At 36.2% G+C, this 113,861-nt stretch overlaps 8 protein-coding genes and 2 non-coding genes across 14 annotated transcripts; 5 read left to right on the top strand and 5 right to left on the bottom strand.

Annotated features, from left to right (window-relative positions):
* Positions 1-30,339: 30,339 nt before the first annotated feature.
* On the top strand, positions 30,340-56,351 carry LOC124638485 (dynein intermediate chain 2, ciliary). Its single transcript, XM_047175457.1, has 19 exons — positions 30,340-30,354; positions 30,949-30,956; positions 34,994-35,102; positions 35,599-35,712; positions 35,991-36,195; positions 36,476-36,598; positions 40,159-40,278; positions 44,378-44,514; positions 46,795-46,929; positions 47,955-48,084; positions 48,414-48,581; positions 49,821-49,964; positions 51,038-51,147; positions 51,492-51,669; positions 53,161-53,389; positions 53,845-53,944; positions 55,163-55,296; positions 55,934-56,027; positions 56,179-56,351. The coding sequence occupies exons 1-19, from the start codon at positions 30,340-30,342 to the stop codon at positions 56,263-56,265; spliced, it is 2,340 nt and encodes a 779-aa protein (XP_047031413.1). The 3' UTR covers positions 56,266-56,351.
* On the top strand, positions 55,775-55,847 carry Trnat-ugu. Its single transcript has one exon. It is a non-coding gene; the product is annotated as a tRNA-Thr (tRNA).
* LOC124638176 (ribitol 5-phosphate transferase FKRP) lies at positions 56,341-61,098 on the bottom strand. Its single transcript, XM_047175068.1, has 5 exons — positions 60,249-61,098; positions 59,975-60,157; positions 59,482-59,654; positions 58,630-58,909; positions 56,341-58,313 (listed from the first exon to the last, which is right to left on the bottom strand). Exons 1-5 carry the CDS (start codon positions 60,987-60,989, stop codon positions 58,191-58,193), a joined length of 1,500 nt encoding a protein of 499 aa, XP_047031024.1. The 5' UTR covers positions 60,990-61,098; the 3' UTR covers positions 56,341-58,190.
* A 299-nt stretch (positions 61,099-61,397) lies between these two features.
* LOC124638089 (ATPase ASNA1 homolog) lies at positions 61,398-63,987 on the top strand. Its single transcript, XM_047174922.1, has 5 exons — positions 61,398-61,645; positions 61,722-61,827; positions 62,021-62,206; positions 62,927-63,064; positions 63,252-63,987. Exons 1-5 carry the CDS (start codon positions 61,527-61,529, stop codon positions 63,708-63,710), a joined length of 1,008 nt encoding a protein of 335 aa, XP_047030878.1. The 5' UTR covers positions 61,398-61,526; the 3' UTR covers positions 63,711-63,987.
* A 26-nt stretch (positions 63,988-64,013) lies between these two features.
* LOC124638086 (GPI ethanolamine phosphate transferase 3) lies at positions 64,014-70,940 on the bottom strand. Of its 2 annotated transcripts, XM_047174918.1 has the most exons (10): positions 70,280-70,940; positions 69,967-70,096; positions 69,355-69,576; positions 68,922-68,948; positions 68,088-68,338; positions 67,759-67,910; positions 66,654-67,678; positions 66,387-66,578; positions 66,036-66,175; positions 64,014-65,670 (listed from the first exon to the last, which is right to left on the bottom strand). In XM_047174918.1, exons 1-10 carry the CDS (start codon positions 70,814-70,816, stop codon positions 65,497-65,499), a joined length of 2,850 nt encoding a protein of 949 aa, XP_047030874.1. In that variant the 5' UTR covers positions 70,817-70,940; the 3' UTR covers positions 64,014-65,496. The 2 variants fall into 2 exon arrangements, with proteins under 2 accessions (XP_047030874.1, XP_047030875.1); XM_047174919.1 differs by lacking the exon at positions 68,922-68,948.
* A 265-nt stretch (positions 70,941-71,205) lies between these two features.
* LOC124638090 lies at positions 71,206-89,061 on the top strand. 4 transcript variants are annotated; one of them, XR_006985329.1, is made up of 7 exons: positions 71,206-71,639; positions 72,075-72,253; positions 83,466-83,725; positions 85,230-85,466; positions 88,086-88,191; positions 88,394-88,575; positions 88,607-89,061. XR_006985329.1 is itself a non-coding variant. In XM_047174925.1 (6 exons), exons 1-6 carry the CDS (start codon positions 71,521-71,523, stop codon positions 88,414-88,416), a joined length of 924 nt encoding a protein of 307 aa, XP_047030881.1. In that variant the 5' UTR covers positions 71,206-71,520; the 3' UTR covers positions 88,417-89,061. The 4 variants fall into 4 exon arrangements, 2 of the variants coding, with proteins under 2 accessions (XP_047030881.1, XP_047030880.1); XM_047174925.1 differs by having other exon boundaries at positions 88,394-89,061; XR_006985328.1 differs by lacking the exons at positions 71,206-71,639; positions 72,075-72,253 and adding an exon at positions 77,287-77,948.
* Positions 89,062-89,161: 100 nt separating this feature from the next.
* LOC124638088 (2-amino-3-ketobutyrate coenzyme A ligase, mitochondrial) lies at positions 89,162-96,675 on the bottom strand. Its single transcript, XM_047174921.1, has 9 exons — positions 96,530-96,675; positions 94,529-94,686; positions 93,300-93,365; positions 93,106-93,207; positions 92,578-92,785; positions 92,028-92,208; positions 90,728-90,920; positions 90,212-90,389; positions 89,162-89,730 (listed from the first exon to the last, which is right to left on the bottom strand). Exons 1-9 carry the CDS (start codon positions 96,558-96,560, stop codon positions 89,570-89,572), a joined length of 1,278 nt encoding a protein of 425 aa, XP_047030877.1. The 5' UTR covers positions 96,561-96,675; the 3' UTR covers positions 89,162-89,569.
* A 708-nt stretch (positions 96,676-97,383) lies between these two features.
* On the bottom strand, positions 97,384-104,555 carry LOC124638087 (alpha-amylase 2-like). The gene is made up of 10 exons (XM_047174920.1): positions 104,410-104,555; positions 102,561-102,734; positions 101,674-101,825; positions 101,065-101,245; positions 100,619-100,734; positions 100,104-100,340; positions 99,597-99,867; positions 99,053-99,253; positions 98,487-98,648; positions 97,384-97,510 (listed from the first exon to the last, which is right to left on the bottom strand). Exons 1-10 carry the CDS (start codon positions 104,410-104,412, stop codon positions 97,499-97,501), a joined length of 1,509 nt encoding a protein of 502 aa, XP_047030876.1. The 5' UTR covers positions 104,413-104,555; the 3' UTR covers positions 97,384-97,498.
* Positions 97,787-97,979, bottom strand: LOC124638598. The gene has a single exon (XR_006985382.1). It is a non-coding gene; the product is annotated as a U2 spliceosomal RNA (small nuclear RNA).
* Positions 104,556-105,219: 664 nt separating the features above from the next.
* On the top strand, positions 105,220-112,140 carry LOC124638091 (protein twisted gastrulation). Its single transcript, XM_047174926.1, has 5 exons — positions 105,220-105,673; positions 105,984-106,190; positions 108,582-108,717; positions 109,280-109,348; positions 110,724-112,140. Exons 1-5 carry the CDS (start codon positions 105,472-105,474, stop codon positions 110,830-110,832), a joined length of 723 nt encoding a protein of 240 aa, XP_047030882.1. The 5' UTR covers positions 105,220-105,471; the 3' UTR covers positions 110,833-112,140.
* Positions 112,141-113,861: the final 1,721 nt, after the last annotated feature.

The raw sequence follows: 113,861 nt of genomic DNA, 5'->3' as shown, positions 1-113,861 counted from the left end.
TTGTGCAATTTGTTTTATTAACTTTTAATATAAAAATACTAGTACTTTCCTTTGCTAGAAAAGTTCAGTATAAGTTCAAATAGGTTCAAACCCCTCTTTATGACTAAACGGTTAAAACGTTCGTTAAAATAAACCGGGAGAGCAGTACATAATTACGCAGGCTTTTAGCTTAGGGAATAAATATAACATGGGAGTTGGCACCAGTAGCCACATTTATCGTAATAACGTACTACCGTAATGCCGGGTAATGGCTGACTATTTATTTATTTAGCTGCGTTTTAATGCTATAGTTTCGGAATACAAGAAATACCTATATTAGCTCAAAATATTTTTTCCAACGTAATAAAGTGCATAAAATAATGTCTGTAAAACTGCTCACTAATATATTAATAAGCTTATAGATTTTTATATAATGAAAAGTCCGTAAAGAGTAAAGTCTAAATTCGAGGCGACGACGCCGTGCTGCAGCTGTGCTATTGCGGTGCCGGTATAATGTGCCATGACCTTAAAGATTCACAAAACAGCCTTTTTTCCTCACATAATGTTTTACATTGCTAGAATAGATTAAAGAAGTCGTCTATAGCAAATTTGCTTTCAGTCCTATAAACCCATGTTCATGTTCTCCGAACGGGATACAAAATCAAAATAGCAACGAATAAAAAAGAAACACACAAAAAAGTAACTGTGAATAAATTCAAAAAGCTTAAAACATAAAAAATAAACCAAAAACCCCTTACCCGAAACACGTAACTTTAACATTGTTAATTGAGAGATATTGAAAAATAACGGGAAAAACATTTTTACCCGGGTAACGGAATATGGTTTCGTTTATAAAGGAAATTGAAAAGCGGAAGCTGGCAACACCGCTAATATGCGTTAACGTGTAGTGAGCGAAGTGCCGTAAGTCCCGAAAGTGACTCGTTAGAGCATTTATTGTTTTAATTATTAAGACTGGAAATGAAATAAACAGATAAAACGGTAAAGGGAATTTTTAGGTTTCCATTTATAGTGCTAGCAATAGACCAGCGCCAGAGCTTTGAAAGTAATAAAAAGTGACAGAAGACACAATAATTATTTCTACGATCTCAAGTCTACTTATACTTTTCTTTTGTTTTAAAAAAGGACCTGATCTTCAAGTTGCCTTAAATTCAGGAATTTAAATAATCATATACTTATCTAAGATTGCGTGTCAATAAAATTGGCCGATGGTATGCATATACTTTTGATCATCATTTACGAATATTTTGATTTTGTTTGGACAATTCAAAATTACATACCGAGGTAAGGTACCGTATACCGCGGAAAGAAAATGTAATAATTTTAATAGACAAGACAACACACTAGTTCTTCTCATCAGACAACGATTCTATATATCTAACCCTAGTTTCCCACTAGGTATAATTAAGACCGCAGCCTCTCTACAAATTAAGTGATCGATTTTGACAAGGCCGGGAGGTTGCGTGCCTAATTTGAGATTGGATCTCAGCCCACACCTGTAGGCTGTATGTTAGACTTGATTTACTAAATTAAAGTTCTGGGAATCTTGGCTAATTTGAGGTTGAAGGTTTTTTTTGGTTTCTGGTAGATTAGCTGCAGGTAATCTTAAAGAATTAATGGATATAGGAAGATTTTTTTTAGTAAGAGAAAACATTTTAGATATGTTTTTCTGTTTACGCAATTAATATAAATAAAGTGGAACTGTTCCGAAAGCTGCAGCAATATACCTGAATGCATATAATATACTTAATCGATGTTCTATAATCGATTGTAATAATTGACAACAAATTCATCATTATTAATAAACTATTTTCTAGGTGTTGATTTATGAATTCATTGTATGTTAATTACATTAATTAATAGCAATAACAACAACTGAATAATATATAGTCCTCCTTATCGATTTCGACAACGGCGACCCATGGCAAATTCACCTCCTAGTGTGACCCCTGATGTGACTGGCGAAACCGAGCTTATTTTTATATCAATTAGGTATATATTACGAATAATAAAAATACTTTCGAGATAAAATGGCTAAAATAAACATACAATAAATTAATTTCTATGTGATAATTAGTCTTATTTCAGAATGCCTATGTATTAGAAAAGCACCAGTTTACCTACAAATAGGTAAATTATAAATAGTCGAATGTTCTAGATTTTTAACACCTACTATAAGCTTCTAGAACGTTCTAACGGCCATAAGAAACATATGCGGTGTAAGTTATGGTCGTTTCTTAGAGCGTAAAGATGAGTTATAAGTACAACTTGCGGGTGCTTTCATAAAATATAGGAACCTACTTTTATTTTTAATGATTTTCATCGCAGAGTAAGATTTCTTTAAACCTGCGTGAGTAACAACTAAAACTGAGGCAGGACAGTACGAGCCAATTCTGATTAAGTTAAGCTTACAATTTTAATTTCCGCAACGGATTTCCAAACTTCAATATAATATAATACCATGTACATACAGAGTTTTTTTAATGAATAACTAATTTAAAACTCTACAGTTTTTCTGTGGAAATAACAATGTTAAGTGCTAAGGTAACCTCTAAAATCGAATCGGAAATCGGATCATTATTTGACTATAAAACTTTTCAACACTTCAAAATGTATTACAGTTAAATCTGCATTGATTGAAGTAATATATTCACAAGTTTATGCAATGTTTACAGAGCGCCTGAAAAGACTCGCGCTCGTACGAAAATATTTCAAGCGGAAACAAAAACAATTTGTTCACTTTACTGGAACATGAGCGAAAACTAAAATGGTGAAGTAATCAGTATTTTGCAAAAGTGTCTGAATATTTGATTTTAGTATACAAGCTGTTGATTTGCATCCGTGCCATAGTCAAGGACGTAATTATACTAATGATTCTCAACCCAAATAAACAAAAAAATTGGTACGAAAATTTTTGATTTTAATTTTTTTTCGGAAATTCGTCAATGCCACCTACCCGTTTTCAAACTCTGAGCGTGTGTTACTGGCCTCAAAACTGTGCTGCGCCCTCACACAAACGCAAACACAAAGCATTCGCAACGATCACTCATGAATTTCATTCATAAAATTGGATTATTTCTGAAATACTATGACATTACAATGACATAAAAAGCAGCGCATATTAACTATTTCCCGTTAACTGTAATTCCAATCGATTATTTACGTATTTTATGTCCTCCTCCTGACGTATGGCACAAATGCAAATCAACAGCTTGTATAAATTCAAGCATACATTATTATATTCTTATACAGTTTGCTTAACACACAGTTGAATAAATTCGTGGTAATACACGATAACCAGTTTGGGTTTCGCCCTCGCCTATCAACTGAAAGTGCCATACTGTGTCTTAAGCAGACTGTCAAGTACTATACAAATCGTAAAACCCCAGTGTACGCGTGCTTCCTCGACCTGTCAAAGGCATTTGACCGTGTGGAGTATAGGTTGCTGTGGGATAAGCTGAAAAGCATAAATGTGCCACTAGAACTCGTCAGCGTGTTCCAATACTGGTATGCTCAGCAGACCAATAATGTCAGATGGGCGGGGGTAATGTCGGATTCGTACCAGCTTGAGTGTGGCGTCAGGCAAGGTGGCTTAACATCTCCGACCCTATTTAATGTGTACATTAACGGTCTGATTGTTGCACTCAGTAGTCAACATGTTGGTTGTCACATTGATGGTGTTTGTGTAAATAATCTCAGTTATGCGGACGACATGGTGCTGCTGAGTGCATCAATCTGTGGACTGAGAAAGTTAATACAGACTTGTGAAGAATATGCCTGTGGTCATGGTTTAATGTACAATGTTAAAAAAAGTCAGTATATGATCTTTGAGACAGCGAGTGCGAGATGCCCAGTAAACATACCTCCTGTGAAACTTAGCGGTGTTGCTCTGGAACGAGTTAAACAGTTTAAATACCTTGGGCATATCGTAACTGTTAGTCTTGGAGATCATGCTGACATGGAAAGGGAGCGGAGGGCATTGTCTGTTAAAGCGAATATGGTCGCTCGCAGATTTGCGAGGTGCTCACGCGAGGTCAAAGTGACACTCTTCAGAGCGTACTGTACTTCGCTGTACACGTGCAGTCTGTGGGCGCACTATACTAGCAGAGACTACAGTGCCATCCGCGTCCAATACAATAACGCATTCAGGGCAGTTGTGGGATTGCCCCGATACTGTAGCGCCTCGGGTATGTTCACAGAATCGCGCACCGATGGCTTTCAAGCTACTATGCGCAAACGCGCGGCATCCCTAGTGCGCAGAGTGCGGGCCAGTGCCAACACTATTTTGGCGATGATCGGGGATAGGCTAGACTGCCCTTTCATAAAACACTGTTCTGACAGGCATGTAACTGTGCGAATGCCAAACAGAAAATTTTAATTTTATTTCATTTTATTTTATTTTATTTCATTTTATTTTATTTTATTTCATTTTATTTTAATTTTGTAATTGTGATGTATAATTGATTTATTAATATTGTTTGATTGTATGTATAATTTAATTATGAATATTGTTTTCTTTTGATTTTTCTTAATGAATAATAGTAATTTGTTTGTGTGAATTTCTGATATGGGTGAATTTGCCTGAAATAAATGACATTTTATTTTTTATTTATTTTATTTTAATTTTATGGAAAAAACATACAAAACTTCGAGCAATATTTTTTTTTAGCTATTATAATAAGGGTGGATACCCTTCAAACATGCCAAGGAGACGAATGAGAGATTTAACAGACAAAAAAAAGGTTTTTAAAGAATGGATTGCAAAAGTTACTGCAATTCAAGCGCAATCCCTACGAACTTTATCAAAAACCTATAACTCACTCAAATTCATTGAAACTGGTGGTTTTCAAAGTTGGTCGAGTTAAACCACTAGTTCTTAGGAAAACTAACTAAAGACTAAAAAATAGAATTCTCACGAAAAATATTGTACAAAAAAAATATTATTTTTTCTCCTATACAATCCTATAAAAATGCAATGACAATATTTCAATGGAACCCAACAAAATTTTGACGCCATCGTTCTTAAGCTAAGGCGGTAGGTATACCTACTTGAAAAACCGTGACTACAAAAAACCATGGTTACAAAAAGCCGTGTACAGGAAAACGTTTAACCGTTTAACGTTTAAACGTTTAACCGTTGTAAGTTGCAACCCTTCCCAAACGAGTCAGTAAATAGTGTTACTGCACTACGCTTGCGCCGCGGAGATGCTCGCAAAACGAGTTTCCTTTGGGAAATGCTATTAGTTCTGTACTTTAGACGGATAAGGATTATTTTCTTAGAAAAGTTATGAGTTATTAATGTAATTATCCCAAGATAGTTTTAATGATTTCTTTAAATGTGTTCCTTGATATCTTATACTTAAAGTATTTTTATTAGACCTTATAACTTTACATTTTAAATCCTTGATATCTTTATAATACCGCACCCGCTCCGGCTTCTAAGGTATGAATTATCGGGCCTAAAACCTCCCTTATGAATTATTTTATCTATTATGGAAAAACGCATGAATATCGGATATCACTAACGGATAGGCAGACTTTAATTATAGAAAGAAAATATCAATTTTATCATGGCTGTTTATGGCTAAATCCTACAATAACACCATAAAATATACAACTTATCTAGCCTGTAATAATGTTTTATATCAGAACTAGATAGTAACTAATTACATAGACCACCTAACACAACCATAAACAATATTATCAACATAATTAACTTTTACCTATTTCATATAACCAGGAACTACTTCATATATCATAATCTAAATTACTGTATAAATACTTTTTGCATAACAAATAAATGAAGATGTCAACATATACAAATATTTTTATCACGTCAATTATAAGTATCAAGGCTTGCCTCTTTTTAATTAAATAACAAGAACAAAACTAGTATTAATAAAACAGGCACAAAAAGAACTCACTACGAAGTGTCAAAGAAAAAAGGAGTATGTATACCAAAAAAAAAGAAATCGCGCGTAAAAGCAGGCTGGTTCACCTACGCGACCTGCTTGGCTCCTAGGGAATGTGAGTTTTTTTTTTATATAATACGAGTATTACGAGTTCCTTTGCCTTCGCGTAGGTAGTGTAGCACTTTAGTACTTTACGCGTATGTGCGAATGTAAGTAATTCATGCTACATATACGGTATGCATAAGAGGATATTATAACAGCCACTCTTACCAAAAGGTTGCCAAGGTAACTGGGTCGAAGAGGTTAGATAGGCAGTGAATCCTATAAAACACTGATACTCAGCTTCGACCAGTAAGCCTAGAAGCTGAATCCAGGATTTTATAACATCCAGTCTTACCAACGGGTATGACATTGCCAAGGCAGCTGTGTAGAGGAGGTGCAATAGGCAGTCGCTCCACATAAAACACCGGTACCAGTCTCACATGGTGTAGCTCACTACACCAGGTGGAAGTTGAGATTGGAAGCCGACCCAATCATAGGAGGGAAATGGCTAGGCAAAAGATGATAAGAGGATCTTATTTAACCATGACAAGTTTCTCATAACCTTAACGGTACAATATGCTAGGAAATAGCACGGTTCACGTTATGGGTGGTCCATTGTTCAACTAATACGCCAAGGATTTGATTCCCGCACGAAGTAATGTTCACGACTAACATTGTTCTTTGTCTAGGTGTTTGTAAACATGAAATATATCCACCATACATTGAAAGCAAGCTGTATAAGGTTGCCAAGGTAACTGGGTAGAGGAAGTCACATAGGCAGTCACTCCATGAAACACTGGTACTCACGGTTCGACTGGAAGCTGATCATGACTGAAGCTGAGCTGTTGACTGGAACTATATAGTTGGGAAAAAGGCTAGGAAGATGATAAGTGAAAGCTATGCCATACAACGCTATACACATATTAAAATACACATGCAGTATGTGTCTTTAGAAAATATTTATAATGACATATTAATACCTGCTATACCTCCCTACTCTTATTACCCTCTTGAAGCATATTCGCATATATCTGTCTATACCTACTCACTGCAAGTCACGGCTTATTTTTAAAACAGTTGAATGACCGAGACGTTAAACAATCAATACTAAGTTGTTCGCGATGACATAAGAGTCCATAAAACAACACCTCGAAGTAGCGTTATTTTTGTAAAACCTGTTACTCCTACCTGCTTACTGTTCACTTTCACAATATTATGTGCATCTTAAGACCAAGAAATATACAAAAAAATATGTATATGGGTACCTAATTCATTCAATCCGTCACAATCACTTAAAGAACATATAAATTTGAAAAGTTCTGGAAAATTCTATGCCGGCGACAGTGTTTTTTTTTCAAAAACATGTGACTCTGACAGAAATACGAAAACAGAACAGTTGACAACCCTATCTGCTTCCTAAAAAAAATATACAGTCTCCTGTAACAAGAAGGAAGCTTTCATTAATCATAGTCTTCCCCAAAATAACTCCGAATAAAAATGACAACGCAATAACGAAATTATTAGTACTTACTTTTTTATACTGTTTATTTAGGTCCCCGTAGAAATTCAATAATAAAGGCACGTACCCAGTAACGTAAAGAAAATTATAATAAAACATGTTCCATTCCGAGATTCCGTCTCCATTACTCTTGAGAAGTTCCACATTCTTTTGAAATACGTGGAAAATGTTGCTCATTATCAACAGAGATTCCGACCACAATTACCTCGGTTATTATACTTTCTAAGAACAAATAGGTCTACCGTCTAAGCTATGTAACACATAGCTAACCTACTACAAGTAACGGCTTGGTTACCCACAGAAACATGTATGTGTACCCTGACAACAGGTAATTGTTAATTAAAAATAATGTAAGTATCTAGAGTACAATTTCTTTTGTCAAAAACTAAGGAAAGCTTCTTTGGGATACAAAGATACATACTGCTTGCGAAGGTGGAAGCGACGATTCTACTAACTAAACATATCCGTCACCATCTGCCTAGCCTATTCCCAATATATTTTTGATTATTTTATTTTATAGTCTTACCGGATGCAGATGCATACCAGTATTCTAAATAGAGTGATTGATCTTCTTGATCGAATTTTTGACCTTTTGGATCTCCACAACACAGTCATCGAGGTAAAACGATACCCCGTGGTAAGACTGGCAAGACTGGACCGAATTTCTAGCATGACACCCATCCACGAACAAATCGGGTCTAGCATAACCCTTTACCGGTCGACCCGTAGCTATTAACTACTGTAATATACCTACATTTATCCGACATAAACATTCAATATAATCGCACAATCGCACAGATCGAAGGGGTCTGCGATGACCTTTCGACGCCCTCCTATCCGGTCCTCGGCCACCGCAGCGCTTACGGTGCCATAAGGATAATTTATTCGCACATTGCGCGACGACGGACGGCCGGCTTCCGCAAACATTGTCCAGCGATCACGATTTACTCCGGTGTAACCAAAGCTTTGCCTATCAGTGTAACAATACCCTTTGTCCAACAGAAGGTCTATCGGTTTTTGATTTGTTGCGTTTGCCGTTTTATTTTTGGGTAGGCAGTTTTTGTTTTTTGAAAAAGTGTCTATTTAACGGTAATATTTAGGTTCATTTTGTGTGCCCCGTACGGAATTGTAAGTACCTATATTTTGACAATATGATACTTTGGGATATTTAATTCAAGATTTCTGATAGTTATTTAACAAAAAGCAATCGTAGAAACGCATTTACAAGCAATTTTCAACAACTACCTCAACTAAAAAAACGGTACTTTAAAGATATCTTCCCAAAACTAGGCCAGGTATAACCATAGGCAGTAAAAACGTTTCTTAAACAAGAGGAACATCGGTAGCTCCTGGTTGTAACGAGGGACCTCGCCAAATTGCCGGGGCAGGTACACAGGTACGATACATCTGGAAGCGCCCCGTCATCCACGGAAATTTGATGCGAAGCCCTATGGATGAAGGACAGGTTTAAAGTAACACTGTGTAATCGATTTCTTGTAGGAAAGTCAGTAGATAAAATTGGCAGGTCCTAATTAAGAATTGACTACTTTTTGGTTTCGGTTGATTAGTGTTAGACAGATTAGCGAATTATAACTAGAAAAATATAGATACGGGGCAGGTAGAACCGAGCTGTTAATGAAAGTCGTTAATAACTTTTATAATATTAGTTTGAATTTTTCATTTTTTTTACTTTTCAATTAGGTATTTACAATTAGGTTACTGTTCTGTCTGCGCCTTTTTTACAATCTAGAAATTAATGTTGCTACGTTATAAAGTAGGCAAAAACTTTCGAATATAAAAAGCTAAATTTAAGTTTCAAAGTTTTTGCCTCGTATATTCTTGGAAAAACAAGTAAACTAGTACAATTTTACAGATTTTCTTGTAAAAGAAACTACCTTAAGGCTTTTTACATCGTCGTCTGTCAGAGAAATGATTTTAATATGAGTTTCGAATACTAGCGGCTACTAGCGGTTTTACACCAGAATGCAGCTGCCGAATATTTGTGGGCACCGATTTAAATTTCGGTCCCAGCGTAATATTCTGCTCGTCAGCATAAAACCACTATTCCCGGGTTAATATCGGAACTCTGATTTTGGTCGCTGTCACATGTAACAAAAATGTGAGAGCTTTTGACATATAAACGTTCCATTTTTAAAGAGGGAATTGAGGCTTCTAGAAACATTGTTGAGCAAAAATGTGTAAAGCGAGTTAGGGACGTTTGGAGAAATACCTCGGCATTCTCGGGGGCATTTCCAGTGAGTTCGGAGTAATGCGTAGTGCACACAAACACGCCGAGTGGGCTAAATCAATCCACGTCGGCCCGAGGCGAGGCCACTAAGTGCCCCAATACCCGCTGCTCAACCTCACAACCTTCCAACAGAGAAACATGGAAATTGGACCACATTCTCAGAATGTTAACCTTAAAATTGACGTTCAGAGAGCTATACGGTGGCCATTTCGAAAAAACCAAAAAAACGATTGATTCCTTGAGGAAATCGGTGTCTTGTTGTCAACCGGAAGAATTACCAATATCCTCTTGTTGTTTCCATTTTTTTTTTAATTCAAACAAAAGTCAAAATCCGTGTCAAATATTCTGCCTATCCATGATTTTTTCCTCCCCAACTAAGATGCAGACTCCAACAGAAAGTGGAATAGACTCAACAATTAGCCTTACATTATTAATATTTTTTTACCTGTTTATTAATTAAATATCCAATCGTTAACTACCCGATAATACCTCAGAAATCGGGGTTACCAGCATCAGGTATACGTAGAATCAATATGTTTATGCTCATCTAGCGTAATGGAGCGCACAGAATTCCACACGGTATCAACACTAACCGAATTGGCAGAACTCCAAACCACGTGCGCCGGGTTCTGTATAAATAAATAACTGTATATACTACAACTGATATGATGCAAGTGCAATGTCGGTGGGAAATCGGCCTATTACACCCCTGACCAGATTCAAAAACGTAATCAAAATATGTATGTTTACACGACAACTGTGAACGGATGTTAAGTAAGTCCTTATTTCCCAAAGGCATTTTTACTTTTTATTTTAGTGAAAGTTCTGACTCTTACCGAATTCTATTTTTAAATAAAAATATTGTAGACTTTATAGACATTACGTATATGGACTGGACATAGCTTCGAACTTGAGGTAGCTTCGAACTAGAGGTTATCCAGCGTACATGAAGTCGATTCACCGTATAAAACCCCGAAATTCACCTTAGTACACGAAATATTTCCCACCAAAATAATATTACAAGCTAAACCCATAACACAGCAACATTTAATGATGAACCGCTTTCGATATAGAAACATGTGAATTGGGAATATTTGCCACGGCTGTCATCGGTGTGAATGGGAAGCGAGCAGGCTTTTGTCGACAATCCTTTGTGCCAAAACGCTCGTACACAAGACTCGACACCACGGACGTAAATGATTTATTACCCCGCAAAGATGTCACATGTCATACAAATGTTTGATACTGTAGTTAGCTGAAGTATTGCCATAAATCTTGCTTTGACCCAGTTAAGATTTTTATGAATAATGTTACGTTTTATTGGTTGTGGGAAAGCTGAAGTGATTTTGTTCAATTATTTTATTAGGCTGTCCAAGACAAATTGTGACCAGAGCATAACCAGAGAGAAATGGTTTCAAATTGGATTTATATTTCGAATATAGATGTTTGAAAATTACGTGCTACCTATTTTGAATTACGAATGCTTTCAACTTTTTTTGTAATCTTATTTTCTGTATAAAATAGTTTCCAAAAAAATGGAAGCAGGAAATTCCTCAACGAATACGAAAAAATCACTACACTACACCCATAAATCACTCAAAATTATTTCTTACATAATCGGTATCAAGATCAATTCGGCGATTATTCAATTAAAAAAATAACATACATAACCCAATGCCCACATTTTTTGTTTGATAAGTAGTTGGTATAAGTTATTTTAACGACCGCCATTTATTTATTATTTAATTAAAGAACCAGTAACCTTGAGATGTCAAAACAAAAGAAATATGGTTAATACCGATTAGTAGTTAAGTTAGTACCGATTATTATAGTACAGATTATAAGTGAAAAAACTACTGCTCTAAATAAAATAAAAGGATTAACTAATTTATCATACACTTCTTGTAAAAAACTATAGTGTAAACAACGATAACTGATAAATAAGCCGCAATTAATGGAAAAGTTAAAAATACTAGCACAAAAATTATCTACACAATTTTTTCCAGTAAATAAAAACAACAAGTTTACCTATATCGGTTTAGAAGTTTAAAAATAGAACGATTTAAAAAAGGAACACTAAACTACGTAGGTCGTAAAGCCTGAAGTTAAATAGGTTTTACTCACGTTTTACTCTTAATGGTTAATGTTTCGATGAAAGAGATGTGAATGTGAGTAGGTAATAGGTAAGTAGGTAGGTACCATGTTTCCGACCTTTGTGGTACCTAGTACCTATGTACCTAGTGAATGGGTTCACGGGAAAAGGTAATGAAAGCAAAACTTTTTACAACCAATAGTTAAAAGTGTTCTTCTATTCAGAATAGCACGTAGAGAAAATAATAGGTTCAGTTACGTGAAATTGATTTTCTCCAAAAGCGTCAATTATTATAGTTTTTGGTCTCAGTAGGAAGGGATTTTTTTTTTCTTTTAATTATTTATTTTAATAAGGTAAACTACTGTTAAACGTCTTGTTGAAGTATGTATGTAATATCAAACACACAACACAGATCAAAATTATATCATCATAGTCATCAGTCTATTTAATATTGGTCTAGGTAAGTTAATTACAATCAAGTTATACGTAACACGCCTGTTAATTAGAACACCTAATTATGTTCTAAGTCAAACATATCTAGGTATTATAACTATGTCTTAATAAAGTTACTTTACTTTACCTACCTAAAAAACATGATTCACCAAGTTATTCTTTATTCTAATTGGATTATCTAATGGAGCACCAAAAAAGCACAAAAAAGTCTCGTATAAGTATGAAAATGATATCATAAATGCCAATTATTCATTGTAAGAACGAAACTAACTTGTTTTTATGCAAGCGTGAATCACTGGACGGTAAAATCATCATCTGCCTAGCCTTTTCCCAACTATGTTGGAGTCGGCTTTCAGTCTAATCGGAGTACCAGTGTTTTACAAGGAGCGACTGCCCATCTGACCTCCTCGTTACCCGCGCATCCCCTTGCTAAGACTGGTTGTGAGACTTATTCTATGATATCATAACTCCTAAATATTCATTGTATGACGGAAACTGAATTGTTTTTATGCAGCATGAATCACTGGACAGTAAAATATTGCAATAAAAACTAACGGCAAAAAATCTATTCTGTAGGTAGTTTAGTTCGTCTCACAAAAAACTTCCACTATCTAAAATTAAACGATTTAAATGCTAACTGCTATGCGAAATTGTAATTTTGAACTAAACTGGGTGTTTTGTTTAGGTGAGACATGGCTCTAAAAGTACCCGTATACTGCAAACTTTAAGTCGGCCGATAGTTAGCTTGGGCTCATGGATCAGTGTGAAAATGAATGGCATTACGCACATAACAAAGATCAGGAAATTAACAAGCATCTGAACGAGTGAAAACTTTGATTGGAATCAACATTTTCTGTAAAAAAACCAACCATTGAGATATTACTAACCATTGGACATTGGGATAACAGTTGGGATAGCCGACTTTTTAGTCTGCAGTGTGCTTTAGAATACCCTCTAAAGCTCACCATCACTGCTGTAAATCATAGTTCTAAGTTTATTCCACAATATTGCTATTATTAATTGTTTCAGTGGGTTTGTATAGGACCTTTGTTTATCGAGCAAAGATGATATGCAATCTTATATAGATAACTTCTTTTAGGTAGGTAACTAAATAAATCCAGGTACTGTCAGATAGCAAATATTTAGTAATCAATATTAGATTGCTCCCGCGTCTTATTTATTTATTTACAAACAATTGTGGCAACGTTAAAATAAAGCCTATAATAACCTTTCTCAATAAATGAATAACACTGAAATATTTTTTCAAATCATGCTTGTGATTCCTAAGATTAGCACGATAAACTCTTCAGTGTCCTAATATGAAGTAGTAGAGATTTCTGAAAAACCACAATTCCTTAACGTATATAAATAAAAATATTTATTTCAATATTCAACAATAAAGTGAAACGATCCGTGTAACGACATTTACAATAAACGCTTTATAAATAAGTGCGACCACGTTTATACTTGAAGACATTGACGCCGCCATATTGATTCGAAATAATTTACCGGAAAATTTGCTTAATGGCCGGGAAGAAAATGTTGCTGTGCCTGTCTATGGTTCTATACTAATATTGTTAGGTGTAAGGAGGTAAACTTTGTGAGTTTATGTAGTTGTGTCTATGGATCTACTGCACCGATTTTGAAAATTCTTTTGCTAATAGGAAGCCACGTTGTTTGTGTGTCTTAGGCATCGTTCACACCAAACGTATTGTCCGCCGCTGACTGTGAGCGCGCGTTACGCAGTTTATTGCTTTTCCATATATATTGAAATTGTCGTTCACACCGAACCGACTATACGCTGTTACGTCGTCTGTTGTAGCTGACTCTCAGTAGCCGATTATTTTACTACGCGACTATGCACGGCGGACGCGGATTGGCTACGCGGACGCAGTTGCCGAATAGCGCCGCTCCGCCGCGTACGCACCGCCGCTCCGCCGCGTCCGCACCGCCGCGCAGTGATGCCAGATTGGGGGGATTCCCCCCAAATTTGGGGGTATTTTCTGCCCACGGGGGATTTTTTGGGGGGAACAATCCTTTGGGGGGATCAGCGGGAAACTACACAAGAAACTGTAAGAATTTTCACTGTACATTAAATATTTTTATTGAGCCTAAGTTACTATGGACGTCTGACATTGTTCTTTTCGCAATTGTTTAAACGTGATTGATTTGATTATAATAAATAAGTGTTGATTACAGTACAAGTTGTTTTCCTCTTACCTTAAAGTAATTGTCAATCTTTCTTCTGGCTGAATAGCACGTCGATAATTAGTGTCCCTTTTATATAAACTTATACGTATTAAAGATAGTAACTCATCGAATGTTTTTACTGTCATACGAAAATATTTCTTGAACTTATTTGGATAAAGTCTATATTCGAAATATAAAGTATGAAATTGACCAAGAAAACATCTCTTCAAATTTAAGGGATGTACCCACAATCTCTTCTTTTTATTATTTTCGTCTTCCTCTAGAGCTTCGCAAATGGCAACTATCTGAATGCGCATCATTTAATTGAAATATCAGTAAACGTCCGATTTTTTTTTAAAATACACTAGTTTTATCGTATGGGAACCACGAGTGATCTCAGAGATCGTTTATAAAATACTACGAGCAACTTCAAATACTGAGCTCTTTTATGTGTAGAATAGTCGGCCGCTCAGCGTACGCATCTAGTGTGAACCTACACGAGCGTATTCTTTTGTTCACACATGTAGCGCATCGTACGCTATAGCCTATTGTCGGCTTGGTGAGTACGCGTACTGCAGATTGAGTCGACGTTCACACTGAGGCCGACTGTGAGTATACTCACAGTCAGCGGCGGACAATACGTTTGGTGTGAACAATCCCTTAGGCTATAGCCCGGTAAAATAAGTAGTACCTTCGGGGTGAAACCGCGGGAAACAGCTAGTGTTTGTATAAATGTTTGAGAACTTTGAACATTGTCTGTTGTTATACTAGTGCAGTCATTGAAGCGAAAAATACGGTCTAACCTCCGAATTTTTTTACTGTGAACCGATTTGCATGAAATTTTGGAATTAGGTTCATCCTACCCTTAACTTCAAAAGTGAATATGATTTGAACTCCGCCACCCCCCCTGGGGGTGGTTGCCACCCCTTCTTTGGGGTGAATATTTTTTTTGCAAAATAACCTCGGATATCGATAGAAGACCTAATTTTAAGCATAAGTTGTCTTTAAAGTTTAAAAAAAAATCCAATACTTTTCAAGTTATTGGCAATTGAAAATTCGCAATTTTTTCACGTTTTTCATCGGTTTTTTGCAAATATCTCCAAAAATATACGTTTTATCGAAAATGTATAAAGAATAAAATTGTAGCAGGTAAAACAACGAACAATTTGTTTTTTTATAAACTGTTCTAAGTGCAATATTAAGCTAGATATTAAAGATCAAAGCCGTTTTTTATTTTGTCTGAAATTTAATCGACGTAGTTTATGCCATCTATTATTTTAGTAAGTTGATCAATTTACGAGTTTTATTATTTTCCGGTTACATATAAACACATTACAATAGTTGTGACTCTTTATTATACTGCCTACTTTCACATTGCTCGAAATATTGATACTCCGAAGTTTTCAGTTACTAAGTAGAAAAAAATATGACAAGTTTTTGGACCGTAACTCCTTCAATTTTCATGCTATCACAATTTATAAAAAACCACTGTAAAAGTAATTAAGAGAGCTACAACATCCATCATTGCAATATATAGTAAAGAACTTTTTTCTAAAACGGTGAAGGGTTAAAGGGCTTAAGAGAGGCTGTGATTGCGCTGCCACGCGCTCTTTAAACAATCATATCTCCGTCAATTTTTGTTCGACAGAAAAAACAAACAAACCTAATTGTTTGTCAGAAAAATACCTAATTTTTTTATCAGTACACTTTTATACGTATCTGTCGTAATTTTTGAGATATTATGAAAAACAAGTGGGTTTTTCTTTAATTTGAAATTTTGTTCTTTTCGTTAATCGCGACTTTTTTGAAAAATATCTATCCTAAAGCAGCCAAACTGATACTATCTATCAAACTCTTCATAATAAAGTTAATCCTAGGCGGAATACGATTAATTTTAATTTTGGTGGAAATGGCACTTATGAAACCCATTGATTTAAAAGAAAAAATATAAGATGCTCCCCTTATTTGCAATACAGCTCACTTATTTTACGTGCAAAAGACTTTTAATAGTGCTCATCTTAAAGCTTATTTCAAGCACTACAAAACCCATTTTTATTAGAATTTATAAAATGCATCTACTCGCCGCTACATGGCATTGACCACAACGATTAAATTTCAGACAAAATAAAAAACGGCTTTGATCTTTAATATCTAGCTTAATATTGCATTTAGGACATTTTATAAAAAAACTAATTGTTCGTTGTTTTACCTGCTACAATTTTGTTCTTTATACATTTTCGATAAAACGTATATTTTTGGAGATATTTGCAAAAAATCGATGAAAAACGTGAAAAAATTGCGAATTTTCAATTGCCAATAACTTGAAAAGTATTGGATTTTTTTTAAAACTTTAAAGACAACTTTTGCTTAAAATTAGGTCTTCTATCGATATCCGAGGTTATTTTGCAAAAAAAATATTCACCCCAAAGAAGGGGTGGCAACCACCCCCAGGGGGGGTGGCGGAGTTCAAATCATATTCACTTTTAAGGTTAAGGGTAAGATGAACCTAATTCCAAAATTTCATGCAAATCGGTTCACAGTAAAAAAAATCGTAGCAATAATGCTTCAATGACTGCACTATACGTAACACAATATCGATAGCTTTACTACCGATTATCAAATTAAATACAAACATTAACAATATGGACTGCTTACAGATTTGAAAAAACAGACCATTGTCATTGCTTCATTCAATTACCTATATAAGTACATGATACCAAACAACCTACGGCCAGATTACGTCATACTCCTAAACCGTTTATTGAAAAAATCTCGACCTTGATAGTCGCATAACAGAATAAACAATGCACCCATACATTATGCACCGTTCACACGATCCAGTCCAGTTTGAAAAAAGAAGTGTTTTGTATAAAGAACTTGATCTCTTGGCTGTCTTGGTGCCCCTTGCATTATTACCGCATTCTATTGCGATTTTAAATATAGAACAGTATTCTGGGTATGTTTTTGTCTTTTTGCGCGCTCACTTTGGAATTGGAATACTATTTTGAATTCAAAAATATATTTTAATGACAGTAATCTCTCTTGCCTGTCATCTCTTTATTTAACTTTCGAATTGCAAATTACCAAAAAGTTTATAAAAAACTATTTGGTCTAACAAGCTAAGCTACCGACAATATGAAGTAGTATGAGCCAGGAGTCGCGTAGGAGTATAGTGAATCATAGCATAAGCTGCTAAGTTTATCATACAGTATTATTACCTAATATTACTGTTATTTATAGGAATGTTGTGGGAGGAATATTGAACATTATACATAACAAAATCCTGGTAATTTTTAAGGTTTGGTAAGACAGATATAACAAAAAGAGAATATTAAAATTGCCAAAAATAACTTATAAACAATATTATTAAATTCTATTACCGTTTCCTATTTTCCACTTAACAAAATATCCATTGGACTAAAGTTTCGTCCTGAACTTTATCTAAGCATACTTACTGTGTGAACGGTTTGCGCCTAAACACACAAATGCTATCGATCTGACTAACACAGGTCCCTGATAATACCGTGTAGTCTTAGACGATATAACAAACCGGAATCGCCATCAGCACCAATCTCTGTGCAAAATCTGCCAATTTTCCCGTAGCAGGCAAAAAAATGGTGATAGCTGTCTCATTCATTTTCGTGATGATCACGTTCACGTCACTACAATATTGTCAAACTCAAACATAAACTTGACGCACACGTGTATTCCACAAGCTCAAATTCCAGCACATCAAACTAAAACAGTCTGTTTTTCTTAATTCAACCTTAGGCGTCACTACATATAGTATAAACAAATTCACTTTTTCTGTCCCTATGTCCTTTTGTATACGCTTAAATCTTCAAAACTATGCAACCGATTTTCATGCAGTTTTTTTAATACACAGTGTGATTGAAAAGGAAGGTTTATATGTTAACATTCATTAAATTGTGAGGAAATACTGTTATCCCGTGCGAAGCAGGGGCGGGTCGCTAGTAGGAAATAAAGTTGAAATCCATTAATTTGACACACTGTAGTAGCTTGGTGTGCTGGCGTCTGTGGATATAATGACTTTTACCTTTGGCATAGGTGAAAGCACGGCTATGGCGTCTCCGAATGGGTTAATGCTCTAAGCGTGTAGTATTTATTATGACGTAAACACATAACCATTCACTAGGGACATCGATTTTCCCTCGTGAAAAATTTCAGCCTTTTAAATGTGTGTTTTGTTCGTGAATAATAAAAAAAGTACTTCTGTTTGATTGATTTCTGATAATTTATTACATTGATTACAATAGCCTTTTTTGCTGTTTCCCTGGTGTATAATCAATGTTTGTTTTTTTACTATGTGTTAACTCAAAAACATGGCTTGAAAAAAAATGGGGCAAAGTTCACCATGTTATTTTTTTCTTTCTTTTTGATTCTTTGGGGTTTTTCTGGTTACTATGAACTACCTATTCTCTATTCATCAATGTCTTACTTTTAAACATCCTGGTTTGCTCCGATCTTCGAAATTAACGATATTTGAATATCAAATGCTATCAAATAATAATACGAGAACCATAGACTATAACACAACTACATATGTACTTCATAGAGTATTTAATGTCTCTTGACATTTAGCCGCTCGTTATATTACTGGCCAGTAACATCTAACTGGTTGTTTGGATACTATGAATGCAATTTACCACCGTTGATAATGATGTACTGCTAATGAAGCTGGCAAAAATTGGCTGTACTCAACACCTTCTACAGTTCTTCGCCAGCTACTTGGAGGACCGGCAGCGGTACGTTGACTACAACGGTTTCGAATCCCAGCCATACTACACCAGGTCAGGCGTAAGCCAGGGCAGCAATTTGGGTCCTCTGGAATTCATTTTAATGATAAATGACTTACCAGAGGTAGTCAAGAATAGTTTATGTTTATTGTTTGCAGATGACCTCAAATTGCTGCTCGAGGTCAGGAGTGAGTCGGACTGTGAGAAATTGCAGGAAGACATAGATAGAGTGGTTGAATGGAGCAATAAAAATAAGCTCTATTTCAATACAGCGAAATGCTCGGTGATGACGTTTACGCGCGCGAAGTCTACCTTAGCCTACAACTACAATGTAGATAAAGAGCCGATGCAGCGAGTTTCGCAGGTACGAGACCTAGGTGTACTACTTACCCCTGATCTAACCTTCCGGGAGCACATAGTTAGGATTTGCAAGCAGGCCTATAGAAACATGGGTTTCGTACTGAGACAGTCGCAGGGATTCACCAACATCACTGCCCTCAGGGTGCTGTATGACGCTTTGGTAAGGAGTCACCTGGAGTACAGTGCGGTGATTTGGGCGCCTCATGAAGCGAAATACAGTGTCATGCTTGAACGAGTAGAAAACAAGTTTACAAGACACTTGTATTTCAAACTTTATGGGGTTTACCCATTTTACCCGCTGATGTATCCTACACTTTTTGTACTGGGTATGGTAGGGTACAACCAACTAAGAGTGCGCAGAGAATTTACACTCGCGGTATATGCGGTGTCGCTCCTGCGAGGTTTGGCGCACAACCCGGGTGTGCTGCGTCACCTGCAGCTGTGCGTGCCGGACAGGTACGTGTGGAGACGGCGGCGGCCGCCACTGCTGGCGGTGCCGGCAGTCAGAACCAATCTGCTGGCGAAGGCACCCCTCACCCGCACAATACGGGTATTAAATTAAGTGCATGCGCGGATAGATTTGTTTTCGTGCAATCTGAGGGAATTTGCAATAGTATTGTTAAATATTATTAGTTATTAGGATGTTTTATTGTGTTATTTTGAGGTAAATTTAGTGTAATCTTTTTATGATTTTTGTATAGTTATCTGATTTCCAGTTTTGTTTTGTTTTGTTTTTGTATTAGATTTAAGTTAAATTTTATTATTTTTGTATGTGTAACTATTGTGGACACCACTATCGAATTGGTTTGTAAACTGTAATGATAGTGTGTATGTTTTTAAATAAATAAATAAATAAATTTCATCCGGAAACGCTTATGAAAGGGAGAAACTGAAGTGTGACGGATTAACTGAATAATCCTGCTTTGAAATATACAAATAAATGGCGTTTAATGTCTGTTTGTAACGTCTAAATAAAAGCTTTTACTGGTTAATTACAAGACATTTTTTATTGGTGCTAGATATCGTTTTAATGTTTTTTTGCTAAATGCCCATACTTATGTCTACACTGCCTTATGTTTCAAACGTCTGAGCTTAGTTATTTTTGCCGGATTAACATTGGCAAATCTTAATTGAAAATGGATTGTGTTGAATATTAGGAAAGTTAAGTGCCAATTCCGCAAGACAATAAAGCGAGGCATGGATGCAAGATGCAATATAAGATTAGTGGATTATGTAGCATATACAAGGTGTTGATTTGCATTTGTGCCATACTTCAGGAGGAGGTCATAAAATACGTAAATAATCGATTGGAATTACAGTGGACGGGAAATAGCTAATATGTACTGCTTTTTTTGTCATTGTAATGTCGTAGTATTTCAGAAGTAATCCAATTTTATGAATGAAAATTATGACTAATCGTTGCATATGCTTGGTGTTTGCGTTTGTGTGAGGGCGCAGCAGGGTTTAAAGGCCAGTAACACACGCCTCATGTTCAAATACGGCTAGGTGACATTGACGGAATTCCGAAAAAAAAAAAAAAAAAAAAAAATGACGTACCAATTTTTTTGTTGATTTGGGTCGAGAATCATTAGCATTATTACGTCCTTGACTATGGCACGGATGCAAATCAACAGCTTGTATAAGATGGCTGCAAAATAAATAGGTAGATACACCTACTGGATTTAAGTTTATACCAAAACAGAAGCGACAACTCGTTATGAAAACAATATGAAATGCACATATCTAATATAACCAGAAAACAGCAGATTTCTCAGTTCACTGACCTGGCTAACAATGTGGGCGATACTATATTTTTAACTTTACTGGTTTACCTAAAAATAAACATAAAAATGTTCTAGACATGGATGGACCTTAATTTATAAAATCTAGATTTGGTACTCGTCCCGAGGGAACAACGTCTCGCGCTGGATAAAAAGCCTATCTTCGCTTTTAGGGTTCTAAATATCTCCATGCCGAATTTTGTCTGAGTCGGTTTAGCGGTTTGGATAGGAACGCGCAACAAATGGACAAACGGGAAACATGTTGTTTATACCACGAAATAGTTATGTCTGTACACATTTAATCCTACTAATATTATAAACGCGAAAGTTTGTATGTATGGATGTATGGATGTTTGTTACTCTTTCACGCAAAAACTACTGAATGGATTTTAATGAAACTTTACAATAATATAGCTTATACATCAGAATAACACATAGGCTACAATTTGTAAACATATTGTTCGAAATACTAAACCTACGCAGACGAAGTCGCGGGCACCAGCTAGTATGTTATAATTAAATTAATTTAAAACTCAACGAGTTTCACTACAATCAATAATTATAAGTAATTTCGATAGGTTTTCCCAATTCACATTTCTTTTACTTTTACTTACACCCTTTATTCAGTTTTACATAGGAAGCTAATAGTGCTTTTAATTAAAACTAAGCTCAATTAAATTTCTCAGCAAGTAGAATGCTTTTTGTGCGCGCAAAGCAGCGTGAACCGAATTTCCTCAAGGTTTTTAAATGAGAACTTTGCACAGATTTTAAACCATTCTAAAGAGTTTTGGTATATGGAAATGGCTATCAATGTGAATACAAGTGCATGAGATGATGAGATAGAATATAAATTCTCAGAACAAAATCTGGAACAGATAAGAAAGTAGCACAAACCACACGTTTTGAGGAAACGTTCAGAAGTTCAATGGAAATTCGGTAATTTTGCAAGATCAACTTCAATTTTATGAAGAAACAACTTCGTAATTCGTAATCTTTCGATTCAATATAAATATTATGATTCGTTAGAAGGATTAAGACGTCGAAGCAGCCTTTGATAAGTCTCATAACTTAATCAATTCCGATCCATAGCAATAACACGAGGTATCCGATATAGACACTGTTCAAATAGCTTATACGCCAGGTATTGCCTTGACGACTTGATTGATTCGTTTTATGACGACAACAAATATACTCGATGCCGTAACGAACAAAGTAAACACAATGGAAGAAATATGTCAAAAAGAATATCCAGCCCTGTTTAATAAAAGGGTTTTTGGATCGTTCAATAAAATGGGGACAGATGTTGTCCGTCCCGAATTTCAGATACACTATTAGGTATAACATAAATTTTCCTCACTGAAAAACTTATCTATAATAATAATTCTTCAGATAAATCGCTTTTGCCTAAATGTCACCAGCAGTATCATGATAAATGGTCATCTACTTGACAGATTTTTTGTCTCAAACGCCGTTCTCTCAAGAAAAGATCAGTATCTTAGCCTTTTCAATTGTCCCCTCGAGGCTCAGTTTATACAATATTTATATCGCAGACTGTAATAAACGCTACACATTTCGCGCTAACGATATTACGATTGGTAACCATTCAGACATTTTCTTATAATATCAATTTGGAAAGGGTCAAATGTAATGTGTTGGCGCTTCAATATCGTTACCATTAACTAATATTGATTCCAAAGAATATATTCCATAAATCTTCAGCTATAGAACGGCTATCCCGGCAACAAATTTTCCACGATTGAATGGATTTTTTATGTGGCTCCGACCTTCCAATTAGGCAGCTTTCTATGGGAACCTCTTAACTCACGCTCTTATTATATTTCGTCTAAGGAAGTCAAGAACGTCCCTATACTTAATGCACATGTACGAGCGTAATTGGCTAACACATAACTTCCAGTAGTTTGATATAACCATTTTCCACGTGATTGTCGAAAGCGTTTGAGATGAGAAATCGTTCGTGATAACGAGTGTCATTAGGGAGGCATACGAGCGACGATCTTCCGAGAAGCGGTGCCTTAACAGCGGCACATCCTGCCGCGTAAACTGTTCCGAGCCGAGGCAGTCCGCGCGACACTCCCGTTACATAACGCACCTGCATTCCGCGAATACTTGCACTCACCGGACACCGGTACTTACTGCATCGATTATGTCACCTCTCAGCTGACGGTTGAGCACTACGTACGAGCGTGGCCGAGGGTTATCAGTCGCGCGGTGGCTCGCTCCGCGGAGGGCGGCCGTGTGACAGAGCGCGTGGGTTCGAGTCGCGGGGTCGATGTCGGGGAGGAAGGGGCACGGAGGCTGCGGACTCACCGTGCGGATGGTTACATAAGTCGGTTGGCGGGAGCGAGGACACGTGCAGCCCCTCCGGGGCTTGTGGCGCGACTGGCGGCGGGTCGGGCGCCGCCCCGCGCCACCGAGCCACGCGGGGCCGCCGCCGCGCCACCCAGACACGATTAAACAGCCTTCACGTGCGACTCACGCTTTAAAAGCGCGCCTAATAAACCTCACCTATACTCGGATTTAAAGATTATGACGACAGATTTCATTTCATTCATCCTGTATATACCGGCTTATTAACTCATTGGAATTCACATTAGACGTGCTTGAAGAAGTAGGTATTGTTAAGCAGTCTAGACCAGTCTTTATCGTCGCTGAATATGCAAACGTATCGCTTTATTCAAGCGCGGTAATCTACACTTTAAGTAGGGTATTATTACTCCGTCTACTCTACTATGCCGAGTGAGGGTATTAATAGACGATTGAGCCATTTATACTGGACACACTTGGACACAAACACATTGTGCATAATATTACACTTCTATGCAATTGAACTTGTTGGATGCTTACAATAGCATTACGTTGTACACATCTATTATGGCTGAAATAGTAATACAAACATAGGTAATTACTGCCTTCCAGTATGTTGAAAGGGAACGTTGACCATTGTACATGGCCATGGTAGGCACCCGTCAGAATGGGCGGTCGTTAGGGGATATTACCTAATTACTTCGCCTGGCAACGGATTGCTGGTCGCAGTACCCATGTTATAATGTAATTGAGTGGAAATAATGCGATTTGAATCCTTCAGCTTAACAACATTTACTACACTTATGTACATAAATAAAGCTACTATGTATGTATGTATGTAGTTCTTTTTGATAACTATACTGAATTAAATTCTAACGATCAAGTGAGCGCACATGTCGACCGGTCGCATTCTATGAAAAAGAATGGAAATTACCGGAACGGAAATTATCATGGAAATTACTCTGTTTGATAACTTCCATACGGAAAATGTTCCAGATGTCACTTTGAAAATAATTCGAATTTGGACAATGGAAAGCCTATGTAATCTAATGAATCAATTATTAAGTTACATGCCAAAAACTTGCTACTAACAAAAAAAAGACATTCGAATCTTTTCATCCGTTTAAGAGCTACGGCAGCACAGACAGACACACAGCCATTAAACTTTTATGGCCTTACTACAAAAACTTTAACCACTGTTTTACACTTGTCTAAAAAAAATGTGGCTCCAAAATTACCTTATGTCAACGTCATAATTTGACATTTTTTTAGACAAGTCTTAAACTGACGTTAAAAAGTTTTTGTGGTAAGACGGATAACATTTAACATCAGGGGTAAAAAACAAACATAGATTTTATTTTTAATTTGATACCTATAAATAAATGTCCAGTACATAGTATAAAAAAATTGTTTTCACTAGTCCCATTAGCTAAGTTTCCACGTAAATACATCGCCTGACTCGAGCGTCAAACCCACGCTTCTCAAACTCAGAACAGGCACAATTGCCCGCGATTTGCCTCTCCTTTGTTTTCGCTGCGACGGACTTAATCATAGAAACGTGGTTCAAGTGCTTTCTTTCACGATAATATAGTACAGCAGTATTTTTGTACTGAAGTATTAAAGTTGTGTTCAGCGCCATCTGTTATCGAGTAGCGGTAGTAATTTACACAGCGCCATCTGTTGTGAGTGACGGGTATTTGTAACACGACTGGTTTATAAAAACCGCGGCTGAAAAAAGTGTGTTTCAAATATCTGGGTTGAAGAGTGTCATGTTCACTATAAGACTATTTTTGACTTCCAATCCCCTAAGAGCTAACCATAACCATATGATTGGTAGACCTTCAAGTTTCTGACTATTCATAGCAGCCAAACATATGTGCTTGCACTGAAAAATCTCAGTACAACTAAGATAGTTACAAAAGGACTACAGCACTAAACCAAGCATAAAAGTGAACGATGAATGCCTGTTTGTAAACTCAAGCTCCTAATCTTCATCCTCTCATCTCAATCCTTCAAGTCTCAACAGTGGTTTCGGTTGTTACAATTGGCCGAAGAAGACTCTTAACAAATTCCTGTTTGTTACAGGAGTAGAGAGCACGTTTTAAAAAGCTTACATCGTCGTTTCAGCCGAGAGCCATCCGCTGCTGAACAAAGGCCTCCCCCAAGGTTCGTCACTTTGCTCGATCTTTAGCGACCCGCATCCACTGCTTCGTGTCGTCCGTCCATAGAATAACTAGCGGCAAGTATGCGGGTTTTGGCTTGGCTTGTAAATACATGGACAGAAAAACACTTTACTGCTCATAAACTTTATTGATGTTTATAATCATAAATTTTTCGTCGTGTTTAAACTTAAAAATAAAACATTTCAGTACCATTTTAAATGGGTTTTCAATTCGGCAAAATTAGGCTTATGTTAATCATAAATATTAACTAGTTAATAATAATATACTTAGTTTAGAAAAGGAACTAGAACTAATACAACATTGTGCATTTTTTTACATTTTTGTGATCAAAATATTTTTTTTACTACTTGAACATTTAATTGACCAAAATATTCTCACTCAATCAATCTTTTATTCAATAATAAAATTATAAAATTGACAAAGTTATTTATTTTTCACGTTGTTTCATGGCACTTTTTATTTTTATATATATTATTTCCAATGTTTCCATACATTTTTGGCAACTAGGTATTCATCTAGGTATATATCTTGTCAGTCCAAATATTACTTGAAAATATCGGAGTTTTTAATATTTTCACTTCACTTTACTTCACTTTTTTTTATTAACTTTGGATGTAGCTGGTTGACTACCTTTCATCCAATACTTTATACATAAAAAACTTGAGGCCATCTCATTATTTCGTCAAGCGATGGTAAAATACACACAAAATCCAGGCCTGACATCTTTTGACGATTTTGTGACCTACATAAGAGTAACACTTACTTAAAATAATTAGGCAATATTTGTGTAAAAAATAATTTAAATACAAAATACTATATTAATTGGTTATTATTACCTACTAATTAACCGATGAGGAGTATTATTTACATTTACATGTATTTTCATAAAGTAGGTAAAAGGATTCTGGTTTCTGAACAACCGTAATTGTAATATTTTTGATAACAAATAAACCATTATCATAAAATTCAGATTAACCATTGATCCTTCTGTAACCAGTGTGCAATAATTGGGCAAGTTTCCAGAATAGTTAATTTTTATTTTAGAAAGCACTTGCAAGTTCATATTTTGAATGTAGTTCTTAAAAAAAAACTCCTCACCAGCCACATACAATAACAACAAGATGAAAATCGAACTCTTAACCAAACTTCCATCTTACATCATAGACAAAAAAGTTTAACATCAAGATTAAAAGACTTACTTACGGCCGCAACAGATCATGCTGCAAAAATACCTTTTCACTACTTTTGGCTTAGATTTCTTTGGCGAAGAAGTCGGGACCCTCTGGTACCTTGAAGAGTGCATTGGTATGACAAGCTCTAAGACTGAAGCGTCATCATCTTCGTCAGAAGCTGTCAGTTCCACTTCGTAAAGAGGTGGGGAAGACCGGTCGGGGCTGGTCTCCCTGGTTACGCTCTGGTCTTTGGTGAACTGGTCTTGAGGCCACTGCATGATGACTAGGTCGTGGTCTTCTTCCGTTTTCTGTAAAGTGAGGTTTATTATTGTTATTTCAGTGTATTTTAGAGAAATTTTACTGTCCAGTGTTTTATTTTAATCTTAAACAGCTATCATTAGCGCAAGGTTTGCGGTTGGTCACATTCCGAGCTCGATTCAGATTACCTATTCTATATAAAATCTTGCTGAATAATAAAGGTAATAGATAGAATAGAAAAGAGAATAGAATAGAGGTATATTTAATAAAATACAATTTTCAAAAGATTGAGGCTGACACAATAGGTGGAGACGTTGTTTTTTTAAAATCAATAGAGAATCAGAAGCACAATAGGTGCTGCAGATTAAAATAATGAATATAGGTATAAAACTGACCAGACTAGCTCGTCGCTCGTTTCTGTGTCTGTTCGTGGTCGGTGAAGGGATCTGTAGCTCATCATCACTGCTGCTCTCGTCACTGAACTGAAAAAAGTATAAAATTGTTTTTGTTTTGAATCTGCCAAATAGATGGTGTAGCGATAAACTTAAATAAACGATTTATTTTTATAACTGAAATTTATCTATTTTGCGGTTATTAGTTACAAATGCTAAGATTTTTTGGGTTCAAAATAAAAGTGTCCACTTTGTGAAACCAGCATTTTTTTTTTTGCTACAACAACAGAACAATAGTTATGATCTTACATCGTTGTACCTGGGAGATTTAAGCCGTCATTTCTAGTTACTCTATAACAGCTGTTACAACTCATAAAGGGAGGTAATATAACTCACAAAGTTTTTAGATTAGAAGCAAAATAGGTATTTTGCTTCTTTTTCTTTTTTATTTTTTCTCTTTTTATGGGAAATCATCAAATGACTCCTCCCGCTGCGGGTTAGCAGCGGTGAGGGAGTGTCAGACTCTTACTTACTAAACCCATCGTGTTCCTTCGTAGGCCTTTTATGTACCAGGGCCGCGGTAACTCTTTCGAACAATCCCGTAGTGTATCAAAATACCTGTAGGACAAATGATAATAAAAGAAACTCACCGGTAGCCTCTGATGAGCAAGGATATGCCTCCTCACGGCGTCGTCACTGTCGATGCCGCTGTCATCAGGCTCTCTGGCAGGGATCAGCAACCCGCCGCCCCGGTCACCTTCAGCCGCCAGCTTGCAACGGTGCTCTGCCAACTAGGTTGAACACACCTGGAATTTATACAGATGCTGTATTAGTGAGGTAGGTATTTCTGTGTTTTGTGAATGGTCGGTATTGTTCTCTTCTTGATTATTTTAGGTGACTATGACATGGCAGTGTGTAGGTATTCGATATATATCTACGACAGTCGATGGCAGCTTGTTTTCTTTTGTTTATCGAAAACCAAAAATAAAAAAAGTCGCGCTATTATAGATTGAGGAAACAGATTTCTTTTCCCCCTTAATTAGCTGATACATTTACGTGATAGGGGTATCGCGCCCTAGTGAGTATTGGTATCGGGATTACGATAAATAGCCAATCTGTAGTATAAAAAGAAACATATGCATAAACTTTACTTCGTCAAACAGTGGTCTGCCTATGACGATTTGTAAGCATAAAGCTGTACACCAGGTTCAAATGCAGAAGAAAATTTTAGAAAATCGGGCTTCACCTGATTAATTTCTAGTAACACAATTATCCAAACCACATAGTACTATAGGTAATAAACTCCGCTCATTGAATTGCGTTTTATACGCATCAAAATTGGTGCAACAAACAAAGCTGCACTCCAAAAGAAAATGGACGAACTATCTCAATAACTCGGATATTTGCCAAAACACTGCCACAACACAATAACTGTTATAAACAACTCTATAACATAATACAATAACAATTCTGAGTAAACACAAATAGTACTCTAACCCATTTTATTATGAACGATGCATAATGCAAGAATCTAAAAATACGTAGGTAAATCAGATTTAGTGGGAGATGAAAACGGCTCAGGAGAAACGGAACGCGCTACATATAAACTCACTCCAAAGGTCGTACGATGGAAATAACATGAAAACACGGCAATTAGATTTTACACTTCTTCAAACAAATACAGAAGCGGTTTAATAAACCTTTATTCAAGATTAACGCAAAATTAATGAGTCACGCGGCTGTTTTTGTTAATTTTATGTTGAACATATTTATTGAATTAAAATAAACACACTTATACCATATGGTAAATACATAATTTGCTTTCTTCAAAATATATTTTTTAATTGTGAACACAATAGGCATCTTGCCGCTTTGTAATTACTCCTGCGGTAAGGAGTCCCAAGGACCACGAAACATACTTTATGTGGAGTCCCTATTATCTTCATTAAATAAGAAACGCGATCGTTTTTAACTACGACAATAATTATTATAACAAAAATGATTTTTCGAAAACAGATGAATGTGCAATATACTATTCATAACGTCACCCCGATTCATCCTTGTTCATTGTTTTGTACTACATCAATGGATGAATTGAATGAAATAATGAATGAATTCACCATACCGCCGTATTGAGCACTACGTAAGTAATATTATAGTTTCATGTTATGTTAATTTATTAGTGATTTGATCCCCGTGGACACACGATTTACCTAATTGGCCACCTACGCATGGATTGTAAAGGACATAACGATCAGCGATTACCACACTGTCAATCACTGTGTATTATAACCACCGGACTGAATGTAACAACTGCCGACAATAACAGCTACGTTAACACGGGAAATTCTAGTTGAAAATATGATGAAGGTTTTTGAGGTACCTTTTCAAGGATAGACCCTCCAGATGATGATTCCACTGAGATGCAAAACACGTCAAAACTACACGGTACTGCAGCCTGACTACGTCTGAGGGGCGCTCCGCCCCGTAACCATGGCAACAGATCCGTGCGCGCGCAACCACTTTTCCACCACCCCCTGTCAAATTTTATTTACGTATTTGTCAAACTTTTTCTCCAGCGTCCAGATTTTTGAAATAATAGTTATTGTTGTGTTTAATTTTAATTTGTTTAGTTTTATTTAATTCGAGCGCTCTATCATGGCGCCGAAAAAGGTAAGTGATATCTCCAAATGATTCTCAAATAAGTTTACCGAACAATCTACTCATGGAAACTTGATGTTCATAACAATGTGTTTCATTCAAATATTACGACTGTTACCACAAAATAAATTAGTGCCATGAATAAATTAGACTGTTACGAACTCATCACAACGATTCAATGATAGAATAGTGTATTCTACAAATAATGTATTGTATATTATGTAAGTAGCTTCAACATTGATCAAACACGAATCTTGCGACCTATCAACGGATATTTTCTTCAACGCAAACTGTTCCTACAGTTTACATTTACGAATAACATTAACATAACTCGAGTTCCAACTGATTTACATGTCAAATAAGTAGACGTTAATCTAAGCCCAGTGGAATCTTCAGCACTCATCTAAACGTTGGCAGTTCAATGCCGAAGGAATATTTGGAGTAGTTAAATAGTCGCTAAATACAAACTGCTCTAGATAGATGATATCACGGAGCTAAGCTCTTCAAGAACTCCTTGAGCATACGAATATTTACATTACCGACAAACACAGCTGCACTAAACTACGTTATTGTTGTAACTGAATATTATAAGAAATTGTTTTGCAGAGAACAACGTAAGTATCGAACCAAAAAACACGACTCCCAAATACCAACTTCACGAAATACAGGTACAGGCATGTAACGATACACACATATAACATTACATTCAAAATAAAATAAGCACGTATAATAATCGTCTGTTGCCTGATTTAGAACCCTAGCTCTCAAGGGGCGAAACTGAAAAAGAAATTGCCAGAACTCTGGCGAAGTAAGTCCAAGGAGAAATCCATAGGATTGCTACTAAAGCGGTTGAGAGTGAGTAACAGTCCCTAGGACTCAGCATGTGTGTGCGTCACTCCATTGTAAATACGACCTCGTACCTGTGTTTGTGTCTGTCTTGACAAATGTTGGCCGCCAATTGTGAACGTCTTCGTCCAACATCTGGCTTTTGGCGTAGGCACTGAAATGTTGGCCCCAATCATGTGATTGTTACCAATGTTGGATGGTATGCTGAAGCCAAAAGCTGTTCATATTGCGCATTACTGTGTGAAGCCACCAATCACTGCATTATCTTGGAATAGATAAGTTATTTGTGTTACAATATTCATAATGTGTCCGTCCATTGCACGCCTTGTTGTGACCCTGTCTACGTATATTCCCATGCTTCGCTATATTTCGTGAGGTATTATAGGAATTTCAATTTTGCTATTAACGCTAAAAGCAATGCTTCAACAACAGTAGTTTAGTTACACATTATGGAAGTGCGTTTTATCTGTCATGAATTGGCAAAGTTCTTGTGCGGTGATACATAGCGCAGACACGAATAAAGCTAAGATACATTGACAACTTTATAATAAAATCACTTGTTTTCCTCTGAACTAATTTAATCCGACCTACTTTAGGTTTTGTACATTCCAAAATAGGGAAAAAAGAGCTCCAAAGATTTTATCTAACTAGAAAAAACACACATTCAACTGAAAGTCTTACCAGCGATCATCCATCAAAACTGATTCGGAATTCAAACAGTAACTCGCCTCCGCGACAATTCGACCCCACAGCTAACCCATCACTGCGGCTTCCCTAATAAGAATTAACAAAGGCAATCAGTCTGAACTGTTGGTTATCACGATAACCGCTATCAGTAATACTCGCAATACTGGCCCATCGATCGAACATCATCTGGCACAAAGGCTAGAGGGCCATGCCATTAAAAATTATCGAACATCATCATTCGGTATCCATCACGCGATCCTGATGCACAACGGAAATGACGATCGTAAAATGTTTACGCTCATTACGGCTTATAATTTAGAATGGCCGAAATTGTTATTTTGAATTTGGAATTACGTGGGGTCGCGCAAATCGATAGGCAATTTTCTTTTTAAATAAATTATACAAAAGATGCCAGTATTATTTAAATAACTTAAGAAGGTTTTGTGTAGACATTGCATGACCAAAATATTCGTTATTCCATAGAAATACCAGAAATAAAAATAGTAAAATTCCAGTATGTATCATTCTTATGGTAATACCACCGGATTTCTTGTTTTTTTCTTTGTAAATGTATGTGCTGTCTGCAAAAACAAGTTGATTTCTATTTGGAAATTATTGTCTAGTATGTGAATGATTTTCGTGTCGTACGTAATATCCTGTTGCGTGCCACTTATGATGCGTGCCTGAAAGCCCTGCTTTTCGACATAAGATGTTGATTCTGAATAATAGAATAGGTCTTTTACAGGAATTTACCAACACTGTAAACGGACATAAAATATATCATGCCTAGGTTTAATTTTAAATATATAGGTACAAGAAACTTATTTTTGGTAAAAACATGATTAATGTTACAAAAAAAAGAAAATTAAAATAGGATTAATAAATTCAACCTATAGTTCGGCCATTCAGAGAATGCGTTCCTGACACGTCGCGATTGAACTGACGACGTAATAACATTCATTGATTATTGATATAATAATGTTGTTTTAATGCTCCTCAATTGTTAAAACGGTAAACAACCAGCAAAAATATTTTTATCGTAACTGCAACGCCATTGCAAAGTTACGTCGTCAGTTCAATCGCGACGTGTCAGGAACGCATTCTCTGAATGGCCGAACTATAGTCTCCTACTTTAATTTTAAGGAAGGAGCATAAGTGTTATTTACTTAGATTATTTCAAAAAAATCTAAATTTTCGGAAGTAAGAGCTTATTGAAGCGGATCTCACACTAAGAATTTTTTTTTTCATCAAAAATGCTGAATTTCATTTAGCAACAAAAACTACATTTATGGCATGTCAACTGAAGATGCCTAGCCTGATAAAGACACGTTTTTTTGCAAACTAACACATCGGAAGCACGCTCACTTGCCAAAGCGAGTACATATGACGTCACAAGTTTACGAACCCGCTATCTTAGTACTAAATCTTTGCACTACTCTGATATAGGGGAACCTATAAAACCTCGCGAATTACTCTTGTACACAAAACAATAAAAGTTCTGGTAAAAATATCTTTACAATTTACATGAATGTAAATCTATTTGTTGGTATTTTATAAATATAACTGTTGAAAACTATAAAAAATTAAAAAAGAAATCATAATAAAATCAAGCTGTAAGACACCAATTTTATTTCTCAAGTATCTTATTTACTATTTTTTTATTTTCATTCATTCGCAGAGCTACACGCTACCAAATTACATAAAAATAGTAAAAAAAAACAACCATAGAACAGAACATAATCAAATTGCAAACATAAAAAAATGTACTCACCAAAAAATTTGAAAATCGAACACTTTAATTCTAATAGCATTATGTTCTAAAATTTAAATCCCCGTCAAACCAAAGAAGCTAGTTCGTAATGTTCAGCTAGGGTTGTGCGAAGGACTGAATAGTAATGCGGGTCGCCATTGTCGCGGGTTCGTGATTCGCCTGCCAGTACTAGCTAATGCCAGACACGGAGACTAATTAGAATTTGGTGACACGCCCAGCTAAGGGAAGTAATTTGCTAACTTTGTACCGATGGCAGAGAAAAAAATTAAAGAATTAAAAGACCAAAGATTTTAAAATCGATGAAAAATTGCTTTTCCTTTAATACATACAATGTGATGAAGACAATATTGTTTACAGAATGAATAGATCTCTTTTTCGCATAGAAACGGAATTGCTCAAATAATTCTGCTACGATGGTATAAGAGTATATTTTCAGCATGAAATCTAGGAACTTCTTGAGACCTAAAGTATAACGAAAAAACTTCTTGGAAATTCGAATAATAAACCAATAATTTTGATAAACATAACATTACAATGTTTAGCAAATAGCCAGTAAAGTTTTTTAAACGAATACAAGGAACCACTGAAATTCATGAGAATTTTATAAAAAATGTTAGTAGGAACATTTATGTACGAAAAAGCAACTCGTAAATAATTCATATATTCAACAAATACCATTTCCCTGAAACATTGTATCCGTATTTAAATCTACAATAAGCTCCACCCTAAGCCAAACGATCGTAAGGTCATTTTATGGGCGATTAAAGCTATTGCCTTAATTTATTTCCCATTCGTAACTTGAGAATTAGCCACATAAAACGTTATGCTTAAGTAGGAAGCTTTACGGGTATTTTACAATCTAAAATATTATACTTAGAAAACTACCTAGCTTCCGTCAGCCGCGTCCTGCAGGAACTAAGTTCTACTACTTCACTCTGCAAAAAAGTAGCCATCCTCAATATACATATGTATGAGCCATCCCAATAGTTCCGCGTTTAAACAATCAAACAAAATTTTCATGTATTCGTATAAATGTTACAAGTAAATAATACTAACACTAAAACTCGATTTCTTAAAATTTCAACTTCGCTGAAGACGTTATTGAAAGCTGCAAACAAAATAATATCAATAACAATAACGAACACGTTATGCTTGCAGTTTTCAAGTTTCAAAGAAATGAAAATTATTTATTCTTTGCTCGACATTGCTAGTTAGACAGTACAAAGTACATTATAACTACAGTGAATACTAATGCACCTTCGTGCTTCGGTCAAAGTTCATTTTGTACCTGTGAGAAATACTAGCTTTGAGACACTGCAGTACTGATTAGCGCTTTCAGTCCTAAAGACGATGCATTTTTGCCGAATTTTGCGGATTAGTTTCCAAATATCATGTCAGACATATTGATATTATAATAGTAACCGAATCAGACTTGTCCTCCAATGATGATTCTAACGTAAGTACAATCAACGCTAAACTTCTGCCGACCATAAACAGTGGTTTAACACAAATTCTAATGAGCAGAGATACAATCCAGCATGCTTCTGGCACGCAACGGTTTAATCGTTTGTTTACGCTTGCTTCGCTTAACTAAAAGTGCCTCGAATTATTTATAGTCGAATTACATGATCGTCCCCAATAAAGACCTATCAAACAATATGCAAATGTCTCTAGAATATTTACTCGTAAATCCGCTCCGAGTTCTCAACGTTTAGAAAACTAAGCAGTGTTTCATTTGCTGTCAGACATCGCTTGCGTGCTTGCGTATTTCTTTATTTCTGAGCTAAAACAAAAGAATTAAGCGAAATGTTGAAGGCTATGATAAAACGCGCTCTTAACATCAGCGAGGAGAAAGTGCTTTTGAACAGAACGTTGCAGTGCTTGGATGTACGTAATGTACTAAAGACTTCAGTTTAATCTGTTTACATGTTAATGTTGGTGGTTTTATTTAGCAGAAGGACGCGAATGTAAAGTCTCGTGGGAATCTAGTGGAGGATGACAACTTGGACTGGTTGAAACCGCGCACTCTCATAAAACCGGACGACCAGGAGGAAGTTCCCGAGGCTGTAAGATACCATTAAATTCAAGTAGTGCTTAGATCTAGATAACAAACAAAAGGTTCCACAGTTGGTGCGCATGCGTGCAATGTATTAATAGGAATCGAATTACCTAAACAACATCTTCTGGACTATAAATTGTTATAGCCTGTGGCTTATAAACAGGTCTTTAAATATTATGATCATACCTACTATAAAACTAGAAGCAATAGCAGAATAAACCCCATTATTTTTGCAGAACCGTCTTTCAGATTCAACCTTCTTCAATTTTTTTTTTATTCTTGTAGGATCTAGAAGAAGAAGTGGGACGTATACTAACGACGATCAACCCTCAATGGGTGGCCGATGAAGTGGCGTACCACTATGGTAAAGGCCAGTTCATGGTGAAGCCTAAACCGACTTTCGGAAAGGCGTACCCGTTGTATGTTTATCAAGGCACGGCTATTAGGAAGGATTCTGATGAAGCTAAGGCGCAGATAGCTGCTGGATATGGTTAGTGGTCATAATGTTGTACCTCTACTGTATATGATAATTGGTTTGAATATATCGATTTGAGTACCTACATAATTTTGAAAATAAACCATTGATAGATATGAGGATTAAGGCGAAGAAAAGCGCTTGTGTATTTTGTCGATAGGTTTATATGAATATGTTCCAGCTTAGAGCCTTATTTCAGTACAAATGAAATCCTAATGACCTATAGGATTAACACATCTAAATCTACACCTACGTAGGGAGAATAGAATTAGCCTCAAAAATGTTCTTGTTCCAGGTATGGTTGGGTTCGATGACGCTGGACCGAAGCGAGCCAAGGTCAAGAAGACCAAAACCGAAGAAGAAGAGGAAGAGGAACCAGAACCTGAGCCAGGTCCCACTGAGGAGGCTAGAGGAGAAGGTAGTATCAGTACTAATGATATAAAGTGGAGAGTTTGTGTGTTCCAACGGGCGAATCTTGAGAACTACTTACTGGGCCTTTTTGCAAAAATATTTAGTTTTATTTTAACATCGCATTTAGCGAGGAAAGCCATAAGCTAACAGGTTGATTATAAAAATCCAGCTGTTTTTACACGCTTTTTATTAGCTTCACCTGTATGTTTGTATGTTTGTTTGTAACCGACTTCTTTGGGCGCGATTTTGACCCACTTTAAACGACCAGATTTCGTTCAAACTTTGTAGATTTATTGAGGACCGATGACAATACACTAATTTGATAAAATTATTGCATTTTTAACCGACTTCCCAAAAAGGAGGAGGTTCTCAATTCGGCCGGTATGTTTTTTTTTTTTTCTATGTATGTACATCGATTACTCCGAGGTTTATAGACCGATTTACGTAATTCTTTTTTTGTTTGACGCGGAATTACTGCCAGTTGGTCCCATAGTCATCAGGTCAGGATCTGATGATGGAAACCCTGAGAAATCGAGGGCAACCTTCAAAAGTTGTAGGCATACATAGGGTAAAAACTTGACACTCAGGTGTATGCCTAAAAACACTATTCAACAGCTGGAGACCAGAGAGGGTCGAGGGAACTCGACAACAGAATGTGTAACGTACCTGGTGTTTGGGCTCATATTATTTGTATTGACGAGACCTTTGCAACAGTGAAGGTTTGGATTTGACCTGATGATGGAGATCAGAGAAGGTCGAGGGAACTCGACAACTGAATATGTGAAATACCTCGTATTTGGGCTTATATTCTTTGTATTGATGAGAACTTTCCACTAATATGGATAGTGACAACTATTCGTATCACTAAAAAGCTGTAAATAAAAAACTTTTTTACAAAAAAATTAAACCGACTTCCAAAAACACTAAAAAGCAAAAAAAAACCTAATTTGAGGTGCATCGGCCTAGAAGTCGGTGGCAAAATTAACTTAGTAATATCCATTAGACACCGACTTCGAGGCCTATGTACTTCAAATTAGGTTTTTTTTTAGTGTTTTTGGAAGTCGGTTTAATTTTTTTGTAAAAAAGTTTTTCAATTTGCAAAATATGATTTTTGTTAATTTATATAATTTTCATCTATAGTCGATAAGGTAAGAAAGTTAATTAAAATTTTCTAGAATTTTTCTCTACAGTCGATAAGGCAGGACTCGATGTTAATTTTGTAGTTGTCGTTTTTTATTAATTATAATTATATACTAACAAGGCTATAATACTAAAAATAGTTGCCAAAATAAGGCGAAAAAAATTTTTCGATCGTAAAGCACTCTCTGATGCTTCGCATCATGAGTCGTGCAATAGTTTAAAATTAAAAAGCTATTATAAATCATCCAAACTAAAAAGTAGAAAATAAATAATAGTTTAAAAAAACTAAAAAACACGCTTTTTATAGAAAACCGAACTAAAAAATAAAAAATAAATTTTAATGAATTTAAATTAAGAAAATAGTGTTAAAAATTTCAATGAATATAAATTAATAATAGTGTGAATAAAAAAAATATTTTATTAAAAAAAAGCGTAGGGTGCTTTTTAAGATATTATCGAAATGAAAATCACTCTACTCATATCTGTCAATAAAATATTTATAACTATTGACACCATGCACCCCACGCTTTTTTTAAATAAAATATTTTTTTTTATTCACACTATTATTAATTTATATTCATTGAAATTTTTAACACTATTTTCTTAATTTAAATTCATTAAAATTTATTTTCTATTTTTTAGTTCGGTTTTCTATAAAAAGCGTGTTTTTTAGTTTTTTTTAACTATTATTTTTATGTGCTGGTGTGGTGTACATGAAACATGAAATACCTATGTAACTTAACTCTACATACAAGTTCAAACTCCTAATTCATATGTTTAATTTTATGCAGCTTAAGCTTACTATGTTATGAGTCGGATATTATCTTTAAATTTATATTACGTCGCAAAACGGTACGTATTCTGGAATACACGTGTGTGAATAATATTGTAAATATTTAAACTATCAAGATTCCTTTATTAAACAAACTGACCCAAATAAATAAATGGCGCAGTAAGCGCGTGGAAGTCTTCAAAACATAAGTATGTCTTACGTTTCACCCGTGTAAAAATCTTAAAAGCAATAATACTATGGCACTTTTTAATGGTAAAAATGGAACACAAAATAACAGACTTCCTTGGACATTCCAACCTTTTTTTGCAGTTACGTGGGCATTCGAACCTTCTTGCAATCACGAAATCCATAGAGCCATAAACATTCTAAAAAAGGCAGTTAAAATTTCATGTGCCAGTAACAACACCATAAATCACAGAAGTGTGTTTTGCAATAAAACCTATTTTCCCTAATGAACTTCTTCACAAATGCACACACGTCTACATTTCCTTCGTAAATCAATATTATCCTCAGTAATAACTATATCACACTACACGCTGTATGCACAAGCACTTGCATTATATTTACAAATGTAGCACGTGACTCACTCGTGTCAACTCCTGTGATAATTGCCATCGCAATTTCTATTTTTGTGTTTTGTCTTATTTGTGTATAAAAGCTGAGTTCCGTATTTAAATGTGACTTTATTTTAGTAGGTTAGATGATTATGTTCATGATAAAACGCAATTACCGAAGTTTGAATGAATAATTTGATAGTGGGCTTCAAAAACTCATGTTTTAACAACTTCCCAAATAAGGGGAAATTCTACTCTTAATTCATAGATAAAAAGATAAAAAGTCATTTATTCAAAGTAAGCTAAAAATCAACAAGGTCTTTTTGAAGGCCAAATCAACAAAAGACAGCCCAAAACACCCGCCCCTCACCACTTCCTATGTGTTTACACTTCCCACTTCCATATTTAAAAGCTCACACAAAAAGTTCCTCACATAAGAAGAATCTAAATACACACATTCCTCTATCTATTCGAAAAACATATAAGATTTATAACTAACTCCGTGTTTCTATTTACAACACTGATCTTATGATGTAAGATGTCCCACTGTAATGTCGTTAGGCATAACCCCGTAACCTCTTGTTGTCATTCGACACGATAATCCATTGAAATCGGTATATTTATAGCGATTCCCAAATCGATTGCAAACGATTTCAACTGTTGGGTGGTTATTCGCAATTACATGAGGTACGCTTTATTTTTGCACGTCGCGTATTGTTATCGTCATAGAAAATAGGCTGAGAAAATGATAAATACTTTTGGCTTTTCGTGTCACTTTCTTTCGACATCTATATCTATTTGGGTGACAAACTTCATCACTCCACTTTCCTCTGATGACTAAAAATTATTTTTAATCAGACGAAAACATTTCTACGGGACCGTGTACTCACTAATCTGGGCATAATCCTTGTGTATAGGAACTATGACGAAACTGGTATAAAGAAATACAGTAGCAATGATTTTATTTTAATTTAACGACACTTTTGCATAAACCGATCGCCCGAAAGTACGGAAACTTTCTGCGTTTTGCTCCAATAATGCTGAATATGTATTAACCTTGAGTCATTCTTCTTTTCCTAGAGGAGCAAGCTCTTGAAGAAGAGAAGCCGGTGGAACCTGAACAGGTTGAGGAGAAACCTGCAGAGCCCGCGGAAGAGAAACCCGAGGGCGAGGGAGACGAGGCAGCTGAAGGAGAAGAAAGTAAGAATATTCGTAGTATTTATAACCTGGTCCTATAAACAAAATCATCATCTGCCTACCCTTTTCCCAACTATGTTGTCAGTTTCCTATCCGGATGCAACTGACTACCAGGGTTTTATTAAGTAGCAATTACCACCTTTAATCAAAATCGTTACTTTTTAAAATGCTTTTTGTGTTATAAGAAACTTTCAAAGAGCATCCCGGAGTCTGTAAGTTGGCGGTTCATAAAGTCTTCGAATGCTTCGCAGTCGTTCTTACAATTACGTGTCTATGACAAGATTAGTTTTATATCTCGTCTTGTTATACGTATAGGTAAAAGGATACCGGAAAGATTTTGTGAAAATTAACATTTTAGAATCGTTTGTCTTTCTTTAAAGAAATCCATAACTGAATGACGGACTGTTACGTGACATATAACTGAAAAATTATACAGTGAGTTCGAACTACTTTTACACGCATTTCCCAACTACCTTTCCCAACAAATCTATTTTAGGCAGCCACAGCGAAAGTTTGTCGCTGTCCAATGTAATCGAAATATTATGTCAAAGCACAAAGATTCCTGAACTCAACACGAAATTAATTTCAAAAGTTTAGCGGATGTCAAAGACCTTGCGTGTTTGAATTCTATTTCTGATTATTTTACTAATTAGTTGTCAAGTCAATTCTCCTCTGTTAATGATACATCTGTAATTTCTGGATCTACTGAACCAATTTTGAAGATTCTTTTATAAATAGAAAACTACATTATCTGTGTATCGTAAGAGTCTATATTTTATTTGGGCACGGGTAAAAACGCGGAAATCAGCTAGTCCATTTCATAATGGCAAAAATGACTCTCGTTCGTCAACACAATTTCTTTTCTTCTACCAAGATCACGATTTTCATCACAAATAATCCGCTAAACCGATTAAACAAACGACTTTATCATGCCATTTAATTGGAACGGATATTTTTTTATTCAGGCTTGTGCATTTATTCCCTCAGGCCACAGATGAAGCCTCGTAGAAAAAAAAATGTTATATTCCAATATTCTTCGGTTATTTTCTGGGCTTCGATCCCAAAAGGTAGAACAGGCTCTAGTACCTACTAAGAGTTTAGTTTTCGGTTTGTCTGTCTATTACCTAGAGTTAGACAGTTGAACTTTTCACGCATGATTTATTTCTGTTTCCACTAACAAAAATTGCTGAAAACGAGAACAAAATAAATATTTTAGGAGGCTACCATACAAAGTGCTGCTGTGGCGGTTTCATAATATGATGCTACGTAACCTTTCGTTTATGCAAGTGTCCAACTCATACTTCGTTCTTTGTATAGATTATGTCAGATATGATTTCATTCATATATCGTTTACACAAGGTTTAGTCCCCAGGCCGGCGAACAAATTTTTTTTTGATACATATACATTTAAGACTTTGTGAGTGCCTTCCTTACGATGAGTCCGACAAACTTTTCGAATGCGCAAATTTTGGTGCCGCTGCGTTTTTTAATGTTTGACTCCTGAAATTGTCGATATGACGTCACTATGGCTCTTCGTACATACACATTTCATTTTTTGAGATTCGTTTAATAAAGTTAACTAGAGAATGGTAGTCAACTTGTCTGATAAAGATCGTGCTGCGTTTGGAGTGTCCACCATCCTGAAAATGTCGGTATGACGTCACTACGACTCTTCGTACATACACGTTTCATTTTTTGAGGTTTGTTTAATAAAGTTAACTAGAAAATTGTGGTCAACTTGTCCGATAAAGATCATGCTGCTTTTGGAGTGTCCACCATCCGAAACATGTCGATATGACGTCACTGTGTCTCCCTATACATACATGTCGGACAAATACAACAATGATAGATAATACTATTCTTATTGCAAATATCGACTTGTCCGACAAATGTAGTGAGTCAAATAGTCAGTTCGACAAGAAAATGAGAAAGAAATATTACAATTGGAAGAAGTTTATTCTTTTTGTCAATTTCTGACTTAAATATTCACGTGCATTATTTAAGTATATTAAATTGGCATACTACTTACCAATTTTAATTACTATTTTAGAAAAAGTAGCCTGAATAAGACGTATTGTTGATAGTTTATATTATGTTAAGGAATAATATCCCACATCTATTAATGGACTATATATCAATCAAAAGGTCTTTTTAAGTGCAATATTTTGTCTCAACATACCACTTATCAATTCTTAGTATTTTAGAAGATATAGCCCAAATAAGGCGTATTATCGATAGGTTTTACTATGTTAGGGAATAATGTCCCATCTCTAGGTATGAACCATATGTCAATCGAAAGATCTTTTTAAGCGCTATATTCCGTCTTGACATACCACTTACCGATTCTTAGTATTTTGGAAGACATAACTGACCTAAGGCATATTATTGATACTTTACATTGTGTTAAGGAATAACATCTCACTTGAAGTTATGAGCCATATTTCAATCAAAAGATCTTTTTAAGTGCAAGGTCGTATTAGCATAACTCCGACAAATTGTTAGTACTTTAAAAGCTAGAGCTTTTCTAAGATTATATTATCGGTAGGTTCTGTCAAGCTAATCCATTACTTCTTTAGTAACAAATTATATATTATTTGAAAAACCTTTCCAAATGAAACATTTCGTGTTAACATACTACCGACAAATTGTTAGTAGTTTAGAAGCTAGAGCTTATTTAAAATTATAATTATTGATAGATGTTTTCAATTAAATAAATCCCATCTCTAGTAATGAGTTATACATCATTCAAACGACGTTTTTAAATGCAACATTTCATATTAAAAAAACTTCGGCGAATTGTTAGTATTTCAAAAGCTAGAGCTTATATAAGATTATTTTATCGATGTGTGTTTTCAAGTTAATAAATCCCTCCTGTAGTAATGATACATATATCATTCGAAACGACTTTCTAAATGCAACATTTACTATTAACATACTTCACACCAATTGTCAGTACTTTATACCAAATCTTAAAATATATCTATATTTTCCGGACGGTGGACACTCCATATGCAGCATGATCTTTGTCGGACAAGCTTACCACAATTTTCTAGTTAACTTTATTAAACAAATCTCAAAAAATGAAACAGGTATGTACGAAGAGTCGTAGTGACGTCATACCGACATTTTCAGGATGGTGGACACTCCAAACGCAGCACGATCTTTATCGGACAAGTTGACCACCATTTTCTAGTTAACTTTATTAAATGAATCTCAAAAAATGAAACAGGTATGTACGAAGAGTCGTAGTGACGTCATATCGACATTTTCAGGATGGTGGACACTCCAAACGCAGCACGATTTTTATCGGACAAGTTGACCACCATTCTCTAGTTAACTTTATTAAACGAATCTCAAAAGATGAAACGTGTATGTACGAAGAGCCATAGTGACGTCATATCGACAATTTCAGGAGTCAAGCATTAAAAAACGCAGCGGCACCAAAATTTGCGCATTCGAAAAGTTTGTCGGACTCATCATAAGGAAGGCACTCACAAAGTCTTAAATGTATATGTATCAAAAAAAAATTTGTTCGCCGGCCTGGGGACTAGTTGCAACACAAATATAAAATATTAAATGGATGACAAGCGGCAATCTGTCCACTTCCAGTGGTAATCGGATCGTGTGATCCTGGATGATATGTATCCAGTTGTGAGATCTCAATGACACTTTTATCACCTATTATATTCTCATTCAACGTCTAACCACTTCATATAAAAATAATATCGAAGTACCAGATTTAGTGCCAGGTTTAAACATCATCTTGAAGAACCTAGCAGTGGTAACTGTATGCGTCCAGTTCATACTATCGTTCAACTTTGTAGCTGACTGTTTGTTTTGACAGTATTTAATTAAATTATAGATACCTATATAGATACCATGTACTACCTACTAGGGGTAGCTCAAACAGACTGAGAACTTTCACGGATTCCAAAGTTGTTTCAAAATTTTAAAATCAGTGTTTTATAGCTGTCAACTCAAAAACCAGACTATCTTGATTACAGTTGCACCAACGTTTTTTTTTCATAAAATATTGTTATCTTTATCAATGTTTCCGTTTTTATATGCTCTCATATTCTAACTCTTCTCCTTCACTACACAGAGGAAGAAGCAGCAGCTCCACCCGGCGAGGACCTGTTCAACGAGGAGGTGTTCGAGATCAAGCCTCGAGTCAAGAAGCTGGCCAACCAGTTCAACTTCTGCGAACGAGCTGCCCTCACCTACAACTATCCTAGACGAGTCAGTTTTATCCATTATACCTACCTCTTGATTAGATAATACTACCTACCTACTAATTCCCTTGTTATGAATTTTCATAAGGTTAGGTATATTTAAGATTTAACCTCCTGAAAGGAGAAGTAAGCAAGCTACCGATCTGGCATGCTTTTTGCATAGTGACCGCCTACAGCCTTTTTATCCCAGCGTAACTTCTCGAGCAAGAAGGTCCTATTAAAGTCAAAGTCAAAGTCAAAATCATTTATTAAAATAGGCTAATACGATTAGCACTTTTTAACGTCAAAATTTTACAAGAAAGACAGCACCCCCAAAACGCCCCCCTTTCACCACTTCCTAGTGTTATGGCTGGAAAGAAGAAGCGGTGAAGAACAAACTTCCCAGCAACACAGCTGTCTATTACAATTTAATTATTATTAATTTATTTTACAGTTATACAATTCAATTTTATTTATTATTAATTTAAAACACCGAATAATACAAAATAAAATAAAGCACTTTTGTTCCACTTCAGAGCTGCCATCTGCGTTTATCTGTGAAATAATCATTAACATTATAATATGCCTTTTTAACAAGAATTTCTTTAATTTTATTTTTAAAAGAACTGTCCGTTAATTCCAACAGATGAACCGGAATTCTGTTATAAATGCGTACACAAAGCCCCACAAATGAACCGTGTAACTTATGTAAACGATAATTAGGTGCGGTTAACTTGTGTTTATTTCTAGTATTAAAATGATGTACGTCGCTGTTTTTACTATATGAATCTAGGTTTTGCCTTACGTATATTATATTGGCATAAATGTATTGAGACGCCACAGTCAGAATACCAATAACCTTAAACCTTTCCCTAAGGGAGACTCTAGCACCAAGTTTGTATATAGCACGGACAGCGCGCTTCTGTAGTACGAAAACATTCTCGATATCGGCAGCATTGCCCCACATAAGAATTCCGTAGGACATGATGCAGTGAAAATAGCTAAAGTACACTAAACGCGCCGTGGCTACATCGGTGAGAGCTCTTACTTTCCTGACAGCGTACGCAGCAGAGCTTAATTTACCCGTGATGCCAGTTATATGCTCACCCCATTGAATTTTGGAGTCTACTGTTATCCCTAGAAAAGTCGTAGCATGTACCGTTTCAAGTTCCTCATTGTTCAAAATTACACCGGGACCGAGATTTTTTACATTGGGCAAAGCAAATTTAATACATTTTGTTTTCTTCGTATTCAAAACTAAATTATTGGCTGTAAACCATTGCGTTACTAGTGAAAGACAAGAATTCACGTCATCAAAATCTACTCTATTCCTATCAACTTTAAAAATTAGAGACGTGTCATCAGCAAACAATACTACATCACACAATGATTTTAAATAATATGGCAAGTCATTAATGTATACAAGAAACAAAAATGGACCTAAAATCGACCCTTGCGGTACGCCCAAACGAACGGGTAGGGGTATTAGGTTAATATTGTCTCTGTACCTAAGTATTGCCATCAAGGTGATCTTAGCTATTCAGTCTTATACCGGCGCTAGGTATACCCCGATGGCACTTCATTAAAAAAATACATTCTTTCATCTTCCCAAGAATTTTCAACAAAGGAAAAGAAGCGGGATTTCTTTAACGTTTCTATCCATAATTTTATTACTGTCACAGGGTCATTCACCGCCCACGTATTCTAAAACTTGAAATAAATATACTTTGAATAACTCACCACTTTCATGAAATAGTCACAATATTACTCTATTAATAACGAAGTTAATTTTAAGACTGAATAAATAAAAGGTTTAAAACTGAAACTGCTAACTATGTATAAACTAATTCACACTTTCTGTTTGACTTCCACGGCACACAGCGAAAAGTAATTATACCTATATAATATAACACTTATATTCCTACGCCTAATCAATCAATATAATTCACCAAACTTATCATCACATTCATTTTCATTAAATAAACACATAACAGATTACATTATCTTTAATCAAACATATCTATCGTCATTCATATTGCGTATTTATTTATAAAACATCGCTACGTAGATAGCACACAACACATAAAACCAAAATAAATCCAACATTAACGCTTTTAATACTCACGTTATTTTACAATCTTCATAACAGCTACTAACTAGAACAAAACACACACTAAACAGTCCTTTGGTTTTGTTAAACTGTCTTCCCGAATATACTTCAATGTCGGGGCTTTAGAGACGCGCGGTCGCCTTGCATGCTTGTCCACAAATACTTTGGAATAGCTAGTAATATGTGTGTTGTGTGTAGTCGGTCGACACCCAGACGATCCCGCCGCCGCGAGCCAACTTCGGGGCCACGGCGCTCCAGTGCATCATTTTCGATTTCTACCAGGAAGACTACGCTAGGAAGATGAAGGAGAAAGAGGATGAGAAGCCTAAAAGGGTAATACAGAAATGAGTTTATATACTACATGATTAAAATCTTCTGGATATTAGGAACGATTCAGACTGGTGTATGAGAGTAAGGTGGCTGATAGCCGACGTAATATTAATTAGATATCGACTCATATCTTGAATTTCTATTAAAATTAACAATCAAAGATGTTGTACTTCGATTATTCATATCTAAAATAGAATGTAAAGGGAAACATACATGTTAACTTCGAACTTGTAAATCATTACATACCAACGGATCTCTAATACTCTTCATCTTCTAAAACCACATGGGCTACCAAAATTAATAAATCACGACCTACACTGTAACGTATTGAATCAAAATATTAACACATTAGACCCGCAACGCGAATAATTGATATCCCTCAAATAGTTTGATTAGACCACAGACTCTAGAAAATATAGATCGTTTGGTTTCATTTAAATCAGACAATAGAAACGGGTAATTTTCCACGGCTACCTCTTCAGTCTACTTGTAACGTATTAGTATCAATAATACATTTAAATAAATATTAGTTGAACGTCTACTAGTTAATGTATTTGCTCTCTTCGTTTATCTAATGTCGGCTGCAGTACAACATGCAACGTAATAAGTATGCTGCAAAGAAAATAAACGCCCACAGTCTTAAAGAAACTTTCTGGTGCAGACCGCTTTGGTCATCTGTAGTACCTATTACAAATTAAAAGTTCTATAAGTATAAATACAATAGTTATGTATGAGAGAAATAATAAAATCAATTAAGTATGAGGAAGGAAATTAATAAAAGTACATCCCAAGAGGAAAACTAGAACTAACAAACTAAAAAGATACACAAATAGATCACGCGAGTCTATAAATAAAACATTCACCATATAAGTATTAATGTATGCTGATAAATAACTCTTAAACCCTAAACTGCTTATCAGAAATTTGAACCGAAATTCCGAAAACCGAGAACCGGCAAAACATTTCACTTACCTCTTGAAGCCTTCTTCTAAAAGCTAGTTTTAATAAGAATTTTAAAATCGTCACAGGTAAGGAAGAAAAAAGCAAAACACGCGAAGACGGAGCAGCAAATTCATGACGAGAAACTGGCGCAGAGGATCAGGGAGGCCTGGGCTATCCTCGAGAGACTCGTCAACCAGAACATTTATGATGACATTGGTATGACAACCTGGATTTTCTTTAAAGCATTGATAGCAAAAAAGCAAAAATAAAGTTGATAGTAATTAGGTAAGAATTTTTGACTTCTACAAAAAGGGCCATAATGGTATAATTTGAGGCTAATGTAGAGGCAATAGAAATCGGTATATTAAAATAATCTACCGCTACTTGTTGCATACCGCACATTGAAAAGATCTTTCAGATCTCTAGTTGTCTTGAGGTTCTTTTCGAAAATTAAGAAGATGCCTAACTAAAAAATAAGAAAGGACTTCGTCGTACATCGATGCTGAATCGTAATGTCTAATATTTTCAAATATCTTCGTAATTAGCTCAAGATTATCGCTACTGGGACGATCCTTCGGACGAGTTTCGCGAAGGTATGGGCTCTCTGCTGCCTCTGTGGAAGTTCCAGTTCGATCCTATGAGGAGCCATGCCGTCTGCGATGTTCAATGGAACCCACATTACCAGGATTTATTCGCCGTTGCATACGGATCCTGTAAGTTTCATCATTGCAAATAGTTGTTCAAGTAGGTGCAGATAGTGAAATTCAATCCTCCATAAAAGTGTATACATCTGTTTTGTTTTTATAGCATAATTGAAAACTTTCAATTCAAATGCAAACTCACGCCTTTTGCCATGAGTACTCTTCTATAGTCACGTGAATTCTACAAAATAAGTCTCGTTTCTTTGATTCCTTGCATATTTCTCCTATTTCGTCCACACTCAAACAGAATACCTGACCATGAACGCCGGTTTAGCAAACTACGCACTAGATTTTGGCAGATTTTATTAGCCGTACTTACGAGTAGACTGACCTTGAAAAATGGTATTTGAATACCATTTCAATCGTCATACCAACAAAGGCCAAAATCGTGATTAATTTCTTCCTCCATCTTGTCGGCATATTCATTTCTATACCCATATAAATCATGAGGAGCCCATTTGTCTCATTCAGTGTCCCAAAACAGTTCGCACTCTGAATAGGAAGCAATTGGATGACCACGGTTAGTCAATATAGGTGCTGAATAGCCACTCGACACTCGAGCCCATTGAGAGTGTCGTTATGTAGCAACAACGAACCCGAGGGCTTCCGAAGATAGCCGATCTTTCACGATTCCGGGTCTTATGTTTCACCACATTTTATTGTAAACAATTTGTTGTATTTTTAGAGTCTCGTTTGTTTGTAATTTGCTCTCCTTAATAAAGTGGGGAAAACTCTTTAAGCTCACTTATGAAAATTATAAACAGTAGGTACATATTGTATGCAGTCGACTATCAACGCGCTAAAATTAGGCGATGCATAATGTAAACATTAGAACTTTTTTAAGAAAATTATGGTCTATGTTAGAACGTTACTGGCTTTCTTGTCTCCAAGTTTTAGGAAATCGTCATTAGTCTAAACGAGCAAATATGGGTGCTTTTTCTTTGCAAATTAGTAGATAGCTTTTTTCCGTCGGAAAAATATTGACGGCGTTCTACGGGGCTATATCCGCGCCCTAAATTAGAACATAAGTAAATTCACGTGAGTAAATAACGCATTTAAACTTTTCGGTTTTCTATTGCAAGTTTCGTTTTAAAAACCTGTTTTATTTTTCTCACAAATATCACTTTTAAGAAGTGAGAGAGACACTGTGAGGAGTGGAAATCTTCTCGCAAAGATCGAATGTACATATTTCTACTTAAAACCCAGTTCACTAGTAATAGTTAGCACAAATGTCCTCTCGTCGTTCCCCAGTGGACTTCACATGCCAGCATAAGGTGGGCTGCCTCTGCCTGTACAGCATCAAGAACCCAGCGTACCCGGAGTACGCGGTGATCACCGAGTCGCCCGTCATATGTCTCGATGTCTACACGGAAATACCGTACCTTGTTTGTGTTGGTAAGTACTAATACTGGTACCTATTGCGGAAGTAACTTTGTCTATTGCTCTTTCATAAATGAAGGATGGAACCTGAGAAAGGACATAGACTTCTTATTGACCGGGTGCGACAAGTAATTGCGTTGAACGCAGGTAGAAACGCCGTACAAAGTCAAATATTTTAAATTCTGGCGCTAGCGAATATGATGAAGTTATCCCATTTAGCCGAAGCCGAAAATAGATCTCAGTGGCGTGCACTTGGAGAGGCCTATGTCCAGCAGTGGACTGCGATAGGCTGATGATGATGATGATGATGATCCCATTTAGCTAGTTTGCTAAAATAGCTCAAGCTACTTAAACATTTTAAATAGGTGCCGAGTTGAATGAAGTGGATTACCTAAAATATCTATCCATGTAAAATTAGAGTCAACCAGTAAAAACTGGAAACATTTGGGCATGACGATATCGTTACAAATAAGAAGTTATGTATAAGCTTCGATTCGTAATTTACGATAACTTTGTGATACTGTTTCTGCGAATTGAAGCCACAAATAAACCGTTATATATTACTTCAGTAATGTGTTAAAAAACTGTTGTCAGTTATAAGCTTTAAATACATTCTGAATCGTATGGATAAAATAAAACACATTGGATGAACAAACTGAAATTGTTTTATAAACGATACGATCGTCTGATGCTTCCAGTGACTCACCAATTTCTCTAGTGCTTGTATGTATTAGCTATTTTTAATTGCTTTCTGCTCATGAAACTTTATGGCTTGAGATCTTTAAATAGAGAGCATAGAAAGAAAGAAACTTTTTTACACGCCAGTAAAAATGAAATATAATATAATAAAAATGAATTTCAGATATTCAAGCGCATAAGAACTGTCTTATGCGCTTGAATATCTGAAATTCATTTAGCAACTACAAAAGGATGAGTTGCACCTTCTAACTGTAACGATATCCAAACTATAACTAGCCTGAAACCGCCCCCATTAGTCTATTCGGCGATTGGGCAACTGAAAATGGTTCGGTTATCGTTATAGGTAAATGCAACTAACCATAAAAGTATGTACCTACTATTTTTCTCAGGACTGTACGACGGGAACGTTTGTGTGTATAATGCACAATTATCATTGGAGTCTTCTTACCAGTACAAATCGAATTCAGTGAGGGATAAACACTGCAATATCGTATGGGAGGTAAGAGCTTTGTGTTCAATCATATTGAATAATTTGTTTGATATGAAGTGGCTGTTTGATGTTTTAATTGAAGAATTAAATAATATTGGTAAAATTAATGTATATAATTTCATCCTTGAGTGATATAAAATGCCAGCTTTAACTCTTGATTAAACTTTAATATGAAAGGAACGAGTCAAAATCAGCTTTCCGTTTTTCTGAAGCAGACATTTAATGCAAATCATACTTTTCCCAACATTCACAGTAAGTGGCATTTAGGGGACTGTTACAAACACTTCTTGCTTATCTAGATAGGAAGTCCCCCAACTAGATATTAACTCCTATTTGAATCTATCCTTCCAAAGATTCGTTGGGGCCCGCGCCTAATAGACGGGGAGCCTTCATTCTTCTCCATCTCGGGCGACGGGCGCGTGGTGCAGTGGGCTGTGATGCCAGGGGAACTGCAGGCCACTACTATCATTACCCTGACTTCCAATGTGCCGCCCATTCCGGGGCCTGATGGCACCATGCTCTCTGTTAATAGTAAGCTTACTTCTTTAAGCTATATGCGTGATCCGCCTAATTGTATATGAAATGATTAAACTTGCATATCAAGTATATTGATTTCTGACACTTACGCGAATATTAGACATTTAAATAAAACTACTTTTACGGATTTTATCGCGTTATATTAATATTATTTAATCCCGACGTTTCGGATCCATTACAGCATCCATGGTCACGGGCAGACTAAGGTGTTGGTTGTCTTGATATATTAGTTACAAACAGCTACCCTACATTTTGTTGATTATTATTGACAATCCGATTCACGCAAAACGAGCTCACTGTATCCATAGGTCGAGCAGTTGTAGGCTTGGATTTTGATTTAATAGTTTCTATGATGGGATTCCAAGCAGGTGGTATGCACCAGCCATCTTCTCTATTGAAATTTGGATGTTTTTTAATTTCAATAGCCTCGCGAATCATCCTAGGTAGGAATTGGTTTTCTCTTGCAAGGACTTGTGGTTTATCAAATCTGATGTAATGCTGGGCCTTGTCTAGTGTGTGTTCACAAACTGCTGACTGTCTGGAACGGCGGTGTTTGACATCGGCGATGTGTTCTTTTACGCGGGTCCCTATGCTTCTTTTAGTTTGGCCTATGTAAGAGAGACCACAATCACATTCAAGCTTGTATACACCCGCATCTTGTAGAGGTATGTGACACTTGACAGGTGGTAAGAATTGACTGATCTTCTTCAGCGGCTTGAAGTAGGTTTTGATTGAAGCTCGCTTCAAGATGTAGCCAATCTTGTCTGTGATTCCTCTTATGTATGGAAGAACAGCAGGTAGACGCTCAACTGTGGCTGGTTTCAAAAACATCCAAATTTCAATAGAGAAGATGGCTGGTGCATACCACCTGCTTGGAATCCCATCATAGAAACTATTAAATCAAAATCCAAGCCTACAACTGCTCGACCTATGGATACAGTGAGCTCGTTTTGCGTGAATCGGATTGTCAATAATAATCAACAAAATGTAGGGTAGCTGTTTGTAACTAATATATCAAGACAACCAACACCTTAGTCTGCCCGTGACCATGGATGCTGTAAAGGATCCGAAACGTCGGGATTAAATAATATTAATATAACGCGATAAAATCCGTAAAAGTAGTTTTATTTAAATGCATATCAAGTAGTTTTGTTATAGCTACAATACATACAGTAAATCTTATTGTCGACGCTCTGATTGTTTCAGTCAGTGTTAAGTCAAAAATATTTACTTCTGAAATTGAAAATTAATGGTGGGTTAACCAGCACCATTTGACCATAAAAATAATCGAACCATTTGAAGTTGTCAAATCACCGATTCGACCAGTGTGCTGCAATTTTACGGCTTTTACGGTTAATTTGTCGTTATATGTTGTTAAATAGTGCAACTAACTCTTACAGTTATGTACAGGTAGCACTGAAGTATCTAGTATTTAAATTGGTTATATAATCCTTGGTTATATCCTAACTCAGCCATTCCTCCCAGGTTGTGGCAGCTGCATCTGCTTCCACCCGGAGAAGCCGGAGATCTTCCTGGTGGGCACGGAAGACGGCATGATCCACACGTGCTCGCTGAAGTACAACCGCAACTACGTGCGCTCCATCCAGGGGCATCACATGCCTGTTTATAGGATCCATTATAATAACTACAATAATAGCATTTACGCGTCCTGTTCAGGAGACTGGAGGGTGAAGATCTGGGAGGATGGACGCGAGTAAGTAAAATCTTTGGTAGCTAATAGTGCTTAACTTAAGGGCGGGTCGGAATATTGAGTGAGTCGCTTAGCACGAACCATTAATGCCAAATAAAAAGTTGCGAGATACTAAATGTTCGGCTAACTATACTCAAAATTGATATACTTATGTAAAAAGGTTTGAGGTTTAAGGTTAAAGGTTGAATTTGAAAACGTCGAGATTTGGACGATAATACCACTGAACACTGAATAGAATATTAAATTGGTTGCTATCCTGTCAATAATTGTTTTGCCAAAATCACTAAGACCCAAGCACTCGACAATGTACAAATATGCTAGATGGTTTAATGTTCATGTTCAATTTTCAAAGTTAACAGTTGTTTTAAGAAAAACTGACGTTTAAGTTGTTAGTGAATAAGGGCCAAAATTGTAATGATGCTGGATAGTTTATTAAATATTTTTTGTCTGTTTGCAAGTGAGCCTCTATTCATGTTTGAGTTGGGATCGCCTGTGGGTGACGTGAAGTGGGCGCCTTACTCTAGCACCGTGTTCGCTGCTTGCACTGCTGATGGAAAGGTACCTTTAGATCTTTGCTGTTAATCAAACGATTGAGTTTTATTTGCCTGTTTAGTCAGGCCCAATGTCGAGTTGTCGATCGTACCTTTATCATTTTTGTGAACGGTAATTACCGCTGATGTGTTATGAAGGTAATATTAGCACCAAAACACCTGAATAAATAAATGCTTAATTTGTCTGCACTATTATGAAGGTCTCCATTAGGCAATAGGTAGGTATGTCCACCATTCTGATTCATACTATCTAGGTACAGTAATCATCACGTTAAAAGTATATCTAAGTAAGTATTACAGTATTTTGAGAAGTCCTCTCACAATCTAAAAATAAAATGTTTCCATACAAACGGCCGCCATTAAACTGAAGATCACATCCAATATCCGCCCGCACTGATCGATTTATATCCCGCAAGGAGGTTAATATGCTCTCCAGTGTAATAGACGGTAATTTCAATTTTAGAACACTCCACAGGAAGGATATCAAACTGTCACTCGTCACTGTGAAGGTTGTTAAATGTTTATGGTCACTTGCCATAAAATATGTGTGTCTGGAAAACCCACTTAACAAAATCTTGGTTGATTTGTACAGCAACATAGGTATTTACATGTCCCATTTTGAGCAAGTTTTACGCAGGCCTATCAGTTGCCAGCCAATACTCAATAGGTACTCAATTCTTTAGCCTGTGGATATTCCTCATATTTCATTATTATAATCGCATATTTTACAATTTTGTATTGATTTATTGGCGTTACAAATCCGAGTTAGGTGCATATTAAATCCATTACTGCATGCATGCATTTGACGACCTCGATGGCGCAATGGTCACCATGCCGGACTGCCGAACCTAAGGTCCTGGGTTCGATTCCCGGTTCGGTCGACATGTGTGTGATGAGCATGCTTGTTGGCCGTGGTCTGGGTGTTACAATATGTATTTATCAATATGTATATATGTAGCTATATGTAGTTTATCAGTTGTGTTAGCATCCATAACACAAGTTAATTAATAACTTACCATGGGGCTAACCGATCGTGTGTGAAAATGTGTCCAGACATTATTATTATTATTATCCATTTAAAGTATGACTCAGACTTAAAAAAAATAAGACACCTTCATTCATTTCTCCAATATTCTAAGCAAAACGGAGCTTTTCACCGACTTCTAGAAAAGGAGATTTCAGTTTATTTTCAAGAGTAGTTTTTCAGTTTAGTTTATTTTCGCAGGTTTACGTGTTCGACTTGAATGTTGATAAATACCGGCCAATATGCGTGCAAGCTGTGGTCTCCAAAAAGACGAAAAAGCTCTCCAGAATAGACTTCAATGTGAAACTACCGGTCATCGTTTGCGGGGATACCAAGTAATTATCCTTACTTATACCTAGACATTCTCATAGGACAAAAATAAATAAATACCCAAATAAAACAGGAATAAGTTGAGGAGACTTTTCCTCCCTAAATTGTCCACATACAATAGGATAGATGGCGCTTCTGTACCGTGATCGCGTGCTACACAAACACAACGTGATGATTCACATCTACTAATAAACAATAATAATGATTGTAACTAATGAATCATCATGAGCCTAAAAGCGTTAATAATATGGCCAATATAATAATGTAATTAAGTACCATAACCAAAGATAAAAAAAAGAATAACAGTGAGTTAATCACGATCTGAACCAGCTTTTTACATTAAAGGACTTGTACTTGAGAGATAATAGAGTACGATAAATAATCTTAAAAACAACAATAAATTTTATTCTAATCAAATAGTGCCGTCCCTCTCTAACATGGGAGCTACATCATTTGATCACTAATTTCAACACTCTTCGTATAGCCTCCATAGCTCAGGGGTTAGAGCACTGGTCTTGTAAACCAGGGGTCGAGAGTTCAAATCTCTCTGGGGGCATTGAGTACAAATTCTTTTGATATCCTTGTTTTTATGATTTTCTATGGTTTTTAGTGTTTGCAATAGTTTTGTTTGTAACTTTTTAGGGGAACATGTCACGTTCTGAAGTTATCACCAAATTTAAGGGTAATGTGTAAGCCGCCGAAAAAAGCTCAAGGAATCGATCAACGGACATTACAGGTACTACGTTTGATTTTCATTGTAATATTATGATTAAATCTGTTTTCTATATTATACTGTGTTCATCCTCATCAAATAATGAGGATGTAAGAGTTTGTGACAGACACGTATTGAAGGATAGTTTAACAGTGGTTTTTAAATCTTTTTTTAGATACTAAAACTGGACAAACTCCTCAGCTTGGTTCGTGACCCACCTTTCCAAATCGGTGTCGTGGACGAGAAGTTTGAAGACGACTGAATCATATTATGTTGAACTATACCAACCGCCATACAACGTATACCAATTAGTTATATCGTTATTAAATAAAACACATTTATTCATAATTGTATAATTATTCTAATAAAGCTTTGAAAATAATAAGTACTTAACTTATTTAAATACAGTGAAAGGTGCCTAGAAAGCTAAAGGCACGTAATCAAAATGCATTTTTGATAAACTCTTAAAACAAAACAACACCATTTTGAATGGCTGCTTCCATTATAATTTTATTATGGTTTGTACACAATAGCAACCAACATCATAATTAAACGAATTTCCTTCATGTTTACGCGATATCAAATTGCAACTTTTCGCGGAATTCTGATGTATCTTTTTTCGGCGATCATGAACTATTGTGTAGAAACCATTTGTGCTATCAGAAGTTAGACTATCATGAGACTAGAACATTATGAGATCTCGACACTGGTCACCAAATTCTCATTTCTTACATTATAACAAGCAAATCGGACTAGGCTACGGATCACGAGAATATTAAAAGTTAGTATTCGTTCACTCTTTTAACAATACATAATTGTCAGTTTTATATTTTGTCTTATCTATATTAATAAAATTCCAATTGTAATTTACACTTACATATTATAAAATATTGTGATGCTTATTCCTTTTAATTTTTAATATTTTGTATTACATTTACCATTATTATCTTTTATTTGTTACATTTCGATCTAGTTCATTGATATCTCAAAATATATCTAATGTTTTAGAAGAGATTATATCTAAAAATCTTTCAATTCGAATTTAATAGTTGGCAATCTGTATTTACATAAACAATAATCATTTTGAAAGTAACAAGCAAAAAGCGTAACTTAAACTATATTCTTTGACTTACTAAAACTATTACAATCTAGTTTTTTGTAATTATTATTTTAATTTCATAACATCTATTGACTAGTTCATTTATTATTGCACTTACACGGATAACTCACTCAAAGTAGAAAGCAACAAACATACAATACAACAACGTTATTGCGAAACTGGTAACTTATTCAAATTAAAAGCATGAGTTAACGTAATAGGAAACAAACTGCTTTCCTATAAGAAATACTAGAGAATCAAGATAAAGCTTTCCAAATTAGACTCATTTCTTGCCATCGGAGTCATAAGGTCAAATTTGATGCCGAAGTTTAATATTTTTTTAAAAGATCATGAAATGAGAAGAACTTATACAGGGTGGCCCATCCATAGGCGTCCAAAAGAAAAAAATAGAAGCTCTATGCTATGGGGTATCCGAATCACCCCCATGTATGTTCAGCGATTTTTTGTACTATTTTTAAACAGGAGAAAAACCACTATTAAGGTCTGATTTTTATGAATGGTATTTATTGTCACAGGTTCTTAGCAGTTTTTAAAAATGCTTAGAAACCTCTGGCACCCCTTATAATTTTTTTTTTAAGCCCTTAACATTTTTGGCTACTGAACTCCAACAGTAATTTTGAACTTCAGATAAAATTTTATGTAAGTTCTAGAATGTTTAGCCAAACTGCTTTTTTTCAGGTGTTAGCTACTATCATGATGTTTAATTACACAAAAAAAAATCTGTAAACGTTAGGAAAAAAAAAGATAAAAACAATGTTGAATTGAAAATTACGGAAAATATTAAAAATAATTCTAGCTCCTAAAGTACAAAAAATCGCTGAACATACATGGGGGTGATTCGGATACCCCATAGCATGGAGCTTCTAAATTTTTCTTTTTTACGCCTATGGATGGGCCACCCTGTATATAAGGTATTTACACCTGTCTACAGCTTTTACAGACGTATTAGGCTACGCGACATCAACAGATAGACTATAGACGCTCGCATTTGGGCATAAATTAATATGTGGTCTGTTATGTTAAACATAATAAAAAATGTGCGCTGAAAGTAAGGACTATACAAAAATTCAAGGGTATAATAGTTTGGGTCCAAGTTTGTCGCAGCGCTCCACTGCGTTGGCGCCCAGTTTCAGATCTAAGAACGCTCTAGCGTCGTTAGGGGCTGGCGCCTGCCGGCCTGCAAATGTGATCTGCAACACATACATTTATAAATTATATCTAAACTAATATTAGAAAAAAAATTGTGTTTATTTGTAACTTAAAGGCTCCGAAACTACTGAACTGATGTGAAAAATTCTATCACTGTTGGGAAGCACCACTATCCCTGGGTGAGATCTATATTTTATCTGGGTACTGAAAGAAGTCCTCCCTGGATGCGGGTAAAACTGCGGGGAACAGCTAGTTAGTACCATAGTCTTTACGAATTTTACACACTTTTTTTCAGATGAAAGATGCGTGGTGTTCTTTAATGTCATAATTTTTAACACAAAGGCAAAACAACATTACCTGAGCGAGAGGATGCAAATGTCTCTCGGGAAACTCCCTCTGATGTGCCAGCACCCAATCAGCAGGCCACATGGTGCCATTTCTCGCAGTGAATGGCAGTATCAGCACATACACTCTATTGGTCGCAGAGTACGCGACGCGGTAGTAATGGCCTTTAGTCGCGCGCTCCCATACGAAGCCGTCGGCGTCGGCGCCTCCTCGCTGTAGCCATGATACTCGGGACACGTCGGACGCGCGGATGCCGATTTCTACGTATTCCGCCCATGGTAGGATGTCGCCTCTGGAAGATTGTAAGAAGTTTCATTTTTAAAATAAGGGATTGATGTCAGTCTGGACTATAGCAACTACTTGAGTTTTCTTGAAACTACCATGTAGTATTGTGAGACTTGCGAGAGCCCTATTTAATGGGACGCTAGATACTACAGAATTACATTAACTAGTGTGAGCAGATGTAAGAGCAATTTAGCCACATATGTAACCATTAATATGAAACAAACTCCTCTGCCATGTTTGTTGCATGAATTTTCATGCGATTTTCACCGTTAGAGTTATTCATGAGCAAGTTTAAGTACATATAGGAGCAGCTAGGCCGCAGCATCTGGGCGTACCCAGGTCAGGCCCAAGTTTTATTCATAACTAGATTCTGCCAGCGGTTTCACCCGCATCCCGTGGGAACTACTTATCGTACCGGGATAAAAAGTAGCCTATAGCCTTCCTCGATAAATGGGCTATCTAACACTGAAAGAAATTTTCAAATCGGACCAGTAGTTCCTGAGATTAGCGCGTTCAAACAAACAAACAAACTCTTCAGCTTTATAATATTAGTATAGATACACTAGGTACATAGATTACCTAACGACAGCCCCCAATAACGACGTGGTCTCCAGCCAGCACCTAGCACCGGCTTGCAACAGCGCTCGCAACACGTGACCCGCGACACGACGCATGTTGCGCCGACAACATGGTGGCGTGTTGCGTCCAGAGAGCATGTATGATGGCGTGCCTTGTACTGATGGGAAACAGCGCTGGAAATGTGAGAATTAAGGGTTAATTTTGTTACTCTTTTTGATAAAGAAAGTACACATAAATCATATATTATTATGTATCTATACTAAAAAATGGATCTCAGATCAGATATTTAACCGTATGAACTCTAATTTCCATCATCATCATGGTATACGCTTTGTCTTAAAACTATTATTAGCACTAGCTCAATTTTTAAATTGATTTTTACTGAATCTCTTGTGCACTGACAAAGTAACTGGCTTCAGCTTTTATGCTATGTGTAAGATTATTACAGTACCTTTAAAGTATTACACATATTGCATTTATGTCTGGTATTTACCTGTGTCTCCCTCTTACAGCCAAACCACTGGACTCTCCCATCTTCTCTGATGACAGCCTTCACGCCCAGTTGTTTATACAGAGCCACTCGGTAGTCTCTCATGTGACGAGTGGCTCTTTGCTTTGCTCCTGGAGTCTTCAATACTCCTCGGCCTGCACTTAACTTGCCATCTGATATTTGAACCTGGAATTAAATATTTATATAATCTATTAGTATTTCACACATTTTATATCTAATAAATAATCAAGTGTTTTGAATATTTTAATAAACAAACCTTGAAATTTTTGACTGCAGTTTGAAGATACAGAGATTCAGGAAAAGGCAATGCAAATGGCTGTGGAACTTTCTGCAGGACAGAAGTTTTGATGAGCAGCGCATGTTGTCCATGTACCGCATCACAGACCTTGCCAGAGGCATCCTTACTGTAGTGCAGTGTCCAGTCCGCGTAGTTCCACTGCACATGCTGGCATATCAGATGAGCATTGCCTACTCCTACGGCTACACCCTGCAAGGGGTTAGCCGCCGCTGCAGCCATCGCCAGCTGCAGCACACGCCGCGACACTCGCGTAGAATCAGGCACGAACAACACATATTCAGTAAATATCTGTGTCAGTGGATTCAAATCCTGTGGCAAAGCATTCAACTTCAGCTCCAATGACAATACTTTAACATTCTTCAAAGTCTCGTTTGTTACAGAAAACGGGAACGGTGGATATGGAGTATTCTCACACACTACAACAACAGGCATATTAGGAAACGCTGACACAAAAGACTGCACGCTATCGGCGATGTCATTTTCAAAATCCTCAAACTGGCGGAACACTACCGTCATTAATTTAGACAAATGTCTTGAAGAACGAGGATGCAGAGGACTTGGGGGCACAGTCACAGGGGCTATGGGATAGATCGGCGGAAAAAAATAGCAACATATCGTCACAATGACCACTATTGTGAACACTATGTAAAACCTGAATGTGAAACGACCGCGGAAAAGACGATAGAGCATTATTTTCATTTATAAACTTGCACATTTCAGTCATTAGATTTCATGAAATATTTATTTTGATCGAAAATCGAATTCTTTATTTGCGATTTGACTTGACCGACATTTCAACACAGATTATATTATGATTATATTTCGTTCTTTGACATTGACGGTTAATAGTCAATGTTGCTAACTTTCTCACTTTCCATCTATTTCTATTATATAGCCGAGCAGCTACTGGCGAGCTACTGGAATACTACTAGAACTAAAATACGAGTTCAACTAATATAAATGGTTAGCGCGTAGATGGAAAATAGTTAGATATATAACTTCTTGGCCGGAGCCGGCCATTAACGTCCATTAGTAATAAACGACGATTGAAGGATTACTGGATTACTACCCTAGCCCGACTGAATAATCTGTGGCGTGAAGCAGCCGATCAGCCGATTTGATTGAAAATTTTGCTCATGTCACGTCACATTACGTCAAAAAAATTTACGTTTACGATTTTCGACTTGAGTTTTAGAGTAAATTTAATATATACGTTAAATTGATTACTCTGTAAAAATGGAAGAAAACAAAGATTTCGAGACCTTAGAACCTTCCTTGAAAAATGTGGTTGAACAGAAATCTCTTAGGTGGATTTTCGTGGGGGGGAAAGGTGGTGTTGGTAAAACTACATGCAGGTATTCTATTTACTATAAAAAAAATAAATGATATCGCCTTGGTCGTAGAAATTTAATAGAGTATATAATTTTCTAGCTGCAGCCTGGCGGTCCAGCTGGCCAAGGTCCGCGAATCAGTTCTCATTATCTCGACTGATCCAGCTCACAACATTTCTGACGCCTTCGATCAAAAGTTCTCGAAAGTAGGTTATGTTTTGTACATAATTATCATTATACTTAAAACAACAATGTAATGCTAAGCGCCAATCTTATGAAATCTACTAAAACTGATGTTATTTTGTACATGACTCTTTCGTGTTAGTATTGCAATTTCTAATATAAATAGAATCAACAATCAAAATGCACCCACTTCTCATTTTTAAATTAACTTTTTAGGTGCCAACCAAAGTAAAAGGCTTTAACAATTTATTTGCCATGGAGATTGACCCCAACGTGGGGCTCACAGAGTTACCGGAAGAATACTTTGAGGGTGAAACTGAAGCCATGAGGCTGGGCAAGGGTGTGATGCAGGAAATTGTTGGAGCCTTCCCTGGAATTGACGAGGCTATGAGTTACGCTGAGGTAACATTATTACCATAGAGTTAAGGTCCACTGAATTAGGTTAAATTTGTGCCTTCACACTTTTAATGAGGTTTAAATTATAATCATCTATTTGAAGTCGAACTTATTGCTCATTGGTATCTTGTATCAAATCATCTATATATATAAAAATGAAACCCGCTTTCCGTTGTCACAACATAACATGAAAACAGCTTGACAGATTTGGCTGAAAATTAGAGGGAAGGTAACTCAGACCCGGGAGAAGGTTTTAGGATGGTTTTTGTCACTGTCCGGCTACGGAATGCAGGTGAAACCGCGGGCGAAAGCTAGTACTTCATAAAAAATACAATCTTAGTTTTATTGTGAGTCATTCCTTTATTATTGTGCATTGTAATAGCTGATAGTTTTTGTCGTGACTCAATCCCCTTATTATGTGACATTATAATAAAATTATGCTGATGCAAGAAGGCAAAAAATCTGATCAGCTATCAAACAGATACTTACAAACTCGCAGAATATGTATATTACTCAGATGTAGAATACTTTTCATAACAGTTGGTGTTAAGATGTAATCCCATCAAACACAAAACACTATATGAAGTGTCAATTAATCACCCTACCCATACTTTTACTAGTGCACACATTACCGGACCACACATCCATATCATTTGGAATACTTTTATAATTTCTATAAGACAAAATGCTTAATAATTTCTATATGACAAAATGTTTTTATAACAGGTAATGAAACTTGTGAAGGGCATGAACTTCAGTGCAGTGGTGTTTGACACTGCACCCACAGGACATACCCTTCGTCTGCTCTCTTTCCCACAAGTTGTGGAGCGAGGACTTGGGAAACTCATGCGTCTCAAGTCGAAGGTAAGAAGCTAATAAAAGTTAGAAAAACATAGAAATCAATACAGTTAAGCAATTTAACCTTCCATTGTTTCAGCTTGTTATGATCAGTGGTTAGAATTTTAACTTCATACCAATTAACAATTTAAATAACTACACAATTAAAATCAATTATGTGAAGGTCACCATCTCATAAATTACTTTTTTTTAGGTTGCCCCATTCATCAACCAAGTAGCAACACTGTTTGGCCTGGCGGAGTTCAACTCAGACATGTTCAGCAACAAAATGGACGAAATGCTCTCAGTTATCAGACAAGTGAATGCCCAGTTCAAGGACCCTAACCAGACAACATTTGTGTGTGTTTGTATTGCCGAGTTTTTGTCCTTGTACGAGACCGAGCGTCTAGTTCAGGAGCTAACGCGATGTGGCATCGACACACACAACATTATCGTCAACCAGCTGTTACTGCGAACTTCGGCGCCTTGCGACCTGTGTGCAGCGAGGCACAAGGTTCAAGAAAAGTACTTGGAACAAATTGCAGATTTATACGAAGACTTCCATGTGACCAAATTGCCTCTTCTGGACAAAGAAGTCCGTGGTGCGGCCGCTGTGAACTCCTTCTCGGAATACCTGTTGAATCCATACCAGCCTCCCGCGCCCGCCACGTGATCTGCCCTCCTTCCTCTGTCCAAACTGTGTGCGTGTATATCAGTGTCAATGAATTTTATAACCAGTTTCATATTCATTTCTAAATTAAATTTTTTGGTGAGTGAAGGTGCTATATGTCACAAGCTTTGTTTTTAGAATATTGCTAGCTAGCTTTGTGACCACATTACACTTTTGGGGTTTGAAGATATAATATTTTATCTTTTTAAACTATATTCTCACATTGACAGTAAAAAGTCATAGTATTCTAGAAAATAAATGTTATAATATATGCGTTTAAGTTATGTTTTTATTTAAAACCCAATATTGTGCTAAAATTCTTTATTTATGAATATAAAAAAAAAAAACATATTGATTTAAACCAAAAACATAATGCCAATGGAATAAGTAGTAAATATCTATTCTATCCTTCATAATTATATGGCGATTCAAAATAAGAATACTATTGCTAAAACTATAAATTATTAAATCAATGTCAACTAGAGCAAATACTGATTTGTTTGAATTTACAATAAGTATAACTTCATTCCAATTAAGTAATAACAACGTCATTAAACATTATTCTGAATAACAATACTAACAGCCTATGGCAGTTTTTGTTCAAATACAATAAATTATATTTAAAATACATCTTTAATATCTATATTAAAATGCTTTGGGTAGACATCACGTCATCATTATATAAAACGATATTAAAATTAATACAACCATTAAGCACAAAATGAAACCCGTACTTCGTAAAAGAATTTCGCATCTCACGCAGTAAACATTCCAATAAAACGTAACATTACAAACGTCTTTCACATCCGCATGCATTATAATAATATCTCGATAATCTCGACCAAAACAATTCTTAGATTATTTTAGTGTACAACAGTCTGACCAAGCGTAATAACGTAAGGGCCTCGTAAACTATACCTAGTCAATTTTTCAGCACATACAATTTATTTTGGCCTTCAAACATTATACTGAAAATACTTCAATGAGTAAGGATCTACAATTCAGATGCGTTTTAGACTTATGTGTACCACAGTCGAAGTCTTTAAAAAGCAGGCAGAATTAAAACAATATTGGCCTTACTTACGTTTAAAAGTTTTTGTGGTAAGACGGTATAAATTTAAGAGCAAACCATAAAGAACAATGAACAATGTAATAAAATTAATTGAAATAGACTACACAGCACAATTTTATAACATGATCCAAAGTTATCTATTTAAAAACGGATGGCACAGGAATATTGCTTGCCTAGTGAAGATAAGATAAAGTTCAACTCTACAATAATTTTATGAAATTGGTACTACTAAAGGCAGACATATTGGAACGGCATGGCAGACAATATGCCACCTACACAGACCGCTTATACTCTGTATCATTTTGGACATATACTGGGATTCAATTCTGCTAATGTAATAATGTGAAAATTGGATAACAATGCAATCTTGAGTCGTGATTGGATTTCAGTTGGATATCAATCAAATGTCGCTTAAGTAGAATTAGCAGAATCGAGCCCCTTATAGATAGACGTTTACAAGAAATACCGTGACGTGCTAAGGGATCCATATAGTCCAAAACCAACCCAAGAAAGCATTTTCAAAGCCACAACGTCAATTTAAAACACTGGATTTTATGTCATATTCCTTCGTGATAAGTTTGAATATCCTTTGGCAAAAATTTCAACCCTCAACCATGCCGTCCCTACATGTAGACCCTCAATACGATCATCAAAATTTAACATTCACTCCGAGGCCCCTGATGCAGTCCATATAAAACTATCTCGCTATTGTTTGTGTCAACTGGAGCGGTGTTGCGTCGGCAAGTGCCAGGCCGCGAGAGTGGCGCCGAGGAGTGTGCCGAGTAACGCGGCCGCGCAGGCGCCGCTCTCGAACAAGAGTTTAGGAGTGAATACACCCCAAATCATTAGGTGACGGCAGTGGATTGTTGCTGAGATCGCGCATGCGAATACCTGCGGAATATTGAATAAGGTTTTAGGTGTTTTCCTTGCACAAAAGAATGTAGTTCTAGAATAAGATAGCTCTAGGATTTTTTAATACAGTACCTATGTTTGTGTACTGAACGATCAGTGATAGGTAAGCTAGCTTAGCTGTTAGCGCTTTGCAATTCAATGAAAAGTAGGACACGACATTTTTTATTTGTTCGACCTAAATAGATAACTGTAATTTCAGTTTCACTAATGTGCTTGCCGTTTCATGAGGCATTCCAAGGTATTTCTTTACACGTTTAACTTTAACTAATTCCAATTAAAATGTGTAGCTTCTTTAAAAATATTCAACGTTTTGGATAATTTTCAACAATGTTTTATCTACATACCCTGACTGCAAAGCAGAGCATAAACTTGAGGCACAATGAGAAGACAGCTGCTAGTTGTGTGCGGGGCCCCACTCGGGCCGCACCGTTCTGACCCCATAACGCTAACAAGGGTACCGCCGCACCAAACGCGAATAGGGTACCTGAAAAGTTAAATTACACAATTTAAAATTAGATTTTTGGATATTCTTCTAAGTTCAAAAATCATTTTCTAAGTTCAATCAATATGAAGTGGGTAACTATTAGTTACTTAAACTTTCGCAATATTCCTTACAATACAACAAAATACAATGCATTTAGTCCATAATTCATTTCAATATTTAGGTGTGTGTAGGAAATAAATAAACCTCTTACCAAATAATTCAAGTGAGACAAGAGAGGCAGTGATGGGAGGTCCAATGTCTAAATAGTTAGGATCCCCGGCGTGGAAGGCAGGCGCCCATCGGACATGGCCCAGAGTGGCGTGATGCCCTGTCGCGTAGAAAGCATAAGACGCCAATAACGCCCACATACACGCTACACTTGAGTTGCATCGGGTTGCCAGTGCTGAAAAATAAATAAAAATCAGAATTAATTGAGGCTAAAAGATTAAATACAAATCGAATGTAAAAAAATACTTACAAAACTTAATCGATCCTTCACTCTTCAGATTAGCGACTAAATTCAGCGCTAAACACGCGAGAATTAATGCTAATACAGCTGATGGAGCGTATGAAACGCCTAGCACTAATGTATTGGCGACGAACAACATCAGACCACAGGCCATTAGAGGCAGCGTGGCGCCGCGACCTTCGCGCTTCCATAGCAATGCCAACATGACTGCTAGAGAAAGCCAAGCGGCCCTGGCTAGCAGCTTCGCACGACTCGGAGATCCTAACGACCCGTAACCAGTCGCCCAATGAGAACAGGCCAGCAGACCAGCAGCCACAGTGCAATAACCTCGCCAACCAACATGGCGCCGGCATATAGCAACCACAGCTGCCACAGTTCCCATGCCAAGTACTAAAGCCGGCCTTGAAGACTGCCCTGTGGGGACACCAGCCCCGGCCGTCCAACAATCTCCTTGTTCCTCCCTACAGCCTCTATAAGACCTAGTTCCCGCCAATACAACACCACACCCGACCCAATATAACAAAGCAGTTGCATTTCCTACATTCCACGCCATTAAACCTAGCACAGTCATAGACAAGAACGCGAGGGTAGCGCCTTCTTCGATGATATAACTGTTTGATACTAAAACAGCCGCCGAAGCGACCAGAGCCGCGCGTGCGAAACGTTCATAGAACTGCGACCGTCCTTCATACCATCTCTGAGCGATCCCATCCCAATGCATAATGATCAATATGCAAGTCACGCACGCCGATACAAGACCAGTGCTCAAGATGATAGCATGTTCCAAATCTTCTAGAACTTTAAAGTAGAAAGCTGTATAGCAAACTCCTACACAAAGAGCCATCGAAATAAGTCCAGTGGGGACAAAAGTACTAGCAAAGACATTGGGAAGCCGTTCCATAGGAATGCCTTCTGTTATTAACCAATTGAAAAATATTGCCAATAGAAGAAGTAAGAGAGCTCTGAGCATAGACAGAGAGTCAAATTCAACCCAAACTTCACGGAAGACATTGCGTACGTTGTCAACTAGGGCCCTGGAACAAAAATGAGTCTTATTTACATTCCGTAAAGTTTGAGAATCGTTTGTTTATAGCTTGGTGTGTGTCCGCATTACCTGACATCCGCAACGTAATTATTTAGCTCGTCCTCAGTCTCGACGGTGGCGGCTTTGTGTAATTGTTCCCGCGTCGCATTGATAAGATGCGCGAGTCGGTCGAGCGACACTTGTTGTGATTCCTCTCCGTAGCGGATCATGTATTGTGTTATCTATTGACGATGGCATTATGTTATTTAAATATGCTGAATATTTTGTATGATAATGAGCATTAGTGCTACTGCAGTACATTAGTCATGCAAGATAAAATTCTAACATTGAAACTGTTTGTCAAAGTTACAATTTGGACAACTTTATAAAAGGAGATAAGACTTTTTATTTTAACTAACCTGTTTTAAATTATTGGTCATATGGAGCAGAGTGTGACTGATACTAGATTTAGGTAAGACTGGTAACAGCAGATGTCCTAGGGAAGGCGCCGGTGGTGGTCTTCCTAACGCCGCACTGAGGGTAGGCGCTAGATCAGTCTGTTGTACTTCAGTGCCGGTCAGTATGTCGGCCCCAGTCCCGGCCAGGCCTGCGCCTCGGTACGCGAAGAATGCTGCAGTGCGTTCGGCTTTGCTTTCTCCGCCGTGGTCACCTGATTAAGGGGAATACCTTTGTTGTTTGAATAAATAGAGACAGCATTCATAGCAAGACATGAGCTGTTTGTGTGAGGCATACTAAATGGTTGATGAGGTCCAAGAATTGGTACCACTGGGGTGTTTTATAAAATTCTCACTCACATTCATTCAAAAGGGAAACTTGTTATGATGCTGAATAATTACCTCACACAAACTAGATCATGGCTCACTGTGTAACGCATAACATTTGCATGCAGAACCTATGTAGCTTATAAAACATAAAAAATATATGCGTTCTAATATTCCTATCACCATAATTAGAATGATGTAATTAAAAATTTACATTATTTTCGTATGTTAGTTGTAGTTACAAAGTTGTTATTCATAAAAAAACTTAAGATTAGTACAAAAATATAAAAAAGTTACAAAATGCAAAACAATAATAATGGCAAACTACAGTCCCTATTGACGTAAATTCTAACAGAAATGCTTTAGAATCACACACGTAGCAGCAAATTATTTAGCCTAGACAAAACATTGTAATGAACACACAAAACTCATTATATAACTACATTGCAAGCAATACTAATTGATACCTACCCTCTGAGTCGGTCCATTCATGTGAGTCTAAAACAATGTGAAAAATTTGCACCTTTACTTAATCAGTACAAGTACAATACAGATTTGGGAAAATATCTATGGATTTTTGTCTCCTTCCTTAGACCCATATTTCCTATTTATGTAACTGTAATTTTTTTTTTAATTTATTTATTTAAATCAGGCATCTAATCAAAGGCCCATAGAAACTTAATGCATCTTTGGGATGAATGACTGATCCACAGATATTTACTAAGGTAATTGCAATACAATGTACGTTTACTCTTCAATAACTTATCAGAGTGAATTTAACATAATTATTATTTCTAAAATTAGATATTACATACTCTGAAAATACTTCATTAATATTAAATATTAGATACATTAAATGATTTTACAACACCTTAACTAGTAGTGTGTTCAGACTATTACATACCTGTTTCAGTCATTCCATGGTCTCCAACCACAAACAAGAGTACATCGGGTGGCAGCATAGACATTACTTTCTTCAGTCTTACATTAGTTTCATCTAGTTTCCTGGTCATCTCCGCATGGTTGGGCCCGTACCGATGTCCAGCGTGATCTACGCCCAAGTAATGTGCGACAAGCAAGTTCCAGTCATCTCTTCTAAGTTCATCATATATTTTTGAGTCAACCTCTGTAATAAGATGTGAAAATGGTTGATTGGTATTCTAAATTCAAATATAATGAGGGTAAGGTTTATTTAGGCTTATTAAGGCCTTGGTAGTTTTGATGCCAGCTGGATTTATTAAATCTAATTTAATTACTGTTCTGTTGTAGGCATACAAAAGATTACAAGATATAAGTTCAAGATAATGTTTTACAGATAAAATACCAAAATCTGTGCTATGATAAAGGGTTTGAATACATATAGGACAAATGTGTAATAGTCTTATATGTATTTAATTTTATTCAATTTTTGATGCTTTTTAGTTTCAAGTTTTTTACTGGTAGTTTTTAATTTAAATGTAAATATTATTTGTAAATATGTTAATAAACTTCTATTACTGTTTAATTAAGTAATTACCTGTGTCAACCGTGTCAAGGTCCCAAGTATGGAATGAATACATAGCATGAGATCTGAGCCACCGCTTTGGTAACAAGCGGGACCATGTGTCATCTCCCAGCAGTACTGCTCGCCCACCATTCTTGGCCACCTAAGTGATGTAACACTATTTAATAATGATTGAGATAAAAGTTAAACCATAACCCAGAATCATGAGTTTGTCTGACTATTTCCCACTCTGTTAAAAAGGCACGATTGTCTATTCATGTTCAAAAATGTTCAAATCTTAAATTAAGAACACAATTTAACAAAAGGCATTATAAAGATTAATTACCTGATCAATGATATTGTCCTCCTGTAACTCCATAGCTGCAAAGTTAGAGCTTGCATCAATGAAAGTGGGCAGCGAGCCTGTCGCCAGCGCCTTGACACGCTGGAGCGTGGTGGTCGGAGGATCAGCCATGAACCGGTAGAGGCGCGCGCGATCCGGCCACCGGTCCAACATCTCACGCATCACCGGCAACCGGTTTTGGTAAGGCAGCGGATTCGTTATACTCTCGTCGTACTCCGTGAAGTCATACCGCAGAGCATCCACTAACAAAAACACCACCCTGGACCGCTGCGGGACGCAAGCCAGTGGACCCCCAGGCACAGACAAAATTCGCCGAATCTTTTCATCCTCGTGACAATAATCCTTCACAGTAGAATTTTCATGGCCATCACATCCAAACTTATCGAGCGGCACACATTCAGTAACATCACTGAGAGTTTTACGGGATAACAGGAATCCATGCCCGAACATCAGCACCGCTGACAGAACCAAGTACGAAAACCAAACTAGATACAAAATAAAATTCCATTTTTCTTTCATGATTGTAACTATTGAAGTTGAATAATTGTTTTTATTTCTACACTAAATAATAAAATTTACTAAAATCGGTACACGATCCATTGCATTTACAAAATTTGCATTGATTGACAATTTGACAGTAAAATGAAGTGACAGACCTTTTTTGACAGTCAGTTTAAGGTTGCCAACAAAATAAAAAAGCACGTGCGATGACACAAATCTTCCTCCAATTTTTTATATTTGCAAAAATTTCATGATTATTTCTTTGATGTCTAGTGTTTTCATAATCCTTTTCTAAAACAATAAACATATAATTACTGAGATTAGTTAAATCATAGAAAAAAACAAATTCTTTGAATAAACAAGACTGTTATTGACAATGTAGAGTTGAGACTTGAGAAGAATTACTTTGACTTTGACATATCCAATTTATCATTTCGTATAATTTGCTCCAATTCTACGTAGTTTTAGCATGAATCTCTAAAGCAATAATACTACATATCCTATTATTAATTCTATTTGTGTATTATCCGTAATTAGATTTATTTCCCCGAAACATAACCTTTGTCGCGGTAAGCTTTTGTATCTTCAGTCTTCAGTACTTATATACAAACTTTTCTAACCTTGAAGTGAATTTATGATTGCAAGTAAATAAATAGTGTGTGGTTATCTATCTGATGCATATCGCACATTAATAGTATGTGTTATATGAGCCGGAATATAAAATGTCTGCACCATCTAAAGTCAACAAGGAAAACTTCCGTCTTCTGGATTTGTCCAGTGACGAAGAGTCTGAAGATTTGCAGCTAGAAATAATTCCTAGCAGGAAGAAGAAAATCACAAGGTTTGTAACATTTCAGTACTATAAGTAGTTTAGTTTTAAACAGTTTATACCAAAGCATATATTTTAGAGTTGGTATATTCAAAAGAAATAACAAGTATGGTATCCACAAGGAGTGGAATACAATTATATATTTATGAAACAAAAGAATATAAGGGTCTTTGATTAGATATGATTAATGGAACCAATTGTTTTGTAAAAAAAAGCATTTTCGTTACATATTACTTATATTCAAACTAAATCTTTACAAAGTAAGTTTAGAACTACACTAAAATGTATTTTTTCAGCCAATGGGTCTTTATAATGGGATAAAAATTTGAGTAACAATCCACATACAGATCTATATTCTAATAGCAACTTTTCGATACAATATGATACAGGCTGGTCACCTAAAACTACATAAAACCTTCATGTTAACAAATTGTCAATGGCTTACAGACGTGAGCGCAGCAGAAGCTCTGCCCCAGCGGCTCTAGAACACAACATTGGTACAGAAGTACGATGCGCACTCCGCTGGGCTGTGAGAGGCACTCTCTTGCTGTGGCTGCTCATGTTAACATGGATTTGTGCAGCTCTCTATGACCAAGTTACTACAATGAGAGTGGAAATTGGACATGGTGAGTTTTTCTTTAATTTTCTAGCAAATTGATATGCCATAATGATGACTGCAAATTTGTACATATATTATAATGAATTTAGTAAGATACCTTTTTCTTATTCAAATCATAGAATAATTTCAAATCTGGCTTAAGTCCGAGTCGGACTCGCACCATGTCCTGTTTTATCCTTTGGGAGCATTTTCATTTTGAATAACAGTTATTTATGTGGGGCTACATATTTTTTGGCAATAGGATATGACAAATTATGGACTTATCAGGATAATGCTGCATGTCCTTCCCAAATATCAAAAATGATATCCTGTTTAACAATAAACTGCATAGTGTGCTAAATACAGAGAAAAAAAAAAAAACAGTTTTGAATTTGGAACCAACAACAGTTGAGGAATATAATTACTGGTTAATGTTAGGGTCTTGATGCGCAAAAAATTGTTTACATCATTTTTTACTAACAACTCACAAAAAAGATATAGATGGAGCTGAAAAAAAAGTTTCTGACAAAAAATGACTTGAGTGGTTCTTATATTTTTATTTACAATGTTATTGTTATTCTACAACAATAAGTTGTAGCTCTTATCAAAAAGTATTTACTACTATGCATATTTAAATAATGACCATGTCAAATACCTATGTATAAAGTTATAACATGCAGTAATAACATATGATAGGAGACTCGTAAAGTAAGACTTAAAGCGATATATGTATCTTTTGTTTATATTCTTACTTCAAGGTATAAAAAAGTTATTTATACAACGTTATTTTTTGTTTGTGCGAAACCTGAATATAGTTTGTTCAGAATCAGTAACTGAATCGATTCCAATAGTTTTTACACCATGTTATATTTTTTCCCAAAATTATCTAAAAAACTTTGAATGTTGGACACCACAAATAGGTATTTATTCTCGCACAACAAAGGTCACGGCGAGTTCATAGCGGGCGCGAGCGCACAGTGCTATCGCGTTGCGCTGCATGTGTGCGTTTTGTGGTGATTATGTATTTTTACGGACACTCGGACAGTCCCGTAACTTAACAAGCTTATAACTTTGTGATTTTTCATGATACGGTTTTGAAGTTTCGTACATAGATTCTTTACATAAAAATACTAGATAGGTGTATCAGGTTTCGCATAAACAAAAAATAACGTTGTATAAATTGACACAAAAAAGGCTTTGTATTTTTTGTTGTTGTTTTAAACACGTATGTATATAGATATATTAGTTGTGCCTCTCTGAGGAATTCAAAGGTCTCAAGGCAGTATGTGGCGTGAGGAATAAACGGACACGTAGCAATTGATACACACTAGTATTTAAATTAAAGTATCGGCGTTCTAATTGAAGGGAATCGGAGTTCTGATTGGTCCCTGTGGGCAGTAAATAAAGAATAAGAAAAAAAAACAAATTGTCTCTAATTACTTTATTTTTTTAATAATGAAAATGTACAGTATCTAATACTGTAAAAATTTTTTTGTTATTACTCATCATAAAGAACCAGATTTCTTTACGAAAACTTAGCCATTAGTCTTGCATTTTCATTCGAAATCTTCTCTGCATTTATACGCCAAAAGCAGTAAGCATAGCAGTCACAAGATACACAAGCGTCTAGCATGTCTACGGGCGTCTAGTAGCGCTCTAATTAATTTAAATTGTCATGACGTTGTTGGCGTGTGTTTCGTTACTATTATTGTACTACACTACGAACATGCACTGTTTGTATTAAAACGTGTTTTACGCACGGAATCCTCTTCCATTCAGCCAAATGTGGCTTCTAAACCCTTTTCAGCCTTTGAGAACGTATGCTTTTGTTCCTTAAACGGTTATTGATTATATCGGCCTATGGAGCTTGTGTATTGAATCCATTAGGATACCAACTCCATACAGTGAATGGTGAAAGAAATATATAGGTAGATAATGAAGAGGCAAAGAACCAGTAAAGCTATTAAGATGCCTGTTACATTATTATCATTAAATTAATTATGATTGGTTATAAAATCAGGTGTGATGATAGTGGAATCATTCCCAACCATTCCCAACAATTTAATTTCACGAAGGTACAGTCTAACGAAAAAGAATCGACTGTACCATAGTTGAATACGTGCGCCTAAACTGACCGAACAAAAAATCTATGGAACGCCAACTCTGTCTGCACAGACGTAGGACTTTTATTAAAAAGCGTAGGACGGTCTCGCCCACGCACGGTTATTTTTATCTTTTATATAATGAAATGCCGGAATTCAGGGAGACTGACAAACTCAAATAAAAATTAACAACATGAAAAAATGTTTTAATGAACATGGAACACGGGTTCCGCAATTCCGGACCTGTTCGGCCAAGTAATTAAATATTGTTCAATTTACAGCTACTGCGCTCTTGAGTAATTAATGTAGAACAAATTAGGACGCCGGTTACGCTGCCGTAGTAAACACAGAAGTCTAGTTGTGACTGGATACGGTAGCGAGGTATTTATGTTTTAGTCTAGCACAGACCAGTGTGACCATTGTGTCAGGCAATTAATTCTTGTAAAATGTGGTAAAAAGCAAAGGTATTTTTCAATTTAACCTAAAATAAAAATATGAAAAATGTTAAAAGTAGGTAACAAAACCTACTTTTAACATTGTTCAAGATTGACTGGATAAGATCATAAATTGTTTTCTCTACATTATTGGGAAAAAGATATTTGTCTGACTGAATGAGGTCTCAATAAATCACCATTGCCATTATCGTGAAAAAACTAGACTGTCAGCCAAATGGAATAAAATAATAGTTCGGTTTAGATACTTTCGAATGTCTGTTTGTGAAACTCCCCTTAATCGGAACTGTCAAAAGTTTAATTTTGATCCCCTCAAAAACAAAATCAATTTTTGTCAATCTCAAAAGCTATCTCTTTCATGTGTGTTTATACATCACGTAGGTATTTCTCATCCAGTATCTGTATATCTGATGCGGTGTTTTCTGTACGCATGCGTCGCCGCGCCTGGGTGACGTCACGGACAGTTCTGGCCCTTACGTCGCCCTGGACCCTTGTTTCTTACACACGGTTCACAAATCACACATTTCGGAAATTTCCCGACCAGTTTTCGTGCTCCATTTAAAATTGTGTATTCCTTTCAAATTGTTTAGTGAAGTGTAAAATATTTACCAGTGTGCAGTGAGTAGGATACGCTCTACGCAGTCCTCCGTATGTTTGTTTGTCCGTGTGTTTACAGTTGTAATTTCGAGTAACAACAATTGTTAATTAGATCAGTATCTTCCTATGCTTGTGTGATGCATCCTGTTGGTTAAATAAATAAGGATTTTAGTATTGTTTCAAATACAATGGTGTCGCGAGTCGCGGGCCCTCTGCGCATGCTCGGTTTTCATTCACCGCGTCCGGTCTGCACGTAGGTCGATAATGCCACGGAGCCTCTCTAGTAAATAGTGTTATCACACCTCCTCTTCGTTGTTTTATCGTGGCTTATGACGTCACAAGTCAGTGCGCAAAATTAAGGTGTAATCATATTGTAGGCTTCCATTTTCTCCGTGGTTAGAGTTCAAACTTACTGCCTTGTCCAGTTTTTCCGGTTTTTAAATTATTAGGGCTGATTGGTAGATTTTCTTTAAAACCCTTTTTATACCCTTTATATCATATTATGAATTATTGTGGCAATCAACATTTCGACTGATAAATTATGATTATTATTCACCTAAACTTAAAAAATACCAGTTTTGAAGGCACCTTCACAGTATACATTACTTACTTGTTTAAAATGATGTTAGTTATGTAAATAATAGACATCGACCATTCTATGAGAAGGTACTAATTCAAAAAATAGTCAATGGTCTTCCTTAGCCCAACGGATATTATAATGAAACACATGATAAATAAGATAACACTTAAAAACTTGAAATTGAATTGTATTCCAGATACATTCATAAAATACACCACACATAGCCAAAAACTATCCTTACCTAATCAAAACTTTTTTAATAGCTCTGTCACAAAATTAACAATCGATTTTTTATGCAAATCGATTCTCGATACGCAAGATCAAGGCCGCCTTTGACAATCGAGATACGTCTTGATCCGAGTCCAATGTCATCGTGTAAACGACCTTATACGTGCTCGAGCGAGATATTACGCCGGCCGTATTTCACGCGTATCGCGTCCAAGTCTAGACTAAGGTTTCAGTCTGGATCAGTGTGTCTCAATCTTTGAGCCGCCAAATCTATGAAGAAAATTTTGAATTCGTGTTCTTAGCGGACAAGAAAGGGCAGAGGGCCAGATAGATAGATAAGACATGAAATATGATAAACCCAAAATTAGGAGTAGGTAATCAGGAATTAAATAAATGCGAAGCCGAAAATAGATCTCAGTGGCGTGCACTTGGAGAGGCCTATGTCCAGCAGTGGACTGCGATAGGCTGATGATGATGATGATGATGATGAAATCTAATTATGCCTGTTCAAAATACGGTTCAAAAACTAGCTACGTATTTCAGTAAGTGTTTTGAAAAAAAATAGGTCGACATAAAAATTGTGTAATGAGACTGCAGCTGATGCCAACATTATCAGCCTTATCGAAAACAAGTAGGTATGGATAAATTACAAGAGTAGACGATAAGAGCGAAAAGGTTGAGAACCAACGCTTCAGGTAACATAGACTCGTCTAGAAGGAAACGACCAAACCCGGCCTAGGCGTCTAGGTTCCATCGTGATACGCTTAGAATTGTAAGCACTAATTTACATAACTTGAATATGTGATCAAACACAATCAATGTGATCACGATCACGTTCCCTCAGCGTTCTAATATCATACAATGAAGCTGTTATTGTAGCCATTGCGTCATTTTGTTTACTATAAATCTGGACATATTTTTGTACGGCGTGACTATCAATTTTGCCGATTAATTCACTAAGAAATTGTACTAATTCTATGTCAAAAATTTTCATCGTTTCTATTGCAGACTCATTTCTGATATCTAAGGCATTCGTGTTTAACATAATTCCATATGTTTACATTTTAATTTTATCGGTCGTCATGAATGAATCGTCACTGTGAAGCGATAAAGTTAATCCTAGGATTCGTTTCACAAGCATAAGCGCGACTTCAGTATTGGAAAGTGTACAAACCGACTGTAAGCGCCTTGTAAACACACAGACAAACAGCAGTTGCAATTTACACAACATTGCACATGATTATACCTTGGACTTACTCTTAGCAGCCTGAGAAATAAGTAGACTACAAGCAAATCGTAATTTCATATTCATATGCTGAGTATCATTTACGGTCATTCGGCAAGTAGCCGCGGTGCGGATCACACGCGTCAGACCTTCCAAAGTTTTCGATCGTCTCAGGCGTGAAAGTGAGTGCGTGGTGCGGGTGTGTGCGGATGCGTTTGCGGTAGCGTTGTGGTGCATTATGGAGAGTGCGGTGCACGCGACTGTGCCGCTGCGGGTCGGCAAGAAGATGAGGAAGAGGCGGGAGCTGGATGCTCTGGTCGGGGGCGGCGGTTCCCGAGGAGGCCGGCTCCTGTCTGCGTCCAGCGATGAAGGGGAGCCCTGGGGCCGCCGCACGTCCCGCCGCCGTCGCTCCAGACCCTTCGTCCGCCTTGCCGCAGCCCTAGCTTTCTGCGTGTGTGTAGTGTCAGCAGCCACCGTCCTCTGGCTCTTCGTCGATGTGAGGAGACAGATTGCTTCGCTTCGCATTGAAATGGATAGAGGTTTGATCATAATAAAATTCATAAAGTTATTGTGATTAGTAGATAAAGATTATTTACCAATTACTTCACAATTGAAAAAGCTGCAGCAATTATGTCAATAGATGAAATACACACTTAACATAAACCACTAGAAGCCAAATCTATCAATCAAGCATTATTGGACTTTATACAGTAACATTCTTAGCCTTGAAAATACAGACAATTAACATAATTAAGTTTGAAGGACATTGCTTTCTTAGGAAGCGCCTTCGAACTGCGTCAATACTTTTAATGATCATCTGTTTTAATGTACTTAGGAAAGTAGCACCAGTATAGTAAGTACTTAAGTAGGTACTTATTACTTTTGTGAAAGGTCCCTTTTAATATTAGACTCCTGAGCTGGGTGTCAAACAAATCGATCTCAATATAGCAACCACTGATATTGAAACTGGTATGAATAAAAGGAAGGATTTAGTCAAAAGCAAACCAGCCTCCAACAATTTTTACCATTTGATATTTAATGAAAACAGATAAAGTCATTCGTGTTAATAACACCGGAGAACGTCAAAGCGTGGGTGGAAACTCATCTCGTTATGTAAAGCCATTCGCGCGCTATTACTTGGATTCTCATACAATGCTAATATTCAACAATGGAATCACACCTACGCTGTACGTCTATTTTGCATTCACAATTATCTTCCTTTCATAGTGCAGAGATGGTATTTACTTTGATTATGTCTGTGTTGTGTTGATCTTTTTTTATTTAAGTTGATTGATGTCTTTAAAATAATAACTCGTAATACCTAATTTGATAAAGCAATCATTGTTGTGTGTTTGTTCTAACACGTTAGCCTGGATGTCAAAATGGAATAGTTATCGCGCTGTTGCAATTCATGAAGCAATCAATTACGCCAATGTGCCATTACTATTACTTAATTGATTGAAGTCTAATTGACTATCCTCGAACTGTATTTTTCTGTCTTATTCTATTTCTAAAGTTATGGTGGCACAACGATTTTTTTCTAGTCTCCTCTAATAGGAGCTTGTATCTGTATGTCAAAACTTCACAAAGTGACCACTAGTATTCTTATTAAAATACTTTGTTGCTCTATATGCGAGTAAACAATACAATGGAATCCCACAAAGGACCAAGTATACGGTGCAGCATTTTATGCTTAGCTACTGACCGTATGAGTAAAGAGAACTATACAGTTTATTTTTGAGACTGCAGCAAACCATACCGTTCATGTGTAGGTATTTCTATTAATGCGTAAGAAGAACTTTGCGGAAATCCATAATCACCATGTGGTAGGTACCTACAGTGGTATACATAGCGTGTGCTGTATCTAGTGTCTACTTCAAAATGTACACTTCACAAGAAATTATAGCAATCTATGTGCCAGCCACACTAATCAACTTGCCTTGACATTGAATTGAGTTAAGTGGTCAAACAAATAAGGAACTCACAGTACCTTTATGTCCATTTAATAAGTAATCGTTTAGCTGTGACTTCCTGGTCAAAGGGTACAGGTTGCTTGGTAAATATACCAGTTATTATGTTTACTACTCACGAGGCGTAAAAAGCATGTACTTAAAACGAGACGATCAATAAATGTAAGGTCATATCGGTACCTAATATAGTACCTTGCGGTAAGCCTCTTATAATCTTGTGCGGAAACACTGAGGAAAACATTATACTACATAATAATGAAGTTGTTTCAAATACATGAGAAAGCTTTGCCTATAAATTATACCGAGAAGGTTCTTTGTTGCAATTAACCTTCCTATTCTCGGTGCATACTTGTATCGAACGAGATTGAAAAGTCTTCATAAGCTTATCCTATTCGACTAAACTACGGGATCTGTCATCCACAACGTAATATTTCCATCATTTGCTTCTCTTGCTAAAAGAGCAAACAAGATTGTTTATTCAGATAATTAATGATTTAAAGTTAAACAATAACACACACTACCAATAATGACATCACCATCATGCTTCCTTTAAAACAAGAGTATTTTCATGTCCTAAATTAATTATAAGCAAACAAATCTTTAGCATTATCAACAGTCTTCATATTGTTTACAAACTATGCTATTTCCATCAACTATTTCAATGAACTGAATTGTATTTAAATTATAGCTTGTAGGTTCATTTATTCTTATTATTATTCGTTACAATTACTGTAATAACAAAGCCACATGGCCATTGGAAAGTATTTACCCTCGGGCCGCCTTAGTTCCATTACTTTTGTTATGCGTGACGGCGTCAAAGTCAACAGGTATACAAATTATGGATTACTATGTATGTATAGTCATGTTACACTACATGGAATTAGTTATGGGAACAAATATAATGACCACCATAAAATGCTTTGATATATTGATTTCGGCTTATGTTTAACTGATCACCAGATATAGTAACAAACAGCAGACAAAAATAGTAAATGATCACCAAAATGAAACTCGCATTTTAATGTAAAACTATCACCAAAGTTTTAACACTTTGCTATCCTATTTAAGTGAAATTACTCCAAAATAAATCATGTGTAAGCCAAAAATAGTAAATGATCACCAAAATTAAACCACCATTTTAAAGTAAGATTATAACCAAAGTTTTTAAATTCTGCTATCCTATTTAAGCAAAATGAGTCCAAAAAAATCATTGTTATCCCAAAAGTAGTAAATGATCACCAAAAGTAGTAAATGATCATCAAAAAAGTTTTTACATCTTGCTATCCTGTTTAAGTAAACTGACTCAAAAAAAATAAGTTCGGCCTGATAAAATAAATGTAATAACATTATGGGGACCCTTTTCCTGCACTCGCGTGGAAAATTGTCTATTGCATGCCTCTAAACAGTGCGATAAGAGTGTATTGAGAAACACATTCTTCTTCTTCTTTCTCCTGCCCTGTTCCCAATTTTACTTGGCGTCGGCGCAATATGTCATTTTCTTCCATTTTCCCCTGTCACTCGTCATACTGACACTCACGCATGCATTGCAAGCCGGACACATAACTTAATATGGCATCATAATACTTTATTTGGTTATAAGCCTACATTTTATGGCAATCACAGTGACTTATTTAGGCAAAAAATAATACATTAATTTGGTCGTCAAGAGTTGGTGATCATTTACTAAATTTGGTGGTCGAATACAATTTAAAGTGAAGTCGTGACTAAAATAGCTGGTACTATTACATTTTTAGACTTTATTTTTCTGGTGTTCAGTAGATATTTCTGGTTGCAAAACTTAGGGTATCAAAGCATTTTATGGTGGTCATTATATTTGTTCCCATTGATTTCTGACACTTACGCGACCCGTCAGTCTGCCCGTGACCATGGATGCTGTAAAGGATCCGAAACGTCGGGATTAAATAATATTAATATAACGCGATAAAATCCGTAAAAGTAGTTTTATTTAAATGGTTTGATACCCTTAGTTTTGTAACCAGAAAAATCTACTGAACACCAGAAAAATAAAGTCTGAAAATGTAATAGTACCAGCTATTTTAGTCACGACTTCACTTTAAATTGTATTCGACCACCAAATTTAGTAAATGATCACCAACTCTTGACGACCAAATTAATGTATTATTTTTGCCTAAATAAGTCACTGTGATTGCCATAAAATGTAGGCTTATTACCAAATAAAGTATTATGATGCCATATTAAGTTATGTGTACGGCTTGCAATGCATGCGTGAGTGTCAGTATGACGAGTGACAGGGGAAAATGGAAGAAAATGACATATTGCGCCGACCCCAAGTAAAAATAATATTAAAATTGGGAACAGGGCAAGAGAAAGAAGAAGAAGAATGTATTTCTCAATACACTCCCTCGAAAACACACTCTTATCGCACTGTTTAGAGGCATGCAATAGACAATTTTCCACCCTAGTGCAGGAAAAGGGTCCCCATAATGTTATTACATTTATTGTATCAGGCCGAACTTATTTTTTTGGAGTCGGTTTACTTACGGCCAGTTTCTTCATTAAAAGTTAAAGTTATGGCTAAAGTAATGTCTAAAGTAAAAGTAACGGTCAAATTCAATTTTTCTATTAGTTTTGCTGTCACTTTAGCCTTGAAAAAACGAATTTGACCGTTACCTTTACTTTAGACATTACTTTAACTTTAACTTTTGATGAAGAAACTGGCCGTTAAACAGGATAGCCAGATGTAAAAACTTTGATTATCATTTTATATTAAAACGCTGGTATAATTTTGATGATCATTTACTACTTTTGGGATAACAATGATCTATTTGGACTCATTTTGCTTAAATAGGATAGCAGAATTTAAAAACTTTGGTTATAATCTTACTTTAAAATGGTGGTTTAATTTTGGTGATCATTTACTATTTTTGGCTTACGCATGATTTATTTTGGAGTAATTTCACTTAAATAGGATAGCAAAGTGTTAAAACTTTGGTTATAGTTTTACATTAAAATGCGAGTTTCATTTTGGTGATCATTTACTATTTTTGTCTGCTATTTGTTACTATATCTGGTGATCAGTTAAACATAAGCCATTAGTTATTTGTTGTCTGCCCCATACTGGGAAAGACGAAGAATTTTCGCGTGAATTTCATATTACACTGCTTTAAAAGGGATTCATAAAGTGCCTTGCTTTTAGTAGCGGATTTGCGGAATTTACGCCTGAGTTTTACGTTGAAATTACAAGCAGAATTTTTGGGTCCAAAAGTTAATCGACTATAAATAAACACTCAGGTATAAAGTTATTTTTATCTGAGAAGTAGGTTATCTGAGTTGGTCAAGGTTCTCAATAAAACTGTCAGATTTATTATCTCTAAATACCAAATACGAAAACTATTGGATCATTGATTTCGGAGCTCTGATTCGGATATTTGATTTGTTGTCTTGATAACAGGAATAATGTTAAAGGATTTTTTCACTGCTTATTGGGCTGACTACTTGAACTATAGAACTGTATATTACTCTATTTCTCATAGTAATCATCAGCACCACATTGCTTGAACATCCAAGATTTAAGCCTAAACCCTATTCCACATTTCTCAGAAACGCATTACCCCTTTGAAACGCAAGTCGTTGCCAATCTCACACATGCGAGGAACATTAAGACTAAAGACGATCGCATCCTACTGACGCACGTTTCCGTCAACCCGGTATGCTGTTTAACGATGTACAGCTGAACCATATTGTTTTTATTAATCTTTAGTTACTACTGCGATAAAAATAACTTGTGTTGGTTACGTTGAAAGATAATTGTTGACTACCTACGTCGATAATGGAAATGTTCTGTGTGTACGATCGCGTTATTTTTTATAAGTAAATGTTGTATTGTCTATCAATATTTACGTCTATTTTACTTTCCCTCACTAATACAAACCTATGATCATGCCTTCTCTAGTAGAGAGAAGGCCTTCGTCCAGATATGGAACATAAAATAAACCATCAAAGATTATGATGAAGATAACTTATTTCTAACTAAACCAGTCACTAAAACACTTCATATTCCACAACCCCAAGCTATAAATAACGTCATGCAACCTTCTTCCACAGTATCAAGAAGCAGCAACAGTGTAGACGACGCGTTACAAGTATGCCACACAACCGCCAAGGAGTTGCGCGCGAACGCCAGCGCTTTGAGCGAGAAGTTCGCACAGTTAGACTTGGAGCACAAAGAACTGAGCCAGCGGGTTGCTCAGGCGGCCCAGGACTTGGCTGTGGTGTCCAACCAGCTGTCCGCAGCTCCCAAGCTAGCTGACACGCCGCGAAGACTTGCGGAACTGCAGAGGACAGTCGCAACTTTTGGTTCACAGGTACAGTATCTATATAACATTCTGCGGCTGTTTCCAATATTCCATCTATCTGTTGTTGGCTTACTAGAGAAATTTTGATTTTAGCTCCATACGAAATTCCTTAAAGAACATATAGATAAAATTTGGGGTTCGGTGTTTACAATACCTTGTAAAGATTTCAGTATTATGTTTGCTCAATAGGCCACTAAATCCTTTTTTCAAATTAATCAGAATTAGGCAAAGGTTTTAAGAAGAGTGTTCCAATATATTAGGTCAAAATAATTTATTGTTATGTGCCATCCATTGTTAAGAAAGTATATTTCGCAACATAAAAAATATAGTTATTGTAAGGTCAGATAAACTGTCGTATAAGCACTATTAAGATAAAGTGTCTGATCATGTGCTTTTGTTATTTAGGTCATACATTTATCTCTTCTATATCTCGTTGTAACGATGACATTACTTACATTTGTTTGAAAAAATATGTGATAGACATAATTATAACACTAGAAATAAAAATAAGATAGCTATCCCGCAGTTTAGATTATCTAAAGTACATACATCTTTCATGGGATATTGTGTCAAATGTTATAATAAAATACCAGACAACATTCTGGAACTAAATGACATGCGGTTTAAAACTCATATAAAAGCCACACTTTGTAAGCAAGCATATTATAAATTAGAAGATTACATTCAAGATAAAAATGCTTGGAAACATGCTGGTCCTGCTCCATAGGACATACTTACAATATCTAATTAATTAACAAATTAAAATTACACCAGCAAATAAAATTGTATTCATCTTTTGATTATTTGTTTGTAACTTTGTACCAAAATATAAACCAATTTGTAAATGTGAACACCATGTAGCATTTTAATTGTCACTTTATCCTCATTTGTCTTTGCGATTCTACATGATCTTCGCATGCTTTTACTGTATGTATCAATACATACAAATTGTAATACTATATTATTTTTAAAAAGAGTAACCATGGAGTTTCTTGCCCGTTCTTCTCCATAGGAAGCTACTTTTGGAATGGGCAACTAGAATCAAACTTAGTTATAATTTTGACGTTCATAAGTGCTTGTAAAGGCCTAAATGAAATAAATGATTTGACTTTGACTTTGACAGTCTATTGAGTGTTAAACTGTATAATCTTCAGTTATCATTGTCAACATTAGTAATGGCTGTAATCTATTTTCTTTGTCCTTAGTATGAGTGGGATTTGTTCCTTTGTTGTCTGTGAAAGTAAAGCAGCTATAAGCCGTAAAACGCTGTTGAACTTAAGTACTGATATATTGAGGTATCAACTTAGTGCATTAAACATAATATACCAGTTGTAAGCCCTCCATTTTTGTTTTGTATATAGCATATCAATCAATTATCAAAAGTTAATTTAGAAAAATCTGACCACTAAAATTTGCTCTTTGTATAAAGTATGCAAAGTACAGCAAAAAATACTAACATCCAAATTGAGCATCTCCGTCTGCAATCAGGTAAAAATGGTCCCTCTATTTCCAGATCAACGGTTTCGACAGTTCAATAAGTTCGACCCACAAGCAGGCCTTAGCCGCGGTAGCAGGGGTCGAGGAAATACGAACACTTCTGCATCAGCTCGATGCGAAGGCCAACGAAACAATAGCCAACGTCACCGCCAACACGAAGAGAGACGAGGATCTCCGAAGTGACGTCGGCTCGCTTAATACCACGCTCACGAGTAAAATTGAGGCCTTGCAGATCAGGATACAGGAAATATCCGTAAGTTTTAAACTCTTCATACATAATCATACCCAGGTTTCCGTAAAAGGAAAATTGAGTACCTACTGAAGTTATTAATGCAGATGTTTCCGGAACATTTTGGCGACTTAAAGGTACGTTTTGAATTCTTGCTGGCGGCTGCGACTGCTTAAAATCGGCCGCAGCTGCACTTGTGCTTTGTATGTATTTACATGAAACCGTTTTTTATCGAAGCAGCAGCAGCACGTGCCGTCGCTGTCAGATATGCGGCAGTCGCAGCGGCCAACAAGAATTCAAAACGTACCTTTATTCTTTGTACATATAGCTAGGGTTCTTTAAAGGAAAATTAAGTACTGAAGTTATCAATGCAGATGTTTCCGGAACATTTTGGCGCCTTGACTTCAATGCGACTAATTTACATTGAATAAAGGTGAATAGTTTAGTGGAGTGGCCGAAAATGATGTACGTGACGTTTTTGATTTGTGTGGAATTTAACGTACTTACATGACAATATTTTATATAGAGTTGTGTTTTATCACTTAGTAAGTGGTTTCAGTTTTCATGTTGAATGAAGTGTCGATTGCAACAAAACATGTCGGTATGATTTGGATACACTTTGCATACATACGAATAAATAAAAGTAATGGGTTGAATGTCGTTGATTATATTACATGGTTGATGAAAATTCAATGGAACAATTTATTGAAAGCAATCAATATTTTTTTTATGGTTCACAAATAAATTGCCATTTCACATACTTCAGACCTCATACCCCACATAGGTGCCTAATTACATTCAATATTAACTAATGACAAAAGTAATTAAGTGTGACGTGGTTGATTAAAATCAGCACGATTTGATGATAAAAACAATAGCATTTTGTTTTTATCAGACCAATTAGTAAATTATTAATCACATATATATAAGCAGTTAAATGAATGAAGACCGCAAGTCTAATGAAAATGCCATAAAATATGTACCTAGGCACGGTGAGTTGCACCTTTTAACTATGACGATAACCGGACCTTATTCAGTTGTCAAATCGCTGATTTGACCTACAGGCGGCAGTTTCACAGCTGGCTATATTTCGGCTTAGGTATAGTTAAATGGTGGAACTCACCTGTACACTCCCAATAATGTTCCTGCGCAAAAAAGGGTAATGTGTTTACCAGCGTATGTGCGTACATATGTGTATGTAGATTTGTACCTTTTTTGCAATACTGGCAATATCAAGATTAGACCAAACTCCATAGAAAAAATACGTAAAAGTGTTTTTCGCACAATACCATATATCACCGATTATGCCGTCAAGAAACATATAATTTCTGACTTTGTAATTAAGTGATTCTACAGACACAGGAGACATAGTTTTCTTTGATTAACAATCGCATTGACAGCCATTAATTAAATACTATCCGATGAGCTGTAATTTTATTTTGCAATTTTATAGATGTGCTGTGCACTTGTTTCTTGCAATGTCATTAGATCCAATCATCAAATTGATAAATTAACAATCACAAAATTCTATTAAAAAGAAGAATCATTTTGCCATCTGAATCTTAAATCTGTACCTACACAAAAAAATACATACCCAATTAGGTTTAACTTATTTTATATCGGGTGTGTCGTTCATAATCACATTAAATTCTATCACATGTACTTCATGATATTCTATAGCGAATTGTAAAAAAAAATAACATAATCCATTCAGTGGTTTAGCCACAGGACTCATTTTTCGTTTTCATAATTTACAACATCATGTGTAAAGCAGAGATAAAGTTAGGAGTATCGAATGTTTTGATCAGTTGACAGCTGTCAGTTTTCAAGGGAGAATTTCAGCTGTTTGTAATGACTGACTTCTATATGGTGTTCTAATTTTCGCACATTTTTATTCTATTTACTTTGTTTGAAAAATGCATTTTTTTTATTTTTACGTATTTTTCTTCTTTCTTTGTGTTAATCGACATATATTAACCAATATATTAACACATTTCATTTAATGTGATTATGAACGAGACACCCGATATAAGTATGTTTTGTATATAATATGTATAAGTATGCCTTTATTTAAAATTGCTCATAGTCTTTTTAAGGTTTTTCTTATTATGTAAGTAACTTTTACCTAGCATAAAATGTAAAGCTAGACTGTTTCTTATATCATATTTTTTACCCAGACTATTCTCGATGCTCTTATCGGAACTCGTACAATAGTACGTTCACAGTAAAATTCCCTATCTTTGATCTACGTCGATTATTGAGATTATAAGATTCTAGAACGATTGTACGATTATGAAGTACTGTTTACCATTATTATTTGTTATAGATTTTACTATATTATAAAAAATATTATTTTATACATAATAAGGCAGGTGCCTCTCAGACTTTTCTTACATATTATTCCATATTGTTGAGATATTATGTAATAGGAAAATTGTTAGACCTAACGCGAAATAAATGGGAATTCTTTTTGGAAATCAATGGTTGGTTAATGAAACAGTTTATCAAACCACAGATGCCTTTGATATACTTTATTTTCTCAATAGATAGCGACTAATTTGAGATGAAAAAAAAATAGTAGAAATAATGATATAGAATAATTTATCGATACAGCTAACAATATACATTCTGTTTAATTTCTAGAAGCCAGTGAGCACAGTGCCGCCGACAGTGCCGACCGCAGCAACGGCAGGCAGCACGGCAGCCGTCGTCAATGCTACCTCCACCACCACGACCTCGGTACCGCCAGGTAAACTATCATAACTATACATTTTTACTACTGTCTCGGCTAAGATTCTATATTAAGCTGTAATTTCTAAGTTCATTATAATATATAACCCACAGTATATATATTTTTTTATAAGTCGATTTCAACCAGACAGTTTTTTAATTATTCCTGTACGTGTGTATGTGTACATTGTTTGTAACATATATGTTTCTTTTTGTTACAGGGAAGCCTGCTGTGCTGCAATGAGGCATACTCAAAGCCGTCATTCCTCCAAACTCGTGAACCGAAGTCGGATGACGAGAGAAACGCTCAGTCTTGATCTCAATACGTCCACACGACAAATATACACACGTAGACGTAACCGAGAGACGGAACGAATACCCTCCAAGTATAATAAGCATAGCCCTGTCGCCGTCGACGACCAAACCTTCGACAGGACGCGAAATGACTCGGCCATACACTACAGTCAATATTTTTACAACAATTTTATTTAAGTCATCCTGTATATAGTACCCTTTTCTTGACATTCTAATTTTGATTTTATAATAAAGTTCCCTGTTTAGTGTTCGTACTTATAAATACGCGTTTTAATTGACTTGGTATAGACTACTATTTGACGGATGTATTAATTTTATTTATATTGACAGTAATTTTAGTTTGTAATTATTTGTGAACGTCTTTTATGAGATGTGTCAACGAAATAGTGATGTGAGATACACTAATGCAATATCGGCGAGTGAGAATTTCAGATACATTGTAAATATTTAATTGTAATTTAGTTTAATGAGCGTAGTTATACACACGCGAACGCACTGTGTGTCATGTTGTCGGTACGAGTGTGAGTTTTATTACTTGTAATAAATTATTGTTAATAGATCAGTTATTATTACACAGTTTTGTTTTATTTGTCTCTCAAACCTGGCCTTCTATAATAATTTCCACTAAGAGCAATAGTTTCCGACTGAGACTGGGTAAAAAATAACAATCGAAATGCGATAACAGTAAAAACATTTATTGATTCAGTCCTCTAGTTTCATACATACACAAACATTAAGCAATCGATTTGATATATTTACAAATATTACATTAGCAGAAGTTCATGTTAGCTATGTAGACAATATGTAGAGTTCGGATCTCAAGACGTCTCTGGCGCTGTTTATGGGGAGTTTGACAAATGATAGATATTCATTACACCAACAACATCACATACGATATCCACAAATAAGTACGCCTACAACAAGATCTTTCTACCGTACCGTAGGTCGGCATGCAATTTATTTTTAAATCAACATCCATGACTGATTTAGTTATCTGTGTTAGACAGACACCGAAAATGGAGGTTTCTCTCCCTTCTAATTTCAACACCTCAGAAAGTCTCAAGACCCATCTCCACACACATCTACGCCTTAACAATGCCGATTTCCCTAGCGGCTTCGGCGAAGGCCTGCACAGCGCGCTGCACGTCATCGGGCGAGTGAGCCGCGCTGAGCTGCACGCGGACACGGGCGCCGCCCTTCGGCACTACTGGGTAACTGAATGCTACCACGTAGACACCACGCTCTGAAATAACAAATACATCAAAATTACCAAAATTTGCAACCTTCATTGAACAAGCGTTGTGATTAATGCTCAATCCTTCTTTATGTGAGATGAGGCCTGTCCCCAACAGTTGGACGATAAAAAGGCAGTAACAGTACCAAAATTACCCGAGGCGAGTAGGTCGTTGTGAAACGTCCACTGCTGGATAAAGATCTCCCCTAATCTGAGGAGATTTGTTCATATTCAACACACTGGGCATGCGGGTTGGTGAGTGAGTAGAGTAGGTAATGTTCCAGTAGTAGAGGCGTAAAATAATATTTGACGAGAAAATCACTAAAGTGCAGATCAAACTAGCGTTAATGCGAATCAACGGGAAACTTGAACTAAAAATTGTGGTCTCTTTTGAAGACCAAGGCATATACAGGAACCAGCACGGTCCATAATAGATCTTAGCCCTATCAAAGGTAGATGAGATTTTTCTTTATTTAAGTATTTCACTTACTGAGCATGTTAGTAGCCAGTTCCACAGCTAGCGGGGCTTCTCCAACCATAACAGGGCAGATAGGATGGTCGTCTCCCGCGACCGTCAGGCCCGCTGCCTTCAATCCTTCGCGGAAGTTCCGCGTGTTCTCGCGGAGACGCTGCCGAAGCTCCCCACTTTGTTCTACTATATCTAGAGACTGAAAGGGAGAATGGTTAGATGGTTTAATTGAAGTGAAGTTTCTTCATTCGTGGCAGAATTTAAGGAGCAAAGAACGTGTTTTGTGGCTGTTTGTTCTAGCTAATTTCTAAAATGGCTGGACCATCTTTAACGAGAGTTTCACTGCGAGATAAGTATACCTACTTACTAGCTGTTCACCACTTTTTGATACAACTTATTTGTTTTGTCATTTTACAGCCTGAAGAGAAATCTACAAAATCAACATTTCTAAATACGTAAGAATATATCTTGAATACGATATCCAAGACATGCTGGCTGTCACTACAAAACACATGAAAAATATCACATCTTATTTACCTTAATAGAAGCAGCAACCACCGGCGGCGGCGGTGCATTCGAAAACAGGTAAGGTCTGGACACGTTTCTAAGCAGAGTGATGAGCTCCTTGGGCCCCGTGGTATATCCACCAGCGGCTCCGCTCACTGCCTTGCCGAGGGTCGAGCAGATAATGTCTGCTGCTCCCAGGACACCGCAGTATTCTTCTGTGCCTCTGAAATAGTAATATGAATACTTAGATGCGAATGTTTTTGGAATGCCTTGTGGGAAGATTTATATAATCAAAGTATGTATGATTTTTATCGTACTTTATAAGCCCTATGACTATGAGAAGTATTGTTGTCTTTACTGTATAGATAGACCATATCTCATTACGGAGAAAGGTTGTAGATACCGACCTCCTTGCCACATTTCATGATCAGAGGGTAAAATCAAAAATCAGGGGAAGCCGATCCCAACATAGTTGGGAAAAGGCTCGAAGGATGATGGGGTAATCAAAAATAGCCAACGAATTGAGCTCAATCAAAGATGACTTCATTAGGATTTTCCAATGAAAATAAATAAATAAACAAAGCAAAATTTCAAGCCAGAAAAAAATACGAGTTTATTCATCTTTAAGATACTAACAAAATCCTTATTAAGAAAATGCCACGGTCTTACCGACCTTGAATATGTAAAGACCGTGCAATTTTGTATAAACGATCACAATGTATGCTGGTGACGACAGCGTCTCAAGTAATTTATGGTAAGTAAGATAATGCGAGTATGAAATGTATAATATTAATCCAAGTATGAAAAACAGTACTAAATTGCACTATACCGGTTTCGCCGTGCAAGTGAGTAAGCGCCGCCGCGCCGTGCAAATAATCTGTAGTGCAAGTCTATAAGGAAAATCGTGGACTGCCCCAATTGCATACAAACTGCGACATAACGCACATTGAACTCGAACTTAGGATAAGGGCAACCTTGCAACTGCAGTGTGCTATATAAGTTGTATTGTAGCTCAATTTGTGTGATAAAGTCGTTCTCATCAATATTGATTAATACATCCAGAGCAGTGGCGTGACTTAGATCATTACGATCGTGGAAAAATGCATTCCTCTATGTATGTATACTCCGATGACCACTTTATGATCTAGACGTCTAAATGTATAGAAGTCTAGGTTAATGTTTTTCCAACTACCTATACATAAGTATATTTTTTTGGTGACTAGTAGTAAACTGGAATAAACTCATAATGCTTAGCGCAGGATATCCGGTATCACAATTTTTGAAGGTTGACCTTTGTGGATAATTAACAAGCAAAGCAGAGCCAACTTACCTTCCCGTTTCCCCAAAGAAACCGGTTGCATGGCTGTCATCCACAGCCAGCAATGTGCGGTATTTATCAGCTAAATCCCGCAGCCCTTGTATGGGGGCCACGGTACCATCCATGGAGAACACGCCATCCGTCACGATCAGCTTGATCCGAGCCTCGCTGTGAGCTAGCAGGTGCTCTAATTCTGTAGGACGGAGATAAAGACGGTATTTATTGAAGGTAGTTAAAGATATGCTACTGAAAATTGTGGCAAATGTGTCATCCATATAGTGTCTAGTGATATTGATCAACAAAAGGGTCTAGTGATAGGATAACATGAGTTAGTTAATCCTAAAATGTGCTTAAAGGCTTTAAGAACAATACAGTTTTAAGTAGATCATACTTATATGTATACGCTTATCTTGCAAGAAGTGCCACATATAAAGACCTGTTGTTTCGAATCTGTTATCTCATATTATGACAGAGAAATTCCTTATTTACCTAATGATGAAAGGATGATACAAGTACTTACAATTATCACTACAAAAGTACCAAACAATAGGAAATATTTTACCTTTAAGATCTCTATGAGGATATCGGAACTTCTGAGCCTTGCAGAGTCTGATGCCGTCGATGATGGAGGCATGGTTGAGGGCGTCAGAGAACACTGCGTCTTCAGGAGTCAGCATCGACTCGAAGAGACCGGCGTTTGCGTCGAAACAGGACCCGTATAGGATCGCATCTTCACGATCATGGAACTTTGCTAGACGTTCTTCTAGCTCCTACCAAAATTAAACAAAACTTGAATATGAACAAAAAAAGGCAATTTAGCTACCTAGTTTTTTTTCTAAGTGAGTAAGAATGAGTTTCGAAAAGTAGTAAATTAGGTTCCAATTATATCTGAACATGACATCAGGACGATTATTTTGATTGCTAATTGAGGCCTAAGAGCAGATTGAAAAAAAATCTGCTCGTGACTTCGCAGAGCCAAATGATGCGACAATTTAATGCATTTTAAGTGGATGTAAGAAGACTTATTACGAAATTCTAAATTATAAACATGCAACAGCAGCAAGAGTAAACTGTTGAGGATATTTCTTACCTTATGTATAATTTGGGTGCCACAAATGAACCGGACTGAACTGAGTCCGGCACCATATTTCTTCAAGCCTTCCCGAGCAGCTTCCACAACCTCTGGGTGGTTCTAAAGCAAATTCAATCCATTATATAGTATATGTATCTGCATTATCAAAATCATTAAAAAATAAATTTTGAGAAATAGAAAGGTCTACTTACTGAAAGACCTAAGTAGTTGTTAGCGCAGAAATTCAGGAACTCTCCCTCAACGCCTTTGACTTTCACCTGAAATCATTATTTTGATTAGATCGAGTATTGAAACATCTCATCGGGGGATTCGGGAAGACCTAATGACTAAAATTATTTCAGTTACAAGTAGGTACATAGGTAGAGGCATAAGTTCATATCTTTGGTAGGAGAATTAATAAGGTAGCCCCAAAAATGCCTCTAATCCAGTTTGCTAAATCGGTTAGATTAGTAAATGAATTACTCGTGCTGGAAAACTCCAATTCACAAATGAAGTAGTCAGCTATTCACGCAAAAAAAAGTCGTAAACATCACAGCTTCTTGTTACTCATTCACGTCCAGAGCATGGGAATAAAGAACCGCCTGTTTACAAGTCTGGCCTCTCTTGGCTCGCCAAAACACAAGCATAATATTTTCAGTACGACGAGTGGTAGTATGTTTACATCTGTTGTATCCGACAGAGGACGTGATAAGTCGAGCGGTGCATGTGGGCAAAATAATCGTATGTTTTTCCTTGAACTCCATTTAAGTTCATGTAAGTGAATATTGCAGCTTTTTTGTTCAGAGCTTTGGTGTCTTTTCAGAAAAAATATTAAGGGTTTCAAGGGGCTTGTAGTAAAGCAAATTTTAGAAGAAACTTAAACAGAAAGAAGAAGAGGTTCTCCAGCTTGGCGAACCCCTCTATAAGTTTTTTAAGTGTATTCAATAAAATGTTGTCGATTTAGCAGGTACGAAAAAGTCAAGGTTATATTTGTCAATACTCCTATAGAGTGGAGTTCAGAATGGCGAAGAAGTGACATCTAATTAAATTAGCATATTGTGTGCTGGCTAAATGTATTCAAACAATCGTGTATGGAATTTTTATTCAAATTGTTTATCACAAATTACAACAGAGATATTCTAACACCAAATTGTCATGGTCGGGTAAAATAAGAGTTTGGATCACATCACTAACTTCTAACTGGTTCTATAGGTAGGTAGTTTCAGCTTTTCAAACAATAATCCGATGATTGAATTGGGTAAAATACTGAATTTGTGGTTATTTCACATGAAAGTAGTAGTACCAGCTCGCCGAGAGAAGAAAATCACACAAGTACCTAAACGCAAGACCTTCATAGAACAATAGTTAGGGAGGCTGTACACGATTCTTCAGAACGCAGCTTCTATAAGCTAATAGCGTAGCGTAAGCGTGTTAAGCTTACCTTAGTATCCTGAGGAGAAGTGAGGACCCTCTCATGTTTCCATGTCTTGGCGCGCTTGATGTCCCGCAGCCGGTCCTCCAGCACATCTCGTAGTGCTGCTACTCCAGCCCGCTCCTTGTGCAGCTCGTGGAGCTGACGGGTTTGGCTGCCATTGAAACCTGGATAAAGAAATCTTATAAGTTTCCTCTGGCTGAAGAACTGTTCTTATTGAAGGTCGTGTTTGGAAATAAAAGAAATGTGTGCTTCGGGTATAAGAGAATAGGATGCTTCTAGTTTGGATCGTATTCTGGCTTCTAAAATCAAATCATGGATGGAAAGTTTACTTAGTAAAAAAATCTAAATGAAGTGGTCCTTTGGTATCTTAAATTCCTAAAAAGCGGAAAAACGAACCTTTTGACATGGAAAGATCACGCTAAAGGAGGAAGCAGTTTTGCTAAAATGCAAGCTACAATGATGTACCCAGAGCTGTTAAATTGTTACTGTGGACTGTAATTTTGTCATTTAACGGCACGTTATTGTAATCACTGTGATCACAAAGTAATCATTGAATGGTGAATGCATAAGAATAGTTGTCCATAACTCATAACATAGGACTCTTAACATTGAAACATCATTTATCTCTAATCATATCGCGCTCATCACACAAAACTATCTTAATACGCGTATCCAACAATATATTGTCATAACACATACGTATGAGCAAACAAGTAAATAGCCGTTATCTATTCATGTAGCTCAGCTAATTATAATGCAATTTCTTTGTACAAGGTCTGCTTAGATAAACACCCTATTATGGCAACGGGCATAAAAGGGCTGAACGTATGAAAATTGCAGAAAAAGTTATTGGCCCTGCAATGTGAGAAGCACAGCATTGTCGAATCTACAATATTGCCAGTTATTTTCTTTATTTAAAATCAGTAAGAACTAACTAATTGAATGAACTTCTTGTCACATTTTTAGGGTTCCGTAGCCAAAATGGCAAAAACGGAACCCTTATAGTTTCGTCATGTCCGTCTGTCCGTCTGTCCGTCTGTCCGTCTGTCACAGCCGATTTACTCGGAAACTATAAGTACTACAGTGATGAAATTTGATGGGAATATGTGTTGTATGAACCGCTACAAAAATATGACACTAAATAGTAAAAAAAAGAATTGGGGGTGGGGCCCCCCATACATGTAACTGAGGGATGACATTTTTTTTTTCGATGTACATACCCGTGTGGGGTATCAATGGAAAGGTCTTTTAAAATGATATAAAGTTTTCTAAAAAACATTTTTCTTAAAGTGAACGGTTTTTGAGATATCAGCTCTCAAAGTCGTAAAAAGTATGTCCCCCCCCCTCTATTTTTATAACTACGGGGTATAAAATTCTAAAAAAAATAGAGGTGATGCATGCTAATTAACTCTTTCAACGATTTTTGGTTTGATCAAAGTATCTCTTATAGTTTTTGAGATAGGTTGATTTAACTGTAATTTACGGAACCCTTCGTGCACGAGTCCGACTCGCACTTGGCCGGTTTTTTTTTATATTTAAGTCTCAATATGGTCCTCATACCGAACGAAGACGACAAGACTCGATCTTGGTATCTGATGAGCAAACAATATAGAGCAAACAGTCTGTTTCAGTAATATGTTTTTTGTTACAAATATTTTATCAACTCCACTAATGGAAACGTTAATTAGTTTCACACGCGAACACATTATTACAAACCTAATCATTGGCATCTAATAAGGTCAAAATAAGAACATTTTAGGGGGCAAACAACAGGCTTATAAAACCTCGAAGTACAAGTTATTTGTCTATCAAAAACCTGTAATCCTTCGCGTATAAAAAAGACGCTACAAGGTTGTTTGAGAGTGACAAAAACAACAAAAAAAACTTATTAACACTTGTCTCGGTAGATTTTTATGGAACAGTCTCTAGCTTAAATAATTAAGATTCTCACTAATTTTGAAAGTAAAAGGATAATTGTTATAAAGTATTTTAGCAAGTAATACTCACAGTTGCGCAGGAGTTGCGAGCGTAGCGCCATCGCGTCGAATGGGGGCGCGGCCGCCGGCCGGCGCGGCGCGAGCGTCGACCAACTCTTTAGCAGACCAGTCACGCAGGTTGTTCTGTTTCGTGTGTTTCGTTCGTAATTTTGTTTTCATTGCACTCGGATTATACTTGACTGTTTTGAAGATGGATTTGTTTTTGTAGCGATGTTTTGCTCTTGCGCAAATCTGATGATAACTATGCATTGCGTTCATGTTAGGGAGTTCTAATTGAAACAATCAATTACCTATCCTACCAAGATATTAATTTCCTAATTCGCAGGTTCCATTAAAAAAACCCATAGGATTTGGAGAATCAGGTAACCCCTCAGCCCATAGTCGCAGATTTCAGAAATATTGATGATTACTATTTGAAACCAATGACTTCTCATTCGCCATAATTTTTGTCAGTGTTATTTTCCTTCAATTAAGCAGGTAATCAACCTCATCACTACGATTTAGAAACATAGGAGTTCAGATTCTTTCTACATCTAAACTCGTCAGTCGAGTATACCAGTCAAAGAGGACGTTTTATCACTATACATAGGCACACAATGTAAATTAGTATCCACATATAGCCAGCGACAACATTACGTCACTGAACTAAGCTAATATCGCTAACATACATAGGTAGCGTATCGAAATACATCGTTATACATACCGAAGTATATAGTCAGTTCCTTCACATCGATAGATGTAAACATGTTATGAAATGTGAATATACGCAGGTGGCTTTTTATGATCTTCTTGCCGAGGAAAAGTACTTAAGTGTAAGAGTCAGCCTAATTTAAAATGGAGAGCTATAAAAATAAAATGATCATGTAGGTTTGTAACGTTTTTTATTCCAATTGTACAAAAGTGTATCGTTGACAATTAGAGCTGCTATGAAGATGACGCCACGCAGAACATTCTTTCTTGTCTTGTTCTTGAATCCGGTTTACAGACGACTCTGGAACAAGAATTATCATAGTATGTATTTATAAGAAATAAAGTTCCATACAGTAGAAAAATACAGAGTTGCAGTCGTGTAGGTGTGGTGTATAATGTATTGAAAGTCTGAACAATATTATGGAACATCAACAACACGCAGAGTGAAAGTGCAGTCTCGAGCATTATTTTGTTTTCGACAGTATGCCGCCATGTCTTGAAGACGTCATGAAACAAATACAGTTTCTCCACATGTATTCAAACAATGTTATGCGTAAGAGCTCATGATTTTCAGGTACATGTGTGGGCCGATCCCGGCGGCACTGCAATGCCGGGCCGACCCGTGACGGGAGTGGAGCGAGCCCCGAACATCCCGTCAGTTTACAAAAATCAGTTTAATATACTGGTCCCTCAGTGAGGGAACTTTCAGATATTAAGCTGAAAAGAACAGATACTACACTTTGATCTTAGCCAAAAGGCCGAGAAGCGATACCAGTCCGTAGTGTATGGGGGAAGGTCGTTCAAACGCGGAGAATCTTAACACCGCGATGTAGAAAACGAGGCGAATTGTACAGCGCCATCTATCGAGCGCGGGTGAAAACTTGATCTCTCTCATATCTATGGTGTTTATCTGCCATGGGAGTCCATGGACCATGGTCGATGGATAGTATATCAAAGGGGCACTAATTATGTTAAAAACGTCGAGAACGGACATAATGTAGATAGAACTATCTAAGTGGTAAATAATTATGTATGTATAACAAATGTAGTTCTTTATTTACATACAAACACTACTATAAAAGATAAGATGTAAGGAAAAAAGCAAACGAAATAGTAATTGAAGATTAGAAACTTTCTAAAGATGATATGGATAAAACATACAAAATTAAAACCTTTAGCTGGAAGAAAGAAGAGACAGAAAAGAAGATATGTAACATAACATACAGAGTAACAGGACCCAAAAAAATCCAGAACTAGAAGTAAAATCATCCACATACCTCAGGGCCAACATGTATGGCCAGCATCATATCATAGTCGTTGGCTCCAACAGTGATGTGTGCCCGTCCGTCGTTGCCCACGGTGACCGTCTTGCCCTGGCACGAGTTGCCCACCTTGTTGCCTGATATCACGTCACAGTACCTGCCTGCGGGCAAGCAAGTCTGCAAAAACGATGTGACGAAAATAAGTGGTTAGATAATTCTTAGAACAATGTAAAAAATAATAGAATGACCGATTCTAAGATGTCTAAGAAATTGTAGCAGGCATTTTATCGTTGCAAATATTCAAGTGGTTCATCCAGCTGCTCCATCAGACTTAAAATGTCATATGCAGTCGCTTAAATCTCACCATTTCAAACGTTTTTTCTATACTATTAAAAAATTATCAGGTTTGTAAATATGTACATTAAAACTTCTAATCACCGCCGTCTTGGCAAATTTACATTATATCGTATTTTGAGTTTTACCGTCTAAGCAGCATTTAATTGCCAAAAGCGCGGTTACACAAAGTTTAATTACGCGCTTACAAATCAATCATCAGGTAATCTGCTATTATAAATAATTACCTGAAGAGTCTGATTAAGATCCCAGTAATCGTTATTGAAAGCGATGAAAGCGTTGCCTCCCCTGCAGAAGGCGATCTGGTTGCTGCCATTATCCCACCAGTCGTTAAGGCCAGTGCTACCAGCCGCGTTCCTGAAGCCGACCATCGCGTAGATCTGACGCCAGCGGTGTTGGCAGACCCAGCCGTTACCACAGGAGTCATCCTGGTGGAAGGAAATAGGATATTTATGATAATTCTCGATAATATTTTTAAAGTTAAAAGTAAAGAGAGTGATATTTTAGTAGACGTAGGGTAAACAGCAAAAGATGATTTAAAATTATCTGACAATAATGAAGTTTCTCAGCTAGTCATGTATTGTCATCAGAACTCAGAGCGTGTGCTTTCATCCTAAAGTGTGTCAAATCAAGATTCCAAGATTTTCTTACATACATAGTTACAAGTGAAGCTTAATGCAAGCGTGTTAAAAAAAGATGAGGTGTAATAAATTACAAAGGTTTCGACCTGATAATGATAAATTTAACATTAGGTAACAAAATGTAACTTACAGAATTGATAGAAGGCGAAATAATATTTCCATTGTTATCCATAGGTGGTCCAACTTCAGTGTCCCAGAAATCGAAACTGCTCATAACTTGAGGTTCTCCATACGGATGAGCAAGCAAGAACGCGATAGCTCCCTTATAAGGGCGAGGGTTCTTGTAAGTGAGTACATTACCGCCACCGCCGTGATCTCTTTCGTTATCGTGATTGTCTATGAAGGTTAATGAGTCTTCGTGGGCTAGAAGACCCCATTGAGGACCCCAGCTAGACAACCACCTGGAAAAAAAGAAATTAATTTACTTGCGAAAGGAAAAGATAAACAAGTATATACCTAATTAAACAAACATACACAAGAAGAAGTAAATGAAGAGCTGAAATTGCTGTCACAATCACATAATATAAACAGTGGTGGAGTGATAGGTGATACAAAATACTTTTGGAATAAGGAAAGAAGATAAAAAAAATAAATAAAAAAAAACAAAAATGCAAGTTGACGCAAGTCTCTTATTTACCTCAATTGGTTGTTGCCTCTAAAAGCATTACTAAGTTCCATTCCAACTTTGAACTCCGTAACGGCTCCGATGGGGGTATACTCATCCCGACTAATAGCTTCACCTCCGTAGTCGATAACTTCTTGGTAGATATAAGGACGGGCGTTAGCGGGGAACCCGTGGGCTGTGTTCAGGTTGTGGAGACGGTCGTAGATGATGCGAAGGTCGGAGGGCCACATGTGTTTGGCGGCGTCGATTCTGTGGACGAGCGGACACAATTTTTTTTTTAAGATATGGAGAACTTCAAAAGTATTATTAAACCTTAAGTTAGGAGGTAAAATAAGGCACTAATTTAGAAATCAATTCTGTGCACGTGCAGGGTCGAGCTACCTCTGTGTGCGATGTGTGAGATGCCACAAGTGCCAAGGAAATAGGGGTGTAGCACGGGTACAATTTCAAATATTTTTGACGCTGTTGGGATTTTTTTTAAAACATATATAATCGAATTTTCACGTTATGCCTTTATACATACGTACCTGAAACCAGCAACGCCCAAATCGATGAGATGGTTCATGAAGTTGACAATCATGTTCCTGACGTGTTCGTCAGCCTGGTTCAAGTCTTTGAGTCCGACGAGCTCACAGTTACGCACCTGAAACATTTTCATACATTCGATACCCCCTTTAAGTTAACCGAAATTATTAGCTGCTAATCTGGATTTCTTTTTTTTTACCACCTCTCGCTGAGGATGCAGCTTGAAAGAGTCTTTCTTTAGTCATTTATGTACGAGAGCTGCGGTAACTTTCGAACAATCCCGCAGCTCCGGAAGATTGGGACCCACTAGGGGACACTGGATATTAAGTGTCAAAAACTTGAGAGTAAAAAAACTTCACAACCAACAACGGTTAGGTAACGTACGGTTAGTTAACGATCGATTATTTTAAAACCTCACTGAGTTCATAGATTACTAGTTGGAACTCACCCTCCAAGCATTATTAACGTAATCCATGCCATCAATGACGCAATGCGGCCAGTTGAAGTGCTGTCTATAGAAGGGAACAGCAGGGTAGTTCCAGTCTGAGAACACGGCGGTACTGCCCGCGGTGCCCACGTTCTCTGGAGGCTCGCCCGTCATGTGGTTGATTACTGCGTCCACGTAGATCCTGGAGGTATTGAGTGAGGATTAATGAGGAACTTAGAGAAGTCTATAGTAAGTAATGGTGGAGTAGGGATGGTTTGCCTTGCCCTCTTTTTAAAGTAGGTATGTTGTGTTGGGTTTGGCTTCTACTCTAACTGGATGCTACTGGGGAACGGGTAAAGGGTTGGCGCTTTGGTGGAGCTGATTTTCAGCCTAGTTTGATTAAATGGTTTATGAGTACGTTTACAAGTGCGGATGAGGTTAATGTGAGGCTGATGATGCGAACGAAAATGTTTTGAAGTAAGTTATTAATATTTCGCTGTTTGGGGTTGAAACGCATGTGGTATTTTCCTGTCAGGCTAAAGGCTAGCCTACTTTCAATATTTTATAGAAGACTTCAAAATAATTTGGAGGAAGAAGAAGACGCTAAGCAACGTCATTCGATAAAATTACCTGACGCCTACAGCATTACATCTGCGCAACATGTCAGCGAACTGCCGCTCGTCACCGGAGCGTGTCACGAGTTTGTACGACATGGGCTGGTAGCGCTCCCACCAGGGACGGTTGTAGGACCACAGTACCACGTTCTCGTTGGGCGGGGAAATCTATAGTAGATAATGAATAAGATTATGTAAAACAACTTAAAAAAACCTCTTAAAAAGAAATGATGAGAATCATTTCGCTTGGCATAAAACTCGTCTTCTAAAATGATAAAAATATTTTCATCAATGAAGTTATTACTTTTAAGTTAGAAACTTTTACTTGAAATATACACTCTTTCAATTAAAATATAACCGCAGTGTCAAATCGGTTTGACCATGGTCCTTATTTACTTTATGGACCACTAGCTTCTGCCAGCGGTTTCACCCGCATCCCGTGGGAACTATTTTCCGTACCGGGATAAAAAGTAGCCTATAGCCTTCCTTGATAAATGGGCTATCTAACACTGAAAGAAATCGGTCCAGTAGTTCCTGAGATTAGCGCGTTCAAAAAAACAAACAAACTCTGCATCTATTTGTTGGTATATTTGAAATATCCCTTCCTTCTCTTTTCTGCTAGGGCTTAAAAAATCTTAAAATCTGTGACAAGCGATAATTGCGTTTTAATCGTTGTTATCCATAATAGGTACTACGACTCAATTAAAGATTACCTATAAGCTAAAAATACCTATACCTACATCCTTATAACTCGTTGTTATTTCCTGTTTTTTTCTTTAATTTTGTGTAAGTACCTATACTTAATTATCAGTTCAAAGTACAATTAGTTTGGGCAGTTTTAAAATTAGCATAAGTTTTAACATCTAGGGTTCTCACGGTTCAAACTCAACATATGGATCTTACCTGAATGCCACCATATCCCTTAGGACCAAGGAATCTCTCGCACTCATCAGCGATGTCATCCCACTTCCACTCAAAGAGGTGGACGTTCACCGACCTCCCGGGTGCATAGTACGGGTTCTTGTAGGCGTTCGCGGCCGTGGCCACAACCAGCAGGCTGCAGAGGACCAACCACCCCTAGAAATGGAACTCGTTAAGGGTCAATTCCCACTGAAAGAGCAGCGGCCGGCAGCGACCGTAAGAGCACGGAAAATGTAAGAGCGCGGCGCGGTGCGGCGCCGCGCGGCGCCGCGCGGCCCGCCGCGCTCGCGCTCAATCCCTTGCAATTACGGCCGCTGCCGGCCGCTGCTCTTTCAGTGGGAATTGACCCTAAATGTCTGTGACACCTACCTACCTAGTCTCCGGCTGAACCGAAACGGTTTCAGCAACAGCCCACTCTAATTTGTGATGAATTTTAGTTAGCGTTTGCCTGTTAGTATGTATTTTTTTTTATCTTAAATGATTTGAAAGCTTGAAGAAATCATTTAGATCGAAAAGCAGGAAGACCCATAGATATAATATTACTAAACAAGATTGCGCACGCTCAAAATATATATTTACGAAAATGAACTCTATTCTAACGCAATAAGGTACTAAATTGGTTGCATAATACACAGAGGCAAATCCGAGCCGAGAGGGATAGTTCGAACGGAGGCTGTTTGTCTCTTTCTAACACCTTGCCAGCATAAAAAAATGTTGTGATCAAAAGTTTTGTCTTCCCAAAAACAATTGGATCACTTATATTTTTATCTTATTTTAACAATTGTAAGTCAACAAATTAATAACAATCGCATTAATTTATTCGTATTTATTATTAAAACATAAACAACATAAATTTTTATTTTGCTTTTTTTTATTTTCTAGCGGTAACCCTGAACATTCTTGGCGCGTAATCAGCATTTAAAATTTTGTTTATATTTTTTTTGTATTAAATCAATTTAAACTATTAAAATGGTGAAAAAGTGTTGCGTTTCTACTTGCAAAAGTAAATCCTATGGTGGTTGCAATATATCGTTCCACAGGTTAGCTAATAATAACATTTTCGTAAACCAAACAACTAGGGTGCCCATGAATTCTTGTAACGAGTCAAAATATGGGTGATAGATTTTAAAACTGTTGTACTATTGTTATAGCTTCCCAAAAAATGAAGAAAGGCGACATAAATGGCTCAGCAGTCTATATATGAAGTAGAAATACAAAAAAAACAGTCTTCACTTCGAATCTTCCTGCTTTTATACTGCTAATTTCCGCTAATTATTAAAAGCCTTTATTAGTATCTTAAGGTCACAAACTGCGTAAGTTAAAACTTCAATACTAATCTGTGTTTAATAATCTTAGCAAATTCGGATTTGTCTCACATAGCTTAATCTCATAGTCACCCTATTAGAAAGGGACAGACAGCCTCCATACTAACTATTTCACTCGGCTCGTTTTTTGGGTTAATATGCGCAGTCCTGTTTACTAATATTATGTCTATGGGAAGACCAACCTTCGACAACAATTCGAGCACTAACTAACGAGATAAGTAACTGCAAAAGTATGGAAGGAGAAAACATGCTGCACCGACCCCAAATAAAATTGGGATAAAGGCAGGAGGATGATAAACAATTAACTGCAACTATATCAAAAAATGTTTTGGGACAGTTCTAAAAAGTTCCGAGCTCCTCGTATACTTTAATATCACCTATACTATAGGTTCAAACTAAATTAGTATTCCTGTAATTTGTTTTATTTTTCAGTTCGCCATTTATTCAAGATTTTTCTCTTCATTAAAAAGCAAATGTAAGTAATTTACGATTAGAAGTGCACTTACCATCTTACTGCGAGCTTATCAAATTATATACAACTTTGCAGCAATAAGACTCGCGTCAATATAAACATAATACGATTTGTACAAATTAATTATTAACCGATAACAAGGCAAAAGTAATTATCTGACCATATCGTAATTCCTTCCACCACATTCTAATCTTGATAAGCTAAAATCCATACCTAAAAAGTAAGTAATTTGTCAGCTCATCAATCTTTTAATACGATAGATTACACAGATTATTCGATACCCTGCTAGACCAACAGGATAATCAGCTTAAAAAATGTCACCAGCAGCTCATAAACAGTTTATTAATATGTTGTAGGTAGGTCAAATTGAAATAATCGTGGTAGGTATCTACTTAGTGCAATAAATTGATATTATGTAAGTGATAAACATACTGAGGTTGTCGGATTAAAAGTTTAGGCACCTATAGGAGGAAAAAGTTAAAATAACTGAATTTAATTTACTTTTCATTTTAATTTAACTTTTGAAAACGCATAATGAAAACAACAAAATTATTTAAATTCTCCCGCGTTTTGGATATTGCCAACACAATAAATTGGGGAGTGGAAAGTTATCAATATTATTGAATTGGTATTAATCTTTTGGAGATAATTGTACTTATTTCTAATCAATAGTATTCAATCATTTCTTATTTATAATCCATTAAAAGGCGAGGGACAATAATAAAAAACAGGTTCTGACAATAACTGTTTTATGCTGACAACATTGACGACAACATTTATTCGTTGTCTATGGTGCTCATTCGTTCATTCAAAACTTTCAATATTTTACTTCATTCAATCATTCAATAAAGTAAACTTTCTGTGGATGGCTGACGCTGAAGTTTTAAAATTTTAATTTACTCTTTCTCATTTTATATCAAACTTATTATTAGTTAAAAGTTAACTTATTATTTATTTAGTGTTCAGTATTAATAATAAATTAAAACACAGTGGCTTTTCTCCACATTAAATCCATAAGTGAGAGTGTTGTTTATTTTTACAACTTTTACAAAATTCTTTAAGTGTCTTGTTTACAATTTTGTGGGAAATTGTAGCAATGGCTGGTAAAATTTACTTCGCATTAGCACTGGTGTGCATAATACCTATCGTGTACGCTTGTAACGAAGCTATTTGTGCGAGTGTGGTATCAAAATGTATGTTAACTCAATCTTGTAAGTGTGACTTGAAGGATTGTTCTTGCTGCAAGGACTGTTTCAACTGCCTCAGCTACTTGTACAGCGAATGCTGCAGCTGTGTTGGTAAGTATTTCCATTTATTAAACTTTTATTTGGTGAAAATAGAAGTGGATGTTCAGTGCCACAATATTAGAAAAATAACATGTTATGCTCTTCCACTTCATTAAAGTTTACCTGATTATTGAACTTGAATTGAGTTTCAACAACTTAGGTACATTTGAAAGCCCATTTAATTTCCCCTCACTGACAAAATCTATGCTTATTCATACTTCTCAGAACTTAATAATGGAATGGAGTAAACAATCAACTCATTTTATAATACATTGTAGATCTCTGACCCTGATAATTTAAAATCAACAACTTTGTCCAACAGACATGTGTCCGAAACCAAATGACACACAAACTGAGTTATCTAAAACATCCTACGTGGAGGAGTTAGCAGATGGAGTGCCCGGGCTGTTTGCTGCTCTCACCAGTGACCCTGATCCTCAGCAGAGGTGGCTTTCCATCACCTACCCCGTAGACATTGATCTGTCAGCCTACAGAGCAGTTCCTGATAAGACTGTGGTCTTCCATTTACGTGAGTAAAACAAATCTGTTTAAAATAATATATGGCAACATGACTTTTCTTGATCAAACATTGAATATAATTCTTGACTGCCAATAAATATGCGTAATATATCACCTTGTACTTTTAATGGTTGATTTTGTAGCTAAGAACAGTTTGAGATTCAATAATATTGAATAAGACACCTGCACTGAGAGTTTTTTAAAATATGATTTAAGTGATAATCTGCACCTGGGCAATCAAAGTTGTATGCATGTATTCTGAGTTAATATTGACTGAGTGTCCGCCACTCAAATCTGTGTAAATGCTCGAACTATAACTTAAGCATCTATACTAATATAATGAAAAAGATTTTTTTGTTTGTTTGTTTGATAATTTTGTGCTCTGAAACTACCGATCCAATTTGAGAAATTCTTTCACTTTTGGGAATCAAGACTATCCCTGAGTAACATGAGATCCACAAGATAGGCTATATTTGGTTCAGGTACAGGTAGAAGTTCTACAGGGGAAACCGAAGGGAACAGCTAGTAATCAATAATATAAAATCATTTATGATCAAGTAAACAACTCTAGTGACTCATAGAGCAAGATTTTAATTGACCACTCCTCACTTATTTGCATTGGATGTTAAATTATGCTCATATCAGATTACTTCTCTGTTTACCATGAATTATATTTCCTTTAAATCCATATATAATTAGTTGAGCATAGTAGGGGGTCCCCAGGTGGCCAAATGATCAAACAAAATGTAGAATAATACAGCAAATATTAATTTCTGACTATATTATTAACTATTATTGAATTTCTTTATACTAAGCTTCTCAGAAAGGATATAGGTATTGTTTCCAATAAGCTTACAATAACAAGTCTTTTGTTTTAACTTAGTACAGAATTCAATACATAAAATCAACAACATCTCCATTGATTTCTTTACCCTTGAACGAAAGAAGGCACGTATTATAATACCTAGACCTCTAGAAATGATCCTATGACGTGACTACCCAGCTGCACTGCATCTTTCTACGATGTACATGTGTATTGATAAAATAATGATAACATATAAACACAATTATAACACATGTTAAAGAAACTCTCCCTTTTCAATGTTTATTGATTCAATACAGTCCAATTGAGTCACCCAAAAAACGCTATTCACATTGAAGATGCCCTAAAATTGCCAGACGAAAAAAATACAGTTGACCGTTAAGTAACCAACGAAGTCAATTACTTAATCCTTACCGGCAATGTCTCATCTCATTCAATCCTCGGCTCTTAAGTAAAAAAAAAACAAAAGCTGCGCCGGCGCAGGCGTCCCACGGAGAGATGCGCGTGATTCATTAAAACGGAATGTAAACATCTACCTGCACCTGAGATGACTATTAACGATACAACACAGGGTGGGCTGCCAATCGTCCTTTATTTTTAGAAGTAAACATTTGTAAAGCAAATAGAATTAATTCCAGGAAGGCGGTATTTTTAGAATACGCTTAAGCTCTGCGTATTACCAGTAGTGAGCGCGCAAACATGCAAGTACGTAAAAGTAAAGTTTATTACGTCTATTGTTTGTAGCTTCTATGGATGAAATACGAACAATGTATGGACTTTTCATTAAAACAAATGACTGTTCACCATTATAATCGATTTTCCTTGAAACTCTGGGAATATCGAATAATATCGATATAGAACACTACCGTTATTACTAACTAAACTAAGTACATAACGGCTTATGCTCAATGCATATTCAATTAACTAAAATCAATAAATTCTTACTATTGAAAGGCCCACTTGAGCGACGATTTAAAATACATATATATCATCAGTAGGAAAATACATAGTGTATACTTTAATCAGAGTAAATATATTATTTGAGATAATTAATGGACATTTAAGATTAAGGAAAACAACACACTTTAATTGAATTCTCTTATACACCTTTTATCTATCTCAAGAAGTGTTAGCAGACCCGCCGGGGCTGCGGGATTGTTCGAAAGAGTTACCGCGGCCCTGGTACATAAAGGGCTTAGGAAGGAACATGATGGGTTTTAGTCAGTCAGAGTCTGACACTTCATCACGCTGCACCCACAGCGGGATTTGATGAATATCCATAAAACGAAAAAAAAAAAACCTTTTATCTATTTACTAGCGACACGCCCCGGCTTCTCACGGGATAACAGTATTTCCCCACTATTTAATAGATGTTATTATACATATATAAACCTTCCCCTTCAATCACCCACAAAAACTACGAAACAGATTTTGGTGCCGTTTTTTTAAATATCAAAATCCGTTTCGTAGTTTTGAAGATTTATTTGACAAAAGAACATAGGGATATAGGGACAAAACACGACTTTCTTATATTACGTAGTGTTTGTTATTTATTAAAAACTTCTTTGCTTTCCACAGAGAGCGTGGAACAGGAATCGGAGCCAGTGAGCCGCGACGTGGTAACGCTCAACTGCACGGTCGCGTACATGTCGCAGTGCATGTCCAGCGACAAGTGCCGCGCGTCCTGCAGGTCTATGGGCGCTAATGGCTTACGGTAAGTGCTATAAAATATAATTATAAAAATATATATAAATTAATTTAGATTATTAATTAGATTTTAATAAAAAATACATATAAAATATCTTTTTTACTGTTATTCGAAAAGTCGTGGTGGCCTACTGGGTTGGATTCCAGGTCATTCAAGTACCCAACTAACTTTTCTAAGTTTGTATGTAACTATGTACTTTCAAAGTATATCTTGGACACCAATGGCTGATAAAAAAGGTGAAGGAAACATCTTGAGGAAACCTGGACTATTAAGTTTAGAATCACCAACCCACATTGAGCAAATGTGGTGATTAACGCTCAATCCTTCTCCGTGTGAGAAGAGGCCTGTGCCCAGCAGTGGGACGAGATAAAAATGCTGTAACGTATCGTAACTGTTAATCGCGTTTCGCGTATTCCCGAGGGAACCACTTCCTGCAACTATAAAAATAGCCTATGTGTTATTTCGATGATTGCTAGTAGACTTTCACGAAACACGTTAAGTCTTTTTTGCGTCAAAGGGTATTAATTCTGTTGGGCTTCACCTAATCCCATTCTACGAAATGTTTCAGGTGGTTCCACGACGGCTGCTGTGAATGTGTAGGCGATAAATGTTTCTCATACGGAATCAACGAGAGCAGGTACTAGAACCAAACGAACTTTTATTTTCTTATAGAAGTACACTAAATTCAAGTAGAAGGCACAGATAATGCACTTCTTCGATCACCTATAACATTAGAATTACTATTTAATCACTCTAATACTGTTAAATTAAATAACTTTTTGTCAGAAATCGGTCTTTTTTTTCAGTTAACAGTTCTCTTCGCGAAGCAATGACATTATTTCAGACACTGTTCTATTCTAGCGATAGTTTATTTATCCCGTTGTATTTGGTACGACGTTTCCAATTCCAATTGAAAATACCAAATATTAGATGGTGCCTACATAGACTGTTTATGGGTACCTTCAAAAACATAATCGGTACGAGCCCGAAAGTTGATTATCTATTGTCTTTTAATTACTTTAAATACAGTCTAACGACTTTCACATGTAACATATGTAAACAACGCCTTCAGCAATATTCAAGTCTTTTTTTTTTTTCATTTCAAATAGGCCTATAAAAGCTCTTTCTAAACGTCAAACTAGTTGCACGGTTCCAAAGAGTTGGTCTCATGCAAGAAACTCCATGGGCACTCCTTTTAAAGAAGAAGTTTTCTATTTATTCCTGAGAACGTTTTTTTTGCGTTTTACGTTGCTGGGGGTTTGTTGCGCCACTTCATCTAGCAAAAACACACAGGAAGTGGTGAAGGGTGGGCGTTTTGGGGGCTGTCTTTTGTAAATTTCTGACGTTCGAAAAGTGCTGTTTTGCAGCCAAGTTTGAATAAACCAATTTTGATTTTGATTTCATTATACAATGCAAAAATAGAGATAATAAATTATACAAAATATTCTCTGAAGTAAAAGGTTTGCCAAATGGTTAAATATGTTAAATTAGATATTTTCGTAAATGATCAAGTGTACGAGAGGTGGACAACTAGACGAGATTGCGTGGCCACCTGCGTAACGAGGTCGTCTAGCTTTGTGCCTATTAGCATTTATAATATTGAGTGATCTGCGCATTCGCTGCCCAGACGTATCGAGTTACCGACAGGTGTTGCCAATCAATTAATTATTTATTAATCGAAATTCTGAATGACATTGTGAATGATATAAAAGTTGTGAATTAATTTTTTTTCTTGGTGAGGACGCGTTTGTTGGATTAATGTGCTTTAGTTCAATAATTTAAAATACTTGATGTTATTTTCTAGTTTATGCATAGGACCTTTATTTTTGCATACATTTCATGTTCATATAATAGAAATATCAATTAAACTAAAAGTTGTCAAACACCCTGCGTATCAACTAGATAAAATGACACTTAATTTAGTACATAATTACTTTACAGCCTATATAAACACAAACAAATCTTTAAAAAACTTAGAATATATACTCAATGTACGTTCTTGTACTTTTCAGATGTTTGGCGTGTCCGGGAGGCAAGGAGACAGCAGTGAACTCTTTGGACGAAGATCTGACTTACGACGATCTGGATTACGGAGAAGAAGTAGACGCACAAGCGGTGTAATGTAAAATTATATTTTGTATTTATTTAGTGTATTTATAGGCAGTAAAGGTAAAGTCAGCATTGATCCGCTTATGAATACCTGGCGTATAGTCTCAGCTTTGCACCGGTGTGAATAAAACACATTCATAAAAAAATCTGTTTATTAGTTTTTGGTATAGTTTCAGTAGTTCGAATAAAACAAATAAGAAGATCAAAATATATTTAGTATGTAGTGCAAGTATGATGATGATTATCTTTTCCATCTTTTCTGAAATACAAAGTAAATAAATGACAGATTCCGATACTCTGATACATGCCTAATTAAGCAAATTGATGTTGAAAAGCCTTTTCAGCCTTGAACAACTTGATCCTTTCAGACTGTTGAATATAACTATACATAATTTGGACATTTCTAAAAGGACGTTACTGTCCCCATCGTTATTAGATATAACTTGCTTGCGTACCGTAATGTATTTAAAATTAATCAAGTCAACTTGACCGAAGACTATTATATTACAAGCCTTCGTCTACTAAATTCTGCCTTAAGATTAGTGTATCTACTTGAAATCAGAAATCCTTGTATGTACGTAGTCTTTCCAAAAAAAGATTCCGTCAGAATTTCAGTACACGTCTATAGTTACTATTGTTTTTGTACCTTTTACACTTATTTCCAGTGATAGTGTATTTATGACCTATTCTTATAAGAATAACGAAAGTTTTTTAAACAATTTATTTAAGAGATTTCTGTGTCCAGTCTCAATCTTATTTCTAAGAATTATTATTATTCTTCCGTCCCTAACATTTTAAGTAGTGAATTAGTTATTATTGACATTAACAACGCCTTTTATTTACGTAGAATTTAGGTTTTAAGCTATTTTGTATTTTAAACTGTTGAGAGAACGAATCTCAAAGTGCCAAATGTATTTGCTTGTACAAAAAATGCCATTACTTTTTAATATTTACGTAATTTGGAGTAGGATAGTAAGGTGACATCTTATTTATTGTGGGTTAGTGTTTCCAAGGTATAACCTAAGTTTGGTTTACTTTTGACAAGATTTTAATTATCTTTTGTCAAAAGTTGTTATTCCAAGCCGTTTATAAAAGTGACTATGAAAAATATACACACAGATAAATCTTTATTTCAGAATGAATAGATGGAAACCCTCTTTTTAATATTCGGTAAAGGATTTTTATCAGAATCTTAGATTGACCGCCATAATTAGTAATTCTAATAATTGTAAGTGCCTTTTTGATGTATTTTTATATACAATTTATATTCGATGTCGATATTGTGAATCATAATAAACAATATTTTTATATGGAACAAAACAATTTTAATTTTAACACCTTCAGAAAACATTGATTTTACGTATAAGAAGCTAGAAAACTTGACGCAAAAAGGTAAAACGAGTTGGGGCGAATACTGGTGGAAGAATATTTTATCATGGTCGATTTTCTTGTTTTTTTTTTTCTTTTTAATTACAGCTTCTTGAAAATCGCCTAAGAAAATCGATCATTAAAAATATCCCTTTGTGAGTAGTGTTCTTGGACCTCTTTATTGTCATACGAGTATGGGCTCGAATGGAAGCTGGCAGGCCTGGCGTGTTGCGGGTCACACCGACAGCAGATATTTTTCGATACAATAGGTTGCCGGCAGCACGTATGCCTGGCCTGTGTGCAGGCTCAAACTTGCATGACAATAAAAAGGTCTGTGTTTAAATAACTTGTCCATTGCACAGGTCACACTATTTATCTTTTACTTCTAGGAATCGATTCAAATCTGTAGGTAAAAGATACTACATTTCTATTACAATTTATTCAAAGTTTACACATACAATTGTCAGCGATTAGCATTTAAAAAAATCGCCTTATGCACTTTCATAAATAATTGAAACTTGGCTTTCAATTTATTTTAATTAAATACTACAATGGTGAAGCAAGGCGGATATGGTAATATTCATGTAAACAGCTACTTTATAATGTTAATTTCCCATTGAAATCGATTGATTTAGCAAACGTGACTTTTCATTTTTAGCTGTTTGTGGCAATTGTGACACTATTGGATAGTAATATGACCTGATATTAATCAAGTTCTCAATTAGGTTGGTAATTCTTTGTAGTTTGGGATAGGTGTGAACTCAATACGAATCTGTCTATTCTCTTTTCTTCATATTTTTTCTAAATCAATAAATTATGACGATAAAAAAAACATCCGATGTTAGGATTGTCAAACGACTTCTCAGTAGCGTTCGCAAAAAAAAATTGATAGATTTTTTTAATATTATGTAATTAATTATTTTTTTATCTGTACTCAGTACTGACAGTACAATCATAATACATTAAATACACTATTCATACTATCCTCTTATTATCCTAGAAAACAAAAAGACTGCACTAAAGTTACTCACGTTGCGGCGCTTACCGATAACTTTTTAATCTTATACCACCTAAATTACCTCACTTGCCTGATAAAATCATAAAAAAAGGTAGATTAGGCAATCGATAAGTAGGTGCTAAAAGTACATATTAGGTATTTACTTACAAAAACGTGAATGTACGCATTTACTTCTATCAGATCGATAAACAGCATTTTTTTACAAATCCATAGATAAATAGAGAAAAGTTTTTATCATAATAAAATTGATATGGATGATATTTAATGTACGTAAATAAGATCTAAGTATTTATTACATAGTCATGTCGAGTCGCAACTTTATGCAGTGAATTTGTAAAATTGTATTTTTTATCCATTTTTAATAATGGTCCTTATAGACAGCAATAATGCTTATGTTGAGGCCTTTATTATCAAGATTAAATATAAAATCAATTAACTAATGTTAAGGTAAATAAAACCAGTCGAATTTATAGGTACTAAATAGTCAACTAAGACACTGAAGTGGAAATATACCTACCAGTAGAAACTTTTTCTTAAACAACATTTACATAGATTAATGAATTTCCACCTAATGAGGACGTAGATAAAAACAAGCATATTCAATGCACCTAATTTCGATACAATATTATGTACAGTACTTATTAAAGAGATTAAT

The sequence above is a fragment of the Helicoverpa zea genome, chromosome 17 (genome assembly GCF_022581195.2).
Source record: "Helicoverpa zea isolate HzStark_Cry1AcR chromosome 17, ilHelZeax1.1, whole genome shotgun sequence".
Classification (NCBI taxonomy): domain Eukaryota; kingdom Metazoa; phylum Arthropoda; class Insecta; order Lepidoptera; family Noctuidae; genus Helicoverpa; species Helicoverpa zea.
The sequence above is the reverse complement of the archived record's forward strand: the minus strand, read 5'-3'. Positions and strand labels throughout refer to the sequence as shown.

Excerpts from the sequence above, each read along its gene's own strand:
- LOC124638485 (XM_047175457.1), top strand. Across the intron at positions 48,582-49,820 it reads CGCCGTTGCATACGGATCCT|TGGACTTCACATGCCAGCAT; the intron begins GTAAGTTTCATC and ends GTCGTTCCCCAG. Across the intron at positions 55,297-55,933 it reads ATCGTTTGCGGGGATACCAA|GGGAACATGTCACGTTCTGA; the intron begins GTAATTATCCTT and ends GTAACTTTTTAG.
- LOC124638176 (XM_047175068.1), bottom strand. The coding sequence starts at position 60,989 with ATGAAAATAATGCTCTATCGTCTTTTCCGCGGTCGTTTCACATTCAGG. Across the intron at positions 60,158-60,248 it reads CTGCAGTCAAAAATTTCAAG|GTTCAAATATCAGATGGCAA; the intron begins GTTTGTTTATTA and ends ATTTAATTCCAG. Across the intron at positions 58,314-58,629 it reads ATTTGCATCCTCTCGCTCAG|ATCACATTTGCAGGCCGGCA; the intron begins GTAATGTTGTTT and ends TATGTGTTGCAG.
- LOC124638089 (XM_047174922.1), top strand. The coding sequence starts at position 61,527 with ATGGAAGAAAACAAAGATTTCGAGACCTTAGAACCTTCCTTGAAAAAT. Across the intron at positions 61,828-62,020 it reads TCGATCAAAAGTTCTCGAAA|GTGCCAACCAAAGTAAAAGG; the intron begins GTAGGTTATGTT and ends TTAACTTTTTAG. Across the intron at positions 63,065-63,251 it reads TCATGCGTCTCAAGTCGAAG|GTTGCCCCATTCATCAACCA; the intron begins GTAAGAAGCTAA and ends ACTTTTTTTTAG.
- LOC124638086 (XM_047174918.1), bottom strand. The coding sequence starts at position 70,816 with ATGAAAGAAAAATGGAATTTTATTTTGTATCTAGTTTGGTTTTCGTAC. Across the intron at positions 69,577-69,966 it reads CCTTGACACGGTTGACACAG|AGGTTGACTCAAAAATATAT; the intron begins GTAATTACTTAA and ends ATCTTATTACAG. Across the intron at positions 67,911-68,087 it reads TGACCAATAATTTAAAACAG|ATAACACAATACATGATCCG; the intron begins GTTAGTTAAAAT and ends CATCGTCAATAG.
- LOC124638090 (XM_047174924.1), top strand. The coding sequence starts at position 77,648 with ATGGAGAGTGCGGTGCACGCGACTGTGCCGCTGCGGGTCGGCAAGAAG. Across the intron at positions 77,949-83,465 it reads TCGCATTGAAATGGATAGAG|TATCAAGAAGCAGCAACAGT; the intron begins GTTTGATCATAA and ends CTTCTTCCACAG. Across the intron at positions 83,726-85,229 it reads TCGCAACTTTTGGTTCACAG|ATCAACGGTTTCGACAGTTC; the intron begins GTACAGTATCTA and ends CTCTATTTCCAG.
- LOC124638088 (XM_047174921.1), bottom strand. The coding sequence starts at position 96,560 with ATGGCGCTACGCTCGCAACTCCTGCGCAACT. Across the intron at positions 92,209-92,577 it reads TCCTCATAGAGATCTTAAAG|AATTAGAGCACCTGCTAGCT; the intron begins GTAAAATATTTC and ends TCCGTCCTACAG. Across the intron at positions 90,390-90,727 it reads TGGTTGCTGCTTCTATTAAG|TCTCTAGATATAGTAGAACA; the intron begins GTAAATAAGATG and ends TCTCCCTTTCAG.
- LOC124638087 (XM_047174920.1), bottom strand. Across the intron at positions 101,826-102,560 it reads AGGGATATGGTGGCATTCAG|ATTTCCCCGCCCAACGAGAA; the intron begins GTAAGATCCATA and ends TATCTACTATAG. Across the intron at positions 98,649-99,052 it reads ATCTTAATCAGACTCTTCAG|ACTTGCTTGCCCGCAGGCAG; the intron begins GTAATTATTTAT and ends TCGTTTTTGCAG.
- LOC124638091 (XM_047174926.1), top strand. The coding sequence starts at position 105,472 with ATGGCTGGTAAAATTTACTTCGCATTAGCACTGGTGTGCATAATACCT. Across the intron at positions 105,674-105,983 it reads CGAATGCTGCAGCTGTGTTG|ACATGTGTCCGAAACCAAAT; the intron begins GTAAGTATTTCC and ends TTTGTCCAACAG. Across the intron at positions 108,718-109,279 it reads ATGGGCGCTAATGGCTTACG|GTGGTTCCACGACGGCTGCT; the intron begins GTAAGTGCTATA and ends GAAATGTTTCAG.